The sequence below is a fragment of the Schistocerca gregaria genome, chromosome 5, assembly GCF_023897955.1.
Source record: "Schistocerca gregaria isolate iqSchGreg1 chromosome 5, iqSchGreg1.2, whole genome shotgun sequence".
Classification (NCBI taxonomy): Eukaryota; Metazoa; Arthropoda; class Insecta; order Orthoptera; family Acrididae; genus Schistocerca; species Schistocerca gregaria.
This window is the reverse complement of record NC_064924.1, coordinates 541883361-542027539: the sequence shown is the minus strand read 5'-3', so window position 1 is coordinate 542027539 and position 144179 is coordinate 541883361. Positions and strand designations below refer to the sequence as shown.

Below are 144179 nucleotides of genomic sequence, written 5' to 3'. Positions count from 1 at the left end.
TGAAATGAGGGGAACCAGCCGGCATTCGCCGAGGCAGATGGAAAACCGCCTTAAAAACCATCCACAGACTGGATAGCATACCGGACCTCGACACTAATCCACCGGGCGGATTCGTGCCGGGGACCGCCACGCCTTCCCGCCTAGAAAGCAGTGCGTTAGACCGCACAGCTAACCGGGCGGGCTCCGAGATACTTGTACTCTACAATGTCATAAAACAACGAGGACCTCGGAGAGAAATGTTCTAGAAACTGTTCATTTTTATTTAAATGGCATAATGTGATAATGTTTATTGAAATTTGTTTGGAGCATATATTGTATTCAAACATTATGAATCACCTCGAAGGGAACGATCTAAAAAAATTGGCTCTGAGCACTATGGAACTTAACATCTGTGGTCATCAGTCCCCTAGAACTTAGAACTACTTAAACCTAACTAACCTAAGGTCATCACACACATCCTTGCCCGAGGCAGGATTCGAACCTGCGACCGTAGCAGTCGCGCGGTTCCGGACTGCGCGCCTAGAACCGCTAGAGGGAACGATCTACTGATACGTAATCAGCATGGCTTCAGAAACATCGCTCTTGTGCAACGCAGCTAGCTCTTTATTCGCACGAAGTAATGCCGCTATCGACACGGGATCTCAAGCTGATTCCGTATTTCTAGATTTCCAGAAAGCTTTTGACACCGTTCCTCACAAGCGACTTCTAATCAAGCTGCGGGCGTATGGGGTATCGTCTCAGTTGTGCGACTGGATTCGTGATTTCCTGTCAGGAAGGTCGCAGTTTGTAGTAATAGACGGCAAATCATCGAGTAAAACTGAAGTGATATCAGGTGTTCCTCAGGGAAGTGTCCTGGGACCTCTGCTGTTCCTGATCTATATAAATGACCTGGGTGACAATCTGAGCAGTTCTCTTAGACTGTTCGCAGATGATGCTGTAATTTACCGTCTAGTAAGGTCTTCCGAAGACCAGTATCAGTTGCAAAGCGATTTAGAAAAGATTTCTGTGTGGTGTGGCAGGTGGCAGTTGACGCTAAATAACGAAAAGTGTAAGGTGATCCACATGAGTTCCAAAAGAAATCCGTTGGAATTCGATTACTCGATAAACAGTACAATTCTCAAGGCTGTCAATTCAACTAAGTACTTGGGTGTTAAAATTACGAACAACTTCGGTTGGAAAGACCACATAGATAATATTGTGGGGAAGGTGAGCCAAAGGTTGCGTTTCATTGGCAGGACACTTAGAAGATGCAACAAGTCCACTAAAGAGACAGCTTACACTACACTCGTTAGTCCTCTGTTAGAATATTGCTGCGCTGTGTGGGATCCTTACCAGGTGGGATTGACGGAGGACATCGAAAGGGTGCAAAAAAGGGCAGCTCGTTTTGTATTATCACGTAATAGGGGAGAGAGTGTGGTAGATATGATACGCGAATTGGGATGGAAGTCATTACAGCAAAGACGTTTTTCGTCGCGGCGAGATCTTTTTACGAAATTTCAGTCGCCAACTTTCTCTTCCGAATGCGAAAATATTTTGTTGAGCCCATCCTACATAGGTAGGAATGATCATCAAAATAAAATAAGAGAAATCAGAGCTCGAACAGAAAGGTTTAGGTGTTCGTTTTTCCGGCGCGCTGTTAGGGAGTGGAATAGTAGAGAGATAGTATGATTGTGGTTCGATGAACCCTCTGCCAAGCACTTAAATGTGAATTGCAGAGTAGTCATGTAGATGTAGATGTAGATGTAGAAATACCCTGTGTGTTATGTGGGTTAAATCCAGAACCCGAAAAATAAGAAATAATGGTAGTTTCACTGATAACTTGCTGTTATACATGAGAATGTTGTAAAGATGATTTTGAAAACTTTTCACCTTCAAAATTTCTCTCTTTGGAAACAACTGCATAATGACTATTGGAAAACAGAGCCTAATGGTGCGGAATAGCGTTGCAGGGAGAACCAAAGATCGTGGCTCAGCCTCTCTACTTATTTTCTTTGTTTATGGTATTTTTCTGACTCATCTGCAACGCAATGACGTTGTGTTTTGTGTTCTATGTTGCGAATACGTCTGCAGTCACACAAAGATGGGTTGGTCTACCATAAGATCGGACCTCACAGACTTACAACGAGGAAAAATGTAGGAGACTACCTAACTGGTAAATATTTGACAGCTGTGACACGATACTAGGAGCAATTAGAGGTAGGCCTACTGCGTGCCGTGTATTTATAGCACCTTGAATTCATGGAAAATTCGAATGTGGAAGGGAACCTAAACTTACTGAAAAGATTGTCAATGTGTAGGTGTTATGTTGACGAGTAGCACAATGGATTGATCTGACAAGTTCCGTGGTTCCTGCAATTTGCATCCCACACTACTACAGAAGTCAGACAGATGCTCCCAACGTACCAAAAAACTTTCAGTAATAAATATCTTCTGGAGTCGTCCACTGTAAGGAAAAGACACAAAAATATTCTATTTTCTTACGTAACAAGGGGGATACTTGGGTACTAGAGTATTGCTAGTTAGCGTAAGAAAAACATTAAACGAACGAAAAATCTTATTGATTGCAAAATTTAAGAAAAATCAATGAAACTTTTATTTATAAACTGATACACAAATTTCTGGCTTCTTTTCGGAATAGGAGGTTACCTCTTGTGGTTACGAACCCTATTAATGACATTTATATACAAAGTGTGGGAAAGCTCTTTTATCCCTTTTCTTTAAGAATGTTATTTACTCCGCAGAATTGCTGAGGACCACGCCTACTCAACTTAAATAATTAACAATTGAATTTTTCTAAGTGCAGCCGAGGCTGTTGCGTGAGAAATGTAATGGAGTGATGTGAATGAAGTATGTTACTTCTAATGGAGGAAAGATGGTGCTTGCCTATGCTGTAGTGCACAATATCGTGAGCTGCGACGACTGTTGCCTGCGTCACTCGCCACTGAAAAATAACAAAACTACCTCTTTCTATCTGGATTGACCTTTGCCAATCGAGCTCTCACTACACTTTGATGAAGTCAAGGACTCTTATCTGCCTCTAGTCTAACTATTGGCATGGTACACCAGTCAGATAACCAGTCCACGGCGATGCCACTCAATGTTCGCTCGCAGGCGCTAACTAATACTCTGTCTGTGTTCACACCGCACATTAAGTGGCGCGGCCAACACAGTGAACAAACGCTTAATCGCTAACAACTCATTATAGAGTATCACTTCAATTCGCTAGCGACAGAGGTGCTCTCTCAGTGCAGTACTGAGTAGAGACTTTGTTCCTCGCTCTCTGCATATACGCATGAGCGCACTCGCTCCTGCTATGTGTTCCCACTACAAGAGCGTCACCAGAACGACTTCCCTCCATGCAAAGAGCGAAAGGGTTTATCATCCACTGTCTTTCCCTCATTCCTCTGGCTCATTGTGTCAGAAATAGTCCACCAATCAGCGTTACTATTACAAACGAGAGAATGGCTAAGACGAACAATCGTTTACTGTCCACTTGTGAGAACTCTGAAACTGCACACTAGGGCCGTCAAAAAAATGCGTACGCTGGGGCTCCCCCAAACAATACAGCGGATTTTGCTTTGAAGGTGAACACGCAGGCCATTATCTCTTTTCTCTGGCAAAAACTGTTTTGGTGTGTGCGTGGTTGGCTGGCCGGAGCAGCAGCGTGCTAACTCACCCTCCTACTGACTTTCCAGTGGGCTGGTTGGCTCCGGCAAACAAAAACTCCTGTGGCCATAATGTTTGTGTACACCAGCCTCGACTTTTTAATCTTGATGTGCATTTGCGATTTATTTATTAGATTTCCATATCGATTAAATGGAAATATGTAAAACTGACTCTACCCTATCGAGTTTGGGCTTGAATGAAACGTCTTGATACACAGAATACGATGGTGAAATCCGAATATGTAAGAAATGAAGGTTAAGAGACCATGCTACCTTTCAAGATCACAACAGATGAGTTCAATATACGTCCAGAGAATGCAGCGGGAACAGAAACATTGCAAGTGGAGTCAGTAAGAGTATTGTTGGTATCCGGTTTTGAGTCTTAGACCAGGAATTAGCTTTGGTGAGGAAGTTTCACAACAGCACATATTCGCCACAGAGCGATAGATCCATTACGGAAACATCATCAAAGGGAATCAATCATGCGGAAAACTTGTTATCTTCATGCTGACTGGTAAAGATTTCCATAGCCACCTGTGAAAGTCTGGACAGACAGCGTGATTGTCGTGGCATTAGCAGATTTGGCAGCGTCACGCAGAGACGATATCTTGAGTGATGTCGTATATTTGCATAGTACGATTTAAATTTTATAAATCATAAATTTTGACAGAAATGAATACCTCGGTCGAGAACCAACTCCTTTTCGTATTAGCATTACGAAACGGTATGAAGAAAAGAGAATGTAAAGAGAAAGCTTAGGGGAAAACCATTGACTGTGTAATAAACTAGAAATTAAAGAAGACAGGTTTCAGGTACTTTCATATGTTGTGAGTATGTTTGGAGGAAAAGCATCCCCTAATAAAAGGAGGCGCCGAGAAGTGCACAACGAACTAGATGAAATCAACTGACTTAAGATAAAATCTATCCAATTCTTTGGGCTAAGTTTCACCGTTTTTGGTCTGTTTCTGCCTCATGCAGAAGTATAGCAAATTTTTCCGTTCCAGTTTGCAGCATCATATGTAGCAAATGAATATAAATACATCGATTACAATCATTAAATAAAAACAATGGTGTAACTGAGTTTTTGATGACATTACTTGTGTCTTATCTATGTTGAGATTTATGTCCCACGTCCCATGGGCATGATTTGCAGCTGTTCACGACCTGACCGGAGGTACCTAATGCCAGCCTTTTGCGCTTCACATCGTTTTCACGCTCTCGGTACTAAAGAAAAACTGTATTAGTAATGTATTCTATAATATATATTAAATAACCACATGACATTCCGTCCATACATTCGGAATGAATTCATATTAGAAACGCTGCAACCTCAAGATGCACATTTGTAACTGTGGCACAGGCTGGTTTTGTGTGTGAGAATCTGATGATTACAATGTGTAATACGTAATATCGTACATGTGCTTTAAAATGACTTACGTTCGAAATTAACTAATCACACAATTTAAATAAAGAACGTTTACATTACAAGGTATTGCGAACCATGTTTTCTTTTACAAAATGTTTACAGACTGTGAGTCCTCACAGGAAAAATAAAACATTAAGTGATAATGCACTCTTTTAGAATGTACTAAAAATTATGATTTTTTTAAGGTGTCCCATACGGAAATGTCAATATTCAGGGTGATTTTAATTTTTAATACACTCCTGGGAATGGAAAAAAGAACACATTGACACCGGTGTGTCAGACCCACCATACTTGCTCCAGACACTGCGAGAGGGCTGTACAAGCAATGATCACACGCACGGCACAGCGGACACACCAGGAACCGCGGTGTTGGCCGTCGAATGGCGCTTGCTGCGCAGCATTTCTGCACCGCCACCGTCAGTGTCAGCCAGTTTGCCGTGGCATACGGAGCTCCATCGCAGTCTTTAACACTGGTAGCATGCCGCGACAGCGTGGACATGAACCGTATGTGCAGTTGACGGACTTTGAGCGAGGGCATATAGTGGGCATGCGGGAGGCCGGGTGGACGTACCACCGAATTGCTCAACACGTGGGGCGTGAGGTCTCCACAGTACATCGATGTTGTCGCCAGTGGTCGGCGGAAGGTGCACGTGCCCGTCGACCTAGGACCGGACCGCAGCGACGCACGGATGCACGCCAAGACCGTAGGATCCTACGCAGTGCCGTAGCGGACCGCACCGCCACTTCCCAGCAAATTAGGGACACTGTTGCTCCTGGGGTATCGGCGAGGACCATTCGCAACCGTCTCCATGAAGCTGGGCTACGTTCCCGCACACCGTTAGGCCGTCTTCCGCTCACGCCCCAACATCGTGCAGCCCCCTCCAGTGGTGTCGCGACAGGCGTGAATGGAGGGACGAATGGAGACGTGTCGTCTTCAGCGATGAGAGTCGCTTGTGCCTTGGTGCCAATGATGGTCGTATGCGTGTTTGGCGCCGTGCAGGTGAGCGCCACAATCAGGACTGCATACGACCGAGGCACACAGGGCCAACACCAGGCATCATGGTGTGGGGAGCGATCTCGTACACTGGCCGTACACCTCTGGTGATCGTCGAGGGGACACTGAATAGTGCACGGTACATCCAAACCGTCATCGAACCCATCGTTCTACCATTCCTAGACCGGCAAGAGAACTTTCTGTTCCAACAGGACAATGCACGTCCGCATGTATCCCGTGCCACCCAACGTGCTCTAGAAGGTGTAAGTCAACTACCCTGGCCAGCAAGATCTCCGGATCTGTCCCCCATTGAGCATGTTTGGGACTGGATGAAGCGTTGTCTCACGCGGTCTGCACGTCCAGCACGAACGCTGGTCCAACTGAGGCGCCAGGTGGACATGGCATGGTAAGCCGTTCCACAGGACTACATCCAGCATCTCTACGATCGTCTCCATGGGAGAATAGCAGCCTGAATTGCTGCGAAAGGTGGATATACACTGTACTAGTGCCGACATTGTGCATGCTCTGTTGCCTGTGTCTATGTGCCTGTGGTTCTGTCAGTGTGATCATGTGATGTATCTGACCCCAGGAATGTGTCAATAAAGTTTCCCCTTCCTGGGACAATGAATTCACGGTGTTCTTATTTCAATTTCCAGGAGTGTATTTGTTGGCCAAATACCTGGCGGGAATATTAAGTCCTTATGTGGGTAAATGCCCTCATCACATCTTTTTAATGGAGAATACTACGAACAAACGGAGGGAGTCGCCATGGGTAGGCCACTCTCACCGGTGGTAGCGAATTTGTACATGGAGAACTTCGAGGAGGAAGCCCTGTCGTCATCCGAATGGAAACCTACTTGCTTTTTCCGTTACGTGGACGACACGTTCGTCATCTGGCCACATGGTATGGATAAACTCCTTGACTTCCTTACACATCCAAACTCCATACACCCCAACATCAAATTCACTATGGAGACTGAAAAGGAGGGTAAATTACCTTTCCTTGACGTCTTGGTCAGGAGAAGGGCTGACGGCACCCTAGGTCATGGGGTGTATCGAAAGACAACACACACTGATCTGTATTTGCACGCAGACAGCTGCCACCACCCTTCACAGAGGAATGGGGTACTTAAAACTCTAGTACATAGGGCGCGCACTACCTCTGACACAGAGAGTCTACCCCAGGAATTGGAACATCTGAGAACTGTATTTCGAAAAAAATGGGTACTCAGAGTGGCAGATCCAACGTGCTCTCCGCCCAACCACTGCAGCACAACCTGTTGAGATGGATGAAGTCACGAGGGAGGAGGTAGGCACTGCATTTATTCCATACACAGGCGCACTCTCGGGGAAAATCGCCCGCATTCTGAAGAAACACCGGGTCGGAAGTGTGTTTTGTCCTCCGAATAAAACTCGTGCACTGGTGGGGAGCGCCAAAGATGACCTCGGTTTCAGGAAGGCCGGCGTGTACCAGATTCCGTGTCAATGTGGCAAGTCGTATATTGGTCAGACGATGCGTACCGTCGAGGATCGATGCCGTGAACACCAGAGGCACACTCGACTGATGTATCCGAGCAAGTCGGCGTCGCTGAACATTGTTTGTCGGAAAATCACGCTATGGAGTATAACCGCACTAGGATTCTGGTACAGACGTCGAGATACTGGGACAGCGTTGTTAGAGAGGCCATCGAAATTCGCACCAATGACGACCTCATAAACCGTGACTGTGGCTATAATCTTAGCAAGGCTTGGGAACCAGCGATTGGGTTAATCAAGAGTAAATCGAGCAAACGCATAGTTGTGACGACCACGGCGGACAGAGCAATCACACCGACGTCATCTCAGACGCCGTCGCAATCTGTTCCACCGCGCTACCGTGGCGCGGGGCGCGGACGGCGGAGGGAGCGCGCCGCGGGCGGAGGGTATTTAAATCCGCCGCCGCCGCGACCGAACCCAGTTTCCCCTGAGCAGCCATAGCGTACGGATATCCGTGCCAGCACGTTCACAGGAGCTTAGTCCGTCAGTTCACCTGATGATGGCGACATGTTTGATCGCCGAAATATTGTGCCCGTTGGACACTATAGACCGGCAGTACACCCGTGGATATTTTGATTAGCTAATTCTTGCTTTAATGAGTCACAAAACTACCTTTGATGAAGTCTAATTTCAACAAAGATGGCGATTCTTTCTCCTTTGATTTTCAACGTATTATTTCCCTTTTCGATTGCGTTGTTGTGCAAATTCTTTCTGTAAGTTATAGCTACATCTCAATATAGGTTATCTATCACTAGGGTTACCATATTTCGAAATGAAAAAACCGGGGGACGGTTATTACAAACAATCTTTATATGAACCACAAAGGCTTACTTTTTCAAAAAAGAATATTTCTCGTTTCCACGAACGTTCTTAAGTAACTTTTTCTTGGATTCGATTTTATCACTGTATTATACATAATATGCGATCTCCCTCCCTGTGATACAGAGAAAGAACGCCTGGAAGTAAATATACTTAAATGGTACCACTTTAGTAATAATATTAAATACCGCTCGCACAAGGATGCAGGATGCGAAGCTGCAGGTTCTGCAGGCAGTTTTCTTTCGCGTAATTGTTGTACTTCTTTATATCTGAGACTTACCTGCAAGTCAGGCATTCTGTCTCGTGTGCAGTTCATCTTTCTCGCAGAAGTGGCAATTCATTCAAGTAATTTTCACTACATTTGAATTTGCAGTTATCTTTAGACATGTTCGAAACGGTCTATACAGTGCAGCTAATATCAATAACAACGCCTCGACTTCGTTCGACTCGATGTGCGGTACTCTGCTCTAGAGAAACGAAACTGAAGATCAAGACTAAGTGCCACAAGAGCCGACTATCGGCTGAAATATTGCCAACTTCCTCTTATTTCTGCCTCTTTATGCCCACTTTCAGTTTCAGTCCGTCAGGTATTCCACATCACACAGTAACAACTCGGGACGGAAGTCCAAAAAATGAGGTATTAAAAGTTTACAACAGGCGGTTGAAATAGTGCATTAAAAACGGAGTGTAATCCGGATAAACCTGGTGATATGGCAACCCTCTCTATCACATACTGTAAGTTTTAATACTAATTAATTTCGAGTTCATAACATCGTACTACACTCCTGGAAATTGAAATAAGAACACCGTGAATTCATTGTCCCAGGAAGGGGAAACTTTATTGACACATTCCTGGGGTCAGATACATCACACGATCACACTGACAGAACCACAGGCACATAGACACAGGCAACAGAGCATGCACAATGTCGGCACTAGTACAGTGTATATCCACCTTTCGCAGCAATGCAGGCTGCTATTCTCCCATGGAGACGATCGTAAGGATGCTTGATGTAGTCCTGTGGAACGGCTTGCCATGCCATGTCCACCTGGCGCCTCAGTTGGACCAGCGTTCGTGCTGGACGTGCAGACCGCGTGAGACGACGCTTCATCCAGTCCCAAACATGCTCAATGGGGGACAGATCCGGAGATCTTGCTGGCCAGGGTAGTTGACTTACACCTTCTAGAGCACGTTGGGTGGCACGGGATACATGCGGACGTGCATTGTCCTGTTGGAACAGCAAGTTCCCTTGCTGGTCTAGGAATGGTAGAACGATGGGTTCGATGACGGTTTGGATGTACTGTGCACTATTCAGTGTCCCCTCGACGATCACCAGAGGTGTACGGCCAGTGTACGAGATCGCTCGCGACACCATGATGCCGGGTGTTGGCCCTGTGTGCCTCGGTCGTATGCAGTCCTGATTGTGGCGCTCACCTGCACGGTGCCAAACACGCATACGACCATCATTGGCACCAAGGCACAAGCGACTCTCATCGCTGAAGACGACACGTCTCCATTCGTCCCTCCATTCACGCCTGTCGCGACACCACTGGAGGGGGCTGCACGATGTTGGGGCGTGAGCGGAAGACGGCCTAACGGTGTGCGGGAACGTAGCCCAGCTTCATGGAGACGGTTGCGAATGGTCCTCGCCGATACCCCAGGAGCAACAGTGTCCCTAATTTGCTGGGAAGTGGCGGTGCGGTCCCCTACGGCACTGCGTAGGATCCTACGGTCTTGGCGTGCATCCGTGCGTCGCTGCGGTCCGGTCCCAGGTCGACGGGCACGTGCACCTTCCGCCGACCACTGGCGACAACATCGATGTACTGTGGAGACCTCACGCCCCACGTGTTGAGCAATTCGGCGGTACGTCCACCCGGCCTCCCGCATGCCCACTATACGCCCTCGCTCAAAGTCCGTCAACTGCACATACGGTTCACGTCCACGCTGTCGCGGCATGCTACCAGTGTTAAAGACTGCGATGGAGCTCCGTATGCCACGGCAAACTGGCTGACACTGACGGCGGCGGTGCACAAATGCTGCGCAGCTAGCGCCATTCGACGGCCAGCACCGCGGTTCCTGGTGTGTCCGCTGTGCCGTGCGTGTGATCATTGCTTGTACAGCCCTCTCGCAGTGTCCGGAGAAAGTATGGTGGGTCTGACACACCGATGTCAATGTGTTCTTTTTTCCATTTCCAGGAGTGTATATTTCATTAGATTTTATGTAACATATTACATTTGTGTTAATAAAGATCTTTGCAAAAATGTCTGCCATTTTGATCCAGTTCAGCAGCTATATCACTCTATGCTTTACCCTTCTTCAAAATTATGTAAACTGAAGGTGGGGGGAGGAGAAACGACAGGAAAGGGAAGAGACTATTGATGTCAGCTGCATCGAGACTTTATGCGAGTTCAGCAGAGACGAGTGAAAATGTGTGGTGGTCTTGGAATCGAACCTGGGGTCCCTAGCTTAGTAGACAATTGTGTTAACGACTAGTCCACCCAGATACTGGGTTTATTGCAGTCCTGCCGCCTCCCTGCCGACTGACATTTCCACGTAGTGCCACCTATCCACAGTAACCATCCAGTCCTCCACGCTCGTTAGTTTGACATTCGCACAGGAGGTCGAACGTAATTGTATGTCCGCAATGAAGGTGGTGGATTCTTTGTTCATCTACGCGAATCAGTTATATGAAGTCGTGGTGTCTGCTCTTCCGGACATGACCGAAATAACAGACACAACGCGGAATCTGCAACTGTGATACGTATTATGTAAATTGAAAGTGGAGGGGTGAGAAAGGAAAAGGAAACAGACACTAGCTATTCATATAATTAGGTCGCCACTATGGGCTGTGAATGCACAACACTCAGTACAGATGCACAATTACATCCGACCTCCAGCGGAAATCTAAAATAAGGAAGCACGGAAGATGTGGACGCGTACTGCGGGTAGGTAGTGCCAGCTGGCAATGTGTGACGGCCGGGGAGTGTGCCGAGATAGCTCGCTCGTTTGCAGTAAGCACTATGGTTAACGCAGCTGCCTAGTAAACAACAGATCCCAGGTTCGAATACCAGTCCGGCACATATTTTCGCTCCTCGCCGCTCACTCCGAATAAAGTCCCGATGCAGCTGAAATCAATACTCCTTTCCCTTTCGTTTCCTTTCTCCTCCCTCCACCTTCAGTTTATGTGATACTGCTGCGGATTCTGCGTGGTATCTGTTCTTTCGGACTCTTTTGCTTGATTTCCACTTCGTGCCAGCGTGCTGGCCTCCGCGTCAAGCCCGCCCGCTCTCTGTGCGACTGCCGACGCGGTCCACCATAGAGCATTTTAGCGACGCGGCGTGACCGTTGCGGTTCTGAGCCACTGACCGCGCAGTCAGACAGCGATCTATCCGGCCACATCGTAAGTAATAGAGTAGGGTGTATGCCATGTAGTAGAAAGAATATACGAATAAATTTTTAGGTGATTTATTGGTTATATAGAATGCGAGGTGCGAAATTCACTACTCATGGCCATTGGTAGTCTGCATAAATTTACCCAAGAGTGAAACAAACTCTAAAACTGCCTATTTTTGATTTAACATTTAGCTTGCGGTTGACGTAATACACCGAAGTTCCAAAGAAACTGGTATTGGCATCCGTATTCAAGTACAGAGATATGTAAACAGGCAGAATACGGCGCTGCGGTCGGCAACGCCTGTGTAAGACAATAAGTGTCTGGCGCAGTTGTTAGATTGGTTACTGCTGCTATAATGGCAGCTTCTAGGCGCTACAGTCTGAAACCGCGCGACTGCTGCGGTCGCAGGTTCGAATTCTGCCTCGGGCATGGATGTGTGTGATGTCCTTAGGTTAGTTAGGTTTAAGTAGTTCTAAGTTCTAGGCGACTGATGACCTTAGAAGTTAAGTCCCATAGTGCTCAGAGCCATTTGAACCATTGTTTACAATGGCAGGTTATCAAGATTATGTGAGTTTGAATGCGGTGCTACAGTCGGCGCACGAGCGATGGGGCACAGCATCTCCGAGGTGCAATGCAGTGGGGATTTTGCCGCACGACCATTTCACGAGTGTGGAGGGGTTTGATAATTATAGAGAATGCTAATTTATTTACTCTTAAAGCAAGAGGTTGCAATGAACATACATGCACGAAGGAAAGACGGAAATCTCATCAACATTTAACTTGCTGTTAACGAGGTTAATAATGCAGTCTTAATTAAATAATCCCTTAATTCAGTTAATAAAACAAAATTATGGACACTAAATGATATAAAAATGAGGGTTACCATCTAGTACATGGCAGATATGGAGGACTCTATGGAATAAGGATCATAGGAATAATTTTCACAAACAGAAATAGACGTTCTACGATACTACAAGTGCTGAACAACTTGTAACACTAATATCGATATTACTTTTATCTATCTCATCCAACTTCTTTGTTTCCTTATGTTTATTGTGACTTCCGTGTCGCTGTGTCATTGTAATTAACCTATGGACGTAATTTTAAAAGTAATGTTCTAGAAAAGAATGGAAATTTAAGACTTTAACTTGCAATACTGGCTCATTCATAGGATACTTGGATTTGTAATAATGTAACACATGGAGGGAAGTCCCTCTGCAACAAAAGCCGCATGGCGGAAGTGAAAAGGTGGATATGGTGGTCAAACTACATGGATCCTTTGTGGCAAAAGTTAGTTGGTGGTTAGCATGCAAGGAGTTGGCATTTTGTGTGGTGAATGAAGCAAGGAGAGTAGCAAGATTATTTAATGTAGCCTCAGACGTGGAAGACATTTGTGTTATTGTTGATGGAATATGTCGGTCAGTTCTGAAAAAAAAAGTGATGAGGACTATGGGACCGAACTGCGGAGGTCATCGATCCCTAGGCTTACTCACTACTTAATCTAACGTAGACTAATACGCTAAGGACAACACACACACACCCATGCCGCAGGTCGGGGTGGCCGAGCGGTTCTAGGCGCTACAGTCTGGAACCGCGCGACCGCTACGGTCGCAGGTTCGAATCCTGCATCGGTCATGGATGTGTGTGATGTCCTTAGGTTAATTAAGCTTTAGTAGTTCTAAGTTCTAGGGGACTGATGACCTCCGAAGTAAAGTCCCATAGTGCTCAGCGCCATTTGAACCATTTTTGAACACCCATGCGGGAGGGAAGATTCGAACCTCCGACGGGGGCGGCCGTGCTCTGTACTATGAAAATCTGACACTAAGAAGAGAATTTTCAGAGACTGTTATACAGAAAAAGCCATGGATACTTTCGCTGCCCTTTTTTGAACAGCCACAGGAAGTAGCCACAGCCACCCAATCAGTTGCATGGACCAGTTACGTGGTTCAGTAATAAGTTTGTGTTCTGTAAACGTTATGCTGAGCACCCATTGTTTACCCTTAGTCATTTACAGAGAGATGGTCCTATTCCAAGTTGTATTTTTTGAACTTACAGTGATTAATTTCTGTAACAACATTTAATAACGTTCATGAAGTGAATCTTGTCTCTGAAAAAATCCAGTTGGTTTTAAGAGAAGGTTAGTTTAAGTTTCACTAAAATATAATTGCCAAGAAAAGATTTAAAGTATTCAGTATAATGATTGTTCTTGTTGAAATCTCAGTACAGTATTATAGTTACCTGCAAGAACTGTCATGATTCATATAGTTGCTGGGCGGTAGACATGAAGGGCCAGCGTAAGTATTAATTATTGACCAGGTTTGGACGTAATAGTGTTTATAATTTCTTGTGTATGTAATTAAATAGTGTTTCTCATATTGTGTTGTAACGAAAATGTTCAGTTTCGATCTGAGGCAGTTTGTAGAATAGTTTTTGGGTCGCCAAGCCAGTTCTTGAGCCAGTTTTGCAGTATACATTGCAACAACAAAACTAGACAAATACAACTTTTATTCTTGTAACTTGTGTCTTCTGTAACAAGTAACTGGCTACCACTGTTCAAATTGTAAAAGACCTAGGAACCACATGTTTCATTTTAGCTGTGTAGTGTAAAGAAGTGAATGCCCCCTGAGAAAACAAATAGTAATCTGGATAGAGAATATAATTTCCTGAAAACCATTTTATTGACAGCATTTTACAATAATTGAGGGTGATAAAGGAACTTATTGTTCAAGTTAGTATTGCTTAACCATTAACAATTATTTACCTATAGCGATCATTAGCTTTCTGCTTTGATATACAAATAGTGTTACTGAGAGCCAGTTGTTGTTGTCAAAACGTTTTAATAATCATCTAGTGTTATTCATGACAAACCACAGCATATTGCTTTCTAAAGTGGACTATTGTCTCGTCGTCTAGTGTTATTCATGACAAACCACTGCTTATTGCTTTCTAAAGTGGACTATTGTCTCGTCATCTAGTGTTATTCATGACAAACCACTGCTTATTGCTTTCTAAAGTGGACTATTGTCTCGTGTCCAATACACAACAGTAGTATTCCACTGTCAAGTGAAGTAAATACCAACAGTTAACTTTCTTTATGTAGACTGTAAGTACTACGAACAACTTCGCTTAATTAGGTAGGCAGTCGTTTCCTTTTGCGTAATTTAAGTTTACTGTATTACTAACAGAAGATTCGTTCGATTCCCGTTTGTTCTGCTGTTGCCACGTTTCGATAGTAAACTTTCGAAAATAGAAATTTACTCCGATAACTTATCGATTACACACGATCTCAGTCGTTCCAGATTTCTATAATAGGAGTAACATTATCGGTGTATTGTTTATTTCGTAAGAGCCGGTAATGTTATACAGGGTGAACATTTATAACACCGACAAACTGCAAGGACGAGTTTCTGGTTGGAAATGAAGGAGAAAAGGCACTATGAACATGTGTCAGGAAACGGACGATGTGCGTGGAACGACAACAGATCGTCCCCGAACTCAGTAGAGAGATGCATCGCATTCACACCACAACAGATGTTCAAAGTGGCCTCCGATGGATGCAGTGCACGCCTTCACACGTCGATAATGAGGACTGATGATATAAATCTCATAATGGTGATGGCACGGTGCCTAAAACATTGACAAAATCCTTCCCATATAATGAAATCCGCTGCAGGTAATCCTTGCTCTCTTTCAAGGTGATAGGGATAGTAGCGACTGTCATGCAGGATACATGTAATCGTACACTGGCTTACACCATGTTGGTGGGAAATTTGTCTGGAGCATAAACTAGGGTTCTTTTCAATATCCTGTAGAATCTGGTCCTCCAAGTCTGCCGTCTCTCTGCACTTTCGTCTGTGTGAAAGGACCCATGATCACAGAAACGCCAGAAATAGGCATGAAATGTTGTGTGATGTGTTTGGTGTCTGTGAGGATACTTGTTTTGCTACAGCCGTGCTGTTTTTCATCGTTTCCATCTGCCTGGCCGTACACAAACACCATCTTTCCTTATTCCCGACATGAATACCAGACCACTCGGCTGCTTACAGTTCGCTGCTTGTCATACAGCCTGCAGCACACAAGGAATCTCATGGCGACGATTTATTTTTGGACGTGTGTTCGTAGGACCTTTTTCCCTCCATTTACAGTGAGGAATCCGTTCCCGAAATTTGTCTGCTTTACTAACGTTCACCCTGCATATTGTAATCAAACCCACACTGGGATGATCAGGGAGAACTCAGGTATGTTACTAGCCAGATACCATAGCGGCAAAAAAGTGCATTAAATTCTATAAATGAGAAATTAAGAAAAATTTCTTACATTTTTGGTACTCGTTCTGCCCGTAATTTCACCTATTTGGGTATGGAACACAGTCTTACTCGATGTGCACAAAATGACGGACACGTGGCACGGTGGTACACCACGACTTTGATTAACATTGAAATGAATTATCTGAACCTGCATAAAGTACTTACCAGAAAAAATAATGGAACTCGATCGATGAAGGCGCTAATCTTTTTACTTAATCAGTTGAGAATAAATCTAACTGTGATAGCACAAGACAAGACCACGGACAAAGGACCAAGTTCAGAAATAATGCTTAACACGTTCAAAATCGCACGAATTCGGAAAGAAAAATCTCCAAAAACTTCTGAAACAAACTCGTATTTATATTGTGAATGACTCACGAGAGACTATATGCACAGATCTGTAGGAGAACATGGTTACTCTCATTAGCGACAAAGGTTTTCACACTAAATCATGCTCTACTGTAAAATCTCAATAAATGCAATCAGGAAGTATAATCGCAAAGTAATCTGCTGAAATATATTTCTGTTTGAAACAGATTGGAATACACTGCATGCTGAAAAGAATCAAACCGTTATCTAACGCCAAATCATACCAGTTGACTCCCTAGAGACTGTCTTATACTCACGTGTTCCAGAAGCAAAAGTGCTGACCGTTCGCTAATTTCGGCCATTCGCGTCCTCCAGGAAGAGTGAAGGGAAGCACAGAACCGCTAAGCATTGCCAACCGCCACTCGGAGGTGTTTAATGGGAAACGGGATACCTCTGACATGTCCTGCCTTCGCTGCCATCCCAAGGTGCTAGAGTACAGTTAGGATGGTAAAACTCAGTCATACAGTGAATATCTCTCTGGTTCGATGCAGAACTTTTAGAACAGGCTCATCCATTCGCTCATTCACACGAAGAGAAGTGGATCAAACGCGTACTATTACATAAGAAAGGAACATTTTTTCGCCGGCCGCGGTGGTGTAGCGGTTCTAGGCGCTCAGTCCGGAACCGCGAGACTGCTGCGGTCGCAGGTTCGAATCCTGCCTCGGGCATGCATGTGTATGATGCCCTTAGGTTGGTTAGGTTTAAGTAGGTCTAAGCTCTAGGGGACTGATGACCACAGATGTTAAGTCCCATAGTGCTCAGAGCCATTTTTTTGAACATTTTTTCTCCGCGTCTTTCCGCCAGAGGATCGTCTCTACAGTGAAATGCAGTGTGATTCCTTATATGTTAATAACACGATCGGAAATTGAAAGTGGCAGATCTTACGATACGGTAGGTTTACTGACAGTATCGTTCCACATTTTTCTATCACAGAAGCTATTATCTTGTTTCTATTCATGTAGTGAGCTCCGAAGATAAAGTATAGATGCACACAATCGCAGCATAACGTGACTGTATACCTCAGAGAGTACTACAGTAACTGTGTCCTGTAAATCCGAATGTATATTCAGCAAGTCGCCGTGGATCCTTTTTCTCCACAGACGAACGTAAAACTATTACAGATTCCGCTGTGCAACAAAGGGAGCAGACGACCTTAGGGAATTGATTGATGGATGACCTGTGCTTATATTGCTCCCATGTGTATGTTGCTCTGGGAACTTGTGTCGAAATCTGCGCACCAGGGATTCTGCAGTTCGGTAAGGCGTGTATGAGGAAGTGATAGAGAGGAAAGATTGAAGACACTGTTTCAGCATCCAAAGAATTTGCCGAGCAGCGACGAAATCGCTGCCGTATGCAGGAACCGGCATTATTCCCCATGAATAGCGACACAACCAAAATAATCCAAGATACGGGTATACTGTATTGTGATCGCTAAAATCACAGTGTTTCCCGTCGAGCTGAGCAGTGTTCAACCTACAGTTCAGTAAAGTCACTGATAAACATTGCTAGAAATGTGTGTGAATTCTGTAATAAAAAAAGCCCGTGCTCACAGATTATAGTTGCCCGACCCCCTATGACCAGAGATTCCACCTGTGGCAGCAACAACGGCTCTGATTTGGCTGGATATCGAGTAGAACTGAGCTTGGATGACAGATACAGGTACGCCCTTACGCAATGATTCAACTCAGCGCCAAAGCTGATGAGTAACACCCTGGTTGCCAAGTGCCACACTCTCTGCAGCAAGTGTCCAGGTGATTTTTGACAGGTGAAAGATTTGAAGAACAGGAGAGCACGAGCAGCATTTGGTATTGCGTTATCTAGTTTTTTAAGAACTGACATATTGTTGAACGGAATCAAACGACCTTACAAATGGCGACATAATAGTTCGTTACGTCAAGCTTGCTTCAGTCTACAATATTCACATTACCGAGGCCTTTTTTTTCTGCTCAGATTGTTGCCAGCATCATATTTAAAGTACCAGGGAAGCAGGTTGCTAGCCTTACTTGCCCTGAGTCCCATTGGGTATTACCCCTAACAGTTGAGGGACTAACCGGTGGATTTGGTAGTCTTTGCCGTATGAGCACAAAGGTGACCACGACTCAGAATATGTCCGAGATGCCCTGCCTTATTCCAAAGTAATTGGTATCCCGACTGTCGGGACCACTTACTTGGCCACTCATATGTTGCCCGTGGTTCACGAACTAGGACATGACTACAGGAACCCACACCATGAACCACATTACCGGTACCGGAAATTTATTGCAATTTTCGAACGTGATAATTAACTACCAACAGTTTCGTCATTGAGAGCTGGTTTCTCAGGAGAGGGCAGAATAAGGTTACGACTGTGGACGGCACCGTAATCAGTTACTCTCTGTTGCACAACAAATACGTAAACTTTATTTAATGAAATGAAAATTTTAAAAAATACCTTTAAAAAAGGACAGTTGACTATTTGACGGCTGAATGCCTTACCACAGTAAAAAGAATCCGCAATTTTAGGTCCCCAAGACCACCTACAATAACCTCAAACAACAAACGGCTGAAGGGCTGAATTGGAAGGCAGAAGAACAATTCCAAATAGCACATATTAAGATAAATACTTCGTTTTAAAACAAACTGTAATACGGATGAAGGCCTTATTAGAAAAAAAGTGAAATAATTACTTGGCTCCAAAGCCATAATTTCAAATAACAAACGGCTTAAGGCCTTAAGTCAGGAAAATAATTCCAAATAGAACTTTTAAAATAAATCCCTTGCCTTTAAAATAAGTTTAAAAAAAAATTGTAACACGGCTGAAGGCCTTATCACGAAGGAAGTGAAATTATTGCTCGGCTGAAGACCACGCCAATAATAATTAGAAAATTAAAAATATCCTTAAAACAAACATCACAATCTAAGGAATCAGGACAAGCGGTTCTCAGCAAGTGTTCCAAGGGTCGACCTGGGAACGTAACTCAAACATAAGGTTAGGTGAGACAGGCAGCCAAGAGTTGTATTCACGTAACAGGATGGCAACTTAAAGTAGGGGCAGCGTAAGCGCCGACCGACCGATTAACCAATCCGCCTAACGTCCGATCACCGGTACAACGATGGAATATTTTTAGGTAAGGGCAAAGAGACAGACAACACTAAAATAACTGCTCGTTCAAAACCACAAGATACACACGGATCCGGGGAAACAATTCCACCAATAACTCACAATACTGAAACCAGTGACTGTGAAACAACACGGACGAATTATAACACAGAGAACCTAGAAGCGGTCGGAAGACCAAATGCACGTCGTCCGCTGTGACGACGCACCGAACGACCAACCACTGGACGCCCCCACTGAAGTCAGGCACGGGAAAAATCCCAGTATAAATCTTCGACTGACAAGTTTTTGCCATGAGGTCACTTCGACGGGCGGACGCACACACCCGAGTGAAAGTTGCAATACGCGAGTATCACGGTCCATTCAACTAAAACTCGCTGAATGCGGTCGTTGACTTGGTCGTGCACTCTCCCGACCACATCCTTCCGTCGGAGAGTGCAGGTGTGTCGCCAGCGGTCGGGCGAGTACTGGCTGTCCGGCCCTCACTGCTGCTCCGTCCCAACTCCACTCCTAGGACACACGAAGACCCGGAAATACTAGAGGCCGCTCCAAAGATGGTACCACAGATGCTCTAACGATAAGCGTTGCTGCTGCCACTCACGAACAGACAAGGCGAGCAAACGTAGTGGCGCCAGTGAACACACTAAGAAAACGAGGCATCAGCTCGAGCCGCACACGGCTCAGTCATGGTACATAAAAATTCAAATTATCAATTCAGAACATCAAAAAGTTCTATAAAATATGTTTAAGTATCACGTCGTCTCATAGGAAAATAGACTGAAATCGAAGCTTTCCCTCGTGCTCTTTACATATTCCATTCCGCTCCGCTTCGTGATGTTCAGGGTGCACAACCTGAGTTTCTGTGTACCATAGCGAAGCTGTTACTGGATTTATTGCCACATTTGAGGATTACAATAAACTGATTAAACCTCTCTACATCTACATGATTGCTTTGCATCACACACCTTCAAGCTACTTCTCTACCGTTCCACTCTCCAACAGCGCACAGGAGAAACGAACGCTTAAAACATCCCGTGAGATCTCTGACTTATCTTAATTTATTATTATCATTTCTACCTATGTGGATGGGTGCCAACGAATATTTTCGCGCTCTGAAGAGAAAGTTGATGACTGAAATTTCATGAGAAGATCCTGCCGCAAAGAAAAACGCTCTTGTTTTAATGACTGCCACCTCAATTCAGATATCATATCCGTGACTCTATTTCCCCTATTTAAGGACAGAACAAAACGAGCTACCCTTCTATGAACTATTTCGATGTCCTCAGTCGATCCTATCTGACGTGGATCCCATACGGCACAGCAGTATTCCAGAAGAGGACGTACAAGCGTAGTGTATGCAGTCTCTTTTCTAGGCCTGTTGTACTCTTTAATTCTTCTACCAATAAGTCGAAGTCTTTGGTTGCTTTACTCACATCATCTATGTGATCTTCCCGGCTTACGTTATTCGTAATTCTCATTAATTAAGTTCAATTTACAGCATTTAGATTGGTGTAGTTTATCGTGTAACCAAAATTTAGGGGATTCCTTTTGGTACTCATGTGGATGACTTCACACTTTTCATTATTTAGAGTCAATTGCCACTTTTCGTGCCATACAGATATTTTATCTAAATCGTTTTGCAATTTGTTTTGATCATCAGATGACTTTATAAGACGGTAAATGACAACATCCTCTGCAAACAGCCTAAGAGTGCTGCTCTGATTATATACTAAATCATCTATGTAGATCAGGAACAGCAGAGGGCCTATAACACTTCCTCGAGGAACGCGAGAAGTTAATTCTGTTTTACTCGACGACGTTTTGCCAAGTACTACGAAATGTATCCTTTTTGACTGTAAATCACGAGTCTATTCACATAACTGAGACGATAGTCCATAGGTACGCAATATGATTAGAAGCCGCTTGTGAGGTACGGTGTAAAAGACTTCTGGAAACCTAAAAATTTGAAAACGGTTTGACATCCCCTGTGGATAGCACTCATTGCTTCGTGTGAATAAATAGCTAGTTATGTTTCACAAGAACTATATGTTCTGAATCCCCGTTGGTTGTTTATCAATAGATCGTTTTCTTCGGGATAACTCATAATGTTCGAACTCAGTATGTGTTCCAAAATTCTACTACAGATCGTTAGCGACGTGGATCTATAATTCGGTGGATTGCTCTCCTTTCCCTTTTTTAGGATTGGTGTAACTTGTGCAACTTTCCAGTCTTTAGGTACCGATGTTTCACGTGAATGTAGAAATTAGGTGATCTTGACGTGATAAATTATTATTTGAACTTACGTTATCTTGTCGAATGAGAACGTTTCGGTGACCTCGTAGGTACGAAACAGCCATCGGCTCTAGCGCTTCAGAAATGAAATAGTTCAGCCATGAAGGAAAATTAGGAGAAAAAAATCGTGTAGTTGAAATTTTTTGTATAGCAGTAGGTGTGATTGTCACAATCAACATACTAAAAACCCACATCGATGAGGTATGAGCGCGACGGACGGGGGACAAGTAGAAGCCACTATTTTATGTTTTTCCTAGATAAATCGAAAACGGCGGGTCCTAGCGAAAATGTTTACCAGTACAAAAGTAAAGTAAATTAAACTTCCTACAGAAAGGTCCTGTTGATTTCTTCGCTAGAGCTAATAGCTTCCGCGCTGCAGGGGATGGAAACATCGCAATTATTAAAAATAGTGTTTTAATGGTATAAAATTATTGTTTACTCTTAGCTGAAGTAGCTAAAGAACAAATGTTAAATATGTGTACCACGTCAAAGTACAGTAGAGCCCTGTTAAGGGCTAAATTGTGTTCTGGTGGTTTAACAAGGCGCAGGTGGTAGTTGTGCGAGGGAGGGTAGATCACCAGATCGTGTTTGTGGACTTCCGTCCTTCATGTGTCTGCCAACTGAAGAGCGAGCAGGTGACTCGTAATTCTCTCTACCCCACTGGGTCACAAGAAGCAAGTACACGCTATTTCACAAAGTTGTACCTTATATGAATCGCCTGCGGCGCAGTCCGAACATATACAGATGGTACTTTATTTTCTACGAGGTTTGTTGACACTAGATGGAATGCAGATAGTATTAACGGAAGAAATGCGTATGGTCAGAATATACGTAAATCTCTGCACACTGCTCTACATCGCTAGCTGATTATTCGTTGCCCTGTACGGCAGCTGACACATTCTTCTGGGAAACGCAGCTTCCCCCGACACCATCCACTTTTCAATCTACACACGGACTGTACAGCCCCGTCATTTCCTGTCCAGTTCTCTCACGTGTACAGACAAAATAGCTCCACTGAGCTCGTCTTTACATAGTCGAGCTATTTACGGTTTATTAAATTAGTACTTACGAGTATTTGCACCTGTTAATATGGTTTTATGTAAAATAAGTTCCTATAAACAGTGGATAATAAATGTATAATTTGTAAGTGTAACGTTAGTTATTTCTAGCATTTGTAGACTTAGAGAAAGCTTTTCACAATGTTGACTGGAACACTCTCTTTCAAATTCTAAAGGTGGCAGGGGTAAAATACAGGGAGCGAAATGCTATTTACAATTTGTACAGAAACCAGATGGCAGTTATAAGAGTCGAGGGGCACGAAAGGGAGGCAGTGGTTGGGAAGGGAGTGAGATAGGGTTGTAGCGTATCCCCGATGTTATTCAACCTGTATATTGAGAAAACATTGAAGGAAACAAAAGAAAAATTCGAAGTAGGTATTAAAGTCCGTGGAGAAGAAATAAAAACGTTGAGATTCACCGATAACATTGTAATTCTGTCAGAGACAGCAAAAGACTTGGAAGAGCAGTTGAACGGAATGGACAGTGTCTTGAAAGGAGGATATAAGATGAACATCAACAAAAGCAAAACGAGGATAATGGAATGTAGTCGAATTAAGTCGGGTTATGCTGAGGGAATTAGATTAGGAAATGAGACACTCAAAGTAGTAAAGGAGTTTTTCTATTTGGGGAGCAAAATAACTGATGATGGTCGAAGTAGAGAGGATATAAAATGTAGACTGGCAATGGCAAGGAAACCATTTCTGAAGAAGAGAAATTTGTTATCATCGAGTATTGATTTAAGTGTGAGGAAGTCATTTCTGAAAGTATTTGTATGAAGTGTTGCCATGTATGGAAGTGAAACATGGACGATAAATAGTTTGGACAAGAAGAGAATAGAAGCTTTCGAAATGTGGTTCTACAGAAGAATGCTGAAGATTAGATGGGTAGATCACATAACTAATGATGAGGTATTGAATAGGATTGGGAGAAGAGAAGTTTGTGGCACAACTTGACCAGAAGAATGGATCGGTTGGTAGGACATGTTCTGAGGCATCAAGGGATCACCAATTTAGTATTTGAGGGCAGCGTAGAGGGTAAAAATCGTAGAGGGAGACCAAGAGATGAATACACTAAGCAGATTCAGAAGGATGTAGGTTGCAGTAGGTACTGTGAGATTAAGAAGCTTGCACAGGATAGAGTAGCATGGAGAGCTGCATCAAACCAGTCTCAGCACTGAAGACCACAACAACAACAACAACAACAACGTTAGTTACCTTTGTAGTGTTTGTGGCAAAGGCCTCAACTAAACTCCTCCTGTACCGACCGTTAAGGCCCAACGGAACTGACCGGCCGCCATGTTATCTCCAGCACATAGGCGTCACTGGATTCGGATATGGAGGGGCATGTGGTCAGCACACCGCTCCCCCGGCCGTGTGTCAGTTTCCGAGGCCGGAGCCGCTACTTCTCGATCAAGTAGCTGCTCAGTTTGCCTAACAAGGGCTGAGTACACCCCGCTTGCCCACAGCGCTCAGAAGACGGACAGTCACCCATCCAACTGCTAGCCCAGACCGACAGCGCCCGACTTCGGTGATCTGATGGGAAATGGTGTTACCACTGCGGCAAGGCCGTTGGCCTGTGGGAAAGTTAAATACGGTACCTTGCTGCTATCTGTTGTTCACAGCGTATTGTAAAGCCGTCTAATAGACTTGGTAGTGAATTAGTGAATGACAGGGAAACTGCTGCACTTCTGTCACCACGAACTGTGTTACTGGTAGCCTGCATAAATCTCTTCCATTCGCGAATTGATGGCACTTGTTGAGTGGGCTGAAATGAGTGTAGCCACTTATCACACATCTACAGTATAGGCTGCAAGCCGAATCTGAAAAAGTCTGATGAAATGGGACTGATCATGTTCAGGTCTAGAATAGTAATCTGCTGTATTGCACTGCTTGACTTATCTTTATTCTATAACATCTGGGTGACCTACGTGTGTTGCAGAGGAAGCCAATTTAGACCTCTGGGCCTCTTCAGATGTTGCGAGATCTGGGGCTGGGCTGACGCATTTGGTACCCCTCATACTGTCGAAGGTATTCCAGTCAGTGGTAGTGGAGGCAACGAAATCGACGTGGTCGAATACATACCGGCAGCATGTTACACTTGGGACAGGCTGTAGTGCACAGCGGATAGCTCCAGCTGTTGAACTTTTTTTTAAAATTACAGGTTTAACATTAATAAAAGCGACGAACTGCAGGGATGTAATCCTGACAGTAAATGGAGGAAGAAAGGTCCTATGAATACCTGTCTGCAAATGCATCGTTGCTACGACAGAGTGCGCTGACGAATGAAAGCTCCTCTGAGCACGTGCCATGTGTTCCTTGTGTGTTGCCGGCCATGTGATTGATGCAGTGTACTGTGAGCAGCAGAATGGTCCGCTGTTCATACTGGGAACAAGCCGAGATGGTGTTTGTGTATGGACAAGCAGATGGAAACGGTCGAGAAGCAACACGGCTATACCGAAAAAGTACCCTCACAGACATAATCGACATCACACAACATTTCAAGCCCTTTTTGGGCATTACTATGACCATGGGTCCTTTCACACAGACAAACGTACAGGGAGGTATCGGACTGTGCGTACACCATATTTGGAACGCCGGGCTCTACAGAATATTGAGACGAACCCTAGTACAAACTCGAGGCAAGTGGCCTGCCAACATGGTGTAAACTAAAGTACGACTATGTGTATCCTGCATGACGGCTGCCACTGTCCCTGTTACCCGGAACGTGTGCAAGGATTATTATCAGCGGATTTCCGTCTACGAGAAGGATGCTGTCGATGGTTTTTGCACCAGACCAGCACAATTATGGGATTTCTGTCATCATTTCTCTTTACAGACGAAGCAATCTTTATCATAACTGTCGTTATCAGTCTGTATAATCGTCACTGTGAACTACAGATACAGAACATGGTCAGAGAAACTTTCATTCGTCAGCGCCATCTACTGTGGCAACGATGCGTTTCCGGACACATGTTCATAGCACCTTTTTTCCTGTATTTCCAGTCAGGAATCCGTCCCTGCAGTTTGTCTGTTTTACTAACGTTCACCCTGTATAACAACTGCAGGTAAGTACTCCTTTAGTAAACAGAAAAATGTCCGCACTTCGTGGTCTAGTAACAGGCGGCACGGTAGCTCAGCGTGTTCGGTCAGAGTGTTAGTTACCCTCTGTAATAAAAACTGAGTGAACGGATCAGCGAAGAACCGGGACGGGTGTAATCGGACGTCCGCCCTGTACAAATTCAACGAACAGTATAGAACAAAATGAGATAAAAAAGGATGGCTAGCGTTGCTGTCTGTGGATTACGGGATCCTGAGTTCGATTCCCTGCCGGGTTGGGGATTATCTTCACCCGGGGACTGGGTGTTTGTGTTGCCCTCATCATACCATTATCATTCGTGAATGTGGCCAGACGGGACTGTGTAAAGATTGGGCATTTGTACGGGCGCTGATAACCGCGCAGTTGAGCGCCCCACGAACCAAACATTATCATCACATCATCGTAAACTGAAAATCGCTATATAAACATGATCTCAGTGAATTTATTTTGTCTACTCGCAGGTGAGGACTGGACATAAAATCTTGGGGAGGCATAGTCCACCTGAGAACAGAATACAGAGCATTATGCAGATTCTGCCCATAATTCTTCCGTGAGCATTATTAGTGATTCATCTCTGTATTCCACATAGTGTTAATGCACTCTGTGAAAATAAACGCCCTCAGGCGTGTCTGTGCACTGCGTCACCAGTGATTCATAAGACGCACTGCAGAGCGTCAGTATAACTTTGTGAAATGCCCTAGAGTTTATTCTTGTGACGTAATGGGTTAGATACAGTGGTGAATTACCTGTTCGCTCTTCAGTTTGCAGACCTACGAAGGAGGTAACCGCATGACCAGAATGCTTCCACCTGTCTTATCTCACACTGCCACCGTGCATCCTCTCCACCTTCCTCACCCCCATCCAGCTTGTCACACCCGCAGAACATAACTTATCCTTTAATACGGTTATACTGAAATTAGATGTGGCACATACATTCAGTAATTGTTATTCATCCACTTCATTTTATAGTAATCAGTAATTTTATACCATTACAACACTATTCTTAATAACCTGCGATTTTTCTATCTTTTCCAGTGAGAAAATGATTAATTCTAGAGAAAAGATAAACAGTAATTATTCTGTAGAAAGTGTAGTGTAGTTCATTTTGTACTTGGAAGTATTTCCGCAAGGAGACGCTGTTGTTCAAGAAAAACATAAAAAAGTGACCTTTAAACGACTCCCATCCCTCCCCGCGCTTATACACCACCACTGGGGATGTTTTAGTATGCTGTTTATGACAATTCCTTGTATCACAGTACAAAAATAGTGGCTACCAGATTTTTTCCCCTATTCGACCAAAAGGTCGTTGACTGGTCTACGGAATCTGCTGTTCAAGTTACCACCAATAAAAATCACCGGCCTTAACATTACGAACGTAACACCTGCTGTTCAGATTATGAAATGCTGTGTACCCACTGGCATTCCATACCGTAAAGCCGGTTCTGGGCTCGTTTGATGATGAATGCAATGTGGCAATGTTCATTCTCTTCGCAGCCTCTGGTGTTGTACGCAGAGCCTGGACACCCCTGGAAAGAAGTCATCATGCCACGCCTGTGGTATGCATGGCGTTGGGTATGGCTCTCTCGAACCGCTCTATATCGTATTCGCATGACAGTTGCGGGCTCCCACCAACGCGAGCAACAGTGTCATATAATAGTGCACTGCAGTCTCGATAGGCCGCGATCATACCGTCGTCAAATTGGGAGATGTGGTGGTGGCTGTTTCTCCTTCTTAGTGAGACTTAATAGGATCTTCTCACAAGGAACCAACACTCAAATGCCGTTTCTGAATGAGAAATACGCTGCTTAATTTTTCCTTTATAGGGGTAAGCTGAGTAAAGTGACCACCCTAAGGAAAAATATTGTTTTTCTCTGACATCAAGTCATAGACAAGCATATGAAATATACACAGATGAGCCAAAGAAACTGGTACACCTGCCTAGTATTATGCAAGGCCCCCGAGAGTACGCAGAACTGCCACAACACGACATGCCACGCACTCGACTAATGCCTGAAGTTGTACTGGAGGTCATCGTAACCATGAATCCTGATGGATTGTCCATAAATCCACGAGAGTACGAGGGGATGGAGATCTGGACAGCATGTTGCAAGGCATCCCAGATATTCTCAATAACCTTCAAGTGTAGGGAAAAAAATGGCTCTGATCACTATGGGACTTAACTTCTGTGGTCATCAGACCCCTAGACCGTAGAACTACGTAAACCTAACTAACCTAAGGACTCCACACACCAACCACCATCCACCAACTGAGCCAGACCCTTGTTGTCTTATATAGGTGTTGCCGATCACAGCGCCATATTCTACCTGTTTACATAACTGTGTGATTGAATACGAATGCCTATACCAGTTTTTTGGTGCTTCAGTTTGTTCGTATGAAATGCATTTATTCTGTACTATAACACACTTGTATTATTACTTAAATCCTCGTTTTTTATTAAAAAAAGAGCCTCAACGAACGTCTGCAAAATGGCACAGCAGGTAGGGAAAAGTGACCAGAGGCAGAGAAAAAGAAAAATAGGATTCAGATGAAGTGGAATCAGGTAGGGAAAAATGGCCAGAGAGAGAGAAAAGGAAAAAAAAATATTCAGATGGAATCTGATTTTCTATGGCTAATGTATAGATGTTTCTTCTTAAACTCTGTCATTCTATCCTTAACTGCCATCTTTTTCTCTTTGTTGAATGCGCGTGGTAGACTATTCCGCTCACCAAACTGAAATGCCAAGTGGCGTAAATCAGTTACTGGTGTGTCATGATAACATCATTCCACCTCAGAAACAAGGAAAAAGAGTTCTTACTCTTGCTCCTGGTTGACTATACATATGAAGTTCCCAAGAACCTTCTTGTCCCCAGTAGCATGACTTTTTTTGTTTTTTATTGAAAAAATTCTTCTTTTGATTATGTTTCTTGAGATGTTGAATAGTTTGGCTGCTGCAGCAAACGGCATCTTTTCTCTTCTTACAGTATCCAATGCCTGTTGCATAGTTTGGGAATCTCATGATTATTGTAATAACTTTATGAAATAAATTGATTGCATCTTAACATACTCTTGAAAAGTAGAATATAACTTACCACCAAGTTGTTAATGATACCTTACTCTATTTATTTCCGTTGCCTTGCAACAAGGTAAATACATTACAAAACGTATCTTCGGACAAAGTGGCCACTGTACGATATCGCCCCCTTCCATCTGTATCCTGCTTTGCCCCTCATGTCCCAAATAAAAGCGTCAGTCCATTTTGTCTTCACTTAGGTGCTGTCGCACTACAAACCAAACGCCATTATCTAAATGTTGTCTGAATACGAAATTATATAAAATATGCAGTTCCTAAACATTTGGTTTTGAAAGCTAAAATTAATTTCTTACCAGCTTTGAACAATTAACTGCTGCAATACATATTTTGAATATGTGAAAATGAATTTTTTTAACTTGCCTTACATTAGACGTGGAAAAAATACAAAATATTTCAGAGCAGAGGAGCGCGAGAAACAAGCGCCACGGAACTTGCTGGCAAAACCAGGAAAGTCTCTTCGAAGATTTTTCAAATGTTCTCCACAAGGCTCCACCACTATCCAAGAGAGTAAAACGAAGCGACCGCTATATCCGTCCTGCCCACTGTAGCCGTCGTTACTGTATACAGGATGTAGAAGCTGTTACAGTGACCAAAGTTTTGTGGTTTGCAATCTTTTTCACTTCGAAATATGTTTTACACTGCTTGCCAAGTTGATGTTAGTTGCATTCATTCTTCATGGTGTCGCAATTTCAGTGACCATCAGTGTGTGTTATGCCTAACATTTGATTGAAACGTCGGTACATAATATGGTGATTCGAGCTGTACAGCATACTGACTTCACGTGTTCATTCTACGCTTTTCGAATGGGATTCCGCTAAATCAAACAAAACAGTGTCAAGGGTCACAGATATTTAACATCGACCGCTAAAGTGGAACACCACTAATCTCTTATCGAACGCTGGCAGCGTTTGTTATTTCTGTGGGAAGAACATCCTTATCGCAGGTACCAATTACCCCGCAGTAAACAAAGTGTTTGCCGGCTCACCGCAGCACGCGAGGGCAAATCGTGACGGCGCTACGAGGGGGCAGCGAGAGCCACGCGTTGCCATCACCGAACGCCAGTGGCGCCCTGGTCACGTGACGAACTCTACATAGATCAAGATGGCGGCCCTGACAGCCATGGCGAGGGCGGCCGGACTGCTGTCCTTCCGTCTCTCCTCTGCCGGCAGGTATGAATATTCCACTGTTCTCAGCAATGAATTACAGCACTACCACACAATACATTCCGATTTTTCACTTTAAACGTGAATTCTCTAATGGGATGTTTTTAACCTCGTAGTGCACAGTGAAATATTTAGTGTATCTAGGGAAAGAGACTGAATTTGGCTACACCTCCCACAAATCTCATTCCCAACACCCTGTAGTCTTCCCTAACCTTGAGAAACCTGGCCAGGTACAACGTTCCTATCAACAACACGTCCCAATTTTCCTCGATTTTCGCGCTGTCCATATCCTTTCCACATGAAATTTCAATCGTCTTCCCTTCCCTTACCTTGAATTCGTCCTTGTTCTCTGCCCTCCCTTCCATCTGTAACCAACTCTACCCATCCTGCCCCAAATAAAAGCACCAGTCCACTTTTTCTTCACCTGGTTGGTGTCCCACTCCAACCCAAAACGCCTGCAGACCAAGTGTAAGTTCCTTCACACAAAGACACCTCCCATATGCACTACTGGACATTAAAATTGCTACACCAAGAAGAAACGCAGATGATCAACAGGTATTCATTGGACAAATATATTATACTAGAACTGACATGTGATTACATTTTCACGCAATATGGGTGCATAGATCCTGAGAAATCACTACCCAGAACAACTACCTCTGGCCGTAATAACGGCCTCGATACGCCTGGGCATTGAGTCAAACAGAGCTTGGATGGCGTGTACAGGTACAGCTGCCCATGCAGCTTCAACACGATATCACAGTTCATCAAGAGTGATTACTGGCGTATTGTGACGAGCCAGTTGCTAGGCCACCATTGACCAGACTTTTCAATTGATGAGAGATCTGGAGAACGTGCTGGCCAGGGCAGCAGTCGAACATTTTCTGTATCCAGAAAGGCTCGTACAGTACCTGCAACATGCGGCCGTGCATTATCTTGCTGAAATGTAGGGTTTCGCACGGATCGAATGAAGGGTAGAGCCACGGGTCACAACATATGAAATCTAACGTCCACTGTTGAAAGTGCCGTCAATGCGAACAAGAGGTGACCGACACGTGTAACCAATGGCACCCCCATACTGTCACGCCGATGATGAATACACGCTTCCAATGTGCGTTCACCGCGATGTCGCCAAACACGGATGCGACCATCATGCTGCTGTAAACAGAATCTGGATTCATCCGAAAAAATGACGCTTTGCTATTCGTCCACACAGTTTCGTCGTTGAGTATACCGTCGCAGGCGCTCCTGTCTGTGACGTGGCCTAAAGGGTAACCGCAGCCACGTTCTCCGAGCTGATAGTCCATGCTACTGCAAACTTCATCAAACTGGTCGTGCAGATGGTCGTTGTCTTGCAAACGTCCCCATCTGTTGACTCAGCAATCGAGACGTGGCTGCAATATCCTTTACAGCCATGCGGATAAGATGCCTGTCATCTCGACTGCTAGTGATACGAGGCCGTTTGGGATCAAGCACGGCGTTCCGTATTACCCTCTTCATCCCACCGATTCCATATTCTGCTAACAGTCATTGGATCTCGACCAACGCGACCAGCAATGTGGCGATACGATAAACCGCAATCGCGATAGGCTACAATACGACCTTTATCAAAGTCGGAAACGTGATGGTACGCATTTCTCCTCCTTACTCGAAGCATCACAACAACGTTTCACCAGACAACGCCAGTCAAATGCTGTTTGTGTATGTGAAATCGGTTGGAAAATTTCCTCATGTCAGGACGCTGTAGGTGTCGCCACCGGCACCAACCTTGTGTAAATGGTCTGAATAGCTAATTATTTTCATATCACAGCATCTTCTTCCTGTTGGTCAAATTTCGCGTCTGTAGCACGTCATCTTCGTGGTCTAGCAATTTTAATGGCCAGTAGTGTATTTCCATCCCCACAATCCTATCGCTACCGGCGGTTACTAGCAGCCCATATCTCATTATCATCATTATGATTAAGAATATAAATCACATCGCCATAAAGTACTTAATAAAATCTTCATCTGTATTTTAGCCTTAATAAGTTTCTTTAATTTTAACCCGAACTGTCATATGAAAATCAGTAGCTGGAGAGTGGGAACATAGCTGCTGCCAGTCTCCCCCACCGATTGAGTGAGGGGACTGTGAGTAATGTTAAATAACAAAAAAAAGTTAGATGCTGGAATTCCTTTGCTCGTAGATCACGATATGCAAGTACACAGTAGCACAGCAGGTTTTGCGTTAGTTGCAAGTCCTCTTAGTTAAGAGGTGAATATTTCCGTGAATTGTCCCACTTGAATTACACAGCCAACGTTACTTTGTACCAATTCACCACAAAGGAACATACAGATGTTTTGCAGCACCAGATAATTTTAAGTAACGAATGTTTTTGTGAAGCTGACAATGGTGTCATTGCACTACCAATGGCATAATTTTCGTAATTCTGAAGTGTGATGGTGACTACAATCTTTACTTAGGGTGGACTATCAGATATACCTAAATAACAAGTTATCACAGAACATAAAATTACTTTGTGATTTGCCGTTATATTCACATGCCCTATTCTGAGCATACGTCATAATCCTTCGCAGCAATACAATGATGAGCAGGTGAATCAGACAAACCAAGAACACTATTATGCCATGATGTCGGCGAAAATTGGTGGCCATGACTCCGCAAGGCACCGGAAGTGCTGGACAATCATACTGATTCATGACCACGCATTCAACGCCCACAATTCACGGACATTGTTAGCAGTGTGGTCGAATGTGCGCACATCACATTTGATGAAGTTCTAGGTGGACACAACAGGACTGACTTCACGGAACCTTGGTGGTTACGCAAGTACCTTCAGGCCCATGGAGTGCTCCACGATCTATTCTGACACAGACGACCCTAGCGTGTCCGTGACCAGAATTGGAGCGCCCCCAAAACCTAATGAAACGGATCAGACGCAAGTGTTTAGAAGGCTGTCACTCATAGAAAGCGGACCCGTTGCCGCATCTACACGGTTATGACACGGTTTGGAGTCAGTGGCATTGTGCGTTGTTTTGTAGAAGTTCAAAAATCGTTCCAATGGCTCTGAGCACTATGGGACTTAACTTCTGAGGTCATCAGTCCCTTAGAACTTAGAACTACTTAAACCTAACTAACCTCAGGACATCACACACATCCATGCCCGAGGCAGGATTCGAACCTGCGACCGTAGAGGTCGTGCGGTTCCAGAATGAAGCGCATAGAACCGCTCGGCCACAACGGCCGGCTGTTTTGTAGAAGTGACAGTTCGCTGTATATATGCTAAAGGTGAATAAATGAATGACCGAGCGAAGCAGCGCAGTGGCTAGCACACTCGACCCGCATTCAAGAGGAAAACAGTTCAAGTCCGTGCTAGGTCATCTTGATTTAGGTTTTCTGTGATTTTCCTAAATTGCTTATGGCAAATGCCGGAATGGTTCCCTTTAAAAGGGCACGGCCGATTTCGTGCCTCACCCTTCCCTAATTCAAACTTGTGCTCCATCTCTATTGACCTCGACGTCGACGGGACACTAGTCTCCTCCTCTTCCAATAAACAAATGCAAATTACTGGTGGAAGTGTAGGGCACCTCAGCAGTAAAGTTCATTGGCAACGTTGGTTATGCGCATGTTAACGTCTGTGGGTCAATAAAATGTGGCTACCCGAAGTACATGTATGTATCCCATAGCGAAGGGTATGGTACGGCTGTTCACCTGTTGTTCTTCAGCACTGAATTTGCAAGTGATTTGCTGCAGTGTGGAGTATATACGCTGAAGAGGCAAAGAAACTGTTACACCTGTCTAATATCGCGTAGAGCCCCTCCCACCTCCCCCCCAAAAAAATCAGAAGTGTCGCAACACGAATAATATCTGAAGTAGTGCCACGAAACCTGCAGGGCTGTCCATAATTCTGATCAGCACGTCGCAAGGCATCCCAGATATGCTCAGTAATGTTCATGTCTGGGAAGTTTGTGGCCAGCGGAACAGTTTAAACTCAGAAGAGTGTTCCTGGAGACACTCTGCAGAAATTCTGGACGTGTAGGGTGTCATATTGTCCTGCTGGAACTGCCCAAGTCTGTCGGAATGCACAATGGACATGAATAGATGCACATAATTAGATAGGATGCTTACGTACGTGTCGCCTGTCAAGTATCAGGGCTCCGATGTCACTCCAACTGCACACGCCTCACACCATTACAGAGCCACCACCTGCTTGAATAGTCCCTTGCTGACATTCAGGCTCCATGGATTCATGAGAATGTCTCAATATCGTACACGTCCATCCGATCGACACAATTTGATACTAGACGCCCGACGAGGGAACATGTTTCCAGTCATCAACAGTCCAATGTCGGTGCTCACGGGACCAGGCGACGCATAACGCTTTATGTCATTAAGGGTACACGAGTGAGCCTTCGGTTTCGGAACCCATATCGATGATGTTTCGTTGAATGGGTCGCACAGTGACACTTGCAGCAATTTGCGGAAGGGTTGCACTTCTGTCACATTGAACGATCCTTTTGAGTTGTCATTGGTTCCGATCTTGCAGGACGTTTTTCCGGCCGCAGCAATGTTGGAGATTTGACGTTTTACCGGATTTCTGATATTTACGGTACACTCGTGAATGGTTGTACGGGAAAATCCTCACTTCATCGCTACCTCGGACATGCTGTGTTCCATCGATCTGGGGCCACTATGACACCACATCCAAACTCACTTGAATCTTGACAACTTGCCATTGTAGCAGCAGTAGCCGATCTAACAACTGCCAGACACATGTTGTCTCATATAGGCGTTGCCGACTGCAGCGCAGTATTCTACCTGTTTACATATCTCTGTATTTGAATATGCACGCCTGTACCAGTTTCTTGTGCAAAGTCTACTTTTTTCATCCATAGCGGAAATGTGATGGAGCTTTGTGCAGATGGATCACAGTGCCTATAGCATGTCTCTCTGTGGCGTTACGGTCACGTCGCACTTTCCAGTTCTGAGCGCACGGCAAGCACACACAGATGCCTAGAACAATAGTGTCTCCTGCATGCCGTCATTCGATTTCTTCAAGCTGAAGGGTTCCACCTAATTTCGTGCAGTCACATCATGTAACTGCCGTGCATGACAGCACAGTGTAATAATGGCGCGGGAACTTTGAAGCAGGACTTACAGATGATAAAAGCAGTCAGGGAAGAAAGCGATCGTCAAATGATGATCTTGTCCACTCATAGGATTAGTCGATTCGAGAAAATCGTTTACGAAGGGCAGTTCAGAACACGTGAAGAGTGATGTTGTCATCAGACATTGTCCGTATGCATGATGACGCTCGGCAGCATATTACAGCTGAAACGAAGAGGCATCTGCAGTGTTATCGATGGGAAGTGTTTGACCACTCATCGTACAGCCTGGACTTGGCACATTTTCATCCTTTCATCCTTTGCTCATGTGAGCCGCTGACCATGAGAACATATGGCATAGACGACGAGTCGCAGACCAGCTTACAGAACTGGTACAAAGCACAGAAAGCTGCGTTCTTTGCCCGCCGAAGTGGCCGTGCGGTTCTAGGGGCTGCAGTCTGGAACCGCGAGACCGCTACGGTCTCAGGTTCGAATCCTGCCTCGAGCATGGGTGTGTGTGATGTCCTTAGGTTAGTTAGGTTTAACTAGTTCTAAGTTCTAGGTGACTAATGACCTCAGAAGTTGAGTCCCATAGTGCTCAGAACCATTTGAACCATTTTGCGTTCTTTGATGAGGATATTGGAAAGTTGATAGGTACAGCGCTGTGACACATGTCTATTACAGAGTGGCGACTGTGTAGGAAAGTAGCTGGGAGGTGTAGCTAAATACTGCAAATAAAACATTTTCATCTCCGCTGGGTCACCAGCGCGGTAGCCAGTCTGTGGGCCTGTTATGTACAACTCTGGTTCAGTCCCCTGACAACCCAATGATCACTTCTGGTACCTGAGCTGTCACTGCCTTGAGTTTGGAGTCGTTGCTCATCCTCTTGGGGCATCCGAACTTATGTCAAGGACTGCTGTGTTAGACAGCCCTTGCTGTGACTAGGTGGCGCCCACAGGGAGAGCCCCAATTCTGAGTGGATGGTACCAGGAGAAACGCTCTGCATGTTTATTGTCCCAAGCTCCACTCTTCTGGCTGCTCTTCTGTGGCCGACTCTTCAGGCGGAAATAGTTCTTTCTCTGCTCCTACTTTTGCTTCCTCGGCCTACATCTCCCTGTCAACTCCCTGGGGGAAGGGGAGGACCACAGATTTTGGGCAAAACCCTCTCTGCACTACTAGATTTATTCTGAGGAACCGTTACTCTCCTCTTTAGACACGAATGATAGATTAAAATCTGTAATACGAAATGATCCAAGAGCCAAAAAACGGCAGTAGTCTTTCGGAGAATTAGTTATTTAAAATTTTACAAAGAGTAGACACTAGAAATAGAGAAACGCAAAGTAATACAATGGGAATCCAAGGAAGACATAACTGAGCTGCGTTTTGTTTTGAATATAATATATAATCCAATGCGCAGCATTGTTAGCTCTCTTGAGGCTTTGTTTTCAATGGTGCATGTTCGCAGTCTTCCGTGGTAGTTGGAAGCTAGGGATTATAAGCCTAATTAAATATCATTCTGATAACTGGGTTAGACATTGGACTGATGAATAATAGATTATTTTGAGGTATTGGGCCGGAAAATAGTTGGACCTTCTCATACGAATATTTTTGCCGAGCGTTGTTAAGGCTATTCTGCTAATAAACGGGACGTGAGATATAGTGTCCGTAAGAAGCAAAATTTGTGCTGAATAGACCTTGAAAGAACTCGGACTTATAATTAATATTGTGTCGGGAGAATTAAGGAGTTTAGACACTGTAAAGCCAGAGACATATTTATGATTATCAGATATTAATAGTTTCGTGGAAATCATACCTTTGGTGATAGGAACGTGAAGGAAACTGGTACGATACACACTAGGATCAACTCCTTCCTTGATTCCCCAGTACCATCTCTCATTAATTTAAGAATTGAAGTATGTCAATAAAACAGAATATATACGAGACTTTCTCCGTGTTTTCTAAATCCCAAAAATCAGCTAGTACATAGACGATTATATCTGTGAACATTCAAGGGTTATGGAGAAAAGCTGGTTAGCTGTTACAAACAGATAATAGGATTCAACGAAGGCATTTTGACTGCGAAGGTAACTAAATCAAATTATTTGGGAAACAAAAATTAGAAAAAAATAGACTGGAAGCCGATTGCTATGCTACTACCGAGTAATAAAATCACTGTCTTTGCATCCGTCGTGGTTGAAAGTATATGGAATGTTTCTGGAAATAAGAAACGAGATCAATTTCCAACTGCTAGTTCACACAATTAGATTCACAACGCGATTCAAAGATGTTTTATGCCCGACCCACAAGGCAAGGAATGGTTCTCAACTAGCCGGGACAGTATATATACAAACTTGTGAGATATGTGTGATATGTGGCTTATGAGCAGCCGCTCGTCCATTAAAACCAAGTTTTCTCACCTCCCGCCTAATTGTCATAGTACTTGCAGTGGACTCTGATGCAGTTTCGAATTCCTGTGGATAGATGTCTGCTATAACACATTACGACCCTCTTCAGCTGTCGGCGGTGTCTGTTAGCCAACAGACGAGCTTGGCCTGTAAGCTTTTATGCTGTACGTGTCCCCTCACGTTTCCACTTCACTATCACATCGGAAACAGTGGCCCTAGGGATGTTTAGGAGTCTGGAAATCTCACATACAGACGTATGACACTAATGACATCCGATCGTCTGACCATGTTCGAAGTCCGTGAGTTTCGCGGAGCGCCCCATTTGCTCTCTCACGATTTACAATGATTACTGAGGTTGCTGACATGGGGGCAGTAGGTGGCAGCACAATGCACCAAATGTGAAAAGCATATGTTTCTGGGGGTGTCCGCATACTTTTGATCACACAGTGTAGCTCCAAGGTGCGACGCGCCCCCGCCACAGCAATGACGCGCCCGCACAGCTGGAGGTTGGAGGTAGTTTTAGCGGGCCGATGTCAACGATCGTCATTCTCTCTGGTTCTAGACGCGGACAGAAAGGCGACACGACTGGTTGTTTTGAGCCTCCGGGCTCGGTTAATTATGCGTCTTTTCCCTACGCCCCTGACGTAGTTCCGTTGGAGGGGACAAGTGGAGTGCTCTTTAATAATTAGAACGTCATCTTTCCTCAGCCCGCTTCGGCCTCTGAACACAGGTCACTAGGTACTGTTGTAACTGCAACGTATGGGTTCTTCACACCACGTCGGTGTCCTGTGCTGCCCTGATTACTTCACATTTGTATACGGTGCTCTCCGGGCCGTGCCTCCTAGCCTGCGAGGGGTGTGTAAACCTGCCTCGCCGACTCGTCTGCAAAATATCAACATTGCCCGCACCTGTCATCCTATGTGCCAATCACTCACTTATCCACTGCCTTCCAGGCATAGCTGTTCAAGATTCACAAGAATTGCACGTATTCGTGGCGCAACTAGTGTATTAATAATTAGGAATGCGTAAATCATTGTGAAGTTAGAAGTGCACCCATAATTAGGGAGCTACTCAGTTACTCCATAATACATATAAGAATAATACTTAAGAAGGGCAACTTTGAAATTGTCTTCGCGACAATGTTGAGATTGTTATAAATGGACTATTTACTCCATCAGAAAATGGTGTGAGGTGATTCTGCCATTAACCATTGCATATAATTTCACAGTAGTTGCTGTGAATTAATTTAGTGAATCCATGACAAATCTAAATACACGATGCCCAAGCCTCGCTCCTCTCTAAAAGCAGGTTTGTGTCCTACCAATTGGGAAGTATCAATGAATAATGAGATACGATGAGATACTCACTAATGGTAAGGAAAACTTGAAAACAAGAAGGAATTGCTGTTATGAGTTTATAAATGACGTAATTACAATGGGATAATCACAACATGCAATACATCAAAGATTTTATGTAATACTCAATCTGTGTTAATACCCTTAGGTACAATCACTATATCTCATTTTTAAAAGGACAATTTTACACCTATACACATCAGGAAATATTTATGGAAGTTAGCATTACTTATTAAACATTGTTAACATACGTTATCATGACCATTAAATACTGAGATTCAAAGTTGCAAAGCGATAAGAATTGGAGCGTGAACGTAAGGCTTCTAGGAAGAGGGGTGAATGGTAGATTTTGTTTTATTGAAAGAATGTTAAGAAACTATCGCTCATCTGCACAGGATATCGCCTATAGAACAGTAGTGTGACACATTCTTGAGTACTGCTCGAGTTTTTGAGACTCCCCCCCAGGTCGGATTAAAGAAAGACATTGAAGCAATTGGAAAGCGTGCTGTTAGTTTTGTTACAAGTGGGTTCGATCAACACGCTTGTATTATGGAGATGCTTCGTGAACGTATATGGGAATCCCTGGAGGGAATGCGACTTTCTTTTCGCGAAAGGCTATTGAGAAAAGTTAGAGAATTAGCATTTGCGGCTGACTGCAGTGTGATTCTGCTGCCGCCAAGGTACATTTTGCGGAAGGACTACTAAGGCAAGATAAAATAAATTAGGGCTCTTAAACTAAAACTAAACTAAACTCCTCCCGAACAGGCCATGAAGGCCCAACGGTACTGACCGGCCGCCGTGTCATCCTCAGCTCATAGGCGTCACTGGATGCGGATATGGAGGGGCATGTGGTCAGCATACCGCTCTCCCGGCCGTATGTCAGTTTCCGAGACCGGAGCCACTACTTCTCAATCAAGTAGCTCCTCAGTTTGCCTCACAAGGACTGAGTGCACCCCGCTGGCCAACAGCGCTCGGAAGACTGGATGGTCACCCATCCCAGTGCTAGCCCAGCCCGACAGCGCTTAACTTCGGTGATCTGGCGGAAACCGGTGTTACAACTGCGGCAAGGCCGTTGGCACAAAATAGGGCTCTTACGGAGGCATATAGGCAACCGTTTTTCCCTCGCTACATCTGCAAGCGGAACTGGAAAGGAAATGACTAGTAACAGCACAAGGTACCTTCCGCCATGTTCCGTGTAATGGCTTGCGTGGTGTGTATGTAGGTGTAGATGTACCGCACACTTTATTTAATTACGCGGCACATGCAAACATCACAGTACAACGAAGGTAGTATCCACACAATATTATAAATTTTTCAACATATCCTTATAATATATTAGGTGAACACTGAAAAATTTCTTTTATAAATACAGTTACAATTTTCGCTAGAAGCGTTAACTGACTTCAAGTACTTAATGCTAGTAAGACTCAGTGGTAGTATTAATGGTAGTTTAAATTATTCAATTCACATAATAAATAATTTGGAAGTGTGACAAGCAACACTCACTGCTAAAATATGCCTGTTAGTCACAATTACAGTCACAAATAGGAAGTAAGTTCATGAGTTGGTGGAATTATTAAAACAGATTTTATAATAGGTTGCACAGTATAGAATATGCATTGGAAATCTACAACGTATAAGAATTACATCATAGTTACTAGAATGAACAGTAGGTCTGAAATGTTCAGACAACTTACAGGACTGCAGCCTGGTAAAGTTTTTGAGAATGTTACTCAGATACATTCCGGTAAGTCATCAGAACATATTCTCTCTAGCGTGATGAGGCTGCCCAGATGTAAGATACTTACTTTAATGAGTTAATCTTCCTAATATTAATTTTTTTACTGTTTACTTTTTAGTAGACTTAATGCCGAGACATAAAATAAAATACAAAGAGCAACAATAGAATATTTTATGTTGTGTTACCATTTTGTGCAACTTTCCTCTTTCAAAGCAACAATACACTACAGAACATAAATAAGCAACATTACAATTACACGTGAACTGACACAAATTTTAATTTGTGTTTTCATATTGCTACTAAAATTCAATAAATGATTTTAATAGTTTCTATAATTTTTCCAATAATTTTACGTGTCCATGTGAAATTTCTTTATTCATCTCTTCCTTTGAAGCATTTCTTATAGAATGACATAGCAGAAACACATTCCAATAAGTTGATAATTATTTTATTTCTGGTAATACCCAATTTACCAATTTATTCCTTCTATTTGTGAATAATTTCTTACTATAGAAAACCCTTCCAAAAAGCCCGTTCGAGTGTGAGGATTCTACAAATTTGTTCATGAACACAGACAAATGAAGAAACTCATAACTTGTATTCACACTGATTACCTAAACTGAAAATTTATTATGATTTTACCACTTTAAGTATTTATCGTATTTGTATGTCAAAGTCTGTGATATTATTTATCGAAATTAATCCAACTCTTTATAAAATGCGGAAAACGTTTACAGTTGAGTTACTGTATTCATTTGTTATGTGTGCGGATTTAAAAATTGTTGAAAATTTAATTCCACATTTTGTTGTTGTTGCAAATTCTGTTTTTTTTGAGATCACCCATCTACCGAGAAACATTATTATCTATTTCTGAATATTGTGTAATTGGTATTATTGTTACTTGGTTCACTAGTAAATGTGGCGACTGTTATTCTTTCAGTAGAGGCTAATATCAAGAATTACGGTTCAAAATTCTTGTACTTTATTTGTGATCGACTACAAAGATTGTTTGTAGCATACGATCAAAGAAATAAAGAAACGACGCACCATGAAGAAATTATCCGAGTAGGACAGAAATCGGTAGATGCGATGAACATGTACTGAAAAACAAATTATTGCAGCGTCAGAAAAATTGGATGATTTATTGAAGAGAAAGAGCTTCACAAGTGGAGCAAGTCAGTATCGTGTTGGTCCACTTCTGGTCCTTAGGTAAGCAGTTATTCGACTTCGCATTGATTGACAGGGTTGTTGGACGTCCTCCTGTAGAATGTTGTGTCAAATCCTGTCCAGTTGGCACGTTAGATCAAAATCCCCTGCTGGATGGAGTGCTCTACCCATAATGCTCAAAACATTCTCAATAGGGGAGAGATTTGGCGACCTTGCTGGACAAGGTAGGGTTTCATGGTTTGGCAAGCACGAAAACATGCAGTAGAAAATCTCCCTGCCGGTGGACATTACCTAGCTGTAAGCCCTTGGCGGCTTGCCATGAAGGTTAACCTAACGGGCCGTAGAATATGTTAGACGTACCGCTGTGCTGTGAGGTCGCCGCGGGTGTCAACCAGAGGATTCTGCTGTGAATAGAAATGGCTCCTCTTCAATGTGTAGGGCGTATGGTGCGCTCCTGCCACGTTGTTTTCCTACCGCTGTCCGGGGCATCTCCAGGCACATTTCGCGGGTCATTTGGGCTCGTTTCAAGAGGCACTCATCACTGTAGACAATTATACTCCAGTCAGTGAGATTCCAGACCGAAGGTAGAATTTGACACGTTATCCCTGAAGAGGACATCCATCAACTATTACTCAATGCTAAGCCAAATAACTACTTGATAGGGCCAGAAGTGGACCAACACGTTTTTCACGTGCTCAATTTGTGAAGGTCTTTCTCTTAATCATCCAAATTTTTTAATCGCTTATTTGTCTGCACACGTAGAGCACATCCAGCGATCTACCGATTTCTGTCCCATTCTAATAATTTGTCTTGGACTGTATTTATATACTTCAGAAATTCTTTTACGCTACAAAACAATTTTTGATATTTATTTGAAATATATTTTTATTGAGGTAATAAGAGGAGTTACGCAGTTATTCCAGTTATGTAGTTACTCCAGCAATATTTGACGGCCTGAATTCATATTTTTTATTTTAAAGTTTGTTACATGAGCTGCATCTTTGTTTCCTATAGCGCAGTTTGAATAAGGACACGACGTTCAAAAGCTACGCAGACAGTTGTTAACGTATATGTACTTTCTCGAAATTTGTAACTCGGCTCTAACCTTTAGCCTGAGTGAAGTAGGATCCTTTGAACTTCCTTGACCTGCTATTCCTTTCGGAGTGTTGATATTTGTTGTGTGATTGGACGCATTGTGAAGTCGCTAACTTAATATTGTTATTTCCTCTTAAAGTGCGATTTTTTGATCGTCATCTATTGGTTTTGATAAATCCTACATCTCTCGAAAGCGTTTGACACAATATCCACTGCCGACTGTTAATGGTGGTCCGAGGATGCTGAATAGATTCACAGATACGTGAGTGGCTTGAAGACTTTTTAAGTAATAGTTGTCCCTGAAGGCGAGACAAGGGTATCATCAGGAGTGCCCCAGGGAAATGTGACAGGATCGCTCTTGTTCTCTGTTTACATAAAAATGGTTTGACGGATAGGATGAACAGCAGTGCGCTACTGTTTACTGATGATGGTGTAGTATGCCGGAAAGTTATGTTAAGCGACTGCAGGAGGATAGAAGATGACTTAGACAGAAATTTCCAGCTTGCTGTAAATGTGGAAAATGTAACTTAATGCAGATGAGTAGGGAAAACAGTACTGTAATGTTCGAGTACATTGTTAGTGGTATGCTGCTTGGTATAGTCAAGTCAATAAAATATCTAAGCGTTAAGATAGTAAGGAATATGAAATGGAGCGAGCAAATAAGGACCCTAGTAAAGAAGGCGAATGGTCGTCTTCTCTTTATTACGAGAATTTTAGGAAAGTATATTTCGCCATTGTCAAAGGAAGAGACTACTGTTAGTAAGAAGTTTAGGAGCCAACTTACTGTCACCAAGCATAAGTGCACTTGCGCACGCTAACAGTAAGTGCGATGTCGTACTTCGTGTCAACAGTGTTCTGATCTGTCAATGACAATATACCGAAACGCGCAAGGAAACAATAAAGTAAATATTTTGTGGTCAAGACAAGCGTTTCATCATAAACGAACGATTCCTTTATGTATCAGAGTATTCGTGTGAGAATTATCCAAGTGCATTGGTGGAACACAGTGATACCTTAAGTAATGCTGTACTTTTGCGTTGAACACGACTAGGAAAGCGATGTTAATTTGACTTTCATTCCCCCTCATGACGACTTAGTAAATGATTTATCAGCTTCTCTGACTGTTGTTTTGCCTACCTCAAGAATTTTGCGTTGTGACAGCTGGCAGCCAATGCTTAATGCAGACATGCTCAAACATCTTCCTGTGGCAGTTCTGCATGTTCTGCACAGAGTAATTAGTAAAATAATATAGGATTCATTTTGCTGGTTTGTCCTTAAATAAGATTCTGGCAGCGGTAGGTGTGAATGAATGGAAACAGACAGTTGGACGGAACACTGGAGAGCTCTCTGCTGTTTACAATGTTTCCGATAGGGAAATCTAATGACGCCAACTGTTGTGTCTTTGTGCCCTTCCGTCTGATATCAAGTGGTGGAACGTGGCTCAAGATAGATAGCAAGAATGTGGGAGCAGATCGTACTGACCCGCTAACAATGCACATGGCCTCGTAAAGTTGTATTTCTATCTTTCTTTACGTGATGACTATCATACCAGACAGGTGCACAGTACTCTGCTGCTGAGTATACCAAACCGAGTGCTGATAGCTGGAGAGTGTCTGCTGGAGAACACCCAACGAGAACCGCAGAGATTATGGAGAATGTGGGTTCTGGTTTTGAGCTTAGAAGATGTTCGTATCAAGTGCTCCTTAAAAGGAAATATCCTGTCTAACGTGATCCTAAGTTATTTTGGCTGGACAGACAAGAAGAAAAGAAGAAGGTACAGGATAATATGACATGTGTTACAGACATCAGGTAATAACTTCCATGGTACTAGAGAGGGTTGGAAATGGTAAAAATTGTAGAGGGAGACAAAGTTTGGAATACATCCAACAAATAGCTGAGGACGTAGGCTGAAAACGCTACCCTGAGATGAAGAGGCTGGCACAGGAGAGGAATTAGAGCTCTGCCCCATCAAACCAGTTGTAAGTCTGATAACTACGCAAAACTGCTTAATAACCACACTAAGGTTGGTCAGTGTACAAGCCAACAGTCGTTAACTCCCTGCACGGATTTCATCCCGGTCTAGCTTACTTCCCTGTATCTTTACCTATCGCGTTGTGCATTAACGGTCCATTCTCCTCAGTCATCCTATAAAATATGCGATTTTTACAGTTCTTTAGAAAAATTAATGAAGCAATCGATGTAAATCAAATGGTTCAAATGGCTCTGAGGACTATGGGACTTAACTTCTGAGCTCATCAGTCCCCTAGAACTTAGAACTACTTAAACCTAACGAACCTAAGGACATCACACACTTCCATGCCCGAGGCAGGATTCGAACCTGCGACCGTAGCGGTCGCGCGATCCAGACTGTAGCACCTAAAACTGCTTGCCTACTCCGGCTGGCGGGAATTTATCGATCTGGAAACATCAAGAGGAACAATGTCCAGATATGGAGATCCAAATTGCCACTGTTCTCATTCAACCAAAGTGAAGAAATGTGTACGTGTTCTCTACCACTTCCAGATGACCTGCTTTTGGCTCACTTATCTTCTCTAGGACATGTGTCTCATCTGTCTCAATACACGTGAATCGAGAGATATTGGTTAATGTAACAGCTGACGGCGGAGGAACCGTAACAGCCATTTCAACAAGACGGGGTGATACTAAATTCACAAACGAACCTACAGGAGTTTTTAAAGCGACGCTATCCTCTTCTAATTTTTCTTCTAGCATGGCCACATACTTCTGCACATTCCTGCTGCTTTTCAGATCTCTCGCTGTAAGATTATCTCCTGTGGTATTCACCAACGTCACTCTTTACATCCCTGGCGACACGGACAGCATGACAAAATGTATTAATAAATACACTAAAAGCTTCTTGCTAGACTTTATTGAGAGAGCTTGGTAACAAGCGTTCTACAGCTCGTATCCCGGTCATGTGAAAGAAGAAAAATTAAGGTTTGAAGTCCGGTTCATGATGAGGTGTTCTACGAAGGAGCCCAAGCTCGGATTGGGGAAGGAAATCGAGGGTGTCTTTGGCTAAGGAATAACCGCAGCTTTTGCCTTAAACCATTTAAGAAAATCACAGAAACATTAATTTGGATGACCAGACTGGGGTTCGATGAAGTGTAATCCCGATGTCTTACTACTATGCCACATCGTTTAATTCCCAGTCAGATTCCAGCCCAAATGCTGACGATATGTCAGCGAGCACAGCACAGCATTCATCAGCTTGACATAATGGCGTTGGCTGCACGAGCGAACCTCCTGTGGGCAGCCAGGCCTGTGTGGTCATGCATGAACAAGGTGTGCTTGTCATGCATTTATGCTGCAGCACCTGATACCAGGCAGTTCCACATACACTGTGGTTTTTAGAACCACACTTCCTTGGTTCAGTCGCTATCCGATGTAGAGCTGCTTGGGTTTACGTATGGTTGTTAGGTGACAGTTTGCTCGTGAGTAGGCGAATCCGTATCGATGGGAATCTATTTGGGTTTGTAAAATTTCGTAACGTGGGTGACAATATGGCTGGCAAAAGTGGGGTTATCGTGATTTGGCCACATTTGGCCTCTGACAGAGCTGTCAGAGTGGTACCAACGAGAGCCATCAATACAGCACTGCATTCGCGTGGCGATTACGCGTGAGCGGCGTTCGTCTACATCACTCGCTATGCACGCGCACGCTTAAGCACGCGGCTGGCAGGTCACTCACTCACTCGCTGTCACGCGTCGCTCACTCACGGAGTGACAAGCAAGAGTCGCCTGCTGTTGCCACGTGGGTACGTAAATCTGGGCTGTACCTATACAGTTTCGACACAACGTCGCGGCAATAATGGGGCTAGCAGACGTTCGAATGTATTTAGAATTAGAATTTATTTTTAGGTGTCGATTTTCCATGTTTTCTAAGGAGAATGTGTGTGTTGTACCTGAGATTCACTAAATGTTACCTCTATATAACGATAATTAAAGTAACAAACGAATATTGATTGTTATTGAAGGTCATTCTTTCACCAGTGGAACTGTATATTGCCGTGAAATAATAGGTGATGAAATAATGCTCACTTTCAGTCAGCTGCTAAACTCGCACTGATGTTTAGACATATTCTGAACAGAACAGTTAAAAATATTTGCTTTGAGGAGTGTGACAACAGACTATAATTTGTAATTGACAAAAAAACTTCAATCCATCCACACCATCGGCTTTCGTGAGTAAACTGAGCAAGTGAATTAATATTACGCATTACAGTTTATAATATGAACATAACGAGAAAGGAAGCGAAAGTGTACTGAAGGACTCGATGGCTATTCTTCGAATAGATTTCTATCTGGAATATTATTCGAATAAGTAGATCATTCAGACAAATTTCTTGGCCAAAAAATTTTTTGTAAATTAAATAACGAGTAGCAAATATAGCGTGTATTTTCTTTGGTTATTTTTTGTACTGAATTAGTATTTGTCCCCTTGGCTCAGTGCAGTACCTGTTTGATAAATAACTTGTTAATGATTTATCCAGAAACGAAGCTAAAGGCTTAGGGTTTTACCTACGATACTTATTTCTTCTTTCACCTATAACAGAGACAATAAAGGCAAATTAAGATGCACCATATTACGGAGTACCTGTTCAAATGTATATTCCACTCTAAATGACTGTATAAGCCTGTCCAGAGGTGGGAGGAAGCCAATGGCACACCACCATGCCCAGTAAAGTACTGCAGTGCTGAAACCAACCTTCGAATTCAGCACAGCTTCACTTGATTTACGGTATAACAAAAGAAAATTAACAATTTTTAAAGACAAGACGGCCTTAGCAGTGTTGGCTGTAACGCTCTAGGCAGCCGCAATCTTCAGCAGCCCACTGACGGTCAGTGGTGACCGATCTGGCCGAGCGAGATCGACATGGAATATTTTATACCTTTTGTCTCATAACAATCCTACTTTACTATAATTACAAAAATTATCTTTCCTTCTTTTTTTTACTTTATGCACTGTGGATTATAAATTACTTACATAGATGTTGGAACATATGAAAAATATAGTGCTTCATCTAAAGAACCTTCGACTATAGATTGTCTCAGACTAGGTGGTTTATACAGTGCACAACTGACAGTCCGTCAAGTAAATGGAGAATTTTTCGTCGATCAATGGATGTTCAAGAATTTGCAATTGTCAGAGAACACTTGCCGAAAACGTATACAGGTACTTCACTTGAAGTGTCAATAGTCCAATAGTGTCGAAAATTTATGTCCGACAAGGATGGAAAGCCTTAAATCTGACGCTATCTCGTCTGTTAGTAGAACAAACAAGTTCCATCTGGCACGTCGCCTAACAGTGTCCCAAGGCCGTGGGCGGCGTGCTGTCTGGGCCGCAGCCGAGTCCTCTATGTGGCATAGATGAAGATCTTCCAGTTGCTGGCTCTGAGAGAACTGCTGTTTGGAGCTCTCGCGCCAGCCCAAATAACTGCCTCATATGTGGGCCTATTTTAGGCACGTGACATGGCAGATGCACGAAGAGGTGCAGTAAGTCAACGACCTGTATCGTTACCATGTATGCTGCTGCCTGGTGGTCTGACTAGAATGTTGTTGACGCCCTCTCCTGGTCTGGGCATAGTGTTCCGGGACTGTGAAGTCTCATGTCATATGAACTGTAGGAGCTGTGCTTGCGCCGGCCGCGGTGGCCGAGCGGTTCTCGACGCTTCAGTCTGGAACCGAGCGACTGCTACGGTCGCAGGTTCGAATCCTGCCTCGGGCATGGATGTGTGTGATGTCCTTATGTTAGTTAGTAGTTCTAAGTTCTAGGGGACTTATGACCCCAGATGTAAAGCCCCATCGTGCTCAGAGCCATTTGAACCATTTGAGCTGTGCTTGCTGCAACCCCACGATGTATGTGTTGCACGTGGTGTAGTTGGCGCCTGCTGTCTAAGGTACCATGACATCCCAGCCCCACCCCACGAGCAAAAGGAGACACAGGGATAGACATTAGGATCTTCAGCGGTCCTCCGATTTGGAAGGGACGGGTATGGGCACGGGCTGATGTCCATGGGATGTCATACTGTGCTGTGCAATGCCTCGCTTTGCACTGATGCACGTCAGCTCCAAGGGAGGTGCCAGAGAGATGGGGTCCGTGGTGTGGTTGGGGGGGGGGGGGGGGGGGGGGTTCTGCTAGGTTGTTGCGTTTCTGGAGTTTAGATTTGTGGGAGTTTTCTTGGGAGAGTCATGGAATCCTGATACAGCCAAACCTGGTTGATGTATTTCCTGCACTGGGTGCCATCCTGGAATTCAACCTCTGTCATGGCACGGCCGAGAAGGTGTATAAATAGAGCAGGGAGCCACCAGGGCTGACTTCTGGGTCAAAATACTACAGAGATTAGATTAAATTAGATTAGATTCAGTTTCCTTTCCATAGACCCAAAACTGAGATGATTATCGTGAGTGTGGAACAAGACATAAAGTATAACATAAAAATGTAAGGTAGAAGACTTACAATCAACGTGGTGTAAGGGCGCATGGGGCTCAGCTTAAGGGTGCAGGTGCTGGATCAGCTGGTAGACCGATGATCCTGCATTGGCCTGTAGGAAGTGGCTTTGCTGCGTGTCACCAGTTATTTCGTGGACAAAGAAAAAATGGTTCAAATGGCTCTGAGCACTATGGTACTTAACATCTATGGTCATCAGTCCCCTAGAACTTAGAACTACTTAAACCTAACTAACCTAAGGACAACACACAACACCCAGCCATCACGAGGCAGAGAAAATCCCTGACCCCGCCGGGAATCGAACCTCGGAACCCGGGCGCGGGAAGCGAGAACGCTACCGCACGACCACGAGATGCGGGCGTGGACAAAGAAGACACAGCAGTTGGCGTGAATACATTTCCCTATCGGAAACATTGTAAACAGCAGAGAGCTCTCCAGTCTTCCATCCAACTGTCCATTTCCATTAATTCTTGATAATAACATTGACCTTCCAATAATGGGCGACGTATTCCCTGCGGACCGAAAAAGACTAAGATCGAGACATCCCAATCTCATCACAGCCAGGACTGTCATCGATGAATGGAAACGCTGCTGGCAGCAAAACTGTTCCCCACAATGCCTGAAGGTGCTATGCATACAGAAGAAGCCCCTGGATTCGACCAGCCTCGAGCAATTTGGACTGTCTTGAACCGCATACGAACAGGCCATGGACGATGTGCACACACTCTCAACAAGTGGCACATCTCCAGCACCACCCTGTGACTGTGGTGTGGAACGACAGACAGTTGCTCATGTTGTATTGACATGTCCCGCACTTGCCTACAAGGGTCCTTTCGAAGATTTCCTCACAGCGACGAGCGATGTTATAAAATACATAAAAGACCTTGATATCTGTCTATTAATTGTGTTATTTTATCCTGAAGGGCCATGCTTAAATGTTGACGTGTAGCAGTCTTGTAATCTTTGTATATGTATTCCTATACGACAAATGAATAAATAAAATCCTGTATTTAAATCCCAACCATGAATCCCTCTTTTATTTTTGCCATTGCTTCTTCGATGTATAGATTGAACTATAGAAGTGAAAACTACATCCCTCTCTTGTTCCATTCTTATCATTCCCTCTTTCTTCTTTACATATTGTATATCACCCCTCTTTCCCTATAGGTTATCCTCATTTTTCTCATAATTTAGGAAACGTTGCACCATTTCACGTTGTCGAACTCTTTTTATGGGTCGGCAAGTCCTAAGAAGTATTATTTTACGTATTACTTCCGTTATCAGCCGCAACATCAGAACTGTTTCTCTGGTAGTTTCACTGTTCTTAAGCCAAATAGATCATCTAAAGGATCCTAAAAAAGGAAATACATAGCAACAAAAATCGATCCTCTACGTGTGACCTACCAACAGTCAAAGTTTGTTACCGACGTCGTGAAACACTGTAGAGTATATGTGTATACATTGTTGATGAAAATATAGGTTTATGTAATGAAACACTAACTTGTGATTACTCGCTTTACTTTTCGTATCGTACCGTTTACTGTGCAGGCTACAGCCGTACTGGGTGTGCTGGAAGCCAGGCAAGTACCTGGCTGTAGTACACGCCCTGGTGCTCAGTGGGGTGGCCGCCCTGCTGCTGCTACAGCTTCACGCCGCTCACGGCTGTCGCCTGGATCTGGTCGCCGTCATGACGGTACAGGTGAGCCACAGCTTCCACCGCTGCCCACGTCGTTAAGCCTGTAACTTACCTGTCATCATAAGTTCACTGGTGAAAATATTAGTAACTGTTTTACGAGAGTTAGTCACAATGTTTTAATTATCACCTTGAAATGTTATACAATTAATTTCTTCAGTCTTTGGAACACACTGAAATCTTCGTAACACAGTTCTGTAACACGCCGCTAGTGTAAAAAAAGGGTGGATCACAGCTCACCTTCACTTTAGCAATGCGGTGTGCATCAATTGAAACTGTAGGGCATTCTCTCGCCGAAGTGCAACGCTGGTCTTTTTAGTGGACTGTAGACGTGTAAAACTGTTACCAGGCTGCTGGAAGTCGTCGCTATGAAGTGGTGTGTATGTGCCAGTAGAATTATGGAAGCAGTGCAGTAATAATAGTCGATGTGGAAACGTGAGCGAATGACAGAGAAAAGCTCTTTTGTTTGGACCTGTTCATGGCAACACCCTAATGGAAGTAACAACATTTGTTGGTGTATTAACACAGAGTGTCCAACTTTTTTTGAAGGACTGCTATGTCATTCGCAGTCACCTTACAAGGCGTAATAACTGTAACTGTAGAAAGAAATTAACTGGCAAGGACCATAGAGGAGAGCAACGTCTCGTCAATAACAGTCTGTTACAAACGTGACAGGAATGGCTACTCTCAGTGAATGAAGGTACATCTTATCGATTTCAAGAGTGAACGTTGAGAAAGGAACTATGGACAATGGTCCATATAGGGGTCCACCAGAAATATTACAACAAACTTCTAGGGAAGATGAGTAGTGGAATAATGGCAGTACGAGAACACTTTTGAAATCAAAGTGATACAAAGTGATATCAAATTAACATCAGTGGTTTTCCCCAGATGGCACATGCCCCCCGCCACCCTTCTGGGAAGTCCCTTCTGTGCCCTCTCCTCCCCTCCCCCTCCCCCTCCCCTTCCATACCTAACCCAAGATAAATAGCCGTGCTGGGTGGAGTGGCTGTGCTGTTCTACGCACTACAGTCTGGAACCACGTGACCGCTACTGTCACAGGTTCGAATCCTGCCCCGGGCATGAATGTGTGTGATGTCCTTAGGTTAGTTAGGTTTAATTAGCTCTAAGTTCTAGGCGACTGATGGCTTCAGAAGTTAAGTCACGTAGTGCTTAGAGCCATTTGAACCATAAATGGCAGCCAATTAAAGTTTTATCTGGAAAGTTGGGCAATTGAGCTACCTCCACTAGCTTACCTAACACCCACTCCCATGACATAACCGAAAATCCCACCCCTGTAAATAATCTGAAAAAAGGCTCTGTTAATGTTGTACTGTTGGAATGGGAAAACCTCACGACAGTACATTGATATATCATCAATCACATTGCATTAAAACATTTAAGGTATTGCAATATTGTTTAAACAATTCTCAGGGATACTGTTCACTTAAAAAGTTTGCAGGAGCCAAGACACTATGGAATATTATTTATTTAAGCAATTTGCAGGGATAAATTTCATGCAGTTTATTTATTTCTAAAATCACAACAGAGCTCGATACTGAGAATGTCACACGATTGTTATCCTGCTGAAATAAACACAGTACCATTCGAAACTAGTGTGAGGCATACTCAAACTCCACCCAGAGTGCTCCACTCATATACAAGTCGAAATAAATAAACAAATATCTCTGTAACTTTAAATAGGATGCTCACCACTTTTCGAGTATTAGTTGCTTGTTTGAAGGCACCATAGTTGACGGTTCTTGTGTTGTTGTTTCATAAGCGGTTTGATACAGTGTTGTCTGCTGGAACACATCAAAACAGCTTATTACAGATGTGTACATATCCATACACCATAATTACTCCACAATGCAAACATTTGCGGTTACACTCGCTTGGTATGAGATGTTACTGGGGAAGTTCATTGAGGGCCGAACTGCACAATAACCCTGGGTTCAGTGTGGGGCGGCGGTGAGGTGTGTGGACTACTGTGGCCTGTTGTGGGGTCGTGAACCACTGAGGGCTATGGCTGCACGAAGCCTATCCATCGTTTCTAGGTCCCCAGTTCAATACACAATACACACATACCCTCACCCCTCGACGTTTTTGTCGTGTTTTCGTCAGTTTTACGTACTTTCGTAATCCTACCAGGTTTCCCATAGTTTCAATGCATTTTACTCAATTACTCGAGGGTCAAACCAGCACTCTCTACATGTTGTCATGTCAACAAAACTTCTCATTGCATCAGCCAATGACACTGCAGCACGTTCTCAATTTCCGTTTCATTGCTAAACCATCCGATCCATTGCCCTGTAAGGATCGCATACATGTGGACATATTGCGAAACGTGTTACACTGCCCACGCCACATGACACAAATACTGTTTCTTAGTGAAGGAAATAGACATTAGCAGAGGTGAAGAGCAAAAACTACTTTCCTTAGCCAAAATACTTTATAAAATCGTTAATATTTTATTACAGTGGGTCTTGTCCCTCTTTGTGGATGGAAGTGCCGGCCTCTGTGGCCGAGCGGTTCTAGGCGCTTCGGTCTGGAACCGAACGACCGCTACGGTCGCGGGTTCGAATCCTGCCTGGGGCATGGATGTGTGTGATGTCCTTAGGTTAGTTAGGTTTAAGTAGTTCTAAATTCTAGGGGACTGATGACCTTAGACGTTAAGTCCCATGGTGGTCAGAGCCATATTTTTTTTGGATGGAAGTGACAAAGTGTCCCTGCAGTCGTGGATCCTGAGCAAAACTTGCATCTCATAACTCTTTCTTTGTCTTTAACCAACCCTTCCTGCAGCACTATCTCTGATTTAATTTGGAACTGATCTAAAGTAGGAGGGTAATATACTCACTGTCCTCAATGTCTCTGAAGGAAAAGAACAAGCTGAGTTCCACGTAATCAATATTCTTCGATATTTTGCTTTTGCAAAGAGTATATGTGTTCCAAGTTTGTACTGAACGACGCTAGTGATACAGATCAGTGTTCTCAATGGAAATTTGATGTAAGGTCTTATGGGATCAAACTGCTGAGGTCATTTGTCCCTAAGCCTACACACTACTTAATCTAACTTAAACTAACTTACGCTAAGGACGACATACACACCCATGCCTAAGGGAGAACTCGAACATCCGATGGAGGGAGTCACACGGACCATGACAAGGCGCCTGGGACCGCGCGATTACCCCGCGCGGCTCGGTATTCTCATTTCAATACTGTAACTGCCATTCTGAGAAGTCTGTTCTGTACCAATCTTACTCACATAACTCATCCAATTAAACACAATATCTCTAGATTGCATGCTGAGGAGTTTAGCACCCTTTACTGGTGTAAAGTAGATACGAGTCTGATATGTTTGAGAGTATCGTGGTGATATAATGCGCGATTAAGAAGAAGAAACGTTTGATCTGTGCGTAACGGAGCTCCAGATGGAGGAAATTTGAAACATTTTATATAAATCGCTTGTGCTATCAGTTCTATAGAGCTGTTGTTGTGTTTGCATTCCATACCAAGTAGTTACTGGGAAGAGAGAAATAATCATAGCACATAAAAACACACTCTTGAGGCTTCATGGTTCTGCCCCTAAGCATTCTGTATTGTAATGTTATTCCTGATATATTAGTCATGTGGTTAAAACTCCAATGCCGCAAATATATTTCCAACACCTAACATACATTCATGCTGAAAGTTTTCTATCCTACTCACTATGATGAGAAACTTTGAGATGATAAAACTATTCCCCATCACACCAAAGGAAAAAAAAGGATAAATTCTTTGTGATCCATGCACTCTATAGCTTTCTAGAAGTATATGTTGAACACTCATCACGTCCGATTATGGTCTGGAAGCTATGCTACACTCGCATAAGTCCTATAAAATGATCATCAGCAATGGGAAATACATGAAACGACATCTCATAAGGAAATATACAAACACAAAACAGTGGTGTTTGTCGTGTGAAATTACACGCCATGCTGCTCTAACTCCATGAACAGAACATCATCTCTTCCACACACAACATCTGTCAAGCAGAAGTATACATAGAGACTGCAGTACCTCACAAACCCCTGTCACTAAATTAGAATCACCGAAATTATAAAACTGAAGACTCTATTAGTGTCAAAGATGCGGCAGGGGAATGAAGTACTTCGCATGAATCTTCGTTCGTTTAGAGGAGGGTGCCCAAATACATTTTTCATTGGCCTCTTGGACATGATTCATCACACATACTTCGGAAGTCCTTCTGCTGACTGTGCTGTGGAGAGGTTTGCTGTTAACGATGGCAGGTAGTGCTCTAATGCACACATGGAACATGGAGTTGTACACGAGTCGAACGCAGGTTACACAACTGATATACCCAGAGAACAACAGAAAACGTGGTTAAATGTGTGAGAAATGACCAGTCGCAATATCTACCTCTCTCTAGAATGCATCATCAGTTTACCATTAAATCATATCTTGTTACAATCCCCTCAACCGATTATTCCGTCTGCTTTCTGTGTTTGGTGCTTGATGGCCATATGCACGATGCTGAAGTGGTGATTTTGTATGGTGCAAGATGCGAATTGTGTTTATTACAACGATATGGTGTGGTGGTGCAATCGTTTGAGATGGCTGGAGATCGGTTTCATACCGAAAAATTCAAGCTTTCCTCGACAGAAGCAGAGAAGTGTAGTTGATGAAATGTTTTTGGTGATAGTTTCTGCACTTTCTAATCTGTAGACCACTTATTGCAGGAATTAACTGTCAGTGCAATATGACTGCGGCATGCTTTTTGGTCTTTACAAACTAGTTTGCAGCCGAAATTCTAGTAATTGGTTCATCTGCGAAAGAGGCGGACAGTGCTTTCACACCATCAGGAGCAATTTGGTGGGTAAATTCAGTAAGAGCCAATCAGAGTGCTCCATTCATAGGGAGTTCCATAACGTCAGAGAGTCACAAGATATCCATTGTGGGGGCACAGAAGTCTCTACAGACTAGTCCAAACAAGACAGGAGTAGGAAAAGGTATCTACGGAAAGTTTCGTGGCGTTGGAGACTCACGATATGTCTTCTTTGTTCGAGAGTTCAGAGACAAGAGCAGGGCTACCAGGCTGCTCTGGTTCGGACACGTGGGATTCTGTCCTCCATCCGCCACTGTGACTTTAGAGCATCTCCAGACCAGTAGTTGTAGGACGTGGAAAATTCATCGACATTCCAGTTATTTTCCTCTTCTGTAGGACAGTGCTTCGAATTCCCTTTCAGACAACCGAGCTGCTGAGTGTTTGCGTTTTTTCATGATATGTTGAGGGTTTCGAAAAATCTCACAAATTTTGAGACATGTGATTGTTCTGATTTTCCCACCTCTGTAAAGACACCAGTGTGCTTCCAAAAGTGAGGGAAATAAAAAAACAAGTGTCTTAGCATCCCTACACAAGTTGTGCCACAAACTCCTCCACAGTTCTATTCAATACCTCCTCATTATTTATGTGATCTACCCATCTAATCTTCAGCATTCTTCTGCAGGGCCACATTTGGAAAACTTCTATACTCTTCTTGTCCAAACTATTTATTGTCCATGTTTCACTTCCATACATGGCTACACTCCATACAAATACTTTCAGAAACGACTTCCTGACACTTAAATCTATACTCGATGTTAACAAATTTCTCCTCTTCAGAAACGCTTTCCTCGCCATTGCCAGTCTACATTTTACATCCTCTCTACTTCGACCATCAGTAGTTATTTTGCTCCCCAAATAGCAAAACTCCTTTACTACTTCAAATGTCTCATTTCCTAATCTAATTCCCTCAGCATCACCCGACTTAATTCGACTACATTCCATTATCCTCGTTTTGCATTTGTTTATACCCTCCTTTCACGACACTGCCCATTCCGTTCAACTGCTCTTCCAAGTCCTTTGCCGTCTCTGACAGAATTACAATGTCATCGGCGAACCTCAAAGTTTTTATTTCTTCTCCCTGGATTTTAATACCTACTCCAAATTTTTCTTTTGTTTCCTTTACTGCTTGCTCAATATACAGATTGAATAACATCGGGGAGAGGCTACAACCCTGTCCCACCCCCTTCCCAACCACTGATTCCCTTTCATGCCCCTCGACGCTTATAACTGCCATCTGGTTTCTGTACAAATTGTAATTAGCCTTTCGCACCCTGTATTTTACCCATGCAACCTTTAAAATTTGAAAGAGAGTATTCCAGTCAACATTGTCAAAAGATTTCTCTAAGTCTACAATTGCTAGTAACGTAGGTTTGCCTTTCCTTAATCTTCCTTCTAAGATAAGTGGTAAGGTCAGTATTGCCTCACGTGTTCCCACATTTCTACGGAATCCAAACTAATCTTCCCCGAAGTCGGCTTCTACTAGTTTTTCCATTCGTCTGTAAATAATTCGCGTTAGTATTTTGCAGCTATGACTTATTAAACTGATAGTTTGGTAATTTTCACATCTGTCACTAACTGAGTTCTTTGGGACTGGGATTATTATATTCTTCTTGAAGTCTGAGGGAATTTCGCCTGTCTCATACATCTTGCTCACCAGATGGTAGAGTTTTGTCAGGACTGCCTCTCCCAAGGCTGTCAGTAGTTCTAATGGAATGTTGTCTACTCCGGGGGCCTTGTTTCGACTCAGGTCTTTAAGCGCTCTGTCAGACTCTTCACGCAGTATCGTATCTCCCATTTCGTCTTCATCTACATCCTCTTCCATTTCCACAATATTGTCCTCAAGTACATCGCCCTTGTACAGACCCTCTATATACTCCTTCCATTTTCTGCTTTCCCTTCTTTGCTTAGAACTGGGTTTCCATCTGAGCTCTTGATGTTCATACAAGTGGTTCTCTTATCACCAAAGGTCTCTTTTTTATTTTCCTGTAGGCAGTATCTATCTTACCCCTAGTGAGATAAGCCTCTACATCCTTACATTTGTCCTCTAGCCATCCCTGCTTAGCCATTTTGCACTTCCTGTCGATCTCAGTTTTGAGACGTCTGTATTCCTTATTGCCTGCTTCATTTACTGCATTTTTATATTTTCTCCTTTCATCAATTAAATTCAATATTTCTTCTGTTACCCAAGGATTTATACTAGCCCTCGTCTTTTTACCTACTTGGTCCTCTGCTGCCTTCACTACTTCATCTCTCAAAGCTACCCATTCTTCTTCTACTGTATTTCTTTCCCCCATTCCTGTCAATTGTTCCCTTATGTTCTCCCTGAAACTCTGTACAACCTCTGGTTCTTTTAGTTTATCCATGTCCCATCTCCTTAAATTCCCACCTTTTTGCAGTTTCTTTAGTTTTAATCTACAGGTTGCAGTTTCTTCAGTTTTAATATACAGTTCATAACCAATAGATTTTGGTCAGAGTCCACATCTGCCCCTGGAAATGTCCAACAATTTAAAACCTGGTTCCTAAATCTCTGTCTTACCATTATATAATCTATCTGATACCTTTTAGTACCTCCAGGATTCTTCAATGTATACAACCTTCTTTTATGATTCTTGAACCAAGTGTTAGCTATGATTAAGTTATGCTCTGTGCAAAATTCTACCAGGCGGCTTCCTCTTTCATTTCTTAGCCCCAGTCGATATTCACCTACTAAGTTTCCTTCTCTCCCTTATCCTACTGACGAATTCCAGTTACCCATGACTATCAAATTTTCGTCTCCCTTCACTACCTGAATAATTTCTTTTATCTTATCATACATTTCTTCAATTTCTTCGTCATCTGCAGAGCTAGTTGGCATATAAACTTGTGTTACTGAAGTAGGCATGGGCTTCGTGTCCATCTTGGCCACAATAATGCGTTCACTATGCTGCTTCTACGAGCTTACCCGCACTCATATTTTTTTATTCATGATTAAACCTACTCCTGCATTACCCCTATTTTATTTTGTATTTATAACCCTGTATTCACTTGACCAGATGTCTTGTTCCTCCTTCCACCGAACTTCGCTAATTCCCACTATATCCAACTTTAACCCATCCATTTCCCTTTTTCAATTTTCTAACCTACCTGCCCGATTAAGGGATCTGACATTCCACGCTCCGATCCATAGAATGCCAGTTTTCTTTCTCCTGATAACGACGTCCTCCTGAGTATTCGCCGCCCGGAGATCCGAATGGGGACTATTTTACCTCCGGAATATTTTACCCAAGAGGACGCCATCATTATTTAATCATACAGTAAAGCTGTATGCCCCCGGGAAAAATTACGGCTCTAGTTTCCCCTTGCTTTCAACTGTTCGCAAGTACCAAAATAGCAAGGCCGTTTTGGTTCGTGTTTCAGGGCCAGATCAGTCAATCATCCAAACTGTTGCCCCTGCAACTACTGAAAAGGCTGCTGCCCCTCTTCAGGAACCACACGTTTGTCTGGCCTCTCAACAGTTACCCCTCCGTTGTGGTTGCACCTACGGTACGGCTATCCGTATCGTTGACGCATGCAAGCCTCCCCACCAACGGCAAGGTCCATGGTTCGTGGGGTTGGGGTTGCTGGATGCGGAAACTTTTTTCTCTCTGACAGTACCTTCCAACAAGCAGCTAATACTCGAAAAGTGGTAAGCGTCCTATTTAAAGTTGCAGAGTTATTTACGTATTTATTTATTTCGAGTTGTAGAGTTTGAGTCTGCCTGCTACTAGTTTCGAATGATACTGTGAAGTTTCTTTCAGCAGGATGACAATCGTTGGGTGACGTCGTCAGTAAGGAGCTCTGTTGTGATGTTAGAAATAAATGAGCTACATGAAATTTATCCCAGCAAATTGCTTAAATAAATAATATTGCGCAGTGTCTAGGCTCCTGCAAACTTTTTAAATAAACAGTGTCCCTTACAATTGTTTAAACAATATTCCAATACCTTAAATTGTTCAAGCAATGTGAATGACGATACAACAGCATACTGTTACTCCCAGTATAAAAGCCCAGCACTGACTGAGCGGTTTTCTCGCCGTTTGCAGAAGTGAGTTGGTGGTAGATGGGGGTGGAGGGGGGGGGATGTAGGTGACACCATAGGAGTGGGGGTTAGTTAGGTTAATGGAGGTTGCTCAGTTGCCCTATTTTCCTGCTAAAATTTAAATTTCCCACCATCTCCAGTTATTTCCCAGTGGTGCGGTGGGGAAAGGGGACACGGGCCGACTGGGGAAACCACTGACATCATGACGGGTTGATGATAATTAATTAATCAAATTAATTAATTTGATTTATTTGAAATCAGTTTGATATCACAAGTACTGTCGTACCGCCACTATCCCATTACTGTGCTGGCGCATATCATAACGACTGAGAATATCATAGCAACCCATGGCTGCAAATGTCAAGGGTAAGTGGTAGCGTAGGAAAGCAAATAAGAGTGTGATGCATTTGAAACGTTTATTGAATATAATGAGCAGTCACGGTATACGACGTGAATGTAGCTCTAATATTACAACACATGCTTGAGGTTTTCACCATGAGATGCCACGCATGCTTGAAACCAACAGAGTTTCTTTGATTGTAGCAGCTGTACAGACGATTCTTGCGACGACATCAATTTGTGACTCCACAGAATTGCGATGTATGAGAATTTTGTTCATTTTGGACTGGCTGTTCGTAGGCACTTGAACACCTGATTCTCACATCAATGGAGTGGACGTGGTGGTGCGGTTTCGTGGCTCCAACACTCAATGGATTTATGGAGTCTTGATTTTCTTCTGTGGGTAGCTATGAAACGTCTCGTGTGTCAGAATCCTGTGGTGTCTGAAAGTGATGTCGTCGAAAGAATTATCTGTACTCAAAAATTACAGTGATATGCCCACCCGGCTAGCCGCGTGGTCAAATGCGCTGCTTCCCAAGCGAGAAGACGTGTCGGTCCCTGGCACGAATCCGCCCAGTGAATTTGTGTCCAGGTCCGGTGTGCCGGCCAGCCTGTGGAGGGTTTCTAAGGCTGTTTTCCATCTGCCTCTGCGAATGTGGACTGGTTCCCTTTATTCCGCCTCCTTTACACTATGTCGACGATTGCTGCGAAAACACACTGTCTCCATGTCCTCATAGACCATAATTACTCTACCATAGGCAAATTTGAGGTTACACTCGTCTAGTATAAGACTGGGTGCTGAACCCCACAATAACCCTGAGTTCCGTGAGGGGCGGCAGTGGGGTGGATGGACTGCTGTGGCCTGTTGTGGGGTTGTGAACCACTGAGGGCTACGGCGGGGACGAAGCCTCTCCGTCGTTTCTAGGTCCCCAGGTCAATACACAATTACAGAGATACTTCGGGAGCTCGAATGGGAAGCCCTGGAGGTAAGAGAACGGTCTTTCCGTTATGCATTGTTGCGGAAATTTAGAGAACCGGCATTTGACGCCATCTGCTGATCGATCGTCCTGTCGCCGCAGCACATTTCGCCGAAGGACCACGAAGAAAAGACGAGAGAAAATTGGGCTCTTACGGATGGTTATAGACAATCCTTTTTGCCTCGCTCTATTTGTCAGTGAAATAGGTAAAGAAATGGCTAATAATGGTACGTAATAATCTTCGCCATACAACGTACAGTGGCTTTTGGAAAATGTATGTGGATGCAGAAACCATCCCATGGTGAAACAAGTCTCTATTCGTTGCATCTTCTGTACTTCTTCTGTTAATCCAGTCTAGTAAGGGCCCAGAGTGTTGATCGATCGAGCAAGTGTTTTGAAACCCATTTCCTTAAGAGTCCCCTATGCATCTTATTCTAGCATCTTCTTTTCCTACCACTTCGCCGGCCGGGGCGGCAGAGCGGTTCTAGGCGTTACAGTTTGGAACCGCGCGACCACTGCGGTCGCAGGTTCGAATCCTGCCTCGAGCATGGATGTGTGTGATGTCCTTAGGTTAGTTAGGTTTAAGTAGTTCTAAGTTCTAGGGGACGGATGACCATAGATGTTAAGTCCCATAGTGCTCAGAGCCATTCGAACCATTTTTGTAATCATATTTACATCTGTCGATTTTGTTTCGTTAAGAGTGACGTGTTGAGTTCTATCTACAAAAAAAGTCTTGAATCCAATCTGAAATCTGGTCCGACACTCGAAAAGCTCGTATTTCTTTTCAATTAACAGCAGTAGGGGACTGTGTCCAAATGCGTTTGAGTCAGGAAACAAGTATCAACCTGACCGCCGATCTTTCTAACGCTGCGCATCTCTTGCACCAACAGAGCGAACTGAGTTTCGCAAGATCTCTTTTTGCAAATCCATGTTGACTTTTCTGGACGATAATGTAGAGAAGATTTTCCTTCTCTAAATACGTCAAACCTCTAGAACAAAAAACATGTTCCGTCGTTCTGCAACAAACGGACCTTAGCCGTACAGACCTTCCTCACCCTAGTGAGGCCATTATTAAGGCTAGAGAAGGTGTTACATATGTGCTGCAGGTGACTTACGTTGTAGTGGTCGATATACTTATTCAAAGCCGTGATTGGTCGCGGTGCCACAGGTGTTGCCGGGCGCGGTGGCGCTGTGGTCGTCACTGCGGAGGGAGGACGCTACGCTGCGCTGCCTTCAGCTGTCGCGCGGCGGTGGCTGCGGCTGCGGCTGCGGGCCGCCGCGGCTGGCTGGCGCGGCAGCGGGGCTGGCGCCAGTGGCGGCGTGCGCGTCGGCGTCGTGGGGCGGCGAGCCGTGGCGCGCGGCGGCGCTGCTGGCGCTGTGGGCGCCCTCCGCGCTGCAGGACTGCCTCGCCGCCTGGTGGGCCGAAGCCGCGGGCCGGGCCGCCGCCGGCCTCAACGACCAGCTGGCCGCCGTGGCGGCGGGCGGGCTGCCGAGGCGCGCGCGCCTCGCTGCCGGTAAATGCCAGAACTGACACGTTCTCAATTCCAGCAGGATCTCGCGAACTTGGTGTAGTATTCAAATACTGCAATGCAGGAGGAGATCTGATTAAGTAGTAACCAAAACGAGAACTGTTTAAAGGCTACTCTCGTTTTAGCTCTTGGTCCTCATATACTGCCACGCCTTTATCAACACATTCCACTAATCCTCCACCTACACACTCTGCTCCCACTCTTCCAAAGACACTTCAAATACCTCGCCCTTCCAGATTATGATCTCCACCCCGACATTTACCTGTCCTACCAGCTATAAGTCCACACCACCCATTCCACCTCGTCAGGGCTTTCTCTTCCTCATCTCCCCACAGTTTCTTACCGCCCCCTTTTTTTTGCCCTCTACTTTTCTTTCCAATCACCCCTTTTCCCAACATCTATTATCGCCACCAATTCCCCTTCTACTCCACCCCTTCTTCTGTCCCAGTTCCTACCCCGATCGCTTCTATGCACCAGTCCATCCTTATACCACCACATCCTTACCTTCCTTACCGACCAATATTTCTCACTTGAATAACAGACTCCTTATCCCAGTTCAGGTCCTTCCGTTTCTTAGTGACAGAAAAGAGCTGCCTTTAAATATCAGTGTTTCGGCGTCTGGTTGTAAATGTGTTTAATGTGCGCCTATTGTCATCCTGGCCAGTCTGGTGTTGTTCCCAGTTGCTGTTGTGAGTCTGCGCACACATAGCAAGGGATAGAACGTTTTATTTTGCTTTTGACCAGAGCATAGCTGCCCCAGATTCTGACTATTGCTTTTTAGCAATGTAATTTTAAGATTTAGCCACATTTTATTCTGATGAAGACACCCCTATCAGTTGTCGGCACCTAGGTCAACGTACTTATCGTTTATGTGCAACGGGTTGACTGTTTAATCCTATGTTGAAACTAGCATATGGTTGCTGAGTAACGGCCAAGTTCAAAACTTTATATTCTGCAGTGCCTCTCCTAGGCTCATGACCGCACTGGTAGCATCCTGGACGACAGGAGACCCGTGACTTAATTGGCTGAGTCCCTATTTCAGATGGTAAGAGCTGATGGCACGGTTCGAGTGTGGTGCAGACCCCACGAAATCACGGACCCAAGATACCAACAAGGCACTATGCAAACTTCTGGTGGCTCCATAATAGTGTAGGCCATGTTTACATGGAATGGTGCAGCTCAATATTTCTGCAGGGGTCGTTCCAGCGACTTGTTGACTCCATGCCACGTCGGTATGGTGAACTTCACCGGCAAAATCAGGTCTGACATGATATTTGGAGGTGTTCCATGACTTTTGTCGCCTGAGTGTATTTCAGACTACTGTAACGCCATTTACCAACTCTAAAATGCTACACAATTTAGAGCAGAGTCAATGATCATTGACTGAAAATAGCTATGTTCGGCTGCTTGGGGACCATTTTCAGCTATTCATGGGCTTCGTGTACCTAAACAACGATTAAGTTTTTATGGATGACAATGTACCACGTCACTGGTCACAACTGTTCGTCAATGGTTTAAAGAACATTCTGGACATTTCGAGGGAATTGTTTGGCCACCCAGATCGCCCGACATGAATTCCATTGAAAATTTATGGGACGTCACTGAGTCATCTTTTCATGCAACGACAACGCTTTTGCCATTATGGACGGCTGCAGATGCAGCTCAATATTTCTGCAGGGGTCGTTCCAGCGACTTATTGACTCCATGCCACGTCGATATGGTGAACTTCACCGGCAAAATCACGTCTGGCATGATATTTGGAGGTGTTCCATGACTTTTGTCGCCTGAGTGTATTTCAGACTACTGTAACAACATTTACCAACTCTAAAATGCTACACAATTTAGAGCAGAGACTACCATAAGTGAAAGAATTTTTGTTAACATGTTTGAGCTGAGAGAAAACAAAACCCCCTAGAAATTAGAAAATGGATTTTTGTCCGAATTTTCGTAGCCAAACATAGAGTGGGAAATGGACAAATGAGGCATCTAACTGACCAGCGTGAGATCTAGTTTTGTAGTTTTGTAAGAAAAGATATAATTACTTCAAAGTAATGAGGGAACTTAAGAAAAACATAGTGGTTTGAGGAAAACTTTGTCCCAATTTTCATAGCCAAACGAAGACTGGGAAATAAACAGATGGGGTATCTAACTACCGCACGGGATTAGCCGACGGGTCTACGGCGCTGCAGTCATGGACTGTGCGACTCGTCCCGGCGGAAGTTCGAGTCCTCACTCGGGCATGTGCGTGTGTGTGTGCCTGTTTGTCCTTAGGATAATTTAGGCTAAGTAATGTGTAAGCTTAGGGACTGATGACCTTAGCAGTTAAGTCCCATAAGATTTCACACACATTTGAACATTTTTGGGTCTCTAACTGACCAGCGTGAATCCAGTTAAAAATTTATTTATCAGTGTGATAAAAAGCTTAATTAATGATTCGAGGGAAATCTAAAATATTCCACGAACAGCTGCAGATAGCGATGTGAAGTGCTAAAAAGGTTATCTCTTCAAAGTTTAGTTATTTTGCACATAAAAAGCATCTTTGATGTGATATTTAACTGCCAATAGAAAGAAATTGAAATAAAAAGTTTTGAGAGAAATGGTCAAATTTTTTGTGAAAAGTTTTAAAGCTGTGAAATAAAATAGATAAGATAAACATTTGAAGCATCTTTTAGTGTTGCACGAAATCAAGTGCAGTAAATCAGCATCCGACTGAGAAATTCAATGTTTAACTTGGAATCTTAGAATTTTTAAAAAATAATAGAGGATTTACGTTTGGTGGATTATGTAGAAGTCACGATCTCATTTGGTGTACACGATTTTGGACATCATTCAAAGACGTGTGCAAACCTTTCCCCAGTCTATATTATTTCTTATTTTTAGACAGTAGCTCAAGGGGATCTGACAGTGAACCTATGGTAACATTCAATCGACTTTCAATAGGTCAGGTCCCCTTAGACCTTGGATCCACACACACACACATACATACACACACACACACATACACACACACACACACACACACACACACACACACACACACACACACACATACACATGTATTGTCTAGAATATCGTTGAGATATGACCTACTGAAGAGAAGCACTCCATAAGATCACGCAAATTACTTTTAAGATAGTGATAGTGTCATGGAAACAAAAACGCCTTAATGAAATGATAATTAATAGGAGTGGCCCAATGAAGCATGAAAATATGGGTAACACACCACACACACACAGATATATTAATAAGGTAAGGTATCATATACCCACAAGGAGCGAGTGGTCAGCTAACAATCAAATTTATTATCGTAAATCGTTGATATGTGAATTGCCCACTGACATAACTGAATGAACTGGACTAGGGATTATAACTGAAGCGTAGCCTTGAATAGGTGGGAGGGCACAAAAAGGCATGATTATGAGAATCAAGCGCTGATACGGCCAATGACTGCAAGAATGGTTAATGGTTACAGAAAGAACACGGAAAAATACACACATCAAAAAAAAAGTTTTGTATCATCTCGGTTCCGAGAGTTCCAGAACCTGTACAGAAAATTGGAACAGAGAGCAACATAAATATCATTTCTTCCCTTTTTATTGCGCATGAAAACCACACATTCCATGTTGTACCACCATACAGCGAGACCTTCATAGGTGGTGGTCCAAATTGCTGTGTACAGACCGATACCTCTAATGCCCAGTAGCACGTCCTCTTGCATCGATGCATGCTTGTATTCGTCGTGGCATTCTATCCACAAGTTCATCAACGCACTGTTGGTCCAGATTGTCCCACTCCTCAACAGCGATTCGGCGTAGATCCCTCAGAGTGGCTGGTGGGTTACGTCGTCCATAAACAGCCCTTTTCCCTCTATCCCAGGCATTCTCGATAAGGCTTATGTCTGGAGAACATGCTGGCCACGATAGTTTAGCGGTGTCGTTATACTGAAGGAAGTCATTCAGAAGATGTGCACGAAAGGGGCGACAGTTGTCGTCTGTGAAGATGTATGCCTCGCCAATATGCTGCCGATATGGTTGCACTTTCGGTCGAAGGATGGCATTCACGTATTGTACAGCCGTTACGGCCCCTTCCATGACCACCAGCGTCTTAAGTCGGCCCCACATAATGCCGCCCCAAAAGAGCACGGAACCTCTACCTTGTTGCACCCGGGCAGTGTATCGAAGGCGTTCAGCTTGACCGGGTTGCCTCTAAGGAAGTCTCCGACGATTGTCTGGTTGAAGGCACTCATCGTTGAAGAGAAAGTGATACCAATCCTGAGCGGTCCATTCAGCATGTTGTTGGGTCCATCTGTACTGCGCTGCAAGGAGTTGTGGTTGCAAAGATGCACCCGCCCTCCCCCCCCCCCCCCCCCCCCCCCCCCCTCCATAGACGTCGGGAGTGCAGTTGCGCATCATGCAGACTATTGCGCAAGGTTTGAGTAGTAACGCGACGCCTTGTGTCTGCACACAAAGTATCACCGAACATGGAGGCGTTGCTGTCAGGTTTCCTCCGAGCCATTTTACGTAGCCATCCACTGCAGTAGTTGCCCTTGGGCGGCCTGAGTGAGGCATGTCGTCGACAGTTCCTGTCTATCTGTATCTCCTCCATGCCCGAACAACATCGCTTTGGTTCACTCCGAAACGCCGGGACACTTTCCTTATTGAGAGCTCTTCCTGGCAACAAGTAACAAACCGGGCGTGATCAGACCGCGGTGTAGACCGTCTAGGCATGGCTGAACTACAGACAACACGAGCCGTGTACCTCCTTCCTGGTGGAATGACGGGAACTGATTGGCATTGGCTGTCGGAACACCGCCGTTTAATAGGCGCTGCTCATTCATGGTTGTTTACATCTTTGTGCGGGTTTAGTGATATCTACGAACAGTCAAAGGGACTGTGTCTGTGATACAATATCCACAGTCAACGTCTATCTTCAGGAGTTCAATGAACTGCGGTGAGGCAAAACGTTTTTTGATGTGTGTAAATACGAACATAGGAAAGATCGCCAAACTAATATCACTAACTAATATCACCTTTTTAGTCCCATAATACACAGTAGTCTCAGTTCCGTTAGGATTGTCGCTACGAAAATATAAGTCATGAATATTAGGTTCACCAAATTTTTGTCTGTACTAAAAATGGTCTCCCATCTAATCAATACACAGCTGTATTCCAAAACAGTCACTGCAGTCCTGGTTTGGAAGTGCATTTAGTGCTGCAGTACAATTTTCCAGGACGTTTTTAACTTCGTCTTAACGATTTCTTTCCATCGGCAACTTCCAGTTGGAGAACAAGCAGATGTCGTCTGGGGCCAAATCCGACGAATATGGTGGGTGATCCAGGGCTGTGATCCGTTTTCTGGCCAAAAACCCGCACGTGATCTTCACTCTGTGAGCTAGGGCGTTGTCGTTGAGAGCGACCAGGAAGCCACCTCTCTGTATTTGGGTTAAATTCGACGAATTTCGACCACAAACACAAAACGTGATGTTACTTCGCAGCTCCACAGCCATTTTCCGATGAGTGTCAGACATGTATAGTTACATTCGCGACCAGGATGCCTGCTCCGACGATGCTGGTACTTTGGTCTTCTGTGTGGATATTCTTGAAACCTTAAGAATCGTGACGACACAACTCGCCACGAGATAGCATTGCAGCTTGGAATTTTGCAGAAGTAGTCTATCGCTAAAACAATCAGTTTCCAGTTATATCGCCTTTTTTCACACCAGTGCAACCTGAATATTAAAACCGCTCAAAAAACAGTTCCTAAAATAACCGACTTTAGGTCTTTAATTTCCGTCATATTCTGTAATAAACATAGAAATCGAACAAAGATTTAAAAATTTTGAGGGACTCAGTTTCAAGATATATAGAAACAAAATATGAAATTAAATAGGCAAGTAAATGAAAACTTAATGTCTCCCCCATTCGCTGCTTTTCTGGAGAAGTGATAATGATCGAATACCACAAAAAATTTTTCTATTAATTCCAATTTTTTGGACGTCTGTTCAAAAATCATATTGTAATCGGGGCTTATACCACTACTTGAAGATTACCAATAGTCGGCGCTGAAGAGTGAAAATTGGAGTTGAGAAACTCTGTTTTTAGTGTTAATTTTTCCGTTTTCAAGGGCAAGGAGAAGGTAAAGGCACGTTATATGGATTAACATAGCAGATAAACTACTTTTTATTTTTGCTGTGTACTATGAACTGTTGCTAGGTTACTAATTTATTACTGTTACCATAATTACCTTCGTATTTTATTATTTAATAAAAACGGAACACAGATATTTAATCTTTTAATGAAACTGAATCATTGTACTTCACTGCTAAATCACTTGGTAGAAATATTTCCAGACTAATGTTGGTGCCATTCTGCAATAACACGACAGCGAGGAACTACCGTGTAGACCAATTAGGCGCAAGTCTTGCGCGCTCCGTATAGTCGTGTACCTTAAACCACAACATATGGCAAAAGAGACGTTACTGTCTCAGCAATGCTGTACCAATTCTTATACCACGTGTTTGTTGCACGTTTCTGCCGGCATTGTTACTAAAATAGCATTGATCGCTTTTCCGATTTTCTATAATAGCTCAATATTTCAAACCAATACAGATTTAACGAATGAAAATTTTCCTTTTTTTTTTTAAAAAAAAAGAAAGCTTATTAAAAACAAAAATTTTGACCCTCCTTCTATGTCTATTGACATTTCGGTTTTTTATTCTGTTATTAGATAAAATGAAAAAAAAAACTACTAGTATAACGAAGACCAAAGAAATACCGAACAATACCGGTTATTCAGAACCACACTACCGTTTGTGAAAATTGCAACACCAAGAAAGAAACGCATGAATTAAGTTTCATCAGATTACCCTCCATTCAGAGGCTGTTGCACGCAGCAACTGTTATATTGAATTCTAAAAAATGGATTTCAGCTATCAGTCGACCTTTTCCTATTTTATTGGCAGGTCTAGATTTCCGCTAGAAACTATCTATTCTCAATGCAATATCATTTTTGATCATTGCCTGTAATACCTGTTGGTCTGGCTTCATCCACAGTTCATCGAATACTCAATGAACTGTGGAAGCCCGACCAACAGACGATACATGAATTCAGAATGAGATTTTCACTCTGCAGCGGAGTGTGGGCTGATATGAAACTTCCTGGCAGATTAAAACTGTGTGCCCGACCGAGACTCGAACTCGGGACCTTTGCCTTTCGCGAGCAAGTGCTCTACCATCTGAGCTACCGAAGCACGACTCACGCCCGGTACTCACAGCTGAACTTCTGCCAGTATCCGTCTCCTACCTTCCTTGGAAGCTGTGAGTACCGGGCGTGAGTCGTGCGTCGGTAGCTTAGATGGTAGAGCACTTGCCCGCGAAAGGCAAAGCTCCCGAGTTCGAGTCTCGGTCGGGCACACAGTTTTAATCTGCCAGGAAGTTTCATTACATGCATTAATCGAAAATGATAGTGCTTTGAGAACGGCTAGTTTCTAGCTGAAATCTAAATCTGCCAATAATATTTCAAAAGGACGACTGATAGCTGAAATATATTATTTACAAATGAATTCAATTTATTTAATACCACAGATTCTACATCTACATCTACATCTACATCCATACTCCGCAAGCCACCTGACGGTGTGTGTCGGAGGGTACCCTGAGTACCTCTATCGGTTCTCCCTTCTATTCCAGTCTCGTATTGTACGTGGAAAGAAGGATTGTCGGTATGCTTCTGTGTGGGCTCTAATCTCTCTGATTTTATCCTCATGGTCTCTTCGCGAGATATACGTAGGAGGGAGCAATATACTGCTTGACTCTTCGGTGAAGGTATGTTCTCGAAACTTTAACAAAAGCCCGTACCGAGCTACTGAGCGTCTCTCCTGCAGAGTCTTCCACTGGAGTTTATCTATCATCTCCGTAACGCTTTCGTAATTACTAAATGATCCTGTAACGAAGCGCGCTGCTCTCCGTTGGATCTTCTCTATCTCTTCTATCAACCCTACCTGGTGCGGATCCCACACTGCTGAGCAGTATTCAAGCACTGGGCGAACAAGCGTACTGTAACCTACTTCCTTTGTTGTCGGATTGCATTTCCTTAAGATTCTTCCAATGAATCTCAGTCTGGCATCTGCTTTACCGACGATCAACTTTATATGATCATTCCATTTTAAATCACTCCTAATGAGTACTCCCAGATAATTTATGGAATTAACTACTTCCAGTTGCTGACCTGCTATTTTGTAGCTAAATGATAAGGGACCTATCTTTCTATGTATTCGCATCACATTACACTTGTCTACATTGAGATTCAATTGCCATTCCGTGCACCATGCGTCAATTCGCTGCAGATCCTCCTGCATTTCAGTACAATTTTCCATTGTTGCAACCTCTCGATACACCACAGCATCATCTGCAAAAAGTCTCAGTGAACTTCCGATGTCATCCACCAGGTCATTTATGTATATTGTGAATAGCAACGGTCCTATGACACTCCCCTGGGGCACACCTGAAATCACTCTTACTTCGGAAGACTTCTCTCCATTGAGAATGACATGCTGCGTTCTGTTATCTAGGAACTCCTCAATCCAATCACACAATTGATCTGATAGTCCGTATGCTCTTACTTTGTTCATTAAACGACTGTAGGGAACTGTGTCAAACGCCTTGCGGAAGTCAAGAAACACGGCATCTACCTGTGAACCCGTGTCTAAGGCCCTCTGAGTCTCGTGGACGAATAGCGAGAGCTGGGTTTCACACGACCGTCTTTTTCGAAACCCATGCTGATTCCTACAGAGTAGATTTCTAGTCTCCAGAAAAGACATTATACTCGAACATAATACGTGTTCCAAAATTCTACAACTGATCGACGTTAGAGATATAGGTCTATAGTTCTGCACATCTGTTTGACGTCCCTTCTTGAAAACGGGGATGACCTGTGCCCTTTTCCAATCCTTTGGAACGCTTCGCTCTTCTAGAGACCTACGGTACACCGCTGCAAGAAGGGGGAACATACAAGTAACAAATGATTACCTTTTCAAATCCTTACATTGCCTTTGAGCCCTAGTATTCAGCATGTCGTGTGGCCACGATGCGGTGCAATTAGAGCTGTTATACGCCGTGGCTTTGAATCAAAAGTTCTGAATACGTTCCTGAGGGATTTCCCTTCATGCAGTTTGTATCCGAGCCCACAAATCCGTGACACCAGTTACAGGAGGACCGTGACGCACCAGGTGCCGACCAACCCTATCCCAGACATGTTCGATGGGCGACATGTCTGACGAACGTGCACGCCAGGGAAACAATGGTAGCCTTCGAAGAAGGCCTGGTCATTCCTCGCAACATTGTCCTGTTAAAATGTGGCCTGTGGAGATGCTTTAAGCACGCTCAAATGGTTCAAATGGCTCAGAGCACTATGCGAGCTAACTTCTGAGGTCATCAGTCGCCTACAACTTAGAACTACTTAAACCTAACTAACCTAAGGACATCACACACATCTATGCCCGAGGCAGGATTCGAACCTGCGACCGTAGTTGTCGCTCGGCTCCAGACTGTAGCCCTTAAGCAGGGGGTGTACCTCAGGCTCCACAACCTCCGTTAGGTACCGGTTGCTGTTCAAAGTGCCCGCAATACGTACGAGGCGAGATCGGTTGTTGTAACCAATGGCGCCCCAAACCATCACACCTGGTGTTTGTCTGCTATGCTATGGTGCTCCACAATGCAGCCCTCCAGGTTTCGCTCACCACGGTATCGTCGGACACGTATGCGGCCACCACTGTAGGACACGTTGAAGCGAGACCCATCCGAAAAGAGTACATTTTTCCACTCAGACCCCCAGTGACGGTGTTCACGTGGGTATTGCAAACGGAGGAGTTTGTGGTTTCTGGACAAAGGAAGCCGACGTAATGGCATGCATGCAGCCAGTCCAACTTGCAGCAGACGGCGACGAACCGTCGATGCAGACAATTTCACACCTCCAACGACGAGCCAAAACTGTGGATGACGCTGTACGGTTCGTACAGGCCATGCGGACAAGATAACGGTCATCCCGTCCCGTGGTCAAGTTCCGTGATCCAGTTCCCGCTTGTCGCTGCGTACGACCTTCCTCTGTCCACTGCTTCCACATGCGCATCACTGTCGTAGCAGCATGCCCTGTACGGGCTGAAATGTCGCGGTATGACAATCCCGTTTCCCGGAGGCCGATCACTCTGTCCCGTTCTAACTCGCTCACGAACCTGTCGGAGCGACACGAGAGGGTTCTGCTCGGCCTACGTATACGTGTACGTATCACGTGTTACTTGCACACCCGTCGCCACTTCCCACCACGTGTGGCACTATTCGGGTAATTCCTTCTCAGTGTTGCCCTTTTCACAAACAGAAATGTACCGGGTGATCAAAAAGTCAGAATAAATTTGAAAACTGAATAAATTACGGTGGTTCATGGTGTGGGTTTCTGTAGCCATATCCTAGTTCATGAACCACGGGCAACGTATGAGTGGCCAAGTAAGTGATTCCGACAGTCGGGATACCAGTTATTTTGGAATAAGGCTGGGCATCTCGGGCATATTCTAAGTCGTGGTCACCTTTGCGCACATACGGCAAAGACTACCAAACCCATTGGTTAGTCCCTCAACCGTTAGGAGTAAAACCCAATGGGACTCGGGGCAAGGAAGGCCAGCAACCTGCTTCCCTAGTACTTTAAATATGATGCTGGCAACAATCAGAGCAAAATGCCTCGGACCTTTGGAGGTGACGGAGTCCCACCTCTAACTGACAAAGCAGGGACTCCTAAGATACGACTTGGCAAACAAATGGTAATGAGATGGGGAGCTATTAATATCATTGGGGACTACTCTGGGAAGAAGGTAGAGCTGGCAGAGGTTGCAAGTAAGATGGGGCTGGACGTTTTAGCTGTTAGTGACATTCGGGTAAGGGGTGAGAAAGAAGAGAAAGTGGGAGAATACAAGGTCTACCTGTCAGGAGTCAAAGCAGGAATAGCACAATGAGGTGTAGGGCTTTACATCAGGAAAGAAATGGAACCCAGCGTAGTTGCAATAAGGTATATAAACGAACGACTGATGTATATACACTCCTCGAAATGGAAAAAGAACACATTGACACCGTGTGTCAGACCCACCATACTTGCTCCGGACACTGCGAGAGGGCTGTACAAGCAATGATCACATGCACGGCACAGCGGACACACCAGGAACCGCGGTGTTGGCCGTCGAATGGCGCTAGCTGCGCAGCATTTGTGCACCGCAGCCGTCAGTGTCAGCCAGTTTGCCGTGGCATGCGGAGCTCCATCGCAGTCTTTAACACTGGTAGCATGCCGCGACAGCGTGGACGTGAACCGTATGTGCAGTTGACGGACTTTGAGCGAGGGCGTATAGTGGGCATGTGGGAGGCCGGGTGGACGTACCGCTGAATTGCTCAACACGTGGGGCGTGAGGTCTCCACAGTACATCGATGTTGTCGCCAGTGGTCGGCGGAAGGTGCACGTGCCCGTCGACCTGGGACCGGACCGCAGCGACGCACGGATGCACGCCAAGACCGTAGAATCCTACGCAGTGCCGTAGGGGACAGCACCGCCACTTCCCAGCAAATTAGGGACACTATTACTCCTGGGGTATCGGCGAGGACCATTCGCAACCGTCTCCATGAAGCTGGGCTACGGTCCCGCACACCGTTAGGTCGTCTTCCGCTCACGCCCCAACATCGTGCAGCCCGCCTCCAGTGGTGTCGCGACAGGCGTGAATGGAGGGACGAATGGAGACGTGTCGTCTTCAGCGATCAGAGTCGCTTCTGCCTTGGTGCCAATGATGGTCGTTTGCGTGTTTTGCGCCGTGCTGTTGAGCGCCACAATCAGGACTGCATACGACCGAGGCACACAGGGCCAACATCCGGCATCATGGTGTGGGGAGCGATCTCCTACACTGGCCGTACACCTCTGGTGATCGTCGAGGGGACACTGAATAGTGCACGGTATATCCAAACCGTCATAGAACCCATCGTTCTACCATTCCTAGACCGGCAAGGGAACTTGCTTTTCCAACAGGACAATGCACGTCCGCATGTATCCCATGCCACCCAACGTGCTCTAGAAGGTGTAAGTCAACTACACTGGCCAGCAAGATCTCCGGATCTGTCCCCCATTGAGCATGTTTGGAACTGGATGAAGCGTCGTCTCACGCGGTCTGCACGTCCAGCACGAAGGCTGGTCCAACTGAGGCGCCAGGTGGAAATGGCATGGCAAGCCGTTCCACAGGACTACATCCAGCATCTCTACGATCGTCTCCATGGGAGAATAGCAGCCTGCATTGCTGCGAAAGGTGGATATACACTGTACTAATGCCGACATTGTGCATGCTCTGTTGCCTGTGTCTATGTGCCTGTGGTTCTGTCAGTGTGATCATGTGATGTATCTGACACCAGGAATGTGTCAATAAAGTTTCCCCTTCCTGGGACAATGAATTCACGGTGTTCTTATTTCAATTTCCAGGAGTGTAGATTTGACAGTGTCTAGCAAGAAAATTAGGATTGTGTCAGTATATTCGCATTGTGAGGGACAGGTCAAGATAAGATGGATAGTTTTTTTTTGAGGCACTCAGTGATGTAGTTGTTAGAGTAAAGGACAAGGATAGTGTTCTGCTCATGGGTGATTTTAACGCCACGATTGGAAATCGAACAGAAGGGTATGAAAAGGTTATAGGTAAATTTGGAGAGGATATGGAGGCCAACAGGAACGGGAAACAACTCTTGGATTTCTGTGCCAGTATGGGTTTAGTAATCACAAACTCCTTTTTTAAACATAAGAACATTCTCCGGTATACTTGGGAAGGCAGGGGACCCAGATCTGTCATTGACTATATAATAACAGATCAGGAATTCAGGAAGTCTGTGAGGGACACACGTGTATTCAGGGGATTCTTTGAAGACACTGATCATTATTTAATCTGCAGTGAAATTGGGATTGTAAGGCCGAAAGTGCAGGAGGTCAGGTCCATATGTAGAACGATAAGAGTGGAGAAACTTCAGTATAAGGAAATCAGTCAAAAGTACATAACAGCGATCTCAGAAAGGTACCAGTTAGTTTAATGTAGTCAATTACAGTCATTGGAAAAGGAATGGACAAGGTACAGGGACACAGTACTAGAAGTGGTTAAATAATGTATCGGAACAGTAGTGTGTAAAAGTAGGATGAAGCAAACAGCTTGGTGCAATGACACAGTCAAGGCAGCCTGTAATAGGAAAAAGAAGGCTGCATACTAGAACTCAGGTAGACAGAGAAAGTTATGTTGAAGAAAGAAACAAAGCCAAACAGATAATTGCAGCATCCAAGAAGAAATCTTGGGAAGACTTTGGAAACAGGTTGGAGACATTGGTTCAAACTGCTGGAAAACCATTCTGGAGTGTAATTAGCAGTCTTCGAAAGGGAGGTAAGAAGGAAATGACAAGTATTTTGGACAGGTCAGGAAAACTGCTGTTGAATCCTGTGGATGCCTTGGGCAGATGGAGAGAATATTTTGAAGAGTTGCTCAATGTAGGTGAAAAGACGATGAGTAACGTTTCAGATTTCGAAATAGAATGGGATAGGAATGATGATGGAAATAGGATCACATTTGAGGAAGTGCAGAAAATGGTCAATAGATTGCATTGCAATAAAGCAGCTGGGGTGGATGAAATTAAGTCGGAACTCATCAAAAACAGTGGAATGTCAGGTCTTAAATGGCTACACAGGATAATTGAAATGGCCTGGGAGTCGGGACAGGTTCCATCAGACTGGACAAAAGCAGTAATCACACCAATCTTTAAACATGGAAACAGGAAAGATTGTAGCAACTACAGAGGTATCTCTTTAATCAGCGTTGTGGGTAAAATCTTCTCAGGTATTGTTGAGAGGAAAGTGCGAGTATTAGTTGAGGACCAATTGGATGAAAATCATTGTGGGTTTAGGCCTCTTAGAGGTTTTCAGGACCAGATCTTTAGCTTACGGCAAATAATGGAGAAATGTTATGAGCGGAACAGGGAATTGTATCTACGCTTTATAGATCTAGAAAAGGCATAAGACCGGGTTCCTAGGAGGAAGTTATTGTCTGCTATACGAGATTATGGAATAGGAGGAAAACTTTTGCAAGCAATTAAAGGTCTTCACATGGATAGTCAGGCAGCAGTTAGAGTTGACGGTAAATTGAGTTCATGGTTCAGAGTAGTTTCAGGGGTAAGACAAGGCTGCAACCTGTCTCCGCTGTTGTTCATATTATTTATGGATCATATGTTGAAAACAATAGGCTGGTTGGGTGAGATTAAGATATGTGAACACAAAATAAGCAGTCTCGCATATGCGGATGACTTAGTTGTGGTTGCAGATTCGATTGAAAGTTTGCAAAGTAATATTTCAGAGCTATATCAGAAATGTAAGTACTATGGTATGAAAATTAGCATCTCCAAAACGAAGTAATGTCGGTGGGAAAGAAATATAAACGTATTGAGTGCCAAATAGGAGGAACAAAGTTAGAACAGGTGGACGGTTTCAAGTACTTAGGATGCATATTCTCAAAGGATGGCAACATAGTGAAAGAACTGGAAGCGAGGTGTAGCGAAGCAGTGAGCGCTCAGCTTCTTCTGCAAGAAGGAAGTCAGTACCAAGACTAAGTTATCTGTGCACCGTTTAATCTTTCGACCAACTTTGTTGTATGGGAGCGAAAGCTGGATGGATTCAGGTTACCTTATCAACAAGGTTGAGGTTACGGTTATCAAAGTAGCTAGGATGATTGCAGGTACTAGTAGATGGGAACAATGGCAGGAGGGTGTCCACAACGAGGAAATCAAAGAAAAACTGTGAATGAACTCTATAGATGTAGCAGTCAGGGCGAACAGGCTTAGATGGTGGGATCATGTTACATGCATGGGAGAAGCAAGGTTATCCAAGAGACTCATGGGTTTAGCAGTAGAGGGTAGGACGAGTCGGGGCAGACCAAGGAGAAGGTACCTGGATTCGGTTAAGAATGATTTTGAAGTAATAGGTTTAACATCAGAAGAGGCACCAATGTTAGCACTGAATAGGGGATCGTGAAGGAATTTTATAAGGGGGCTATGCTCCAGACTGGACGCTAAAAGGCATAATCAGTCTTAAATGATGATGATGACGATGATAAATTACGGAATAATGTAGATAGAGAGGTACAAATTGACACACTTGCTTGGAATGACACGGGGTTTTATTAGAACCAAAAAAATACAAAAGTTCAAAAAATGTCCGACAGATGACGCTTCATCTGATCAGAACAGCAATAATTAGCATATAAAAGTAAGACAAAGCAAAGATGATGTTCTTCACAGGAGATGCTCAATATCTCCACCATCATTCCTCAACAATAGCTGTAGTCGAGGAATAATGATGTGAACAGCACAGTAAAGGATGTCTGGAGTTATGGTGAGGCATTGGCGTCGGATGTTGTCTTTCAGCATCCCTAGAGATGTCGGTCGATCACGATACACTTGCGACTTCAGGTAATCCCAAAAGCCAACAATCACACGGACTGAGGTCTGGGGATCTGGGAGGCCAAGCATGATGAAAGTGGAGGTTGAGCACACGATCATCACCAAACGACGCGCGCAAGAGATCTTTCACGCGTCTAGCAATATGGGGTGGAGCTCCATCCTGCATAAACATCGTACGTTGCAGCAGGTGTTTATCAGCCAGGCTGTGGATGATGCGATTCTGTAACATATTGGCGTACCTCTAACCTGTCACGGTAGCAGTTACAAAACCAGAATCACGCATTTCCTCGAAGAAACAAGTCCCGATAACTGTAGATGTGGTAAATCCAACCCATACCCTGACTTTTTCGTCGTGCAATGGAGTTTCCACGACAGTTCTAGGATTTTCGGTGGCCCATATTCTGCAGTTGTGGACGTTGACAGACCGTCGGAGCGTGAAATGAACTTCGTTGGTCCGCAACACGTTACTCAACCAATCGTCATTTTCCACCATCTTTTGAAACGCCCACACTGCAAATGCCCTTCGCTTCACTAAATCGCCAGGTAACAGTCCATGATGCCGATAGATTTTGTACGGATAGCATCGGAGGGTACGCCTAAGTGCCAACCAAACAGTAGTGTATGGAATGCCGGTGCAACGTGCGACTGCACGAGTGCTGACTTCCCCGTACATAGACGAACCCACTACAGTCTCCATTTCTTCCTGAACTGTCTCAGCAGCATTACGCCTTGTGCTCAGTCGGCCACTATGGGGTCTATCGTCTAAACAACCTGTGGCTTCGAACTTCGAAATCATTCTCGCCACAGCTGCATTTGTCAATTGACCTTTACCTGTTCGAATCCCCTTCCTATGGCGATAGGATTGTAACGCTGAACTAGCATATTTCCCATTCTGATAATACAGCTTCACTGAAAGCACCTTTTCAGGTAATGTCAACATGCTGCCACTGCTGGCGCATCTGTTTCTCACTATTTTTTTTTTTCTTTATTGATTTTCAATTCAAGGGGGCAGGCTGCCAGCAGCTAAGTACGCTGCTCTAAAGCCTACAGACTTTGTTTTTAAAAACGGAAGCAGAAAAGAAACAAAAAAAAACAGGCGATAAAACGGTGACTTAAAGTGTAAAATGGCGGAAAATGCGAAAGTTAAAACAGAAAGCAAAAGGGGTGGCAATGTTTATAAAAGACACAGGAATCAGACAAGTAACATAGTACACACACAATTAAAAAAACATGGCGACAGTCTGGTTTCTGTTCGCAAGAGATAAAAAGCACACCCAGTGACAGTATGATGGCCATTCGCAACACTTCCCAAAAAATACAACACAGAACACTCACTGTAAAACACTGCACGAAAATGGCGGCACAAAGATGACACTCCCGAGCCAAAGGCAATTGGGGGGGGGGGGACTTGGAGGAGGGGAAGAATAAGGAGGGAGGAAGGAAAAAACGAAAAGGGGGGGTGGACCAAGGAGGGAAAGGACTCGTAAAGGGGGAGAGGGGCAGGGCAGACGTGAGAGGGAATGAGGGGAGGCAGAGGAGGGAAATGCAAAAGGACTCGGGGGAGAGAAGGGGGTCAGAGAGAGGGGAGGTGGGGGAAAAAGAGGATGGAAGGAGGGGGGGGGAGAGGGAGCCCGGGAAAAGGACAGAGGAAAGGAGGGGGAGTTGATAGGAGAGATAAATGGAGGGAGAGAGGGCATTATCCGGGAGGAGGAGTTGATGGAAGCCACCTTGGGAAAGGAGATGAAGGGTGTGGAGATGGAGGGTAGGGGGGACACAACAGTGAAGACGTGGCAGGGGGCGGGGTCGGGAGAGGAGTGGAGCAACCAAGGGGTAAGGGGAATTCTCTCTCTCATTACAGCTCCTTTTATACACGACTGTCATGCACAGTCACTGACGTTTTGCTGTCCAGCGCCATCTGTCGGACGTTTTGATAACTTTTTTTGGTTCTAATAAAACCCCATGTCATTCCAAGTATGTGTGTCAATTTTTACCTCTCTATCCACATTATTCCGTGGTTTATTAAGTTTTCAAATTTATTCTGACTGTTTGATCGCCCGGTATATTACCGGTTCCGGTCGGTTTTTGCCATCCCTAGTTCTAACGGAACTGAGACGAACAGTGTACACGCAACACTAACTGTTGGAGACCCCCCCTCCCCCACACCCATGAGTTCACGCTTTGTCTTGCGAGTAGATCACAGTGTGTGGGGTCGGGTAACGGTCGCACGCGTTTGTCACACGCAGCGGTGTGGCAGCTGCGGGGCCAGCAGGAGCGCGTGCGTCAGCTGAGCGCGGCCGTGTCTGCGCGCTGCGGCGCCTTTTGGCTGTGGTCGGTGGCGGCGGCGTTCGTGCAGCTGGTGCTGGCGCTCGGCCAGCTGGTTCGTGCGGCGGCCGCGAGGCCTGCCGAGGCGCTGCGCGCGCTCCGCTGCGGCCTGTGCTGCGCCGCCGTGGCCGCGCGACTGCTGCTCTCCTGTCGCGCCTGCCGGGCAGTCGTCGCGCAGGTGAGCCGAGCTGTCCGCCCTCAGAATTACCGTAAGCCAGTTTTACACCAACGACGTTCTGCTCAAAATCGACTACTCTAGCGTGCACTGCATTATCGTGAAATTCGCTATCTATCTGTGTTTGGTTTGCCGCCCTTGTTGCGGTTACGTCGTGGTTATTCTTCCTTCTACGTGTGGCAGCAGCGATGTGTATCGATATTTGCATCGGGTACCATCTTTGGTTTTGTGCATATACTTTCCGGATAGGGGGTCTACAGTGAGTCGGTCGGTTGAGGCGGACCAGGGAAGTTATCTCCGCGCGGTGCACTCTGCTGGATCGATTGCCGGTCCCTGCGCAGTGTCGGAGCGAGTATGGAGCTGTCCAATGGCTACGAGCTTCGTGGTTTACCGACCCAGGATGTCAAACTTGAGTAGTGGTTTCAACTACCCAAGCCAAGTCTATTCATGTTGTGTGGTTCGTTTCGGTGGTTCGCTGTTGGGGAGGTTTTCCTGTGAGCAACACTCAGTGTTTCTATTGCTGATATTTAGTCGCCATGCGGTGCAATTAACTATATTGGTTGACTACAATTCAAGTGCACCATCGGAATTAGGTTAGTGGCCGTTAGTGTTCTGGTTACCTGCCCTGGCCACTGACGTAAATTCAGGCAGTGTTCCTTTTGGGTGAAGTTAACTATATTACCGCATTTCAAATTCAAGTGTACCAGCGGAATTTATCTGCCTAGTGGCTGTTAGTATTCCGGTTACCTGCCCTGGCCACTAACGTAATTTCAGGCAGCGTCCTTACCTCACCTGTTATCGCTGTCCAACATGGTGTGTAATTTTCACAGCTAATACATATTTCATTGTGTATAATCACGTTCGTAACCTTTTGTGTTTGAGTTCTCATATACTGATTGGTGGCAAGCAAATCGTTGTGGTGGTTGATCCGTGGCTGTCCCCTGGGTGGGTTCCGACGGATCAAATGTGCTTCGGCTTACAACCTGTCTCATCTAAGTCAACGAGGGCAGACTGACCTCCCTGGAGGCTTCTGAGTGCCGTTTTCTTTATTGTCCTTCTCACCGGTGTTTAATTGTCTGTTTATAATCTATCATAGCCAATGATTTAAAAATTCTTGTTTCTACTGTACTTTTTGAATTTTGGAAAATCAATTGTGGGCCTTAAGCCGTTTAAAACTTTATTCTTGAAATTACCCTTTAAGAAAAAACATTGTGGCCTTCTGCCTTAAAAGAATTTGGTAATATATTTTAAAATTTTCAAATTTAATTGTGGCCCTCAGTCACTTGTATTGCACCTAGCATATGTTTGTTGTATCCACTTTTGCTTTGTGGCTTTCCAGCCTAGCCGTGATACTGTGTATATTTTAATTATTTTATTTGCTATATCAACTGCATTTTTTGTTGACTTTAAGATTTCTTGTTTGGAGGCCCTCAGCCGTGAAATAATTGTTTTTTGAAACTCGTAGTTCTTAAGGTTTAGCTATGTGCCGTTTTGGTTCAAAGGTGTTATTAAATTACAATAAATTACAATTTTGAGTGAACCTGACCGACACCTTATTTAGCCCTTTCCACAATCCTAATTACCCGTTCTGCCCTGCGGGTTTAGTGGGCGTCTCATGCTCCTTTCGGTCCTTCGTGTAAATCAGCAACCACACACGACGATAGTGGATCTGTGACGTCAATGATCTATACTGATCAGCCAAAACGTCCTGACCACCTGCTTAATAGCTTGTTTGTACTTCTCTAGAACGAAATACATCTCTGAATCTGCGAATCGCGGATCCGACAGTTTGTTGATAGGTTTATGGAGGTGTCCGCAGCTCGTGGTCGTGCGGTAGCGTTCTCGCTTCCCGCGCCCGGGTTCCCGGGTTCGATTCCCGGCGGGGTCAGGGATTTTCTGTGCCTCGTGATGACTGGGTGTTGTGTGATGTCCTTAGGTTAGTTAGGTTTAAGTAGTTCTAAGTTCTAGGGGACTGATGACCACAGCTGTTGAGTCCCTTAGTGCTCAAAGCCATTTTAAAATGGTTCAAATGGCTCTGAGCACTATGGGACTTAATATCTATGGGCATCAGTACCCTAGAACTTAGAACTACTTAAACATAAAAAACCAAAGGACATCACACAACACCCAGCCATCACGAGGGAGAGAAAATCCCTGACCCCGCAGGGAATCGAACCCGGGAACCCGGGTCCCATGCAAGTGCAAGGGAACGTCTCCCCTAGCATAAAACAGCTGCTGTCAGTTTGCATTCGTGGTAAGCTGCATGTTATGAGTCGCCATTCACCTGGATGACGGCGTTTGTGGAGACGTAACTAGTGTAGCAACAGTGTCATTCACTGAAAGAGCTGACACGTTTCTATTGATCGACGGTCGAATCGCGATGGTCACGTCCTCACTACAATCGTATCTGACGATGTTGTTGGATCAACATGTGAACACGTAGGTGTGGTCTGTTGCGGAACTACATGTTCAACAATTTACGATGAACTCTGTGCTCCAGAAGACTACTGCGTCCACCAGCATTGTGTATTTTCGGTAGGGGTGCCACAGGTCATCACCTATCCTACTTTACAGGGCAGACGATCTTCCGAACCCCACGTTCTGTGAAGAGTCGTTGACGTGCAACACTTTAGCGTCTAGTGGTAGTTCCACTGTCCTACCTCTTTCCGTTGATGCTCAGTATAGCAGCTCGTAAACATTCTACCAGCACCACCGTTTACAAGACACTCGTTCACAGGCTCTGCGCAACAATAATCTGCCCTTTGACAAAGTCGCTTATCCCAGTGGATTCCCCTATTTCCGGCCCCTATCTTCGCTAGGACGGTTCTCATCCGTTTCTGTTGCGCTTATATACTTTTCATAGCACGTCACGCGTTCGCAACGCCACCAAGCGGCATCGAACATGGCTGTGGACAGTGGCCATAATGTTTTGGCTTATCGGTGTATGGATTGTGCCGAGTGTGGAGTTATAAATTTCCGAGTATCCTGCATGGTTCAGAAATGGTTCAAATGGCTCTCTAAGCACTGTGGGACTTAACATCTGAGGTCACCAGTCCCTTAGACTTGGAACTACTTAAACCTAACTAACCTAAGGACATCACACACATCTATGCCTGACGCAGGATTCAAACCTGCGACCGCAGCAGCAGCGCGCTTCCGGATTGACGCGCCTAGAACCGCTCTTCCACAGCGGCCGGCTACCCTGCATGGTGCGCATGTGCAGAGACAATGGATTATGGCGGCGTCTGCTAACGTCAGAAGTTATAACCTATTCTGGTCAAGCTCACTCCTATTATAGAAACGGATTTTGTGCTTCCTTGTCTTCTGAATGTTAATAATGTTGTTTGCTTCGTTTTGTGGCACACTGAAAAGTTACACAAGGTCCTGCTACATTTTATTCTAACGTTCTCCTACAAGAGAGACGAAGTATCTGAAAGAAAAAAGTATGTTAGTTTTACAGAGAAAAAACCTATACTATGCATAAATAAGAACGTAAATAGATACGCTTGTTTTAGTGAAAAGTATTTCAACAGTGAGAAAGTCAGAGGTATTGGAAGAAAAGAATAATTTTCGCTGTTATTTGGCACTTAGCAAGAAAACAAGATACAAAGCATAAAGCAAAAAGGCGCTATTTACTGAGATCTACATATTGTCTGACGTGTTTGCAAGTATATATTTCACGAGCAGACAAGTGAATATCTTCTGTGGCTGACACTTCTCTTATTCTTTGTCACCGGGAGTGTGAAAAATCTAGCACACGACCTTTGACAAGGAGTTTCACTATGAACTCTGCTTTGGTCATCAATAAGTTCTATTGTCATTGCTTGTTTCTGCATTTTATTACTGTATTTTGGTTTTTCCGAAAAAAGGGTAGTCTCTCATAACCTCAGTTTTACCACTGTGACGCCAAACTGCACAGCAAGTAACTCTCACAACACCGGCAATTTTGGGCGCTGACGTGCAAACCAAAATGGCTGCTCAAAACAGACGAGACTCAGTACGGAAAAAACGCCAAGGGCGCTGCAGTAGACGGATTTCCCTCGAGCAGTCAACTGAGATAAAAAAAAAGTCGAGCGTGTGAAAGTGTCTTAATAGCTGGCAGCGTGTGAGGCTGTCGGTACCCGGAGAACTAATTTCTCTCTGGACGTGAACGTAAAGTTCTATCAGGATACAGTGCTCAAACACAGCGCTCATCAGTCGGTCTTGTATCTGCGTAGGATTAGTTGCTCTGTTCACTGTGCGCCCTACTTGAAACGTGAGGGCTTCTGCTTGTACTTACCGCCTCAGGGGTAAGCCACTCAAAGCATGCACTAAAATACAAAAATGTATTCCCCTGGACATAAATTAATTTTTGGTAATCGTGAACAGGCTCTCACTACGGTTGCGGTCCCTCTGGCACCGATACTGGTGGCTTTCCCGACTACCGACATCGACCGAAGACGTCCAATCTCTTCAAATCAGTAGGCCACTAAGTGCGCGGTGACAATGTAGCCGATGTCATCGCCCGAAAGTATAGTCTTCGGAAGACAACCGGTGAAATCAAATTAGTTTGTTGTCTTCGGTCATACCGACCGACACATCACGAAACATGGACTGTAATTTTAGTGAAAGAAGGAGTCTGTGACATCCCGACGATGAACAATATAATCGGGATATAGTTCGGAATCCATGGCCTGAAATCGTAGGTTTACTACAGATCAAAGGTAGGTAAAATCTGTATTGGAAATTCTAGGCCAAAATAATAACCTCAAAAAATTTATATATAACCATAGTCTTTCGCAACCGTTGCCATTGTCAATAAAATTCTTCTGGACTGTTGACCGCGTTGTCAATATATAAAATGGTGGCCATTTGCAATAGTTCCCGAAACGTCGGACTATTTTATGTACCAACAATGCGGTCAGCAGCCCAGAAGAGTTTTATTAACTCAAAAAATTGGTTGAATTGAGAAGGAAGGTTTATCTTATGCTTAAAGCTACGTAGCGAATCCCTTTGGGTTGTGTTAGGTGGACATTAGCTGTCTGGAAATTATTATTACTGATTACTGACGATTGTATGCCAGTAGAGTGATGATTCTCTTAGATGGAGTGGTTTACAGTTGTTGTGTATGTTTCTCCACTTTTCAGTACCTTGGGTGTTCGGAGTATATTAGTCTAAACTTTATGTTTAGAATAAGATACTCCGAACACCCAACTTTATGTTTGCCTTTCACACGTATGCTGAATGTCAGTCACTGAAGGTTAACTGTCGTATGTCTGCACAACTTCAAACAAAATTCAGGATAACAGTGTTTTTAATATTGCTTCTCAAGGTCGCTATGAATAATTTCGAGTATGTGAAAGGACGTTTCTCCCTTTGCCTCACATATTCGTAAAACTTCTCTAATAATTACAAAAACTGAGGACAGAGTAAACAGTACTCGCCACATTCGTTTCACTAAAGATACTGCTTACTCACATGCATTTGGCATCTTTTTACTAGCAAAAGCCGCATTGTAGCAATCGTCTCCAATCACGGAGGCGTTGTAGTATCCACCACATCTCCGGACGTTAAAACCAAACCTACTTCGTACACAGAATTGATTCTAAACTAACCAAACCTAAACTTGACCCCGTCAAAAACAGACTAAGGGGATCCAACGCACTATGACCAAGCTGTCGGCCGACGTTGCCGGGCGACCTCTGGCGTCGGCGTCTGACTACCGTTGTCTGTGCCACTGTGAACGTTGCGTAATTCTGGCTAATCGAAAGAAGTAGAGTGTGAGATTTCACTATTTCAACCAAATCGCAAAAGCCAAGCCATAATTCACGTTATAGACTGAATCAAATATATTGCATAAACTTGTCTCTAATTCACCATTATAATTAAATTCATCAGAGCCTCACTGGAAATCTTCACGTATACAAATCACACCAGTCATCCAGACCAATCAGTACTGTCTGAATTAATAAATCGCTTCCACAGTCAATTAATACAAGGTATACAACTTTGCTTCCACAGCTTTTCCCCCAACATTTGAGGCTTTAATGAAACAAATAGGTTACACATGTATCAGTCAAAGGTATTTTCCATCGGTGACCACTACTTTCTCCCATCTTTCGGGCAGTGTACGAATTCAGCGTCGAAAAAGTTGTTCATCTTCTGAAGCGATCCACGATTCGATCCAATTTGTGAGTTTTTCATGAGATCGGAAGTGTTGGTCAGCCAGGCCATGCGCCATTGATCTAAACAGGTGATAGTCAGAGGGAGCAATGTCTGGAGACTTCCCAATTTAACGTTTCCAAGTACGTTTTGACCTCTTTTGTAACGTGGGGTCGAGCGTTGTGGGGCTGCAAAATCACTTTATCGTGCCTCTCTCTGTATTGCGGCCGTTTGTCTTTTAATGCTCTGCTCAAACGCATTAATTGCGTTCGATAACGAGCACCTGTGATTGTTTCACTTGGTTTTAACACCTCATAGTACACGACGCCGAGCTGGCCAAACCAAACGCAGAGTATGATCTTGGAGCCGTGAATATTCGGTTTGGCCGTCGACGTGGAAGAATGCCCGGGATACCCCCAAGATTTTTTGCGTTTACGGTTATCGTAATGAACCCATTTTTGGACCCCGGTTACAATGGAATCCCTTCCGTTTTTGCCTCTGAAGCAACTGTTCACAAACACACAAACACCGTTCAACGTCTCTTCGTTTCAGCTCAGGCGGGATCCAAGTTCCTTCTTTCTGAATCATGCCCATAGCCTTAAGACGTTTTCTAATGGCTTGCTGTGTCACTCCCGCTAATCGTGTCAATTGTTCTTGATTTTGATGCGAGTCTTAGAAATGTCTCCAATTCTGCATTTTCGAAAACATTCCCTCTTCTACCGCTATGCCGGTCTACGACGTTAAAATCGCCGCTCTTGAAGCGTTGAAACAACTCACGACCCGTTCTTTCATTAACAGCGTCCTTACCATACGTACTTGAGAGCATTCGATGAGGCTCAGCCGCTGTTTTCTTCATGTTGAAACCAAACAGGAACACCTCCCGCAAATGACCAGAATTAGGTTCGTAAACTGACATTTTCATTTAAGAAGAACTTTATGATGCAGGCACAAATCGACTAATTATTGAATGAGGTTATGTTGACCGTGGTCCAAGCTAACTGCCTGACGTCAGCGACCTGTTTTTTTCGACTGCTACTTACCGTTGTCGCCACCTATCGGCAAACGGCGAAAGCAAAGTTGTACACCTTATAATAGTACATTTATATTTTCTTATAAGTCATACAAGTGAGCCGCCATATCCGTGACTACTCTGAAATCATTAAACACAGAGTTCAGTTAAAGAAAATTTCGGCGCTGTTTGATGTTTACATTAATAATGACATAACAGGACTAACTTATTATTTATGTATTATATTCATTTTCAGCGGCGGCAGTCGATAATCTTTATGTTTGCCGTTAGAATCAGGTGGCAACAGTGCAGTTTATACGCTTTCAAAAGATTGTACAATGGTCACCCTTTCATTATCAGAACTTTGAAATTAAAGTACAATTAGTGTGTTGCTACATGTATCTATCAAAACCGGTTTTGAGATGGTAATATTCTTTTTATATATGGAGATACTAGAAGGTTTCAGATAGATAATATAATGGTAAGACACAGATTTAGGAACCAGATTTTAAATTGTAAGACATTTCCAGGGGCAGATGTGGACTCTGACCACAATCTATTGGTTATGAACTGTATATTAAAACTGAAGAAACTGCAAACAGGTGGGAACTTAGGGAGATGGGACCTGGATAAACTGAAAGAACCAGAGGGTGTACAGAGTTTCAGGGAGATCATAAGGAAACAATTGACAAGAATGAGGGAAAGACAGACAGTAGAAATGAAATAGTGAAGGCAGCGGAGGATCAAGTAGGTAAAAAAAGGAGAGCTAGTAGAAATCCTTGGGGAACAGAAGAGATACTGAATTTAATTGATGAAAGGAGAAAATACAAAAATGCAGTAAGTGAAGCAGGCAAAAAGGAATACAAACGCTTCAAAAATGAGATCGACAGGAAGTGCAAAATGGCTAAGCAGGGATGGCTAGAGGACAAATGTGAGGATGTAGAGGCTTATCTCATGAAGGGAAAATTAAAGAGACCTTTGGAAAAAAGAGAACCACTTGCATTAATATCAAGAGCTCAGATGGAAACCCATTTCTAAGCAAAGAAGGAAAAGCTGAAAGGTGGACGGAGTATATAGAGGGTCTATACAGGGGCGATTATCTTGAGGACAATATTATGGAAATGGAAGAGGAGGTAGATGAAATGGGAGATATGATACTAAGTGACGAGTTTCACAGAGCACTGAAAGACCTAATTCGAAACAAGGCCCCGAGAGTAGACAACATTCCATTAGAACTACTGACAGCATTGGGAGAGCTAGTCCTGACAAAATTCTACCATCTGGTGAGCTAGATGTATGAGACAGGCTAAATTCCCTCAGACTGCAAAATACTAACTCGAATTCTTTAGAGACGAATGGAAAAACTGTTAGAAGCCGACCTCGGGGAAGATCAGTTTGGATTCCGTAGAAATATCGGCTCACGTGAGGCAATACTGACCCTACGACTTACCTTAGAAGCTAGATTAAGGGAAGGCAAACCTACGTTTCTAGCATTTGTAGACTTAGAGAAAGCTTATGAAAATGTTGACTGGAATACTCTCTTTCAAATTCTGAAGGTGGCAGGGGTAAAATACTGAGAGCGAAAAGCTATTTACAATTTGTACAGAAACCAGATGGCAGTTATAAGAGTCGAGGGACATGAAAGGGTAGCAGTGGTTGGGAAGGGAGTGAGACAGGATTGTAGCCTCTCCCCAATGTTATTCAATCTGTATATTGAGAAAACATTGAAGGAAACAAAAGAAAAATTCGAAGTAGGTATTAAAGTCCGTGGAGAAGAAATAAAAACGTTGAGATTCACCGATAACATTGTAATTCTGTCAGAGACAGCAAAAGACTTGGAAGAGCAGTTGAACGGAATGGACAGTGTCTTGAAAGGAGGATATAAGATGAACATCAACAAAAGCAAAACGAGGATAATGGAATGTAGTCGAATTAAGTCGGGTGATGCTGAGGGAGTTAGATTAGGAAATGAGACACTTAAAATAGTAAAGGAGTTTTGCTATTTGGGGAGCAAAGCAACTGATGATGGTCGAAGTAGAGAGGATATAAAATGTAGACTGGCAATCGCAAGGAAAGCGTTTCTGAAGAAGAGAAATTTGTTAACAATGAGTATAGATTTAAGTGTCAAGAAGTAGTTTCTAAAAGTATTTGTATGGAGTGTAGTCATGTATGGAAGTGAAACATGGACGATAAATGGTTTAGATAAGAAGAGAATAGAAGCTTTCGAAATGTGGTGCTACAGAAGAATGCTGAAGATTAGACGGGTAGATCACATAACTAATGAGGAGGTATTGAATAGAATTGGAGAGAAGAGGAGTTTGTGGCACAACTTGACTAGAAGAAGGGATCGGTTGATAGGACATGTTCTGAGGCATCAAAGGATTACGAATTTAGTACTGGAGGGCAGCGTGGATGATAAAAATCATAGAGGGAGGCCAAGAGATGAATACACTAAGTAGATTCAGAAGGATGTAGGCTGTAGTAGGTACTAGGAGATGAAGTGGCTTGCACATGATAGAGTAGCATGGAGAGCTGCATCAAACCGGTCTCAGGACTGGAGACCACAACAACAACAACACAGTTTAGCGTGACCATTAGTAATAATCAGAATAGTGTCACTGAAAGGTAACCACGGTGACCTGATCAGCATTGAAAGTGATTGATGAAATTACGTAATCGCAGTCAACCCTAACACAAAAATAATACAAAACGTGCTGCATTTCTTTGAACTTTTTCGATGTACTCCGTCAGTCCTATCTGGTAAGGATCCCACATCGCGCAGTAGTATTCTAAAAGAGGACCGACAAGTGTAGTGTAGGCAATTTCCTTAGTAGGTCTGTTACATTTTCCAAGTGTCCTGCCAATAAAACTCAGTGTTTGGTTAGCCTTCCCCACAACATTTTCTATGTGTTCCTTCCAATTCACGTTGTTCGTAATTGTAATACCTAGGTATTTAGTCGAATTTACGGCTTTTAGATTCGACTGATTTATCGTGTAAACGAAGTTTAACGAGTTCCTTTCAGCACCCATGTGGATGACCTCACACTTTTCGTTATTTAGGGTCAACTGCCACTTTTCGCACCATCCAGATATCTTTTCTAAATCGTTTTGCAGTATGTTTTGATCTTCTGATGACTTTATTAGTCAATAAACGACACCATCATCTGCAAACAACGGAAGACGGCTGCTCAGATTGCCTCAAAAATCCTTCATATAGATAAGGAGCAGCAAGGGGCCTATAACACTACCTTGGGGAACGCCAGAAATCACTTCTACTTTACTCGATGACTTTCCGTCAGTTACTACGGACTGTGACCTCTCTGAGAGGAAATCACAAATCCAGTCACATAACTGAGACGATATTCCAGAAGCACGCAATTTCACTACGAGCCGCTTGGATGGTACAGTGTCAAAAGCCTTCCGGAAATACAGAAATACGGAAACTATCTGAAATCCCTTATCAATAGCACTCAACAATTCATGTGAATAAAGAGCTAGTTGTGTTTCACAGGAACGATGTTTTCTAAATCCATGTTGACTGTGTATCAATAGACCGTCTCCTTCGAGGTAATTTATAATGTTTGAACACAATATATGTTCCAAAACCCTGCTGCATATCGACGTTAACGATATAGGCCAGTAATTTAGTGGATTACTCCTACTACCTTTCTTGAATATTGGTGTGACCTGTGCAACTTTCCAGTCTTTGGGTTCGGGATCTTTCGTATAACGAATGGTTGCATGTGATTCTTAAGTATGGAGCTAATGCATCAGCATACTTGGAAAGAAACCTAATTGGTATGCAGTCTGGACCAAAAGACTTTCCTTTATAAAGTGATTTAAGTTGCTTTACTACTCAGATGATATATTCTTCTACCTTACTCATATTGGCAGCTGTTCTTGATTGGAATTCTGGAATATTTATTCCGTCTTCTTTTGTGAAGACATTTCGGAAGGCTGTGTTTAGTAACTCTGCTTTGGCAGCACTGTCTTCGATAGTATCTTCATTGCTAATCTCTTTGGATCAGAATCTCTTTGGATTTTCTGCCAGGTTTCGAGACAAAGTTTCGTTGTGGACGCATGTGACTCCAGCTACTGCCAGCCTCCGACCAATGGCGTGGGATGACACAGAACGTTGCGGGCAGTCCATTACCTTGCAGACGCTGATGTGAGGGCTTTACGATGAAATTGGTGCACAGTACATCGATTCCCCATTGTGTTCATCAGACGTTGCCGACCAGAACCTTGACGAACAGTTTGTCTGCCCCCACTTTCCCATTCAATCTACCCACTGTCACGTCTGAATGCCCCACAGATCTGGATATACCATGATTCGACCAGCCGGCCAAATGGAGACTCATACAGAGGTCCGTTTCAAAATGTCTCAGGCAGTGACAACGCTGTCTCACACTAATACGTGGCATTTCCGTGTCCTTCTCAGCAATCACTCAACATCTGCCGTAGCAGGCCTGGTAACAACACTAAACACGAACAACACTAGTGCACCTTGGACGCTGCTCTACTTGTTAGAGAGAATTGCAACTCTAATCGATGACGTAACCACCGATGGTGTGTGCGTGTACGAAGTTATATTGGTATCGGACTATGTCTTTTGGGTTCTTCGCCTTTTTTGTGAGGCAATGTATTTACGTGCACCAATAGAAGGCAGTGGAACCAAAAGTATAGGCTGTTTCTTGCGGGTTATTCGAACACATTGACGGGATAACGTAACATTTAGTCGCTTCTACAGAGATTTCAGTCGAGTTATGGTGAAAAATAAAAAACTGAAATACAGAAATACGTTGCGGTGTTGTCAAGTTCTGTGACTAGCAAATATTTCTGTAAGGTTCAAAACAGAGAAAAAGACGTGGAGAGAGAGAGAGAGAGAAAGAGAGAGAGAGAGAGAGAGAGAGAGAGAGAGAGAGAGAGAGAGAGAGAGAAGTTGCTATTTCCAACTTCCAATTCGATGTTTTTCGTCTTTTTACTTTAGTTCCATTTTGTTTGACTGTAATTAAAACATGTTTACCTAATTCAGATGGAAATGTGAACTGTTATGAGGACACGAAAGCAGAGATCAGAAGGACCAAAGCAATGAGGTTTGATATCGACGAATGTGACAAAATAATTATTGAAATGATAGACGGGAATACTACAGCCGTCATATATTTTAATAGAACAGATAACACTATGCTGTATTTTAAAATTTTTGGAACGATGTTTTATGGCTGCATGGTATAATTTAAAGTAGTTTTCATTCTGATTTCCAATTTGATTTTGGTTTTTTTGTATCACGTCAAATTTTTGTTCGAGTCACGTCTGAAGTTCTAGCTAACGTGGAACTTTTATTGCTTTAGAAATAAACTATTTAATTTGTAGCGTTTTATGCAATCATTACGCACAACATTAGATGTTACAATGGCATGTGTCAGCTTAAAAATTCTAATAATTGTTAAAAAACAAAACTCATGTATTGCGGTTTAATTTTACTTCGCTGATTTCACTGCATCGAGTTGTTTCTGACATGGAGCGAAACGTCTCTTCCTTTATTCCTTCCCAATGCCATCTCCCTTTAGCATATAATAGTAGTGAGCCATCATGTTAGCATTCCAGCTTCCCTGGGATCTCTGCTCCATTTCCTTGATGTCTTGATGGATCAATTCTTGTCCTTCACTGACATTGCCAAGATTCGCAGGGATGATATGAACCTGTGATGTAGAAAATGAACCTTCATGATCATACTGTATCCTGATTTGGTGAAACTTTGCACCACAGTTACAACTATGGTTTTGTAATTTGCATGTTTGTTGTTGTCCAGAAAGTTGGCCACTACTTCTTTAAACGAAATCCAAGCCGTTTTTTTCAAACAAATTGTAATTCATCAAATTTCTGATCTGCAGCCCTAAGTACATTTCTTCTTTAAGTTTGTCATAAGATAGTTTTGGAACTCTTGTTACTAAGTGCGAGAAGCAGACACCATCTATTGGAAGTATTTTAGTGAATTGTTTCATTAATCCAAACTTGATGTGAAGAGGAGGTAACAGCGTCAGTTGGAGAGCTTTTCTTTCGGACCTGTTAGGTACATTCTGACGCTTGTCTGTGGTTCAGCTGTCCCATTAACAACAAACACTGTAGTTTTGTGTAACCTTGTCAACTACTTTCTAATCCCAAAATACCTTTCAAAAATGTTTTTCATATTTCACATATTTCAACATAGCTTTGAGATTTTGTACGTCTCCTTACGGGGTACTGAATTGACAACAGGTAATAGCCAAACGAATTTCCATTACGTAAAAATACAACTTTTAGTCTACGTTTTGACGACTCTATAAAGAACCTCCACTGGCATGGGTCATAACTTACGTTAAAAAATGTTCAAATGGCTCTGAGCACTATGGGACTTAAGGTCTGAGGTCATCAATCCCCTAGAACTTAGAACTACTTAAACCTAAGTAACCTAATGACATCACACACATCCATGCCCGAGGCAGGATTCGAACCGCGACCGTAGCGGTCGCGCGGTTCCAGACTGAAGCGCCTAGAATCTCTCGACCACACCGGCCGGTTACTTACGTTAAAGAAGTTCAATAAACCTCCAGTCACAACCATACGGTTTTCTTCGTTAGTCAGTTTTAGTGATTTGGATTTTCTTTTCCTGTTGCGAGAGAATGATACTTCGATTAGTAGAAGATGTTCTGCTTTCAGTCTTGACCTAAGCAATTAGGCGGCATCTTTTGTCAGATTCAAGTAACAAATTAAATCATTTAGTTGGCACAGAATCTTCTTCCGGTTTGTAATCATCTCCGTCATCGCATTCATTTTCTGAGCTGCTCACCCGCAGCAAATCTTAAGAACGGTAATTGGAATTGGAATAGGGAAAAACTCGCTATGCAGAACTGGTGGTAACACCGAATAAATGTTGGTGTATTTTACATTCTTATTTTTGCGTTATGACCTTCAAGGCTAATCGTACAAAAATAAAAATTTTATCCATGATTTTCCGGCTCCCTCCAAACCATGGGAATTGCAAGAGGCATTGATTTCCTGGCTCAGTCCCTCAACACATGTATGGCATATCTTGTGCAATGTCCAGGTTTTGTCATGATCACCTAGCCTTATAACTTAATATTCATAGTACACATTTTTCACGATACTGTTAAAGTCCTGTCTTTGCTTAGCAATTACGTAGCTCCAATAAATGTAAACAGTACGTTTGGATTATTCAAATGCTTACCGGAAGTCATTGGTAAGAAACCGCAAAACGACATTTAACAACACAAATATAATCACACAACACTAAAGCATGTCAACGATGAACTAAATTTTCCTACCTAACAGGCAGGTGGGTGAGATAAGTGAGTCCAGCTACTCCACCTTTGTGACCTGATAGTCAAGGGAAGGCAGGATTCGGTTACGACTGTGGACGGGGCCGTAATCAGTTACTATTGGTTGCCTTTTACAGTTACACACATTTATTTTTAAATTAGTAATTCCAAACTATAATAAATAAAAAAATACCACAGTTTATTAATGAAGGAACAAACAACTTTTCAGTGCGTTACAATTTAGCAAATCACAGTAAAATACGGATACAAATAATGTTTGAAGAAAAGAAGCCATCGTGATCATGGCTGAAGGCCCCACACGCCATGAATGACAACAAATTAAGAATGTTTAAGGACTCGTTGCAATTTACAAGTTACAGGTATTGAAATATTAAAAGGTAAGTGGCCACAAACACAGCAGAAGGCATCAGAGGCCAGGAATGGCAGTAAATAAGGTTTTAAGGCTTACTGCTAAGATACAAATACCAAATAGGACTTTAAAGCAAATGACCACAATCACGGCTGAAGGCTTTACAAGCCAAGAACGGTAGTAATATTTAAAAAAACTGAAACATATTGTAAAAGACAATAGTTAAAAAACAAGCAACTGATCCAGAGGGTGCTCTGACGGACCTCTGGGAAGGTCCAGCAACAAACTCTTTCGCGAGCGATGAGATAGGCAGCCAAGAGTTGCATTCACTTCACAAGATGGTAACTCAGACTAGTGGCAGTCTAATGAATGACTAATGATAATCTCTCTGAAGCTACCTGACGTTCGATAAACCAAATGCAGCAATGGAAAAATACGCCAAAGCCGCAACCGGCGGTCTGCACTACGGCCCCAGAATACTGTGTTTAGAGCGCCCGGAACGAGAAAGGAACCACTACCAGATTTCCGTCTGATTCCACAAATCCGAAAATCTGAACAAACAAGTCATAGTACAGGCACACCAGACAAACTAACACTAACTAAATCATCACTCGATTTGTGTGTGAGGCAAATCCGAAATGCAACCAACCAGAATCAGCATCCACACGTCATTGCGGAAACAACCGCAAAGCGAGCCAAAACGAAGTACCAAATGAGTGACATCAAATTCATTAGGCATACAAACGCACTGGGACAACTCTGACGACGGTTGTCGGAATGAAACAAATCTCTTCACTGCGTTATTAATTCACAGTTGAGTAACTGCACCGTCTGAGCCAAGTGATTTTAATACAGTAGGGTCTTCAAGTACGCACTACGCAGATCCACCAAACTGCACATGACGGCGCGATGGTAATCTGCCACAATATCACATACGTACAACGGGGCCCACACGGGTGACTGACTCCGCTCTACTCTTAAAGCTTGCCGGATCTAGTTTACGACGAGGGCGTGCACTCTTGTGACAACAGTCCTTCCATCCGGCAGTCCATGCGTGCCGTCAGCGGTATCGGCGTATTCTGGCACTGCGCGTCCCTGGCTCCTCCTTAGTCAGGGAACCGAAATGGCCCACTCACACGACACGGAAAAGCAACGACGTCGCAACAAAGATAGGGCAACAGTAGTACATATCGATAACCCTGGCTGCTGCCACTAGCGTACAGCCAACGCTTTCGAAACCGAGTGGCGCCAGTCAACGAGAAGAAGACAAACAACCGCAATCATGCCAACTGAACGATACCATCTGGCCACCACTAACGCGAGCCGCACCATGGCTCAATCTTACCATGATCAGTAAGACTACATGAGCTGTATGATAAATCTTTATTTCTGATCCAATTAGTTTCGCTGTGTTTAGAGCCACATTTTCGGTGATGTGGATTTATTTCCAACTATATTCTAAACGATTCCTCCCATGAACCATGGACCTTGCCGTTGGTGGGGAGGCTTGCGTGCCTCAGCGATACAGATAGCCGTACCGTAGGTACAACCACAACGGAGGGGTATCTGTTGGGAGGCCAGACAAACGTGTGGTTCCTGAAGAGGGGCAGCGGCCTTTCCAGTAATTGCAGGGGTAACAGTCTGGATGATTGACTGATCTGGCCTTGTAACACTAACCAAAACGGCCTTTCTGTGCTGGTACTGCGAACGGCTGAAAGCAAGGGGAAACTACAGCCGTAATTTTTCCCGAGGGCATGCAGCTTTACTGTATGGTTACATAATGATGGCGTCCTCTTGGGTAAAATATTCCGGAGGTAAAATAGTCCCCCATTTGGATATCTGGGCGAAGACTACTCAAGAGGATATTATCAGGAGAAAGAAAACTGGCGTTCTACGGATCGGAGCGTGGAATGTCAGATCCCTTAATCGGGCAGGTAGGTTAGAAAATTTAAAAAGGGAAATGTATAGGTTAAAGTTAGAAATAGTGGGAATTAGTGGAGTTCGGTGGCAGGATGAACAAGACTTTTGGTCAGGTGACTACAGGGTTATAAACACAAAATCAAATACGGGTAATGCAGGAGTAGGTTTAATAATGAATAGGAAAATAGGAATGCGGGTAAGCTACTACAAACAGCATAGTGAACGCATTATTGTGGCCAAGATAGATACGAAGCCCACGCCTACCACAGTAGTACAAGTTTATATGCCAACAAGCTCTGCAGATGACGAAGAAATTGAAGAAATGTATGATGAAATAAAAGAAATTGTTCAGATAGTGAAGGGCGACGAAAATTTAATAGTCATGGGTGACTGGAATTCGTCAGTAGAAAAGGGAGAGATGGAAACGTAGTAGGTGAATATGGATTGGGGGTAAGAAACGAAAGAGGAAGCCTCCTGGTAGAATTTTGCACAGAGCACAACTCAATCATAGCTAACACTTGGTTCAAGAATCATAAAAGAAGGTTGTATACATGGAAGAATCCTGGAGATACTGACAGGTTTCAGATAGATTATATAATAGTACGACAGAGATTTAGGAATCAGGTTTTAAATTGTGAGACATTTCCAGGGGCAGATGTGGACTCTGACCACAATCTATTGGTTATGAACTGTAGATTATAACTGAAGAAACTGAAAAAAGGTGGGAAACTAAGGAGATGGGACATGGATAAACTGAAAGAACTAGAGGTTGTAAAGAGTTTCAGGGAGAGCATAAGGGAAACAAATACAGTAGAAGAAGAATGGGTAGCTTTGAGGGATGAAGTAGTGAAGGCAGCAGAGGATGAAGTAGGTAAAAAGACGGAGGCTAGTAGAAATCCCTGGGTAACAGAAGAAATACTGAATTTAATTGATGAAAGGAGAAAATACAAAAATGCAGTAAGTGAAGCAGGCAAAAAGGAATACAAACGCTTCAAAAAAGAGATCGACAGGAAGTGCAAAATGGCTAAGCAGGGATGGCTAGAGGACAAATGTGAGGATGTAGAGGCTTATCTCATGAAGGGAAAATTAAAGAGACCTTTGGAAAAAAGAGAACCACTTGCATTAATATCAAGAGCTCAGATGGAAACCCATTTCTAAGCAAAGAAGGAAAAGCTGAAAGGTGGACGGAGTATATAGAGGGTCTATACAGGGGCGATTATCTTGAGGACAATATTATGGAAATGGAAGAGGAGGTAGATGAAACGGGAGATATGATACTACGTGACGAGTTTCACAGAGCACTGAAAGACCTAATTCGAAACAAGGCCCCGAGAGTAGACAACATTCCATTAGAACTACTGACAGCCTTGGGAGAGCTAGTCCTGACAAAATTCTACCATCTGGTGAGCTAGATGTATGAGACAGGCGAAATACCCTCAGACTTCAAGAAGAATATAATAATTCAAATCCCAAAGAAAGCAGGTGTTGACAGATGTGAAAATTACCGAACTATCAGCTTAATAAGTCATAGCTGCAAAATACTAACTCGAATTCTTTAGAGACGAATGGAAAAACTGTTAGAAGCCGACCTCGGGGAAGATCAGTTTGGATTCCGTAGAAATATCGGCCCACGTGAGGCAATACTGACCCTACGACTTACCTTAGAAGCTAGATTAAGGGAAGGCAAACCTACGTTTCTAGCATTTGTAGACTTAGAGAAAGCTTATGAAAATGTTGACTGGAATACTCTCTTTCAAATTCTGAAGGTGGCAGGGGTAAAATACTGAGAGCGAAAAGCTATTTACAATTTGTACAGAAACCAGATGGCAGTTATAAGAGTCGAGGGACATGAAAGGGTAGCAGTGGTTGGGAAGGGAGTGAGACAGGATTGTAGCCTCTCCCCAATGTTATTCAATCTGTATATTGAGAAAGCATTGAAGGAAACAAAAGAAAAATTCGAAGTAGGTATTAAAGTCCGTGGAGAAGAAATAAAAACGTTGAGATTCGCCGATAACATTGTAATTCTGTCAGAGACAGCAAAAGACTTGGAAGAGCAGTTGAACGGAATGGACAGTGTCTTGAAAGGAGGATATAAGATGAACATCAACAAAAGCAAAACGAGGATAATGGAATGTAGTCGAATTAAGTCGGGTGATGCTGAGGGAGTTAGATTAGGAAATGAGACACTTAAAATAGTAAAGGAGTTTTGCTATTTGGGGAGCAAAACAACTGATGATGGTCGAAGTAGAGAGGATATAAAATGTAGACTGACAATGGCAAGGAAAGCGTTTCTGAAGAAGAGAAATTTGTTAACAATGAGTATAGATTCAAGTGTCAAGAAGTAGTTTCTAAAAGTATTTGTATGGATTGTAGCCATGTATGGAAGTGACACTTGTACGATAACTAGTTTGGACAAGAAGAGAACAGAAGGTTTATAAATGTGGTGCTACAGAAGAATGCTGAAGATTAGATAGGTAGATCACATAACTGTTGAATAGGATTGGGGAGAAGAGAAGTTTGTGGCACAACTTGACTAGAAGAAGGGATCGGTTGGTAGGACATGTTCTGAGGGATCAAGGGATCACCAATTTAGCACTGGAGGGCAGCATGGAAGGTAAAAATCGAAGAGGGCGACCAAGAGATGAATACACTAAGCAGATTCAGATGGATGTAGGTTACAGTAGGTACTGGGAGATGAAGCAGCTTGCACAGGATAGAATAGCTTGGAGAGCTGCATCAAACCAGTCTCTGGACTGAAGACCACAATAACAACAACATTCTAAACGATAAGCAGTAGGCGATCTAACATTCTTTTTCCAGTTGTGATAAGACGATTTAACTGTCAATAGGTCGTTGAGAGAAAAAAAGAACTTAAATAGGTCTGAATAGGCCATGAAGGCGCAACGGTACCAACAGGCCGCCCTTGTCATCCTCAGCCAACAGGCGTCACCGGATGCAGATGCATAGGGGCATGTTGTCAGCACACCGCTCTTACGTCCTTATGTCAGTTTACAAGACCGGAGCCGCTACTTATCAATCAAGTAGCTCCTCATTTTGCAAGAGACTGGTAGTCCAATTTAAAATAGAATAGAATTCAGGGAACACTATCACGATACAGGAAATCTAAGGCTTAAAGCTTAACGTCGTCGTGACAATATGAGATGCGAAGTGACTACCTAAACGAACTGAGCCCAACCGGGACAAAATAAATTAGTATCCATGATGATGTGGCTCTAACGCTACGAAATTAATCTGATCGTAAATAAAGATTTATCACACAGCTAAAGCGGTCTTATTCATTACCTTTCCATTCTACAGCTGTGGATACCCACAATACAAAATTTGCTGTATTTCATTTTACTAAAATAAAAGTTCCTTTACTTGCAATAAAATTTCTCTGTGAGGAATTTAGGTTTAAATGAAAAATGAGTTTACTTGAGTTTTGAACACGCTGTACATGATATAAAAGAACTAATAACAGATCTGAAATTAGTGGAAAGAAGTATTTCAGGAACACAGAAAATTACGCAAACATCAAAAATCATGTTGCGTAGTGTATGAGACTAAAAATGCTGTACTCTTAAAACAGAAACTTAATCAATTTGAATACGTTGCTGGTCAAGAGATCATAGCATTGCTGCATGATAATACATAATTTTTCCATTATTTCCCACGAGTTTTATGTAAAAAATTAAATGTAAAAGATTGAAGGACAGCAGAGTCGAAACAGTCTTGGCCAGATGTTGTCAACAACGAAAATTAAACACAAGGAGAAGGTAATATCAGGGACTTTGATGCTGTTCGAATATTCAGAAACTTTCACAATAAAGGCTTTTTATACATAGTTCTAAAATATGTTCTTATTTCTTTAAACCGACTCAAGAAAGCATTAAGTATTTCCATATTCGTTTCCCATATTAGACGTTATTTTCCGATCAGTTTGTTTTTCCATTCTATGTTGTATGGCGTGTGTTGATACGACCATAGGTTCTAAATTGATTATTGAAAGAGATGTAGCTGTCCGCTGTGGCCTAGCGGTTCTAGGCGCTTCAGTCCGGAACCGCGCTGCTGCTACGGTCGCAGGTTCGAATCCTGCCTCGGGTATGGGTGTGTGTGATGTCCTTAGGTTAGTTCGGTCTAAGTAGTTCTAACTCTATGGGACTGATGACCTCTGATGTTAAGTCCCATAGTGCTTGGAGCCACGAACCGTTTTGAAAGAGTTGTACGACTGTCCTACTTTTCCGCTAGTATGCACGGAACATGTTCAAATGACTCGAAGCGTAGCCATACGGAACGTCATTTCGAGTGAAACTGTGCAGTTGTTCTTTAGGTAGACACAAATGTCAGCTCCCTCCCGCCAGAGGTTCGAGTCCTCCCTCGGTCATGTGTGTGTGTGTGTGTGTGTGTGTGTGTGTGTGTGTGTGTGTGTGTGTGTGTGTGTGTGTGTGTGTGTTGTTCTTAGCATAAGTTAGTTTAAGTAGTATGTAAGTCTAGGGACCGATGACCTCAGCAGTTTGGTCCCTTAGGAGTACACACAAATTTTTTGACCACAAATGTCACGATTAGTGTCTCTATGGAGAGTGTGCCACCGGGCCAATGTTAATCGACAGACTGAAGACAAGTTACATCATGTGTATGTTCATGTCTCCTCAAATGGAAATAAAATTAAGGAATATCTTCCACCATTCTTAGTTAATAATGTATTTCATAGATCATTTGCATGATTTCAGTTGAAACGAAGTGGAACAAGTCATTTTCCAGGCTACATTCACGTAATTGTTTCATGTGTATCACTTCACCCTGACCATTTACAAATTAAGAAATTAGTACATTCACTTATATTTAATAAAGATAAGCGTATTAGTACATGAGCGAGCTGAGGAATGAATGAGAATTTGGAACCCATTAGTTTTAAGTATAAATTTAATGGGGAAATTAATGAAACATTACATCAATGAGTACATATCGTTAAAGAGAATTTCTTCAATTTTTTTAAATGTTAGTAGACTTCAATGTGGATTCTATTTGTTACCCTGACACATCGAGACGATATTCCACTTCTCGCCACGTATTCCCCAACATTTCAAGTGCAACTGCCCCAACTGCCACGATGATTTTTTCCCGTAAAGGATAGATGTCTCTGGTCTCTTCACTGTACTCAACATTTTTTATGTAGCCCCAAGAGAAGAAGTCCCATGGGATTAAGTCTGGGCTTTGTGGTGGCCAAGGTATTGGGCCAGCCGTGCCTGTCCACCCTCCTGGAAAGCGCGTGTCAAGAGCCACACCACATGGTTATCTAATGAGGTGAGGCGCCATCTTGTTGGAAAAAGACAAGCCCCTTTTTCCGCCTCAGTATCGTCCATTTGGGGAAAGACGTACTCTGTCAACATGTCAAAGTAAACGTCCCCTGTTTTGCTTTTTCTACAAAAATGAAAGGACAAATCACACGATCTTCTATCAAACCGCACCATACATTAATTTTCGGAGAGTCACGTTGATGCTGAATAACTTCATGTTGATGCTCTTTCTCTTGCGGAGTACACAATGTTGCTGAGTTGCTCTGCACTGCACTGCACGCACGCCTGAACTGAACTGAGGGAACAGAGGAAAAGAAATCAGCACTGGTACCGTTTCAAGGTCAAGCAGACATGGCAACTGCAGGGGAGCCAACTTGGAGAGTTGATGACTCAAACACCACAAACTAGAATGGTGTATATCACCTTGTACAGATTCTAGGTCAGATTAAAACTAGGGAGTTCTTTCTCAAACACTCTGCATATCAACTTTAGCGAACATAGTTTATCGACTCGAATCCACATAGGAAGAAATGCCCGTAGTAATAAAATAAGAGCAATCCAAACTCGTACGGAAAGATTTAAGTGTTAATTTTTTCCATACACTTTTCGGGTATGTAACACTAGAGAAGTAGTCTGAATGTGATTGTATGAACCCTCTGCCAGGCACTTAAGTGTAAATTGTGGAGCAGACATGATGCTGTAGATGTGGATAAATTACTTCACGAAATTACACCATACGACATTAATCAGTAGGAATGTGAAACTATGTAAATATGTGGAAAGCTCTTTATGCCCGAAACTAGCAGTTAGGAGAAGAATAAATGTTGTTCAACTTAACTGCTTGAGAAGCTCAGTGATATTGTTTCTTCTAGTTCAATTTCTCACTAATCCATATACACAAAAAGGTTGTATGTAACATTACAAATTCTATAATAAAGCCGGCCGCGGTGGCCAAGCGCTTCTAGGCGCTTCAGTCCAGAACCGCGCGACTGCTACGGTCGAAGGTTCGAGTCCTGCCTCGGGCATGGATGTGTGTGATGTCCTTAGGTTAGCTAGGTTTCAGTAGTTCTAAGTTCTAGGGGACTGATGACCTTAGAAGTTAAGTCCCATAGTACTCAGGGCCATTTGAACCATTTCTATAAGAAATAAATTTAAATAATTTTTCTGTGCGCTCGTCTTCCTGCCCGCCCTGATATGTGCGACAGTGCTGCTTTGGCATTCGGAATGTGGCCAGAAGAGCACGTCGGGTTAAAGCGTAAACAGCAGCAGCAGTAGGAGGAGGATGAGAAAGAGGAGCGACGTTCCGAGCTTTCCTGGTGCTGCACAACACACCAGAAGACAATGTGCTGTACCGGTCAAACAGCGACGCTGGTCGCTATGGCAGCGGCTGACAGGTTGTGGGGCAGCACCGGGTATGTTACTATGCATTGGTCACACATGCTTGTGTCGCCGTGGTTTGTTTGTGTAGGCGTGTTTGTCCAAGAAGCAGCCGCAGGACACAGGCATCCACAAGGAGCGGGAAAGTGCATCGTTTTGTGCCAGCACTTGAGGCTGGTGTTGTGATGGCGAACGAATCTTGAGGGTGGTGTCGGGACCTAGTGGCACGCTGTTAGCACCTGTCTTCTGTTGGCCAAGGGGTTGAATTCAGTTTTCAGGAGTAGGTGCTGAGGCGTGGTGGATCGATTGGCTGTGGTATTTTAAAACACAGTGAAGCCGATAAAAATCGCGTGAATCGAAATTCGGTATTGCACAGTGCGATCAGAGTGCATAAGAGAGTCATATTTTATTGAACTGTGATCGTTCTACTCGCGCGTAGATCGCAATTCGATTACTGTATGTAGTTGTCAGTATTTTAGTGTTGCATTGCTTCCTTTTGTTTGTGTAATAGTAGGTAGCTCTGTGTAGTTATGTTGTCAGTTAGCACTAGGTGTGTAGTCAGTAGTGGTTGATGCTGGTTGAGTATATCTCCTTTCTGTGGCAGTTGCTCATCTTTGTTAAACAGTGCAGTTTGGGCGGCACTTATAAAGCTGTTACAGGCTGATATTGATATACACTCCTGGAAATGGAAAAAAGAACACATTGACACCGGTGTGTCAGACCCACCATACTTGCTCCGGACACTGCGAGAGGGCTGTACAAGCAATGATCACACGCACGGCACAGCGGACACACCAGGAACGGTGGTGTTGGCCGTCGAATGGCGCTAGCTGCGCAGCATTTGTGCACCGCTGCCGTCAGTGTCAGCCAGTTTTCCGTGGCATACGGAGCTCCATCGCAGTCTTTAACACTGGTAGCATGCCGCGACAGCGTGGACGTGAACCGTATGTGCAGTTGACGGACTTTGAGCGAGGGCGTATAGTGGGCATGCGGGAGGCCCGGTGGACGTACCGCCGAATTGCTCAACACGTGGGGCGTGAGGTCTCCACAGTACATCGATGTTGTCGCCAGTGGTCGGCGGAAGGTGCACGTTCCCGACGACCTGGGACCGGACCGCAGCGACGCACGGATACACGCCAAGACCGTAGGATCCTACGCAGTGCCGTAGGGGACAGCACCGCCACTTCCCAGCAAATTAGGGACACTGTTGCTCCTGGGGTATCGGCGAGGACCATTCGCAACCGTCTCCATGCCAATGATGGTCGTATGCGTGTTTGGCGCCGTGCAGGTGAGCGCCACAATCAGGACTGCATACGACCGAGGCACACAGGGTCAACACCCGGCATCATGGTGTGGGGAGCGATCTCCTACACTGGCCGTCACCTCTGGTGATCGTCGAGGGGACACTGAATAGTGTACGGTACACCCAAACCGTCATCGAACCCATCGTTCTACCATTCCTAGACCGGCAAGGGAACTTGCTGTTCCAACAGGACAATGCACGTCCGCATGTATCCCGTGCCACCCAACGTGCTCTAGAAGGTGTAAGTCAACTATCCTGGCCAGCAAGATCTCCGGATCTGTCCCCCATTGAGCATGTTTGGGATTGGATGAAGCGTCGTCTCACGCGGTCTGCACGTCCAGCACGAACGCTGGTCCACCTGAGGCGCCAGGTGGAAATGGCATGGCAAGCCGTTCCACAGGACTACATCCAGCATCTCTACGATCGTCTCCATGGGAGAATAGCAGCCTGCATTGCTGCGAAAGGTGGATATACACTGTACTAGTGCCGACATTGTGCATGCTCTGTTGCCTGTGGTTCTGTCAGTGTGATCATGTGATGTATCTGACCCCAGGAATGTGTCAATAAAGTTTCCCCTTCCTGGGACAATGAATTCACTGTGTTCTTATTTCTATTTCCAGGAGTGTATTTGTTTCTTGATTGTTGCTCAGTGCATTGTCATCGGGGTTGAGTAAGATTATTGTTTAGGAATTTTTGGATATGTTTACAATAAGATTTTTTTCTTGTCACTGTTTTGCTGTTCCTATTTTAACTAAGAATAATGACAGCCAGAATATGGTTTATGTCTCATTCTAACTGGAGTTAGGAAGAAGAAGACTATCACTAAGCGTTTTCTGGTTGTTTTATTATTAGTAAAAACCATGAATTTGTGTGCACTCATCACAGCACCAAGATATAGCATGACGACAACATTAACATAGTACTGCTTCCATGCACGACTTAGAAAATTATTGCACGTATATTTTACAGATGTGCTGGCCTATCGAGGCAAATTAATAACATTAAGACATTCTCTTCTAAACATTCATGGTGGTGTCTGATTGTTCTATACCGTGTCTCCCTACCACTATCGCGCAACGACGCCCTGAGCGTGTTTTTTAGGGAATTGACTAGTTTGAACCTGGGAACTGTTGCTGGTAAGGAGACGCCAGACCACACATGACATGTAGAATTCAGAAGAGCTCAGTGAGACTAGCGATGATATAACCAAATGTTTAATGATCTCAGCCTCAGCTCCACTGCACTCCCTGTAAAAGAATCTTAATACTAACTAAATTTAGTGGAAGGGATTCAAGGCTTTCCTATTTTTAGTTAGCTGGTAAAATAACGTCGAAAAAGCAGTTAAGTTTATTGGAAATTTTATTCTACTCACAAAACATTGTTTATAAATTGCACTATTGATAAAAGGAAATGTTTTAATACAGGATGGCAAAAACCAACTGCGTTCAACAAAAATGTGAACGTATATTCCCTGAATGGGTTTACAAGTTCTACAATGAATCGAAGGATGACCTATGCCATATGACATCTATAATCTAGGTTTAAATTAAGTTTCACAAAAGAGAAAACTATCAAAATGGTCTACAGTGACCCTCAATTATCTTTAATTACTTATCTAACTTGTCGTAAATTACAATGGCTGATTTGGCTTCTCAATAACAATAAAACAAAAAAATCATCCCATTTCAGATTTTTACTTCAAGTGGCAAATGTGAACATCATGAGCTTTAATTGACGATCGACACTAGTATTACGCAAAAAGAGGCTGTAACAGATGAGAGTTCTGCAGTTCTGAGTTAAGCCTTATGTGCTCAAAAATACAGCATCGCGTGCATTCATTACCTTGTCGGTGTTTGGGCAGCGTCAGGGCGGCGGCCGGCTCACAGCCCCGCTCACCTCTCGATCTCGGAAGCAACTCTTGTCCTAACTTCTCCTTACTACCATTTTACCGAAGTCGGTTTAAAGAAAACTATCTGGCTGAGTTTTTATCTCACCAATCAGAGTCTCAATGTTAACCTTAAGCTCTACCTACAAAAATTCTGTCTATCCAATGAGAAACGCTATACTTTTCGAGGTGGAGCAATGTTTTTAAAGTTTGCAACGTAACAGAGACGCGAAAAAGTCTCATGCTAAATCTTGCAGCTTGTGTCGTCCTTTTAGCGTTATCGTAAGGTCTGCACTGTCCCTCTGGAGGGCTCTAGCTTTTAACATGGGCTGGGGGCTGGTCCTAACGTAACACAGACGCGAAAAAGTCTCACGCTAAAACTTGCGGGCGATGTGGCCCTAGTGATTAGCTGGCGACGTGGGTGTCCAGTCCATCCATTATCGTATGGCCTTCCAGCTTAACACGGTTCTGCTCTCGGCTTCTGTCCTCGTTTCTCTCCTCGGAACTGCGCCTGTCTCACGGTGGGAAGGTACGACATGCATTTAGGCATTCTTGTGTTAGTCTGTGGTATTCCATTTGCTCACTCGTTACTCGTATTACTTTGGTTAATTAAATGTCACGATTTATTCCGAGCTATGTGACATACTACTGGATTTGCTTATCATGTCAGGGTTTTCATGGAAGGTGTTGGATTTGCCTGACACCTTACACTCTTACTTACACTGTTTAAACAGTTTCTGATGTTATTGTTACAGACCCCAATCCTATGTTGCCTCCTGTATATTTCCTTTTAGATTGGGCACTGAATTTTTGAATATTGTACACACACAAACACACACACACACACACACACACACACACACACACACACACACACATACACATATAGATGAAGCGTTTGTCATCATGGCATGGCAGACCAAGTTTCAGTTGTAGTGCAGTATCCACCTCATGGCCTCGCATTCAAAAGACCACTTGATGCACCATATATGGAGCTGATTAACCAATGTGCAAATACTTCTTTAGTCTTTACTGTAAGAGCCTGTAAGGCCATACGGCCTTAGCACATCTTTAGGTGGCAACTGAATCTATATATTATGCATATATTTTTGATCTGAGCCCCACAAATTCCGCAGTCCACAAGCCATTCACCTGGTCTTTGATCAGGCTGATAACTTGCTTGTTCTGAGGTGTTAGGCTGTAAGGATTATCAACTGCATATCCAGAACCGTCGTATTTCTTGTAATTGTATCAAATTTCTTCATATGGGTTTACTTAGTAGATGAAACAGTCTGTATCCATCAAAGTAATTTGAGATAAGTTTGACTTTGCAAATTTGTAGTGGTATCGATAGATGTAGAGTTTTGAATAGGTTCGGAATACACATACCGATATAGACAGGCTTTTTGAAATTCATTGAAACTTTAGCTATGTCTTCAGTGGCTAGTCCTTAACTGAAGACTGTGGCCCACTTAACATTTGCGCTGGTCCAACACACACACACACACACACACACACACACACACACACACACACACACACACATATATATATATATATATATATATATATATATATATATATATATATATATATATATATTTGCGAATGGGAGCCTATTAGGACTATGCAAAGTCCTTAGTGGTGTGCATTTGCCTTTCTTTGTGCCCATGCTTTTTTCATTCTTTTCCTATGGGCTTCTTTTCTTTCTTGACACCACGTTGTTCCAGTCTTGTTCTTTGGTTTCTCCTCTTGGTCATCTTGCCACCTGTGAATTTTGGGTCTGAGATTTCCCTGTTTTAGATATTCTCTGGTGTAATTCTGGGTCTGTTTTAGATTTACTCCTGTTTTCATAAAATTCAACTACTTGCTTTGTAAGTCTCTCCCCCTTTTGATGCGTTCATAGAATCTTAATCTGCGTTTTCTAATGTCACTATGAATATTAGAGTACTGTTTGATTTCCTGTTTCCCTCTGAGCCGATACTATCATCTACAAATTTTGGGCCTAAACGTTTTTCTTATGATTTTTCGTTCCTTTTTCTGAATGTTTTCTATGTCTGTTTTCCTGTTTATTTAGTTATTTATTAATTTATAAAAATATTTTACAAAATCGCATGTCATAAGAACTCTCATTCGGTATTAACAATAATATACTCTTTCACCCAGACAAATCACATGGGTGATTCTAGTAAGTCGCATATCTAACGGGAGACGCTGATGAAGTTTTCTATAGTGTAGAATGTATCTCTGCTTACCAGCTTTATCATCAGCTTGTAGACGGATCCATTTCGCGGTACTGGGTGCTCTGGGCAAAATGGCAAGCCGCTATGTATGCAAATTGGCAGGATATTCCAAGTCTACGTCCAGAACATATCCCAAACCAGCATCAGCAGCCACACAATGGATCTTCTTTTTTTCGCTCTGACGATCTCATTTTTGGACAGCCAACAAAACCCTCCAAATGACAGAGACACTTGTCTGCTTCCAAGTAAAATCTGTAGCTCAAATTATCACATGGTCTGTACTCATCTTCAATCACTCATGAGCTGTTTGCCATGGTATGACATTGTGTGTACCGGTGAACTCCCCGCACAGATTCTGCCTTTGAAGAAAAAACAACATATCAACATCAGTCAAAGGTTCGATGTTGATTAGCATCTTCGCCATGTGATAGACGGCATAATCCAGTTTGCTAGCAAGCATGCATCTTCTACATGTAAAATTTAGCATATCCCTTTAAATCGGAGATGTTGAACTCCTACCAAACATTCGCCACGTGTCTATATCCCGCCTCTACTATGACAGTATCTGTGAGTTTGCTGGTGAGTGCAAGTATATCAGGCAATGAGATCTCTCCGTCTAATCCAGACATTCATGTGGAAAGACCCACTTCTTCAACACAAGCTGAAACTTTGCATCATTGGGATATGTGGCTCCACTGATATGTGGATACTCCTCGCATGTTTTTAAGGAGGTGCGTGCATGAACCACAATGAATTCAACAAGCAGAGTGATATTCTTGATGTGATTCACTGGGAGGATGAAATTTCGGAAGAAGATGAGTATGTATCATGGTAGTTTACTTCACTTTGTGTGCACTGTGAGCTGCGCCATGCAACTTCACCATTAGGTGACTGTGGGCTCTATGTGCAGTTTCTGCTTTTCTCCCAACAGCAGCGCACAAATATGACTTTCGACTGCCTCCTTGTATAATGCATCGTTCTCCTCTGAGTGGTTATTGCCACAAAGAATATGAATAATCAGCGTAACAGCGCAACCGTCTGGAAGGATTAACTCTGATATATGATATGAATTTGTTGAGACTGTAATCATATGAGGATATAAAATTATACACTGCTACATATGATACCTGTCGTTTCGTGGAAGTTATGTGAGAGGCTGTGGGATCACCTTCACAATCCAGCACAGAAATTAGTAAGCATTCAAAGTTAGTGTATAAAATAAAGAGACAGTATTTCTTATTGTGACCATTCTCATATTTTAAGAAATTTTTGTCCTCAGTCGGCATTTCCACACATACTAGTTCCTGGATCAAGCAATCAAACATATGTGATTCTTGGAATCTTCCTAGTGTAAAGAGTCTCCCATGAAGTTTTCAGATGTTTGGTATTCTGATCAGCTACATTTGGAAAGCAGTGGGGCCTGACTATGCTTCCCATTTCCTGGCTTGTCTTTTTTTCTCATCTGGATCCTGACCGTAAACATTAACCTAATAATTAGGGTTCTGCCTCTCAAATTTTGGTAGTTTATGTTTGTGATGGAAAACGAGGTGTCTTTGAGGTTATAATACTCGCAGGTGTTATAAATTTTCTACGCGTCTGTAACTTGGGCATGATCTGTGGAATTGTCGTAAGCCAGAAGCGACCAGGCGGTTATATTCATCCTCCTCATCTACGAGGGAAGAAACTGGACCCCCATTAATTTCATCAGAAACGTGCGAGTAATTATCAAGGTGGAAAGCACGCCTGAGCACTTTATCAGACTGTCTTTCCTGCGTATCGGATCAATGTCTCAGAATGATAATAAATAATAAAATTTCCACACCATTCTGTAATTGACTCAGCTCATAATATCACGCCGTCTTTCTACCAAATTTCTTTGTAGCATTGCTGCCTTCCTTGGAGGGAGGGTGGGGGGGGCGGGGGAGGCAGGTGTATCTCATAGCACAGAATTTGAAGCTGACTGCAGGATACTGCTGGTCGTTAATGACTCCAAGGATCTCCCTTTCCAACACAATTCGGCAAGCATGAAGGAAGGTAGCCACGCCTCGATGCCCCATATAGGTGTTATCAATGTGAAATTGCAGTATACTATCCCTGAAAGCCCCAGCAACCATAGTGTAGCCTAATTCAGCTGCATTATCTGCCTGAGGTTCTTTAACAAGTTATAATGTGGAGCTGCTACTATTAGGACGAAGATGATAGTCAGAGAGCCTGAAGAAGGTGACGATGGTACACGGTGATGCAACGTAGATGGACCCGCTCACGAAGGGTAGGATGGAAATTATTGCATCAACAGTGGGCCCAGTCGTGATGTTGCCGCAATGATCCGGCCCATGGAAGTCGAGATGTTGAAACCTACCTCTGGACACTGCTTGCAAAAACTGGTGTTCTGGGTCATCAAACAATTCTGAAACACGTATTTCAAGATAGTCTACCTATACATATACGTACACTTACATACAGAAGTATGTATAGACAGATAATTAATATAAACTACGAATTACTGACTGCATTAAAGGATCACACCACCCTACACTCTTCTCAATTACTTTACGCAAGAGCCTCATTGAGTACGATATAGGTGGAGGCGATAGAGGCCGTACTTCGTATTTATTAAGCAGTCATAGAAACTCTGCATCATTACTACCATCACCACAGATATCTGACAAGCAGGCATTCATCCACCATAATAATGTCACGAATCAGTGCGATATTCCACTCCTTCTTGCTATGATCTATTGGAAGAAAGTAGTATTCCTTTTAATGTAAGCGAACTTTGTTTTAACGTTAGAGTGTATATCACGGTACTCTGAAACTGATGCAGTGAAGTGCATGCTGCCTATTTTCATGCAGTTGTCACGACAAGCATTAAGCAGTAATGTCCAATTAACTGAAGTCCTAGTACTGCTGAAAATTATACAACACCTGGCTTCTCTCGGTGAAGTAACGACACAATTTTTCAGACGATCGTAAATTGCTGAATGAGTCAAAATAGTAGATGCTATTCCGTTATATTTTTAACATACACAACCTAATGAGTTGCATTCCTCCCCTCCTCCCCCCCCCCCCACTTCCCCCCCCCCCCCCGTTCTAAATTGACAATTCCGCTTCCGCATCCTTTAGATTTCCACACTGTCTTTGGCAATGTATTCTGCATAAACACACTATAAAATATCGTATTCTGAATATTCTGACGAGTTTAAGCAGATCTTTGATTGTACGTGGTCTGTCTGACAGTATCACTATGAGATTTTTTTAGGAACAGACCAAGCCGTTTTCTGTGTAGTATTAAATATACTTCTTTACCCATTGCGATGGCCTCAGTTGTCCTGTTATACCTTCAATCTTCTGGTAGTTGCTTCTCTGCATGTTGTGAAGTCTTTACTGCATGAGTTATAGCAGCAGCTCCTCCTGCTAACGAATCAACAACCAACAGAGTGGCAAGTGCAGAAATAAGGAACGGAATTATTCCACGAGATGTCTTAGGTACTGGACGAATCCTTAGCGTTTTAACAAGAGTTTTTCTTTCTTTCTTCTGCTTCAAAGCACTTTTCTCCATTGCAATTTTTTAAACAACCCGTAGGTTTTTTCTTCTTCTTTAGTGTACAATGAGCTGCAATTACAAATTTTCTGACATTTATTCCAGCATCCAAGTTAAGAATGGCAGTCATTGCCATTTGACCAAGAGTGCAACAACATGTTGTCCTATACCAACGTTCTTTCCTCGGCATATCTGCTTAGTTTTTTCAGGTAATACCCGGTCTGCAAAGTGACTATCTTTACTTGTAGCATAAGTTATATCATGCCTTGTGCCTGCATTCTCTAGCTTATTAATTCCCAGATGGCCTTGAACTATACATTTTTTGAAGCTTCTTCCAGGACCACAGAGGGATATGTAGTTCAGCTGATAAGTTATCGAGCATACCACTGCCACCTCAGCTGATGCATTTCCTAACATGTGACGTTGCTGTGTGGTCTGAGGTTTGCGTGTCTTTTTATATAGCAGAATTTGAGTGTTTACCCAACTATTGTGCACTGATGGAAAGCCGAACCCTTTCACTAATATTTTGCTCCTTTAGTGTCTTATGACCCACTATATGAGGAACCCGTCCACTTCAGAACCCATTAACTCTTCGGTGTGAATACTCCCTGGAATTTCTTCACTACCACTGTCGTTTAGGATGCAAAATCTTGGGTTTGTGTGCTCCATTTTTGGAAACTGTAAATATCTCCATTCACCAGTTCACTAGGTAAGACTTCTCAAATGCAGTTTTGTATTTCAAAATATCTACCAAATCATCTACATTGAACTTCTGTTTGTGTGGATTCACCATCTTAATATCATTGTTTACTGCATTTAGAAGGACATTTTCATGGACATGAATAGGTTCCATCTTAATTTTATGGTGAGTAGTCCGATAATAGTCATCAATAATTTCCAGTAGAATATCTAGACACTTGTATGGTGGTCGAAAGTTAAATTACATGCACATTGATAATCCTGTTATAATTTTCAACAATATTACCTTTCAAATGGGAGAATAGCGAATAGTACCATATTCCATATATGTCGCTTTAAATGGTTATTGTAAAATTACATGCCATGGTCTGAAGGTTGTCAAGATACCAGCCTTTATTTGATTGTGAATCTTCTCTCATAAATAGTGCAGCTGTATGTTTTACTGGTACCTAAGAAGAATAAACGTTGAACCGCAGAATTTGAGATGTCATATGGTAACTTTTGCTGTGGCTGTGAACAGTTGTATTCACACTTTTAAAGTGATCATAAGAGCATTAAAATAACGTTTTAAGAATTCAAAAACACACCCAAGAAGGTCACAGTACCAGAATCTCTTTCTTTACACAGTAAGTATTGCACATATCTATGAGATCAACCAAACAGAAATCATCAAATCCTTTTGTTCTGAAATGTCTGTGTGAGAATGTTGTGGACGATAGCATGCAGCGCTCATGAAGAATCGTCTACATAATTATTCGATGATGCGTCTTTCTCGACTCTCTGAAATGAGTGATATGATTTCATTCATGTGATCTGTATTCCGTGCGGTAGCTGATGCTGTGAATAGTAGTAATCATTCTATGATTTATTTTGGTTCATCATAAAATATATACTCCAGAGGTAGATATTTCGTTCTTTTATGATAAATGTCTACGCCTTTGCCTGCACTATGCGTAGCTGCTGACACGGGTTTTATTGTATGTCTGCATTTGTTACTGTTTGAGGCTTTCATTTGTCTTTCTGAGGTGTTGTATTTACTATGCACATTAGTCATACGTAACTGAAGTTGTTGGGAGCACGTTGGAGGAGAGGTAAGTTACTGGGGCCAGAGAATATAAACAATTTTAAAGAAACAAACATTACTGCAACATTATGCAGTAAGTGGTAAGGAACGCAAATGGAATACAGGAATAAGAACTTCAGGTATAGGTTGGCAGCACTAAGGAAGTGAGAAAGCAATATGTTAGCATATTATTAACTCTCGAATACCCGCTTGAGTGGTACTCCAGTAAATGACAATAGAGTTCGAAAAACTTATTAACCTTCAAATACGTAACTTAAACAAGTGAGCTGAGACACCCAATCTTTAAGAACTGTTTGTGCCAAATAACTAAAGTTATCACATTTTTTTTAATCTGCAGTGTTGAGCTGAGCTGCAGACTACAAGGCACTGGAAATAATGTGCAAGATGAGATTAAAATGAAAAGCTTCCAGCATAGATTTCTTGGATGCACATGTTAGCTATAGTTCCTCAGATTACTCATTTACAATTTAATTGCCTTTATAACAATCAGTCAAACTTGTCACAATTATCCGTGAGAAAATCCGAATACAAAATCTTTGCTCCATTGGAGGCAAATGTGAATGCAAAATTTTATCGGTAAAATGAAATGCTGCGTAATGAATAAAAGACCCATAAATAATAAAATCTGTGAAACACTTATAACATAAGTCCACAATGTGACGGCGAAACTTTTCATAACAACTTAATAAAAGAACTACAAGACACACCCACAAGTAAAACTTCAAAGTTACAATTTGCACAGTGGCAAATTCACAATAGTACAAACAGGAACGCCTAAAAACTAGCACCAAAAACTAGCACCTAAAACAAACTGGTTAGACATGACCGTTAAAAGCACAAGTACCAACTTAATCAAAATGGGTAACGTAAAACAAGCACGCGCCAAATTATAATAGAACATATCATTTTACTTTGCTGGACAGCTACACAATTCAATGAACAAATATACCTAATGACCCAGCGCCTTCACGCTCACCTCATTGGCTCACGGATATGCGTACGACTAGCTGGGCATAGACAGGATACAGTATCATACATGTAGTGTCCACTCGTGCTAATGTTTCTAAGTACTGCTTGCAACATAATAAATTCGTTAATACACTTACAACTCACATAAACTTGTTGCGGATCAAGTAACTTAAAGAGGTTATAAAAAAGGTTAAAATCAAATAAAGCAGAATTTAGTAGTGAAATGTTAATAAATAAGCACAAGCGATCGACGTACCTGACACAGCTCTGTAGAATCATTAAGCGGAATAGTAAAATATTAATACAAAGCAGGAAGGGAGATCTTCGTTCTGCGCACAAAAATGCGAATACGAACTTCGCGACGTGCCAGCTAGGGAATGACACCCGCGTACTACACTCATGCTCATAAATTAAGGATAATTGCAGAATGTGGTGCCACGCAACGTGGCACCTCACAAAACTGGCTCTAATAGGATAGGCACATAGGGAACACACACAATGCAGATCTGTAAGTCCACGGTATTGGTGATAAGTTGAGGAAACTTTCCAAACATTTACTACAAAACGCCACTGTTTCCTGCGCATGTCCGCCTCATCAATATGGGATATGATCACCATGCCCCCATACACAGGCCGCGCAACGGGTTGGATACTCTTGATTAGGTGGTCGACCAGCTGCTGGGGTATAGCCTCCCATTCTTGCACCAGTGCCTGTCGGGGCACCTGAACTGTCCTAGCGGTTTGAAGACGCGCAGCGATAGGTCGACAGAGAGCGTCCCAGACGTGCTCGATGGGGTTTAGGTCTGGAGAACAGGCAGGCCACTCCATTCGCCTGATATCTTCTGTTTCAAGGTACTCCTCCACGATAGCAGCTCGGTGGGGCCGTGCGTGGTCATCCATCAGGAGGCAGATGGGACCCACTACATCCCTGGAAATGACGTCCCGATACACCTGACCTGCTACAGTTCCTCTGTCAAAGACATGCAGGGGTGTACGTGCCCCAATCATAATTCCACCCCTCACCATCAAACCACGACCTCCATACAGGTCCCTTTCAAGGACATTAAGGGGTTGGTGTCTAGTTCCTGGTCCACGCCTGATGAAAACCCGGCGAGAATCACTGTTCAGACTATACTTGGACTCGTCCGTGAAGATAACCTGGGACCACTGTTTCAATGACCATGTACTGTGTTCTTGACACCAGGATTTACGGGCTCTCGTGTGACCAGGAGTCAGTGGAATGCACCTTCCAGGTCTCCGGCCAAATACACCATGTCTGTTTAATCGTATGTAGACTGTGTGTCTGGAGACAACTGTTCCAGTGGCTGCGCCAAGGTCCCGAGCTATGCCACCTGCAGTACTCCGTGGCCGTCTGCGGGCACAGTTGGTGAGATAACGGTCGTCTTGCAGTGTTGTACACTGTGGACGTCCAGTACTGTAGCGCCTGGACACGTTTCCTGTCTGCTGGAATCCTTGCCATAATCTTGAGATCACACATTGTGGCACACAGAGGGCCTGTGCTACGACCTGATGTGTTTGATCAGCCTCCAGTAGCCCTAGTATTCTACCCCTCATAACGTCATCAATATGTGTTGTTTGAGCCATTTTCAATACACAGTAACCATTAGCACGTCTGAAAACGTTGCACCGTACTCTGACATGCACCAACACACGTCTGCGTATGTGGACTGCTGCCAGCGCCACCGTGCGACGACCGCAGGTCAAATGAACCGTATGGTCATAACCCGAGGTGATTTAAAACCGCAAACCGCCCACCACAGCGTTGTTTCCTCATTTATCAGCATTACCCTTAATTTATGATTATGAGTGTAGTTACTAATTTCGGAAATTACAACCTAAACGCGTCCGACATGCAAACAACTCATGTACCTCGCCGGTGGGACTCCTAGAATAGAATATGACAGCCGCACAGTAAGATACTAACGATGAACACTACAAAACACATACAAATGGGGCAAGTAGTAGCTTGGCCGCACCCCTGGCGTCGGAAATGTTAGCCGTCCACTACGATCTGCTGATGGACATGAAATAACACACCAAGCAACAGTCCGCAGCTCGTGGTCGTGCGGTAGCGTTCTCGCTTCCCGCGCCCGGGTTCCCGGTTTCGATTCCCGGCGGGGTCAGGGATTTTCTCTGCCTCGTGATGACTGGGTATTGTGTGCTGTCCTTAGGTTAGTTAAGTTTAAGTAGTTCTAAGTTCTAGGGGACTGATGACCATAGATGTTAAGTCCCATAGTACTCAGAGCCATTTGAACCACCAAGCAACATAGGGTACAGCGGTCGTGGGCATGCTGTACTTTACAAAAGATTTAAACAGAAAAATACATACAAGTAACTACTGGATAGAAACGTCACACAAATGATCCTTGAAAACCATCAGACGTTACACAAATTATGATGACTAATCTCTTGCTGTGTTTAACCTGACATTTAAATTCTCGCACAGCCGTACAACGATTAACAATGTGTGGATCCGAAAAACACAGTAGAAAAACATTTAACAACTTAAGCGGCCCATCCTAGATAGCACAAGACGCACATAACCAAGTAGCAGGAAAGCAAGAAACTTCGACGAACAGACAGAAACCTTCAGATAATGTCATAGCTGTCATCAACGTTTACATCGCTTTGAGAAAATGATTGCATGTAGCCGTTAGTGCCGCAAGGTTGTAAGGTGCTAGGGTGGTCGAACCCAGGTCACCGACTGACAGCAACGAACACGAGTCCAGACCGGCACTTCTTCTATACTCAGCTTTGCACAGCCACGGAAAATACGCCTTAAACAGGAGCCATTGACTGGTGACAACACGTTATGGATTACACACTTCTGGTGTCTGCAATTCAGAATAACTTGTATTATATTGGTTATACAATAGAGGGGTCAAGGAATGAAAGTACTCTTTTGATTTATAGTGGACCTGAAGATGGCGTAAGTGTTGCATTGAAACTAGATGCTTGAAATAAATTTCTTCGATGATACGAGTGTGGTGGTTTTCTTATACCACTAGCTGCTGTCCCACGTCCACGAGAACGATGGACTTCCACATGGAGGGAACTTTTTTCTGAAAGCTGGATGTAGCGTAGGGTGTTAAACAAGAAGTGCAGGGCCAGATCCAAATCCTTTTCTCACCGCGTTTGTTTTTTTAAATGTATATCAGTGTGGCAAGTCACTGTCATGACTTGTCACGTTTGTTTGCGTTATGCTTTGCGATAATTCAGTGGCTGCCTATCCCTGGTGGAGATGGGATTTTCTTTTAGGGGGGGGGGGGGGGGGGAGCGGGGCAGTTAGTTTTGCAGGGAGGAGCTTGTGCTGTGAAACTGAATTAGTGGCACACTTCTTTTCCCACCCATCCAGCCAGTTGATGTAGGCTGCTCTGGCGTTCAGAGTCTAGCCAGACGACGCACCTGGCGGCGTGTGAAGAGCAACGGTAGTGCTCCGAGCTTTGCTCGCGTGGCATGACGCACCAGAAGTCTGCTGTACTGGCCCAGGCAGACGACATCGCCTGAGGAAAGCACCGCTGGTCTCTGCGGCAGCGGCTGTCAAGTAGTAGTGCGGCGTTGCAGACTTGATCGTGTCCTGCTGGCGTGGCTGGCCAACGAGCCACAGAATGCAGGCAGCAGCAATGAGTAGGACAGGACATCATTTCATGCCAGCACCAGAGGTCACTGTAGTGGCAGCAGGTAAGTAGAGGACCAGTTAGCGCCCTGTCCGAGTGTATTGACATGGCTGACCGAGGGGTTGGCAACAACCAACAACGGCAGGTGCTACGGTTGTGATGAGTCGAGGCAGTTGATGGCCAGCAAGCGAGCAAGATGGCCATCATTGAGCGCCGTGGAACCGGGCACCGTATTTGCATGGTCTCAATTCGCGTGACCATGCTGTACATCGTCTACAGTGTCCAGCTGACGGCAGCCGACAACCAGACATAAAGAATGATGGAGAGTGTCGTTACAGCAGTGTTGCGCAGAACACCAATTGTTGCGCTTTTGTGGCCTGCATCTGTTATTGGGCAGCTGATAGTGTTTTGCAAAAGTGAATTGTCGTGAGGCATTTACCTAACGTGGTGAAGTCAGCTGGAGCCTGGTGCGGTGTTTTTAAACAAAGCGAAACCATTGTGATTAGAAATTTGGTGTGGCAAAGAGAGGCCATCATGCATGGAAGAGTGATAATTTGTAGCACTGCGATTATGGTTCTGACTTAGAGACCGTGATTCAATCATTGTATACAGTCATAAGTTTTTTTGTGTTGTGCTGCTTTCCTTTGTCGTTATAATCGGTGGCTTGTGTAGTTATGTTGTCCATTAGCACTGGTTAGGTAGTCGATGTTGGTTGATGCTGCTAGAGTGTACCTTCATTCTGTGGCTCGTCTTAATTATCCAGTGCGATTCTAGATGTCGCTTGTAAAGCTAATATGGGCTGACATTGTATTTGTTTCTTGCTTGGTGCACAATTCTAATGTCACTTGGGCCTAGTAACGTTATTATTTATGGATATCTTGATCTGCTCACAATATGGTTTCTTGTTATTATTATTTGGCTGTGTCCATTATAAGTGAGATAATTATGGACAGAATATTGGTTCTGGTGGTTCTGTGGCTTATCTTAACTATCCAGTGTGATTAGAGCTGTCGCTTGCAAAGCTAATATGGGCTGACATTGTATTTGTTTCTTGCTTTGTGCACAACTCTAATGTCACTTGCGCCTGGTAAGTAGAGATATCTTGATCTGCTCAGAATATGGTTTTTTGTTATTATTATTATTTGGCTGTGTCCATTATAAGTGAGATAATCATGGGCAGAATATTGGTTATTTTTCATTTTATCCGTGCAAGAGATTGCTTCTGAAGTTGTTGTATGCTTCACTGTTATAATACATGGTCGTAAATAAATTTGGAACTAAGCCCACGCTCGTGTAACCTCCAGCCCAAACTCCATTCCAGTAGACACATCCCCTGTTACAGGACAGATCATAATATCTACATCTACATCTGTACGGCACAAGCCACCTTACTTTGTGATACCAACTAGCTGTATTTGGCTAAGTAACGCTTGTAAGGTGAGTACATAAATGTCAATCTCAGCCTAACAATCCTTCTGGAATAAAGAACGTGATGTGCTAATTAATTTGCGTCTACTTAAGGATGACAGTGTTATAGAGTAAATTATTTTGACTGATGTTTAAAAAAAGACGGGAAGAAAATCAGTGGCATAATTATTTAGAATAAGTTTTATAAATTCGATCAAGCTTGTTATGCATCTGCTTTGGCATAGTGTGTTGTATACACAGTTAAACAATTGAGGGATCGAGGTGATTGTAAATTTGTGATGTGTGTACTAACCTAACATTTTAAGTAAAGTTGTAGCTCTCAGATACTGAAAAAACCATATATTTTTCGCAAGAACGATTAATGTAAAATAAATTTTGGACGATGGATCTTTCTGTGTTTACACTTGGAAAGAGGCGTTATGTCTACTAATAAGTTGCTCAATATACAGATTGAATAACATCGGGGAGAGGCTGCAACCCTGTCTCACTCCCTTCCCAAACACTGCTTCCCTTTCATGTCCCTCGACTGTTATAACTGCCGTCTGGATTCCGTACAAGTTGTAAATAGCCTTTCGCTCCCTGTATTTTACCCCTGCCACCTACAGAATTCGAAAGAAAGTATTCCAGTCAACAATGTCAAAAGCTTTTTCAAAGTCTACAAATGCTAGAAACGTTGATTATGTTACTGATATTTACTGAAATGAAAAAAGGGTGCGAAATCGTGAAACTGTGTACCACCACATAAGCAAAAAATCGACGATTATTTCTTTCATCAATTGGAGATTTATATCAGACAAATTACCGACTTTGTCAGAGAATACGTTGAACATTGTGAAACCAAGCGTAATATTACAATGTTCATGAAGAAACTAGTTTCCATAGTTTCCGTAGCTTATGATTAATTTGTTACGAAGTTATTTCATGGTGCTTCTCACGTAACACCAAAGAAAAGCTGAGCTAAGTCTAACATCATCAGTAGTTGTACACGCCGTTTTAACTAGTTGTCCATGATTGTGAGACACTGCATTAACTACCGAGTAAATATATTTTTTTCATTCTGAACAAAGTCTCTGAAAATTTTAGAATTCAGGATCCCGCAATCTTGCTCTAAACAAGTTGGAATCCGATTGCAATAGCCAAGTAGTGTTTGCTCTTTATTTTTTCAGTCAGAAACTTTCAAAGAATTAAAAATCAAGTATACACTACTACTTCTTGTCTAGGTGGTAGATCAACAATGAATCTAGGTTTTTCATAAAGTTTTCCTGTGTAGTATGTATACTGGTACCACTACAAAAGAAGTTTCTCAATAAAAAGTCCCCCACACATGCTTCTGCTTTTGATATACATAAAAACTGATAGTTTCAAATTCTTTGTACTGAGTTTTTAAATATGAGAGCACTCCTTATTCAATATGGGTGTATCAAAATGATGCTAGCCTATAACAATTTTTATACAACTTTTGTATCCCTGTGATTATATGATGTTCAGACAAGAGCTAAACTCTTGACAAAAAATAGTGTTTATTTTCTATCCGCACAGAACAGTTACCTTTGAAAAAATTATAAAAAGAACGACAATTAATTCAAAGTAACACTGAACGTTCCTAAACGAGATGAGCTGCCATGCACGTCCTACCAAATAGTGAAAACGTCTGACCATTAAGACTAAACTGCCTCTCCCTCCCTCCATTTTAATTATTTGCTTTGCATATCATATTGATCAGAGAGTTCTGTTTTTATCAAGTAGTAGGAGTCATCACAAGAATAAATCTGCTCTGAACAGAGTAGTAACTGATTACAAATAGCAATCGTCCCATCTACAATAAAAAGTTATAAGCAAAATATCGACAATGGTTTATTTCGTAATTTTTAAATTTAATCAGAAGAATTAGCGACTTTTTCGGACGTCACACAGAACATTGTGAAGCCAAGCGCAATACTACAGTGGTCATGAGGAAACTAGCTTGTGCAACTTCAGTAGCTTACGGTCAGTTTGCCACAAAGTTATTTCAAATTGCGTTACTCGTGAAAAGGGAAATCTAATGCTTATGAATATATGCTTCACACTTGATAATAGTGATGTATTGCTGATAAATGTGAAAGAGTGGCCCTTGTAAGACGTAACCTTGTTTGACATTCATTTGCTGTTACCTAATTTAAATGCGTGATAATCACTTCAAAAATATTGTTATATGAAAAGATTTGCAACTTCATATACAAAGAAACAACCGGTATTGTGTCTATTCCAGCAACAAGACTTCCATTGACATAAGACATTCTGTTGTTTTCATAATCACTATATTGAAATTTACAAGATGGCCCTTATTTGTTCCAGTCAGTAACATTCCCTTTTTATTAACACACACGCCCAGAAGTCATTTTGGCTGTAATATGGTAAAATTCATTTGATACACGAGCATACTAGATGATAGTTCATTTGATACTCAAAGTCACTATAACGCACTATTCCACACTTTGTGAAGGAAAACAGTTGCGTGATCCATGTCTACAGATGCTAAGTTAAGATTTCTCAACTTGTTTCTCAGTCAATCGTTACAGAATACAATCTATGAGGAGTCAGAGCAGAAACCATTCTGCGCTCTGATTTTTTCAACTGTTGCTTGCGTCATTTTTCGGTGACTTTGGCGTGTACTGGTAATAACGTTTACAACAAGCTAAAAGGTTCAAGTAGGTCTTGTAATTAAACATTGCAAATCTAGGGAAAGTAGATGGGAACAAAATACTTTTATTAGCTTTCACTGACGGGAGTCTTGGATTCTGCTATTGTTAGAATGATTTTCCGAGATTTCACCAACTGGGATGGCCAACATTTTCATTCTTCTCCTCCTCCCCCCCCCCCCTCTCTTTCTCTCTGGTTCCTAAGTTCCCTGACTTACTGGGTACTTGTTACTGTTAGCGGAACGGAATTGGTTTGATGCTGAAGGTTGTGTATGACGATACGATCATTGCCCGTCTACTGTTTCGCTGTTTGTCGCTTCTAATTTGCGGTGTATACAGAAATGAATATTTTTGTCTTGAAGCTCTCAATTTTTCTTGTTCGCGTTGATGATAAGCTAATTAATTTCTGTTGTGTCTTGCAAGCTATTGATTTCAATTACTTTGTGATTCCGCTACAGTAAGTGCCACAATTCAGTCTCCTCATCTGAGCGCCTCATATACGAGTAAAAAGGGCAGAGTTGCCGGGTTTTGGGAGTGAGAATAATATGGCAGATTGTGATTTATCTTTGCTCATTGTTATACCTGACGAGAACTCCTTGCGTGGCACTGTTGTAGTAGACTTGAACTGTTGTGATCATATTATAAATAATATCGACGGCTTAGCAAAATAGTGCTAATGAGTATGTTGATAAGTGAAATATGGTGTCATCTCTGTAGAAAGAGAAGTTAAACTCCGACAATAGTATTTAGTCCACTCTTCTATAAAAGTGCTATCTGAAGAACAGATTTACTGTTATCTCTGATTCTACACTTTCAATTACTAAGCCACGTGGATTTGTGAATAGTACAAAAAATTGGCCCACAATTTGATAATCAGCAATTTTACTCACCATGTGCTCTCTTCCACTACCAGGCCACACTACTGCGAGCAAGCTTATTTCAGCCCTGGAATTCGAACCGGTTAACTGTCTACGGATCGTTAAAGCTCCTTGACGACTCAGCACGGAGAAAGATCTGCAAAATATCCATATTGTATGAATTCCTTGTGGTTTGCTTCACAACTACTAAAATAAATTGTTAATCAATGGAGGCTAAGTAATATTGAAAACATTTACTGTATGCACTCATCCGACTGTTTTAAATAAAGATGTGGCGTTAGGATATTCGAATCGCAGTATTGTTTGCGCAAAAGTGATCGTAATTTGATTTTTTTGATGATTCTATTTTGAAATCACCCACTTCATACTTATTGTCAGTTTGGAACCAGAATGTTATAATTGGCTTTTATAGATCTTCGTCAAGTTTAGCGAACTGTTTGGGTAACATTTATCCTTTTAGTGTTGTGTTGAGTGATTTTACAGTTTGCATTGTGGAAGGTTAAAGAATTGAAAGAAAGAAAGGGTGAAGTGTGAAGGATGAAACCATGTACCTGCACACAGCTTATTCTTGTCGCATAGCACAGGGAACCCTGAGATTAATGGATCAGCATATATTTGCCATCACTCCAAGAAAGGAATTTAATCCGGGTAACTACCTCGCAGTCTGGTCAAGAACTATAGGCCATCACCTCTTGTACGACTGGTAGCTATGTATTTGGGATATAAAATTTTTCCAGCATCTGAATGTAAACCAGCTGTCCAATGCAACGCAGAGAGCAACGACGTAATCTTAAGGACTGTTTTAGAGCAGTTTTCTCACATTTTAGGGGACATATGATATCCATCCATTCAGAGTTACTGAAGTCTTAGGTTTAATTTCGTACATGGGTGAGAAAAATCACCCAGGATGGCAGACGCAATCTGACAGTTCACTTGCAAGATCAGAAGCACGGAGAACAGACGCTGACACTGAGGACAGGAAGGTCGCACTGTCTGAAGCACTTACCGGAGCGTTTACAACAAACCAGAGCAGGCGTGAATTATGCACGCGAGCGGCGGCATCCAGCGAACTTTACACTTCATTCCAGACTCTCTTTAGGCCGTGATTCTCTTTGACCACTGATCTGGAAGGACATCGGCAACCAACCAATATCACAAACGGACCGATACTCATGTCCAATTGAGAATGTTGTCTCACCTAGAGGACGCACAGATCGCTGCGTATTGACGATGTGGGTGGCAAGTTGACACGTTATGTTATGCCCTTGGCGCGGGTAGAAAATCATTCTATAAGGCCATAATGCACAATGACAAAAAGTACTCTGTTTGACCACAACATTGAGAAGCTACATTAGCAATAATACAATGGTCAGTGAGACTCTTGGTCCTGATATATACTACTGGCCATTAAAATTGCTACAGACGCGAAATGTAACCGACAGGAAGAAGATGCTGTGATATGCAAATGATTAGCCTTGCAGGGCATTCACACAAGGCTGGCGGCGGTGGCGACACCTACAACGTGCTGACATGAGGGAAGTTTCCAAACGATTTCTCATACACAAACAGCAGTTGACCGGTGAAACGTCGTTGTGATGCCTCGTGTAAGAAGGAGAAATGCGTACCATCATGTTTCCGACTCTGATAATGGTCGGATTGTAGCCTATCGCGATTGCGGTTTATCGTATCGCGACATTGCTGCTCGCATTGGTCGAGATCCAATGACTGTTAGCAGAATATAGAATCGGTGGGTTCAGGAGAGTAATACGGAATGCCGTGCTGCATCCCAACGGCCTCGTATCACTAGTAGTCGAGATGACAGGCATCTTATGCGCATTGCTGTAACGGATAGTGCAGCAACGTCTCGATTCCTGAGTCAATAGATGGAGTCGTTTGCAAGACAAAAACCATCTGCACGAACAGTTCGACGACGTTTGCAGCACCATGGACTATCAGCTCGGAGACCATGGCTGCGGTTACCCTTGACGCTGCATCACAGACAGGAGCGACTGCGATGTTGTAGTCAACGACGAACATGGATGCACAAATGGCAAAATGTCATTTTTACGGATGAATCCAGGTTCTGTTTACAGCATCACAATGGTCGCATCTGTGTTTGGCGACATCGCGGGGAACCCACATTGGGTGCGTGTATTCGTCATCGCCATACTGGGGTATCACCCGGCGTGATGGTATGGGGTGCCATTGGTTACACGTCTCGGTCACCTCTTGTTCGCATTGACGGCACTTTGGACGTTACTTATCAGATGTGTTACGACCCGTGGCTCTACCCTTCATTCGATACCTGCGAAACCCTACATTTCAGCAGGATAATGCACGACCGCATGTTGCAGGTCCTGCACGAGCGTTTCTGGATACAGAAAATGCCCGACTGCTGACCTGGACAGCACATTCTTCAGATCTCTCACCAATTGAAAATGTCTGGTCAATGGTGGCCGAGCAACTGGCTCGTCACAATACACCAGTACTGCTCTTAATGAACTGTGGTATCGTGTTGAAGCAGCATGGCCAGCTGTACCTGTACGCGCTATCCACGCTATGTTTGACTCAATGCCCAGGCGTATCAAGGCCGTTATTACGGCCAGAGGTGGTTGTTCTGGGTACTGATTTCTCAGGATCTATTCACCCAAATTTGGTGAAAATGTAATCACATATCAGTTCTAGTATAATATATTTGTCCAATGAATACCCATTTATCATCTGCATTTCTTCTTGTTGTAACAATTTTAATGGCCAGTAGTGTAATACATCGTCTTGCAACATCATTTGAAGACTAATAATTGTGCCCATCGCAAGTTGTATGTTTTTAGGTTGGTTAGTGCCTACAAGTACATATGGAAAGAGCAAACCATTTATCCTTATTTTTCCCTGGCCAGCAGGTGAGGTGCTGAAGTATGGACACATGCACACAAAATGTTAAGTCTATACTATCAGACGTAATCCACTTAGTACCGCAGCACAACGGTGCAGAAAGCATCAGGTAGTAAAGTTTGTTTCATGTTTGTGCTAAGACTGCCTGATGCTGCTTTAACTTGTTGCTGAAGAAGTACTTGGTACACCATCTAACTTGCACTCGTTGTTCGTATTACGTTTAGAAACAATGGTCTTATCATATGATTACTCAGATGGGGAGTTCCAGATTCTTTCGCGTTGCTCTGCTTAAATATTTCCAGCTCCATACTACTGAAGAAGTCTGGTATTTTCCCCAATGATGGCACTAAATTTAGAATGTGCTTGATGGTCGATACAGGCATGACCATCTGTGAGAAACCTTGTCAACATAAACTTACTGGCATAAATAAAACTACCTGAGACCGCGTTTACATTTTGCGCTAACAGGCACGGCGTTACTTTAGTACTTGAGCCAAGCACGTAACAGTATTTTGCAAAATTAGAACAAAAATGGTTCTTGTCGGGCTATCGGAACAAGAAGGTCCATAATTGTGACGGTCGCGATATAACGGGACGGATGGCAACCCTAGATGGGAAGCGATGTAAGTCGGCCGCGCGCCCTCAGGAGCTTAGTTCATCACCGTACCTGACGATGGCAACGAGTCTGGTGGCCGAAATACTGTGCCTATTGGACCCCATGTATCGGCGGGACACCCGTGCACTGTTCGAGCAACAAATACCGGTAGAAACTGAAGAATAACACATGAAGTAATTGCATAAGTTCCAGTATTTCCCGTCGCACGTGGTATCTTTAATGCGCTGTTGTGTTGATTCACAGATACTCATTCCTAGAAATTCATTCAATAAAAAATGTGTGTCCAGTTTCATGGAGGGGGCAAGTACGTCCATACCCCTGATCTCCCCCCCCCCCCCGCCTCCCCCCCTTCTTCACGGATGTCTATGCAAACAGCTATTGACGTATCTGTGTGTGAAGGCTCCAAGGAGAATGAAAGATACCAGACTGCATTTTCCATCGTCATAATGGCTTAGCACATGGCGTGATGGAGCGATGTGTCACTGGGAACACAACACGGTCAGCCCTAGTGCGCATAGTCGACAAGTTAAGATCGGGGGCTATGTATGCTCTGTCTTCGAGGTCTCAGTAACGTTATCTTTCAACAAACAATCGTTGCAACGAATGTTGCCCTTGCTGCCTTGACGTAACTCTGTGCAGACGGTGTTCTGCTATTGCCTTGGCTATCACGTTCTCGAGATCGCTCGCCTACCGAAAACATCTGGTCATAGGTGCTGGCAAAGTGATACATAACCAATTTATAGGCCAGGGCCAACGAGAAGTACGGCCCTGGCGCGTGCGTCACAGCTCTCATGAGCGCCAGCGGCCGTCTCCGGCGGTAACAGAGTTGCTATATCAGACGCGTTTAATAATTTTTAATGATGCATTAAACAGATGCAAGCTATCGTTTACGACGGCAAAGTTAAGACCTTTAGTGGGTACCTTTTCATTGTCGTATTGATTTCCTGTGGACCCTGCACAGAGCCGAGCGCTCGCGACGTATTTTGGGCAAGTCGGCTGGTACGATGTCACAAGTTCGTTATGGGGGAGGGGAGGGGGGGGGGGTATTTCTCGTGGGCAGGCTCTACGATTGATTTTTGGCACAGAGTTGAAGCAGCAGGAAATGACGCAGTCGTACCAAGCTCGGTATAACTCGATAGCTAGTAAAGGAGAGCCATTATTACTGCCAGAGGTTGTAGCTATGTGTACTGAATTTCGCACTCAGTATACCTCTGTATCAGCTACACTCACAAATTCGGACTCTGGAAAATTTCGCTACTTGCAGTTTTAGCGGACAGCACTGAATATTATCTGAAATCTTGGATACCACAAATTTCATGCTTCCCCAGGCATTATTTATTATAAGGAAGTTGGCAGCGGATGGTGATACTTCTGCAGGATGCCATATGTTTCACCATAAACAACCGATTTCCTCTTAATCAGTAACATGAAGCATATTTCATTCCATATTAAATACTGTTTTGTTAATGCCTTGTTTGTTGGGTAAAAATGAACGTATGAAACGTAATTGTGTCTTGGAAAACGTGATTTGAATGATGTGAGCATTCTGATGGAAAAATCATCTCAAGAAGCACTCGAGTAAATCTCCGAATGTGTATTAACTGTGATATCGGGATGTAAATAACGATAGTCTCATTGAATAACCTTTTTTTTTCTTTTGGCGGGAACATAAAAGTGGTTAATTTTTCCCATTCTGTGTTTCGCCATTATATAGATATAAAACATTTTTGCTGTTGTAAGAAATAGAGCTATGCTTAAAAATTCGTTTTATTTCAGAACCTATAAGATATATAACTTTCTTTGTCCAATATTATACACGGGAGGCAAACATTTTTGTGTAGGGTGGTACAGTCCAGTGCGGGCAGCGCTCGTAACCCAACGGATATCGAAACGGTACTTCACTTCTCACCACATGTTCGTAAGCTTGACAGGTCTAACGGCCAATGGTGTGGCGTAGATCCATTGCCTCAAATCTACCATATCTCGAACCTTTCTCTGTGAACAATGTCCTCGATAAACCCCCATGCACTGAAATCCAGCAGAATCTGATCAGGTGTCAGAGGGGGCCAGACAATGGGACCATCCCCCCTCCCCCTCTCTCTGCCGATCCAACGATCAGGAAAGTTTCATGTTTCATGAAAAAAATTGTGATAACATCCCCCTAATACTCGGGTACAGAAACATCCAACTATAAAATGTGTCGGGAGGCATCTGTGGAACTGCCTAGTTCGGCAATTTGTCGAGATAGGTGTGCCTTGCCCATGCACCATACGACCGAGCGCTGTACATGAAATGGTGAGGATTACATCTTGGAGAGTGTCTCTATCGACTGCGCATTTACCCAACAACATAAAAGTCGATTTTTTTCGTTATGAGGATTTGCTTGTGCGTACTTCTATCCCGGACCCCCTGTTTTATAATGTCTGTTACATATTTCAGAGCGGACGATATGACATGGATTAGTGGAAGAACTACTGATTTATTATGAACGTATTTAGCCGTAGGTTTACATTTGTGTTCTCTTCCGGAGTCTACAATCGTTATTAGACTGCCCAGGTCACTGCAGTCGTTAGCATGCATCATAGTTTATCAGCGTAAGGGTCTACATTTACGTCTATATGGATGCTCTGAAAATCACAATTTAGTCCGGCAGAGGGTTCATTGAATCACCTTCATGATAATTCTGTATTATTCCAATCTCGAACAGTTCGCGGAAAAACAAACACCTACGTGTTTCCGTGAGAGCTCTGATTTCCCTTATTTTCTTATGATGACCTTTTCTCCCTATGTAGGTCGGCCTCAGAAAAATATTTTCGTATTTGGAGGAGAACGTTGGTGACTGAAATTTCGTGATAAGATTCCGCATCAACTAAAAACGCCTTTGTTTTAATGATGTTCATCCCAAATCCTGTATCATCTCAACCATGTCAGTGATACTCTCTCCACATTTCTCTATAATACAAAACGTGTTGCTCGTCTTTGAACTTTCTCGATGTACTCTGTTAATCCTTTCTAGTAAGGATCCCACACCACGCAGTAGCACTCCACAGGAGGACGGACAAGTGTAATATAGGCACTCTCTTCAATAGGTATTTGCAAAAGTGTTCTGTCATAAAACGCAATCTTTAATTCGCCTTCCCTACAACATATTTTTTGTGTTCATTCGAATTTAAGTGGTTCGTAATTGTTATTTCTAACTGATTAGCTGAATTTACGGCCTTTATATGTGATTGATTTATGGTGTAACCGAAGTTTAACGGATACTTTTTATCACTCATCTTGATGACGTCACACTTTCCATTATTCAGGTCAACAGCCAATTTTCGCAACACACTGATATATTTTCTAAATGCCGGCAGCTGTGGCCGAGCGGTTCTAGGCGCTTCAGTCCGGAACCGCGCTGCTGCTACGGTCGCAGGTTCGAATCCTGTCTCGGGCATGGGGCATGGATGTGTGTGAAGTCCTTAGGTTAGTTAGGTTTAAGTAGATCTAAGTCTAGGGGACTGATGACCTCAGATGCTAAGTCCTATAGTGCTCAGAGCCATTTGAGCCATTTTTCTCTAAATCATCTTGCAATTTGGTATGATCTTTTGATGAGTTTATTTGAAACAAGATGGCTGCTCAGAGTGTCTCTTAAATCGTTTACATAGAAAGGAACAGCAGAGGGCTCATAACACTACCTTTGGGAATGTCACAAATCACTTCTGTTTTGCTCGATGACCTTCCGTCAGTTACTACGAACTATGATCTCTCTGACAGGAAATCACGAATCCAGTCATATAACTGAGACGATGTCCCACTAGTACGCAATCTGACTACAAGCAGCTTGTGAGGTACAATGTCAAGAGTCTTCTGGAAATCTAGAAATATGGAATTAATTTCAAATCCTTTGTGAATAAAACTCAAGTTGTGTGGGTAAAGAGCTAGTTGTGTTAAGTATGTTACGTAATATGAAGTGAAATATCTACAAATAAACGGTAAACTGATTTATAAACGTTCCGCATCATATTTGTCAATACTAAGTTTCCCTGCACGCAGACAAACACTGTTCTTAGTGTCACACTCTGGATTTCCAGGAGATAATGGCCACCAAGATGTAGTACATGATAGGGCGGAGAAGACCAGGATTTCGACAATGTTATGAAAGATGACCTCTGCGTAATACAGTAAATTTTCTGTGTGTTCTAGGAGCGCCGGTCGAGTGTACTACTGCAGAAAGTTAATCACTACTATCTGGATACGGAGACGAAAGAAGAAGTAAGTAGATAGAATTCATCTATGTTAAGACTAAATGCAAATAAATCTTCCTGCTTGAGATAATGATCAAATAGGAACATTAACAATCCACGCAGAATGTCCAGTTTTTACTTTCATACCTGCGATAGAAACTATACAATAATATGCAGTATCATAGTCGTAATTTCTTTTTGTTTTCATTTTGATTGCTGAAGCATTCTGCAGGTAAATAATGCCTCAATAAATGATCGTCGGAAGTGGTCAAGTAGCTAATTGTACGGCAATGAACTTGTAGAAGTTTGTGGGGGGCTCAGATCTCCGAATGAAAATTCAGGTTTAGATTTTCAGTTGTTTTCTTACATAATTAGAAGTGCATGCCGTGACGAAGGCCACAAGGAATTCTCTCCATAGCATCATGTAGTCACAAGCAGTGCTCCACCTAGAACTAAAAAGTACACAGTGAGCAATGATGGTATATATTCTTCACATCTACTCATTATTATGGGAGAATGGGCTTCCGATTGCCGAGTGAGCCCTTGTAGCGGCCGCCTAATTGAATCCGTGTTCGTTTTTCTGGAATATTAGCTGTGATTATTAAGGAAATCAGTGAGCCGAGTACAAATTTATTTTTGGATTTTTTTCTATCAGGCAAAGCTTTTGAGTAACTGCGATTTTAGCTTGTTTACCTTTTGCTTGCTGTATTATAAAACATTCACCTCTAGTGTTTCTAAATGTTGTTGAAGACATATTTAAACCGATATAGCAACTACTCAATAGATCCACCATTGTACATAAGGTTAAAAAATTAAAAAGATAACAAATTTTTTTTATTTTCCCACCATTATGCTTTATACTTCATACATTACGCCATTTATGATGAATGTCCTTGCAGTCTCCAATTATATTACAGGTGCAATCAGACAGCATGGTAGGTGCCCATTTCTCTTCCTACCGATGTTCTAAGGTCATTATGTCCGTATGGAACCTTTCTCCATGTTCATCAGATACCTCGCTGCAGCCTCCTGGGATGTGATCCAAATGAGACTGTACGAAATGCACTTTGAGGGATATGTTATGTTTTGTATCCCAGTTTTCGGTATGCAACAAGGATCTCATTTACCAATTTGTACTTAAAAGCTTTTCGTTTTCCCAGGAAGATGTCTGTGACGTTCTTAAAGCATATCTATGCTTGTTTTTCTTCTGTTGTCTGTGTTTCTTCAAAATCTGAGTATTGCTGATTTTGTCTCATCTGGGGGCCAACACGCACGCCTTCCCTTATCTTTGCTAGTGTAAGACGAGGAAATTTATTTGAGAGGTACACAAGTCCTCTTCCACTTCCATCCATTGCCATAACAAAACCCTTCATTCAGGCTAGTTTGATGTGAAGTTGAGGAACAAACAGATGTTCAAGAAATGTTCAAATGTGTGTGAAATCTTATGGGACTTAACTGCTAAGGTCATCAGTCCCTAAGCTTACACACTACTTAAACTAAATTATCCTAAGGACAAACAAACACACCCATGCCCGAGGGAGAACTCGAACCTCCGCCGGGACCAGCCGATGATCAACAGCTACCAGACATTTTTCAGCAAACAACGTAGAATTTGTACCCTACCACCAACTTGTTAGTTTTTCGTAACAACTCCCACAGCACATATGTGATGCCCAGTCTTTGTAATGGTCTCCAAGTTCCATTCTAAAGTTATGCTTGTAAGCTTTCTTTATGATGTGGGAAATTTTCTTCCTATGCCTTTCAAATGCCTACTCTGTGTATGTAAAAGAAAGAGAGTGGACTATTTCGACACGTTCGGCGATGAGACATTTCCTAGAAAGAAAAAAATTGTATGAATACCATGTGGTCAAAATAAACACCAATATCTTTTAAGTACAAGTGATGGTGGGACATTTCGTTTGTGCCAAGATAGAAAAAATCATACTCGGTACAACACAAGGCTCTGTAAACTTACAAACTGAATTCTGGAAGACTGGAAGCCGTCGGGTTCTACTTCAATATGGCAAAGAGAAGAGGAAAGATTTATTTCAGTAAGTTTTATCAACACCAACCAGATTAATAGAAGCATTGCTGTGGATAGAGAAATATTTACGCACATGACAGAAAAAATGTTTTAATTCGTCTAACATAAACTCAGTTCTCATACACTAACAATGACTTGTACGTTACAAAATGAAGTAGAGATTCAGAAACAGTGATGTCAACTGCAGACTCATGATAATCGCTAAGACGTACGCTAAAGGTTTCTAAATCGAATCTTCGCAATTGAATTACAACTGCTAAATCACTGTGTCAGCAATGTTAAGTACATAATTTCTTAAGGCGAAATTAACACTCAAAAAGGCTAGAAGTAGCCTAACAAGGCAATACTGCACAGAGATAGGTACCGATATTTGGATTTGAAGCAAGTTACATGCAGAAGTTGATGTTACCAACTAATTTAGTAAGTTTACCCTTGTTTGGAAAAAATATTATTTCTGGAAGTTAAATTATATATATTTTCATACAACTAAAAAAGTATGCCTATTGGGGAATTTCTGATTTGAGTTTTAAATTCCCAATGCAAAAATGCGTTAGAACCACTTATTTTCATAGTAGAAAATTTTCCATTGTAGAACAGTGTTATTAAATAACAGCTTCGGAACCTCCTCCGCAGTTTGCTCTTTTGTTTCATGTACTGGACGTGTCCTATACTTTACGTTCATCGTGAACAGTCATGGAAGCGAATCACAGTAGAACCTGTCTGCAGAGCTTTCTGGGTGTAAATCTTGCTTTCACAAGTTGTCTTGTATACATCCATGCAATTTTTACATCCAGATACAACTGCTGGCTGATTCAACGATTATAATGTGATCCGTAGTCGTATTTTTATTTCTACAGTACAGTACATGCCAGAAAAGTGTACATTGTGGTTTAGGTGATGAAGGAACCGATCTTTAATACCATCATGGTCGCTGAGGAGAATGGATCATAGGAGTTTTCCGGAACAGGTTGATATGCTTGGATGGTTCTTCGGCAAGGGCACTATCGATTCTGATCACCCTCACCCAACTGAACAGCTATCCATTTCCAGTAAATTTGTCGTTGACGAGATGTTTAGCTCTAAACTTCTTTGTTTTCTGTTAATTAAATATTGTATTTTCTACAAGTTGCTCTACTCTGACAGATACACGGAATCAAGATTGTGGATTGTCTGCTTTCCAAATTGATACTGTCCAATTCCGCTATGTGCTTTTCTGTATAAAGGTGTACTGACATCGGTATAACATTTTGATAAGAAAATTCGACTGCAATGTCTGTTGTCTCTCATAATTCCTTTCAGTAAATTTTTGCGTTAGTAGCTTGCTGGTTATTCTATGAAAATAGTTTTCTTCGGAGAAAATAAGCGCGTAAAGGAAGTAAATTGTAGCTATACATCCAAAAACCGAAAGTGATACTGTTATTTAAGACAAGCACGGAAAGTAAAATTACTAAACATCTGGCACAAGATAGTGACTATAATAAAGAATCCTTTACTATTTTTACAGTATTGTAATTGTCTGCAGTTTTATTTTGTTCTTTTCTTGTTTAATTTACCTGTGTTAATTTCAAAAAGGCGCACAGCTGATAAGTGATGCAGTTGTCAATATTTTCGTTATTAAAACAGGGAAATGGTGTAATGAAATTAGAATCTTTTGCTATGCATAAACCAAAAAATACAAAATCATCAGTCCCGATCTGACTAGCAGCCACGACTCAATATTTGGACACGTTTAAGGGACTAATAGCTTTATCTCCCCGCATGACACAATGAGCAATGCATGAAGACATAGGCAGCTGGCATGTCAGCATAGTATCAAGTGCCCATTGATTGACTGGGGACCTTCCATCTCTGCAGACCTGTAAACCCTACTTTTAAAAGCAGACCCCAGAGCACCTTAACCCACGTCTTTTAAACTGAGGATGACGCAGAATAACAATAATCATCGTGATGAACACAGGAATCGATGTCTGAAAACTGAGCAAAAACAGACTGACACGTCTCCGGAATTCAAAGTCATGCATGGTCTCGCATGAAATTTTCCGAAACGAATATTCAGAGTGACTTTGAAAATGACCGTCCGAACGTTTCTCTAAACAACTCAATAGACCTCCCAGAATACTCGTGCTAAAGAGCTTTGTTCTTCTTGCGCTACCTTTGTCCCTTAGAGTAGTGAAGTTTCAATTGTTTCGTCTTGTTATTGGTGGGCTCAATTTGCATTGTACCGTAATCAACGAAGGATGTTGGTTAACTTCATGGTGCCAGTCAGTCTTGGTGATAAGGTGCTAAGATTTTCAATACATTTTGGAGAAATCTGAGAGGTGCGACCTGGACAGAGCACGTTGAGTCGGATGGTGATCCTACAGTGGTCCCAAGCCATCTGAAACTACCGTGCCAACCGCTGGCCAAGGTAAATTTCCTAGCTGTTTACATGCCGGATTTTCTTGACAAACTGCGGTGTAAGACTCCAGGTCTTTTCTCTACTTCCCTGAGTAGCCAAAAGGTTGTAGTTTGACAACAGGTCTGTTTGTTTTGAATAGCAACGCCTTTTGCCCCCAACTCAAATATCTGAGGTCCTTGGGAATTTGAATGCATTGATTGCTATCGATGCTGTCTCTGCACCACGCTGAGATCCTCAGACTACACTGAGGACATATGGAGCTGCTCTGAACGCGGCGCTTTGTTTCCTTTTGTCTCCAGATACGGCTGCTGGCGATGCAGCTAACTTTCCAGCCGGCCGCCTTCTCGGCTGCTGGATTTTTCTCGGTGGACTACCCTCTCCTCTACTCGGCAAGTATCAGCTTCAGTGCAGGCATAATTATAAGAGTAGCACACACACACACACACACACACACACACACACACACACACATACACACAACAAGAAGGTCAGGAGTACTGGACAAGAGAAAGTGAATACAGAATATAGCATTCGGTGGCTGGTCTCCGTGCCTGTGAATTGAATTACTTAAAAAATACGGAAAGTAGCCAGCAACTGGACTGAAGTAAGAATAATTCTAGCTCTCTGCTCTACAATACGCAGAGATACACTTAAATATTTGTATATTGTACATTAATATTGTAAAGAAAGGTCGTCACTATTCAGTGTTAGCGTGGTGTTATTTTAATCTGAAGTGTTTTCCTTGCGGAGTACCTCAACAAATTTAATTTTTATGCCAGGCCATAAACACTACAAATTTATCAAGACGATGCTATTTTAAAGGACATCTTCTTTGATTGCTTGACATCCCATGTAGTATAAGCTACTACTAGTGTGGACCCCAACTTCGCTACACTCTGGATACTTTCATACGATCGTTGATGGTTCGTATTTTCTGGCACTCAGGTTTAGTTTTGAACTATATACCAATTTTTCCTGACGTAGTAATTAATCGAAGTGATAATTTACGACTTCAAGAATTCAGTCCGCTGTCTTCAATGTGGACCAAGCATTAAACCCAATATGAGAATGAACTCTTCAACAGACAAAAAGTAAATAGCACCGATGTCATGACTCATTCTCTGTTTTTTTTAATCAATAATACAAACGTTTGAACTGAAGGTCTTATCACTGCTAGATAGAAATATAAATTTTATCCACGTCACTGGAAATCGATCTTGTCAAATCATAACACCTGCAGACTTTTAAATCATCTCTTCACAATCTGACGGAATGCATAATTTTCACATGTTTCTTACACAAGTTTTGGCAGCGTTTCTCGCCACTTTGTAAAATTACCCGGAAGAGTTACTGCAGAAAGTAGCAGATATACTATGTGACGAAAACTAGAGAGTCAACTTCTTTGAAGTTTCATCACAGTGTACTCATCGGTCCTTCGCATGTACTAGCTTTCAATGACAATTACATCCGCTCTTTATCAATACGAGTAGACTATTACGTCTCCATATCGAAGCGTAGAGATCAGACTGCGAAGCTTTTACTGACAAAGTGATAGCCATTATTAACTGAGTCTTTGTGAAATCGCTCGCTTGCCATTTTTGTTCAGGGTCGGAGTGGTACTGTGTTAAGGTTGTAAGGTATCGATTCCTTTTTAGAACTGGTTTTACTAGTGCAAAGTAAACTTATATTGCCGTCAAAAGAAGAAACTATTCCTTATGTATTAGTCACGTAAATATATAGCTTAGGTACAAACAAAATTTTAACAGGCAAATATTAATTATTTTGGACCAAACGGGCAGTTCCAAGCTTGTGGAGCGACAGAGGTGGTGGGAAAGGAATTGTTAACCAATAATTTAAAAGAAACTATTTATTGTACTAAATAACATAGATCGATAATTTCAAAACAAAAACTTGCTAAAATCTCTTGTACTGTAAGCAACATGTTCGCCTGCTTTCTATTCCAAATTATGACAGTTTAAATTTGGGTTTAAGTAAACTTCGTAATTAAAAAATGCCCTACATTTTTAAGTAAACTTAACAATAAATTTAAAAAACCAAATTTTACAAATTTTACCTCTTACATGTTTCATGAGTTTTAAAATCCTTAGGTAATACTTTACAATACATAAAAAAAAAACAGATATTCAAAATTTATCAAGGCTTCGTTTGTGTGGCGGCATTAACTCTAAATATGATGCTCGCCTCGTATCACATACATTCCACCTCTACGGCCTACGTTTTGGTCTTAAATCAATTTTAGTAATACAAATTCAGCACATAGCAAGCCAGGACTTGGCGTAATTATCATATTTCAAGCGAAGGATTTAGGTTACCAATAATGTTTATTACTTAACGAGGGAAGGAGCTAGGCAGGTTGATTAACAAAATCAACTAGCTAATTTAAATACCGATAAACAGCACGTAAGTCACTCAACCCTCCGCGCTCTTTCAATTTAAGGAAAGGTATTTCCGCCGCATTGCTACGCGAACACAAACTAAACCTACGTCTGATAACCAGGATGGCTAACTTCACACAGTTTTAATTTAACACGTTTACTTTGCGCGGGGTAGTGTTAACCAATAATAAAACTCTCACTGCCTTCTTTACCGCTAGCGCTGCAATTACAATCTCATATACCCTCCCCGATGCTATTCAATCTGTATATTGAGCAAGCAAGCAAGCAGTAAAGGAAACGAAAGAAAAATTCGGAGTAGGTATTAAAATCCGTGGGAAAGAAATAAAAACTTTGAGGTTCACCGATGACATTGTAATTGTCAGAGACAGCAAAGGACTTGGAAGAGCAGTTGAATGGAATTGACAGTGTCTTGAAATGAGGGTATAAGATGTACATCAACAAAAGCAAAACGAGGATAATGGAATGTAGTCGAATTAAGTCGGATGATGGTGCGGGAATTAGATTAGGAAATGAGACACTTAAAGCAGTAATGGAGATTTGCTATTTGGGGAGCAAAATAACTGATGATGGTCGAAGTAGAGAGGATATAAAACGTAGACTGGCAATGGCAAGGAAAGCGTTTCTGAAGAAGAGAAATTTGTTAACATCGAGTATTGATTTAAGTGTCAGGAAGTCGTTTCTGAAAGTATTTCTATGGAGTGTAGCCATGTATGGCAGTGAAACATGGACGATTAATAGTTTACACAAGAAGAGAATAGAAGCTTTCGAAATGTGGTGTTACAGAAGAATGCTGAAGATTAGATGGGTAGATCACATTACTAATGAGGAGGTACTGAATAGAATTGGGGAGAAGAGGAGTTTGTGGCACAACTTGACTAGAAGAAGAGATTGGTTGGTAGGACATGTTCTGAGACATCAAGGGATCACTAATTTAGTGTTGGGAGGCAACATGGAGGGTAAAAATCATAGAGGGAGACCATGAGATGAAAACACTAAGCAGATTCAAAAGTATATAGGCTGCAGTACGTACTGGGAGATGAAGCAGCTTGCACAGGATAGAGTAGCATGGATAGCTGCATCAAACCAGTCGGAGGACTGAAGACCACAACAACAACAACATACATTAGCCACAGTCAGAGGCCCATCCAAAGCTGACTCAGTTCCATACAACACCTGTATCTATGGCGGTGTCTCAAACAAAGAGCAGCTGCATTTGCCGAAAGTGCGAACCACACTTCGGACTAAACTAAGCTAACACGCGAAGTGTGTAGACACTGAGACACTACGTACTTCGTTCAGCCTGACAGAACCCAACACCGGCCCATCCGACCGCCAGTCTGCAGAGGACACACCGTACAGCCTGCGGTGTACGGCTAATTGTACGGTGGTTCCACCTCTTCTCTCTGCAAGGAACTTCCCGATCTCGGATCTAACTCTTTCCTCAGAGCCACCGTACTCGGTTTCTTAAAAGTAACAGCATCAGAATACCTTTAGTAATCAGAGCTTAAATTTAGCGCAATATATCGAAACAGGATAACCGCCGAAGCGAGGTCGAGCTCACCGTGAGTCAGTAATGCATCCAATAACGATCCACGTAAACTCTAATAAACGTAATCTGAAAGGAAAAAAAAATTGTTTACTTCAGTAGAAAATACTTACATAAAACCTCGCAACGTAATGCAGGCAAGCATAACGTTATTAATTGAACATAAGTGAATTTGGGGAATCATTGGTAAGAGCCTAGCAAAACTGAACGTCCATGGCTCCTCAAGCATTGCGGAAATCATTCTGAATGTGATTAGTTGTTATGCGGTGACAGTTACTGCAGAAATCTGAGACAGCGTCTGTTGGAGCAGCAACTGCGTCAAACGTATCTGTTTGGCTGTAGATTTCATGCACACAACGGGAATATGGAAAGGAAAGCGGGGATGGGAAATGTGACAGAAAGTTAGGCAAATGTATCAACTGTCGGGCACAAGTCTGCGTTTTGCAACATGCGATCGTGTAAACACTGAGAGAACCAATGTTTAATTTTATCCATTGCTGTCAGTGTTGCTTCCGAGACTGTATTATTTCGTAAAATAGAGACCAACCGCCTTCAGTCATAATAGTACCTTTATTTCTCTTCATGATGCATTTCGAGCCCTGGAGGTTTATCTTGACAATCAATACTGCTTTTTTCCAGATTTAGGTTAATTTCGGTCCTGGTCAGATTACAATGGTACATTACAAAACAGCCATATAGTGATATAAGTTCGCAAAACTAATACAAATCGAAAAATAACTTAGTGTTTCCATTGGTGAATACATGGTTATGAAGCACAGTATGAGCAAACATGTTTGGGTACATATACACATTTTTCATTCTACAGCACATTCTGAAAACACAAGTGAATGAAAGGCAAAGGATTTCGAATGTAAAGGTACCACATTTCCATAGATACACAGTTGTTTCCATTTCAAAGAAGATACAAGACCATTATATTATTAGTTACTTACATAACGAATATTTGTCAATATTTCAAAAGCGGATTATCATGTGGTTGCACTATTAAATACTTGTTTCTTTAGGAAAAATAAACTTTTAAAATTACTGGAAAAACTGTGGCAGCTAAACTGTGTCGGTTCATTCAACATGTTTTCGGAGGTTTTTCTTTGTGTACCGTTATTTCTAATTGTAAAAAAAAATAGCTACTAGAAGAATCTTTGCTACAGGAAACTGTCTTTGCAGAGCTTGAGCAAAAAGCGAAAATGTAATTAAAAACTGGAAATTTGTCACTTCCTACAACAGGCAACTTTCAGGGGAATCTTGATTGATACTCTTCTGTCACGAGGTTAATCTACTGCGGGCATTTCTGAATATTTTCAGCAAGACACAATATCTCCTACATTCTGCGTCAGAAAACTGCAAAGTGTCATACGAGAGGCGTTGAATAAGTAATGCAACACATTTCTTTACTCGACCAGTTTCAGTTGAAAAATGTGGAACTTGTATGGGATATCGTGAAATATTCCCGCCTCAGCCCCTAAAGTTTCGTGAAGTTGTGATTGACAGCGATACTATACGACGGCTTTAAAATGGCGACTGCAACGGAGGTGCATTCCAAGCAGACAGTAGTAATTCCGTTTCTTTTGGCGGAAAACCAAAGCATTACAGATATTCATAGGGGTTTGTATAGTATCTTCGGAGACCTGGCAGTGAAAAAAAGCAAGGTGAGTCACTGGGCGAGGCGTATGTCATCATCATAACAAGGTCGCGCAAACCTCTCCTATCTCCTGCCTGCCGGCCGGCCGCACACAGCTGTGACTTTTGCAATGTTAGAACGTGCGTACACTCTCGTGCGAGGTGATCGACGGATCACAGTCAGACATCACAAACAAGACTGCGCACCCGAGAGAACTGTTATTTTTCATTCACCGTACAACCCGGATCTCGCCCCTTTCGATTTCCATCGGTTTGGCGCTATGAAGGATGTTCTCTGCGGGGAGCAGTACGCGGCTGATGAGGAGGTTACTGACGCAGCAAGACGCGTTGTCTCCGGTGTTGACCAGCAGAGTGGTGCCATACAAGACCTCCCAATAAGCTTGCGTAAGGCCGTCGCATTGAACGGAGATTATGTTGAAAAATAGGGTTTTGTAGCCAAAAGATTGAAGAATAATATAGTGTATCGAAATTCTGAATGTAACCAACTTGCTTTCATAAAAAAAAAACTCTTACATTACTTTCTGATGCCCCTGGTAACAAGAGATTCACGGTCTTTTAAAAGAAAGATGACATACATATCAGTACGTTACTAGTTTGCTTTGGATACGTTGTGTACAAGCATCAAAAGAAGTTTTGCACCACCTCGGAGCCGAGAGTTCCGGAACCTGAACAGAAAATTGGAATAGAGATAAAAATAAACATAATTTCCGCCCTTTCTGTTGCTCATAAAAACCACACATTGCATGTTGTACCACCATACAGCGAGATCTACAGAGGTGGTGGTCCAGATTGCTGAACACAGCTGTACATCTAATACCGAGTAGCACGTCCTCTTGCATTGATGCGTGCCTGTATTCGTCGTGGAATACTACTCGCGAGTTCATCAAGGCACTGTTGGTCAGATTGTGCCATACCTCAACGGCGATTCGATGTAGATCCCTCAGAGTGGTTGGTCGGTTAAGTCGTCCATAAACAGCTCTTTGCAATCTGTCCCATGCATCTTCGACAGGGTTCATGTCTAGAGACATGCTGGGAAGTCTAGTCGAGCGATGTCGTTATGCTGAAGGAAGTCATTCACAAGATGTGCACGACAGGGGCGGGAATTGTCCTCCATGAAGACGAATGCCTCGCTAATATGCTGCCGATATGGTTGCACTATCGGTCGCAGGATGGCATTCACGTATCGTACAGCCGTTCCGGCGCCTTCCAAGACCATAAACGGTGTACGTCGGCCCCTCATAATGCCACCCTAAAACAGCAGGGAACCTCCACTTTGCTGCATTCGCTGTACAGTGTATCTAAGGCGTTCAGCCTGACCAGGTTGCCTCCGAACACGTCTCCAACGATTTTCTGGTTGAAGGCAATCATCGGTGAAGAGAACGTGATGCCAATCCTGAGCGGACCATTCGGCATGTTGTTGGGCCCATCTGTACCGCGCTGCATGGTGTCGTGGTTGCAAAGATGGACCTCGCCATGG

At 43.1% G+C, this 144179-nt stretch overlaps 1 long non-coding RNA gene and 1 pseudogene across 1 annotated transcript; one reads left to right on the top strand and one right to left on the bottom strand.

Moving 5' to 3' along the window:
* Positions 1-40130: 40130 nt before the first annotated feature.
* On the bottom strand, positions 40131-40248 carry LOC126274425 (5S ribosomal RNA; annotated as a pseudogene).
* A 40816-nt stretch (positions 40249-81064) lies between these two features.
* On the top strand, positions 81065-137463 carry LOC126272811 (uncharacterized). Its single transcript, XR_007549268.1, has 3 exons — positions 81065-81122; positions 132598-132666; positions 137380-137463. It is a non-coding gene; the product is annotated as an uncharacterized LOC126272811 (long non-coding RNA).
* The last annotated feature ends 6716 nt before the right edge of the window (positions 137464-144179 follow it).